Below are 144,179 nucleotides of genomic sequence, written 5' to 3'. Positions count from 1 at the left end.
AATTTTGTGATGACAAAATTCATTTTTGTAGACAAAATTCATATTTGTCATGACAAAAGTCAATTTTGTCTTAAAGGTATGAAAATATAAACATATTTGCATACAAAATTGACTTTTGTTACCTGATATGGAAATTAAATCACAAAAGTCAATTGTGTACGGTAAGATTCAATTTTGTGAGACAAAATTGACTTTTGTGAGACAAAATTGACTTTTGTGAAACAAAATTAACTTTTGTGAGACAAAATTGACTTTTGTGAGACAAAATTGACTTTTGTGAGACAAAATTCAATTTTGTCATTTTTGTTGAGACAAAATTCAATTTTGTCATTTTTGTTGAGACAAAATTCAATTTTGTCATTTTTGTTGAGACAAAAGTCAATTTTGTTAATTTTGTTGAGACAAAAGTCAATTCTGTAAATTTTGTTGAGACAAAAGTCAATTTTGTTAATTTTGTTGAGACAAAAGTCAATTTTGTCAATTTTGTTGAGACAAAAGTCAATTTTGTGACGACAAAATTCATTTTTGTGATGACAAAATTCAATTTTGTTAATTTTGTTGAGACAAAATTCAATTTTGTTAATTTTGTTGATGAATTTTGTCAATTTTGTTGAGACAAAATTCAATTTTGTCAATTTTGTTGAGACAAAATTCAATTTTGTCAATTTTGTTGAGACAAAAGTCAATTTTGTCAATTTTGTTGAGACAAAAGTCAATATTGTGTAACAAAAGTCAATTTTGTGTAACAAAAGTAATTTTTGTGTAACAAAAGTCAATTTTGTGTAACAAAAGTCGATTTTGTATGCAAATTAGTTCACAGAAACCAAACTAAACTAATTTAAATACAAAATTGACTTTTGTCGCTCAATTTTCAAATTAGGTATCAAAAGTCAAGTCTGTGTAACAAAAATGAATTTTGTCATGACAAAAGTGACTTTTGTCCGCTGATAGATAATTTTGTATGACAAAATTTCAAATTTGTAGTATGATACAAATTTTGTTAAACTGAACTCATTTTTGTTGAACAAAAGTCACTTTTGTCCGTACAAAATTGAATTTTGAGTACAAAACCACAAGAGTCCCATTCGGCGCCCCGTACTATATGCCTTTCGTTTTCTCTGTTGAAATAGTAAGTTATTTGTTTTGTAAAGTGACTAGATTATACACAATGTTTGGGTGAAGTTATATTGCTAATACGGTGGTGGAATTGATAATTTGAAACTTAAAATCGACTCGTTTGTCATTAGATTCTGGTATTGAGAAGGTTGCTTATGTCAAATTCGCAGGAAGTCAAACAAAGTATATTGTCTCTTGAATTTTACTTCTGGAAGATATAATATCATGGAACAGAATTCGAAAAGTGTTAACTGTTAATGGGAAGAACGTATTCAAAATTTCAGAATGTACCGAAATTAAATAGTCTGTCTTCTTTGATCTTCTTGTTTTTGACAAACATCCGAAGGAACACCGACTCACATGAAAATAAGAATGTGTTAGAAAGGAGAGTTCGTACCCATAGGAATGCCGACATTTTGTTAAAACTTGAGTCTACCTGTAAATTCAACACTTATGTTGTCAATTAAAAAACTTTAGCATACTGATCACTTGTTCCACGGTGTAACATCGTATGCTATTATTTTTATATTCAAGCGGAATTTCAAAGTTAATATTTAGAAAATGTTCAACTCGATCCTTTCAAGGCAAGTTTGTATAGTATTGAAACCCGGATTGTTCCACTGTCTATTCCGGTCTAGTTTCTCCTTTATAACACACAATACATTTCCGCTATTTTTATTTGTAAGTTTTTAATATTTAAAAAGTGTAAAACATCTAAACTGATTGCTAATATCTTCGGAATGAATAAATACTATTTAAAATTTGCATAACCATAACTTAAAAATGTTGTCACACAGTATATTTTTAAGACACGCGGAGGGTCATCAGTCGATCAGATCAGAAGGTAAAAAAATAAGACAAACAATGAAAAAAATATGTAAAAAATGAAAGCAAATATTATTTCACTTGTAAAATCAGTGTCAATATCATCTGACAGAAGTGATCTTAAGTCAAAAATCAAGTTTTAATAACAATAACTTTGTTTGAAACAATTAGTCCAAATAACTATGACGTCTTGAAATGCTATTATATTTTTTTCTGACACCTTCTACAATTTTGCAGCCACCATCAACGAACTGATTATTTTGCCACTTTCGATGTAAGGTGTCAAAGAAAAAAAATATAATAGCCTTTCAAGACATCATTATATAAATAACACTTAGCGGTGAGGGTGATAGAGCAGATTGTTACCCCAAAAAAACATTGTCATCTGCGGCGAAGTTTGACAATGCTTTTTCGAGGGGTAACAATCTGCTCTATCACCCTCTCAGCTATGTGTTATTTAATTATTATACTGAATGTCCTATCATTATGGTCTTTGACAGATTTATTTCATTTTAAAAGTATTTCCTATGACATCGTGTACATAACAACGTTCCTGGGTAATAGAAAAAAACCTCAAATGAGGCAAGATTTTTTATATTTTTTTATTTTGCCAGTCAAATACTAAGATCTGAGCAAAAACACAGAACTTAAGCATTGTATTAATTACTTGATGTAAATTCATTTTATTGTCCTTTAAATTATCGATTTTGATTGTCCATACCAGAGTGTGACATTAAAAAAAATTGTTATCCGCTCAGCCATGTGATAGAATAAATTAACACCCTTGTGTAAGCCAATCAAAATATGGCATTTTAACATGAAGTAAAATAACATTATTTGGACTATGAAACAACAAATGAACAATAAGCAAATTTGCAGAAGCAGTTACCTGGGTGGTAGGAGGGGTGCTGATCCCCAAATCATGGCTGAAAAACACAAAATCCAGAAGTCCCAAATTTAAATAGATTTAAATCCTGACATCATCAAATTTATAAAAAGAATTCCAGGATCCTGAAAAGAGTTTATAATACAGATATTTTTTTCTATTCCTGAGCTTAAAACACCTGATCCTGGAGTCTCAATAAAGGATCCCCCTCTTTTGTGCAATAAGATTTATTTGTGTGTTTTTCATTATTAATAGTTATTATAATTTGTGTTTTTCATTATTAATAGTTATTATAATTTCTTTTTAGCTCACCTGGCGTCCGTCACCGCTGTCGTAGTCGCCGTCCGTCGTTAGCTTTTACAAAAATCTTCTCCTCTGAAACTACTGGGCCAAATTAAAGCAAACTTGGCCACAATCATCATTGGGGTATCTAGTTTAAAAAATGTGTCCAGTGACCCGGCCAACCATCCAAGATGGCCGCCATGGCTAAAAATAGAACATAGGGGTAAAATGCAGTTTTTGGCTTATAACTCAAAAACCAAAGCATTTAGGGCAAATCTGACATCGGGTAAAATTGTTTATCAGGTCCAGATCTATCTGCCCTGAAATTTTCAGATGTTTCAGACAACCCATTGTTGGGTTGCTGCCCCTGATTTGGTAATTTTAAGGAAATTTTGCTGGTTATTATCTTGAATATTATAATAGATAGAAATAAACTGTAAACAGCAATAATGTTCAGAAAAGAAAGATTTACAAATAAGTCAACATGACCAAAATGGTCAGTTGACCCCTTTAGGAGTTATTGCCCTTTATAGTCAATTTTTAACCATTTTTCGTAAATCTTTGTAATCTTTTACAAAAATCTTCTCCTCTGAAACTACTGGACCAAATGAATCCAAACTTGGCCACAATCATCTTTGGGGTAATTTATTTGAAAAATGTGTCCGAACAGCAATTATGTACAGTAAAGCGATACCTTAAAATTAGTCAACATGATCAAAATGGTAAATTGACCCCTAAGGAGTTATTGTCCTTTATAGTCAATTTTTAACAATTTTCATAAAATTTGTAAATTTTTACTAACATTTTCCACTAAAACTACTGGGCCAAGTTCACTATAGATAGAGATAATTGTTAGCAGCAAGAATGTACAGTAAAGTAAGATTTACAAACACATTACCATCACCAAAACACAAAGTTGTCATGAATCCATCTGCGTCCTTTGTTTACTATTCACATAGACCAAGGTGAGCGACACAGGCTCTTTAGAGCCTCTAGTTTGTTGTTGTTGACAAGGCCTCTTCTTTGAAATTATGAAGCCAGCTTTTATTAATGACAATCATGCATATAAATAAATATCATTTACTTTTTTGACGATTTCCCTTTCCTTTCTTGACAATACCATTAATAAAAAAAAAAAAATCATTGATACATTGTACATGAAATCAAATTGCAAATATTTATAAAAAAAAATGACAAAGTCTATAACCTAACCAGCTCAACATGCTCATAGAAAATTATATAATGATAATTTAAACATTATCTTTTTTTAGAAGGAAGATGGACAAAAAAAGAAAATGGGGAGACTTACCGTCTGTTCCTGATGTAGATGCTGGAATAGCTGCAGTAGAGCGTGAACAACTGACTAAACTACGACCTATAGAAGTGGAGGGACCAAGACTACACCAGCCATCTTCTAGACATTGTCCTCCTACTAATGAGTAAATTTCTAAAACACCAGGTTTAATCATGTTAATCCACCATTTTCTGCATAATAAGATGCCTGTATGAAGTCAGGAATATGATAGTTGTTGACTATTCATTTGATATGTTTTAGCCTCTGTTTTTGCCATTTTATTAGGGACTTTTTGTTTTGAATTTTCTTCAGAGTTTAGCTTTTTGTTTGTTTTACTTCTTAATATTTTATCTATGATAAATGATTGTGGGACAATGTCAAATGTGATAGTCACAATTGCTACATGTATTGAATATAATGAGCATAATTGATGAAACAGTCTTATGCATAAAAATGTATTGTCACTCCTATTTATGCTAAGTAAAATAAAAACAAAGTAATACATAGTAATGGCTAAATTAAATGATTCACTCTTTACTTATTGATCAGTCAGGGCTTTACTTAAACAAGTAACTTTTTTTTAGTTACTGTATATAGATAAATTTTGTTGTTAAAAAATATAAATTACTCAATATAGTTATTTTAAATTTCAATAGAAGCAGGGACTAAATGTAGTTTTCTTGAATTTTTACATCATTTTATATCATAAATTTAAGAATTTGTTAGATTTGAGAGGAGATTAGACATAAAGGGTTACTTTAAAAATAATGACAAAAATGTTACTTGAATAAGTTATTTTGATATAGGAAGATGTGGTGTGAGTGCCAATGAGACAACTCTCCATCCAAATAACAATTTAAAAATTAAACCATTATAGGTTAAAGTACAGCCTTCAACACGGAGCCTTGGCGCCTTGTACATCTTTGAAAAAATTAGTAATAACACTTATTTAAGGAACATATGTAATTGTTTTGGGTTACAAATTATAAATAACTTCAAGTCTTAATTAATTCATAAGTTTCTATCTATTTATATCTGTCTACCTTCAAGATTTTGAAGGAAAAAGATATTCAAATAGTCCCAAGAGACCGATCTTTGACCAAGAAGCATTGATACCAAAAATAAGTGCATCAGAAAAGCCATTAGTGTTTCAGAAGGATTAGATTTTAAATTTCATGGGAAAAATAACCAGATGACCGTAATTTTTTTTTAAAACTAGTAAAATTTGTATAATTGGTCATCTATAAAAATAACATTTAGAAAAGTTACTTACATAAGTAATTTTTTAAATAGCCTCGTTTTCAACATTACATATATAGGTAATTAAAAAAGTTACTTGTTTAAGTAATGCCCCTGACTGTTGATGTTTTTTACCACAAAAAAAGAAGTTAAGCAATAACTGTCACATCCTAGTTTAAATACTATTCCATCAGTCTTTTAAATAAACACATCTCAAGTACATGAACATTTAATTTTTTATGCCCCATAAGAAAGAAGAGGGGCATTATGTTTTCTGTTCTGTGCCACCGTTTGTCTGTCCGTGCGTCCGTTCGCCCCACTTCAGGTTAAAGTTTTTGGTCAGGGTAGTTTTTGATGGAGCTGAAGTCTAATCAACTTGAAACTTAGTACACTTGTTGCTTATGATATGATCTTTCTAATTTTTAAGCCAAATTAGACTTTTGGCCCCAATTTCACCGTCCACTGAACATAGAAAATGAAAGTGGCAGTTACAGGTTAAAGTTTTTGGTTAAGGTAGTTTTTGATAAAGGTGAAGTCCATTTAACTTGAAACTTAGTACACTTGTTGCTTATGTCATGATATGATCTTTCTAATTTTAATGCCAAATTAGATTTTCACCCAATTTCAAGGTCCATTGAACATGGAAAATGATAGTGCGAGTGGGGCATCCGTGTATTTAGGACACATTCTTGTTAAAAAAATGTCATAAGCATTGACTCATCTGTCAGATTTTCTGTTCCAAAATTAATTTTGCACACATTAAATTACAGTCCACTACCTGCAGAAAGATTTGAACTGGATCCTCTAACAGCTTATACTATCAGATTGGTTCAGCATTCAAAGAAAGTACGACTATTGATCAGTAATTTACAAACGGCAAACCAGGAAAACGTAAGGATATGTTTATACCATACATAGTGAATATGACTTTGAATTGCTGTTAATTATCTCGACAGAAATTTTGCCCTTTTGGATATGTAGAATTTGAATCATCCCTAGTCAATAAAAGAGATTAATTTTAGTTCAAAAATGAAGCTATTTCTAATGTTTGGTTGGATATCATGGATAAAAAGGCCACAAAAAAAGATATTGTGTCATGTACAACTTGGATGATAGTTAAAGTCTATGCAAACTTTACTTTCCTTCATTTTATACATTAATTATTCTGATTTAGGTCCAGACCCAATTAACTTCATGTATATTAAATCATAGATAAGTGGAATTTTGTCAATGTTTATATATAAGATAGTGAAAAGGGTTGTTCAAAACCTGAGTCACCTCAACCTATATGTAAGAATGACTTGTGTTAGCTAAAACTAAAATATTTTGTACCTAAGCATAAGTTATGAAATTACTTGGCAAGATGATGACTGTACATTACTTGTTATGGTTTCTGTTCTGTATTACCCGTATGCATTAAAAAAACTATTTTATTTAGAAAATGATTTTGGTTTGATGCATTTTTTTATTTCCAAAAATTAACAGTTATGAATGAATAATACAATTTTAATTTTTGTCAATAATCATTTACAAATGTATTTTAGAGAAATGGAGATACAGATATCCAGTACCCTACAGCTCCCCCTATACCAGAATATTCTGGTCCTCAATTAAAAAATAACAAATTTGGACATTTACCATTTGTTTCTAAAGATTATGCAAGGTATTTGATAAAAAGATTTGACTGTGGATGCATTATTATTTGTGGTAGACCAATCATCAATGATTTTTCGTAGGAACAGGTGAACCAAGAACCAAAAATTAATATCCTACCAAGTACAAAAAGTCTATAGCGTTATATAGTTAAAAAATGCTTGTAAACAGAATTATGTAAAATCTTAACCATGAAATTAATTATCCAAGAAAAGATTATTTTTTTTCAAATCTGTAAAACTTGGCACCCACACATATCATGTATATATATGAATCCAAACTAGCCAAACTGCAAGTTTTCTCATGTTTACAGAAATATGTTTGCTGCCAAAAACTCATAAAAAGAAGAGTTAATTTTTTCCATAGTTAATGGAAAATAAGATGATGCAAAAATAGCTTTGTTTGCTAATTTTAAAAATTAAAACAAAAATTTGAAGAAAAAGAGGATAATTTGTTGGGAACAAAATTTCTCTTGATCATGTTGTAATAATATAAAAATAACTAGAAAATAAATATATTTTGTCAGAAAGATGCTTAAAATTTTATCAAAATACCATACATATTGGACAGTACTACAAACTACACCAATCACCAACTCCTGACTTATTCTGATAATATAGACCATAAACAAAGACAAAAGCACATGATCCATATAACGTTTCAGAGTATAAGAACAAGGAGATGTGATAGAATTGCCAATGATACAACTATACACCAGAAACAAATTGAAAATGATTTATGCAGGTCTACTTGGAATGATACTGAAATATAAAATGTTACATGTAATATAATTCTATTTTGAGGAAATGGGCATTTTTAAACGTTTTAAATGGGCAGGACTACAATCGAATAAATTTGTAAATCAAGGACATTATCATGGAATAAAGTTCATGAATAAAAAAAAAATCTTACTTTTCAGTGATTTTGTAAAAGGAAAAGGGGAGCCTCCCCCTGTGTTAGATGATATAACTTGCAGACGTCTTGTTCAAAGATCTGTGGCAGCCATATTTGCTCATTTAGGATTTGATAGTAAGATCAATTATTGATTTAATTTTTTTTTAAACACCTTGTGGTCATATTTATATCATCTGAAATATCACAATCATCAAAAGGACCTTAAGAGATACATTTTTGCAGCTACTTCTGATCAAGCAAATAAAACATCATGTTTTAATATTACTGTAGTTAGAAACTGTGGATGCACTTATTTTTTTCGTGGATTGAAGAAAACTTGTATTTTGGTGGATATTAAATTTCATGGTTTTGGCAAAATCTGCATACATTTCTTTAGAAAATTCTTTGAACATAAAAATTTGTAGTTCCCCTGTACCCACCAAATCAACAAAAATTGATATCTAACAAAATTTCACAGTAGAGGAGGTGCATACAACAATGAGTTTTAAAGTTTTAAAAAATAAAAATAATTGCAGTGCGTGTATTTAAAGTAACATAAAATTCTGTAAAATATAAGCACATTTTTATTTTTGTTTCAGATTGTAATGAATCAGTATTAGATACATTATCGTGTGTTTTACATGAGTTTTACCTCCAGTTCACTACTCATCTCAGATCAGCAGTCGACAGTAAATTATTACATGGACATGCTGGTTTTCCTGTAAGTTGTAAAAAATCTCTAAACCCTGTCAAATTTTTAGAAAGAATGAAGTAAAATAATAACAGATTATCCCTGAAAAACAAATATACACATAATATAAAAAACAGTGGTTTTAAAGGATTTTTTTCAATCCGGTACATTTGGCAAATCATAAAATTACTGCAGGCTAACTTTTAGAAGTACATTAATAACTTATAAACTAACCAAAACAGTTTAACAGTACTAGGAAAACTATCATTCCATAAAAGAAAAAGACATACTAATTATATAAATTACAGCAGACCATACAGTAGGGTTTTATTTTACTGTAAAAGTAGAAATTATAACATGCATTTATTATTGTGATTTTTGAAGAATGAACAATAATGCAAATTTTATTATTAGAATTTTAGGGAAAGCAACATGGATATATGTACAAGATATGAGAATGCAAGTTCTTATTATTGTGATACCCAGGGAGTTGCATCATTCCCATTAATAAATTCTGAACTGACAATATTGTTGTTCTTCAGTACATCATCCTATTGCTATTGACTTCTTCACACTTCCACATCATTTGAAATAATACCACTTCACCAAATTTTTATGCCCCACCTACGATAGTAGAGGGGCATTATGTTTTCTGGTCTGTGCGTCCGTTCGTTCATTCGTCCGTCTGTCCGTCCGTCTGTTACACTTCAGGTTAAAGTTTTTGGTCAAGGTAGTTTTTGATGAAGTTGAAGACCAATCAACTAGAAACTTAGTATACATGTTCCCTTTGATAAGATCATTTTAATTTTAATGCCAAATTAGAGAATTTATTCCAATTTCACGGTCAAGTAAACATAGAAAATGATAGTGCGAGTGGGGCATCCGTGTACTGTGGACACATTCTTGTTATATTGTATTTTCAGGATCTTATAGAACAAGTTTTCCATGAAATGAAATTAGGCAGTGTTACAAACTTAAATGACTATTATCAATCAAGAATTATAAACTACAGCAAAAATATGGAACATACGTGTCAACAGCTAATGCAAGAGTACGAGAAATTAATGCAACCTGTGACACAGAAAACTCCTGACACAGTACCTGTTATAAGGTAAATAATTTATATATATGATTTAAACTGGATTTTTGTGACAAAAATGTCGGTTATAGATTTGGGGATGCTCGGCGGTCGGGCGGCTGGGCGGTCTGGCGGGCGGCAATCAAATGTTGTCCGTGCATTAACTCATGAACCCTTCAACCAAAGCTTTTAAAATTTTTATATGTTGTTACTGACAACCAAATGAAGGTCAAGTTCAATAATGGCGATTTTGACTTTTACTGATCAGGAGTTATGGTTCTTGAAAGATTGAAAAATGGAGTTTCCAGTCCTGTCCGTGCATTTACGCATGAACTGTTCTACCAAAGCTTCCCATATTTTCATATGTTGTTACTGGTGACAAAATGGAGGTCAAGTTCAATAATGACGATTTTGACTTTTACCGTTCAGGAGTTTATTGTTCTTAAAAGATCGTAAAATGGCGTTTCCAGTCGTGTCCGTGCATTTACGCATGAACTGTTCTACCAAAGCTTCCCAAATTTTAATATGTTCATACTGATGACTAAATGGAGGTCAAGTTCAATAATGACGATTTTGACTTTTACTGCTCAGGAGTTAGTTCTTGAAAGATTGAAAAATGGTGTTTTCAGTTGTGTCCGTGCATTTTCTCATGAACCATTCAACCAAAGCTTTTCAAATGTTAATATGTTGTTACTGATGACGAAATAGAGGTCAAGTTCAATAATGACGATTTTGACTTTTACCGTTCAGGAGTTATGGTTCTTGAAAGATCATAAAATGGTGTTTCCATTCACGTTGTTGCATTTACTCACGAACCATTCAATCTAAGCTTTTCAAATTTTAATATGTTGATACTGATGACAAAATGGAGGTCAAATTTGATTTTGATGATTTTCACTTTCACTAATCATCAGTAATGGTTCTTGTGATATTGCCAGGACACAAATAAATGTTAATAAATCCGGTTTGCTGTCGTTGTGACAGCCTCTTGTTATTTATTTATCAGAGATAATAGTTTTGAGGGCTATTCTGTTAGAATTTATGTGGAAGGGAAGTAAAGGGACTTTCAAAATATCCCTACACCAAAGAAACATTTTTTTAGATAATTTGCATAATGGTAATAGATGCATACAGAAAAGACTCATGACCCACATTCAATAATAATACTTCCCTTCCTTTCCTCCCACATACATTTTAATGAAATAATATTATCTCTGATATGAGATATTCAAACAATATATACATAGATATAAGAGGATGTGGTATGAGTGCCAATGAGACAACTCTCCATCCAAGTCACAATTTGTCAAAGTAAACCAGTTTAGGTCAAAGTACAGTCTTTAACACAGAGCCTTTGCTCACACCAAACAGCAAACAATACAATGCCCCAAAATGACTAGTGTAAAACCATTCAAAAGGGAAAACCAACAGCCTTATCTATATAAAATGAGAAGCATTTATGAACCACATCAACAAACGACAGGTTCCTGATAAATATGTATGTTTTGTTTATTATTTATTTGCCATTTTTAAGGAAGTATCCTGTACTCAGTTGGTTACTATTTTATCATATGTGTTTGCCATTCAACGCTGTAGTTTTCTAAGGATTGGTGCCTTATCAAAATTCATATTTTTTTTTCCTTTAATTTATAAATAAAAGGATTTGCAGTATAAACTCTACACATCTATGAGACAGCAATCATCACACACAGTTTTATCAAAACTAGACGTTCTTGCTTCAAGGTGTATTGTGAAGTCATTACATCTGTTGCTTTAAATTGTTTTTTCTTCAGGATAAAAGAAGAACCCAGTTCAGAGATTCAGTTTCCTGTGTTTGATGAAAATGATGACATTACAGATGAACATTTATTACAATTAGAGGGTAAAGGTCACATAACATTTATCTTTTGTGCATCAATTTTATACAAATGAATATTTAATTAATGGAAAAAGTTTCCACTTAACCTCAGTTATTGTATCCAAGAATATTTTTTTTTATACATGATGGGCAGGTGGTTTAAGTAATAATTATATTATTTTCTTTCGTTAAGCAATTACAGATGATTAAATTTATACAATATGAATATTCTATAGACAACATACAGCATAATAAAACATGTATAGACAATTATAAAATAATTAATGAATGATGCAGAGAATGTCATACAACTATAATAAACAAATATATGATTTATACAGGAAAAAACACCATTTTGTGGTTAAAAACTAAAGAAAATGATAGAATTGTTAAATACTTAAGAAGATATCTTTCAGAAAATGCTTTGAGAATTTCTAAAGAAAAGATAGGGTCACCGTGATTTTTTTCCAGCTAAAATACAAAATAGAAAAATTCCATGTAGAATCAAACAGAAAATGCACTATTTAAGAGTTACCTCCCCTTCAAATGGCAATTTAAAAAAAATAAAAACAAACAAAAATTATCATAATTTGCAAAAATATTAATATTTATAAGTTATATTCTTATAAATTGGTTCTTTTAAATGAAATTTCTTATAAAAGTCATAAGAAACGAGTGACCAGTGAAAAATAATGTCCTTCCAATTCTTGAACCAATGCATACAAACATCATAAACTTAGTCTTCTGTGCTCGAATTTATCATTTTTTTCATGTAAATTTCGTGTAATCTTCAATTAGTTTTTTCAATCGGTCAGTGTTGTTGTGAAAATATGGCAGGTAATTCAAGTTCGTGTTTTGAAGCCGAAGTTTAACGATTGTCACCTGTTTGTCAACAATTGACAAAAAATAAACAAAAAAGCATGTTAGTTGAGCACGTGTTCAACATGTGAATTCAGTTAATAGTTTATTTTAAGGACATCCATGCGTATTGTGGTCATCGGATTTTTACAAGATGGGTCACACTGAGGTCATCTTGCATACTGAAAATATGTCGGGGGAATTGCTTGCTGGAAGGAAGCAATTCAAATAAAGTAAACTTCTTCTTAATATGAATAAATTAAAGAATTTTCTTCAGAAAAAAGTATATGTACAGTTTTATAATGAAAACTATCCAATGAGTTATAAAAAACATATGGATTAATTTTTTTTTGATTTGAGGTTTCTTATGACTTTAAATATCTGCATTCCTGCATCAAATTTTGCTAACATGATAGAAAATCTGGACCTTTGGTTCCCTGTTTTTTTACAATCCAAGATGGAGGAAGACACCCATACCACCTTAAAATGAAATGACACTCATGTTCAATGATAATTTTGTTACACATACAAGACATAGAAATCTGACATTTTGTCTATGACGCCTTCAATAAAAACAATTTATCTTTCAGGTTTAAGTGGATTTGAGATAACAGTAGAACATGAGCCTACAGTTGGACTTACTACTGAATCAGATTCAAAATGGACAGTCATTAAAATTGAACCACCAGAAAACAAGCAAGTAAAACATTGTGGTTTTTATAGGCAGACAATCATGTAGATGCATTAGATGAGCAAGAAAAACACTCAAGAATTATTTTTTTTTTATATAAATTAGTTACTCTTTATATATACATAAAGCATTACAATTTAATTTTTTAAGTTGTAAATTCATGCTTATATCATATCTACATTTGAACATCGTTGTGTCGAAATCAGTTGTGTGGAAAACTCAAATGAGTCAAAGTATTTCTCAGTCCCGGTAAAATTCCAAATTGGTTAAAGCATAATTAACCCTGATGCCTGGCATCTGTACTTGTGTGTTTAGTTATTAGGAAGGGCCAAACAATGAAGATTGAATACACAATCATAAATTGTCATATCGAAAAAAAGTCAAACAGTTCATAGTATCTAGTTCATGCAAATCTCATACTGTACTTAATGCATTCTCAATTTAAAACAACTCATACGACCTCGGATGGGTTAAACACATTGGTCCAGTCGGTTCAACTTCGACACAACAATTTTTGACTGTAAATAAAGATTCTACTTTTGATATACCGGTAGTAATAGAAAGTTAGTATGTATGATATGTTACTTTAATTCTTGTGACTTAATTTTTATAAAAACAATTTCTGTTTTTTTCAGACTTATATCTTTAGATTCATATGATGAGCAAGGTAGTATTAAAAGTCAGCCTCCACAAACGCCGTCACACAGTGATGGTGGCGACAGTATAGCAGATCCTGCATCTGTACCTGTGTCAGATATCATGTCCCCTCCTTCAGAACCACCTAAACTCAAGAAAAGGTACGTAATGTCAATATACTGTGGATTTATTAGTATTTTTTGGATACCAATTATCGTGGAATTTTTGGGCACAGGAGAACCACAAACTTAAATGTTCAACAAATTACACATTTTCTTAAAAAATATATGCAGACTGCCAAAACCATGAAATTAAGTATCCACAAATATGCAAGTTTTCTTCAAACAACTAAAATAAATTATTCCACAGTGTAACATAAAAAATCAGGCCATTTCCCTCATTCTACATATAGAGAAGTTTGGAAAAGCAAATTCAAATGAACTGACACAGATGCAAATTATAATTCAATATAGTACGCACATCATCATATCACCTCTTTAAATATACCAAAACACAAAGAAAATGTAGACTTCTGATACTTTGGATAAGCATGGAGTTCCTTTCTGCTAACCTTTATCACATCAGTTTACCCCATTGCACCTTAAACTAGTAAATGTTTCATAAAAATCTAGAATATTGCCTTATTACAAATACTTTTCCTTATTACTTATACTGAAAATACTGATATTATTGCAAGCAGTCAATATTGCGATTTTTTAAGGACAGACAAAGTTTTATTATTGCAACTTCAAGAATATTTACCTCACAAAAATGTATTAGGTAAGTAAGTTAGTAAGTAAATAGTTTATTATACGTTTCAGAATGTAAGTTATTATTGTGAATCTCACCCAGTCACATTTTTCAAACAATAAAAACCTCTCAATTATTTCTGAATTTATAGTACTTTGTCTTAACAGACAATATCAAAGATCTTTAATGAACTCCAAAACTTTTATCAACAAAACATAAAGATACTGTATTGATATTGAGTAGCTCTGACCTATTTTCAGTACTTGGGCATTCAAAAAAATTATTTATAAAATTGAGAATGGAAATGAGGATTGTGTATATTTTTAAAAGAGACAGGTGGTCTTCAGCTAGCCCTTAAGCTAAAATGGGTTTACATCCATTGTTAAGAAACTTCAGATATATAAATACATTTGAACAATACAACTTTGTTATACAATGCATTGCAGTTCAGCAATAGTTGGTTCACAATAGCCCATGCTATGAACTATGCATTGACATCTTTTCTTATAACAAAAACCGCACCCTGAATATAAATTAAGGTGTACCCAATACTTTCATTAAAATTAATTAGGCTCATTTCATTTTCATAAAATTTGGACAAAGTATTTACTTTCACCCTTTAACTAAAATATAAAAATTTCAAAAATTTTGAACCAACCATTTTATCCGAAAAAATACACTGGTTATATAGCAGTTTAACAAACACCAGTTTTGATCATTGAGAAGCTTAATATTCACTTTACAACACAACATAATTAAAACATTTAGCTGACTTTACAGAGTTATCTTCCTGTAGTGTTATGTACCACCTTAATCAACCAATGAAAAAGAAATAATATGGTGAAATGATTAATGACACAAAATCACAACGAACACTTGATATAACCAAGTGTAAAGGATTAGGGCTTTTATTGCTGTTCTTCATTTCAAAGTTTCTGTGAGATTTTGGTATTGGTATCACGTTGGCGTCGTCGTCATCGTCCGAAAGCTTTTAGTTTTCGCACTCTAACTTAGTAAAAGTGAATAGAAATCAATTTTTAACACAAGGTTTATGACCACAAAAGGAAGGTTGGGATTGATTTTGGGAGTTTTGGTCCCAACATATTAGGAATTAGGGGCCAAAAAGGGCCCAAACAAGCATTTTCTTGGTTTTCGCACTATAACTTTAGTTTAAGTAAATAGAAATCTATGAAATTTTGACACAAGTTTATGACCACAAAAGAAAGGTTGGGATTGATTTTGGGAGTTTTGGTTCCAACAGTTTAGGAATAAGGGGCCAAAAAAGGGCCCAAATAAGCATTTTTCTTGGTTTTCGCACCATTCCTTTAGAATAAATCAATGGAAATCTATGAAATTTGAACACAAGGTTTATGTCCATAAAAGGTAGGTTGGGATTGATTTTGGGAGTTTTGGTCCCAGCAGTTTAGGAATAAGGGTCCCAAAGGGTCCTAAATTAAACTTTGTTTGATTTCATCAAAAATTGAATAATTGTGGTTCTTTGATATGCTGAAGCTAACTGTGTATGTAGATTCTTAATTTTTGGTCCCGTTTTCAAATTGGTCTTCATTAAGGTCCAAAGGCTCCAAAATTTAACTTAGTTTGATTTTAACAAAAATTGAATCATTGGGGTTCTTTGATATGCTGAATCTAAGAATGTACTTAGATTTTTTATTATTGGCCCAGTTTTCAAGTTGGTCCAAATCGGGGTCCAAAATTAAACTTTGTTTGATTTCATCAAAAATTTAATAATTGGGGTTCTTTGATATGCCAAATCTAACTGTGTATGTAGATTCTTAATTTTTGGTCCCGTTTTCAAATTGGTCTTCATTAAAGTCCAAAGGATCCAAAATTAAACTAAGTTTGATTTTAACAAAAATTGAATTCTTGGGCTTCTTTGATTTGCTGAATCTAAACATGTACTTAGATTTTTGATTATGGGCCCAGTTTTCAAGTTGGTCCAAATCAGGATCCAAAATTATTATACTAAGTATTGTGCAATAACAAGAAATTTTCAATTGCACAGTATTCAGCAATAACAAGAAATCTTCAACTGCGCAGTATTGTGCAATAGCAAGAAATTTTCAATTGCACAGTATTGCGCAATAGCAAGAAATCTTCAATTGCACAGTATTGTGCAATAGCAAGTATTTTGAATTGCACAGTATTGCACAATAGCAAGAAATATCTAATTGCACAATATTGTGCAATAGCAAGAAATTTTCAATTGGAGTTCTCTTTCTTTGTCCAGAATAGTAGATGAATCAACTTAAATCATTGCTTTATACAATATACAATGTATATTCACTTTTACTACCATCTGATAAATTAAAACAATCTTTACCATTCAGTGATAACAAGCACTTTTACACACTTTACATTTTAATATTTTATGCTGTATTTAAATGAGTAGTTACTGTTGCAAACTCCATTAGTAATTTGAATTGAGATCAGTTTTGGAAAAAGGGAAAGGGGAATGTGAAAAAAAATTGGGGGGGGGTTCAATTTTTCTCATTTCAGATTTCATAAATAAAAAGAAAATTTTTTTCAATCATTTTTTTGAAAGAATTAATATTCAACAGCATAGTGAATTGCTCAAAGGCAAAAAAAAATTAAGTTCATTAAACCACATTCATTCTGTGTCAGAAACCTTTGCTGTGTCAACTATTTAATCACAATCCAAATTTAGAGCTGAATCCAGCTTGAATGTTGTGTCCATACTTGCCCCAACCATTCAGGGTTCAACCTCTGCGGTCGTATAAAGCTGCCCCCCTGTGGAGCATCTGGTTTAAAGGAGTAGGTCCGGTAAGACCCCTTTTTGGCCCCAAAATATGGCAGTTTTACAAAATTGTTAAAATGTAAATTTTTAGTTATTTATTGGACAGTTGAATGCTTCTGCTACATGAATATGGGCTGTTTTTGACAATACAATGCACAAATATCGGGTTGTAGCACCATTAAGTCATGCTAAATTACTGAAATCTTTAAAATTCTATCATTTTAATTAAATTTTAGACGGTTTCCGTGTAAAACGAAAGTGGCCGCATTCTTGTTCATCCATAATATTGAAATGTAAGCTGTATTTTATAATAATACATAACATATATAAAGATTGTGGATGAACACGGATGCGGCCACTTTCATTTTTGACAAAAACCATCTGAAAAGTGACGTTTTTTGACATATTTGAGAGATTTTTCATATTTGAGCTTGAATCGGATCGTTTTTAATGACTTAATTAGTTAAAATCTTTCACAAAAACTAATTGAATCAAGTGAAATAGACACTTAAGTGTTTAAAAAGTGGTCAAAATCTTTCGTCAGATGAAACTGAAATTTGAGGCCAAAATGAGTCCTTACCGGACCTACTCCTTTGTAATTGATCATATTTATACAAATAGAGATGTTTAATATGCATAATAAGTAGACAGCAACCTAACTACACAGTTAAAAACCAAACGTCATCTCAAGGTCAACACATGGTCCTCCATTATAGGCACGTGTTCAGTAAGTGTTTTATGATATCAAAAAAGACAACAGACAATGAATGGCCGTGATAAATCGACTATCTTAATATATACAGCAGAAACCCAACCATAATGTTTGATTCATAAATATTCTGAAATGCTAAGGCTACGTCAATCCTAGATACAATAAGGTAAAAAAATATGTCGTTACTCCATGGTATTTTCAAAATCCTCCAATTCCATAGCAGCATGATGCGAAATTTGATGACACATGTGGTCAAATAGTTCCATTGAGGTCCAATAGTTGGAAACGCTTGCAATATGAAATCATAATGTTGTGTATTTATTTCATACAGTAAATAATAGGTATGATAAATTTATTTCTGAATTTATAGAAAAAATGAAATTGATACTGTTCATCCGTCACTCTCAAATATTATACACTCTCTATTTTAATTTCAGGAAGAAATGAAGCTATGCTGGGATTTTTTCTGAAAGACTATATACAAACTATTTGAAATAGTATGAAGGATCAATGGTGACAAGAAAACACTGTCCATGTTAACCTTCAGCTGTAATGTGCAATAGAGAGAGAAATAAAGTCTGACATCTTGATGTGGAAATGAATATTGTTAGTGTAGTATTGATGCATATATTTTTATTCAAAATATCAATGTTTTTATAGCTATAACTGTGTTGCCTTCAGTGAATGCCAAAAAGGAAAGATTGATTGATTGTTGGTTGCTTTACGTCCAGTGGCAAATATTTCATGCATATTCAGGACGAGAACAAGTTCACAATAACAACACAATAGGTAGGTCTAAAAACACAAAAAGGAAAGACATGTGTTACCTATTTGGTTGAAACGTTGTAATCTTCAATGCCTAATATTTAGAATTTCAAAGGTCAATTTTATTATTAGTGATAACCAAATGTTATGAAACTTATACACAATGCTTATTACTACAAAACACCTGTCAGGTTTGAATTTTGGTGGTGTCACTGTGTCACTATAACCTTTCTAGAGTTTTGCCCCTTTATAAATGAAAAAAATGCTGAATATTTGGTTCTCTTACTTTAGTTTGCCACAACCAAATATTATGAAATTTACCGGTATACACAATGCTTATTACTGCAAAATGTAGATCAAGTTTGAATTTGGATGGTGTCACTTTAACCATTCTAGAGTTATGCCTCTTTACAAATGGAAAAATTGTAGAACTTTCGGTTTCTGTTCTTTAACTTTAGTTTGCTTCAACCAAATGTTAGAAAGTTTATACACAATCCTTATCACCTCAAAATACAGATCAAGTTAGAATTTTGGTGGTGTCACTTAAACCATTCTAGAGTTATTCCCCTTTACAAATGAAAAAAAAAAATTATTGTAAAACTTTTGGTTTCTGATCTATAACTTTAGTTTGCCTCAACCAAATGTTATAAAATTTATAAACCATGCTTGTTACCACAATATATAAATCAACTTGATTTTAGGGTGGTGTCACTTTTACTATTCTAGAGTTCTGCCCCTTTGAAAATAGAAAAAATCCGAATTTTTATTTCTGCTCTTTAACTTAAGTGTGCCTCAACCAAATGTTATGAAACTTATACACAATACTTATTACTACATAACTCAGATCAATATCAAATTTTGGTAGTATCACTTTTGACATTCTTCAGTTATTTCCCATTATAACTTCATATGATATGCAAGCGGGGGCATCATCTGTGTGGCATGGACACATTCACGATTTATTTATTACTATGCTAAACAGACATGACATAGTACTGTGTTGACAGTCTTGTCGTATGATTGGTGCAGTTTATGTTGAATGTATTCAGATGTGTAACACTATAACTTCATGATGACTTGTTGAAATCTGCAACTAAAATGCATGTATTAAACAACTGTTCTTCATAAAGACACAGACTTACCTTTATAACATAATCACAACTTTTAAAATTAAATGCCAAAATGGCAAATAAATGTGTTGACCCCTTTTCATGATTCGGTCAGCAGATGAAGATCCAGGATTCTGAAAAACGGGAAAGGGAGAAATCCCTGCCTCCCTATATATGCAAATGGGAAACTGTGTTAAAGTACTTTTGTTGGTTATGGTAATTTTCCATAAAGTTGTGTCAACTTGAAACTTGGTATGAATGCTCATATTTATGTGACTGCTCTATATTATATAGAAAATTAGTGTAACAAGTTACAACCCAAATTTCTTGGAATCCTAACCATAGAAATGGAGAGGGAGTGGAAGCATTCTGTCTCATGGACACAGTTTTTCATTCCAATTACATGCTTTTATAGAAGAGCTGTAACATGATCCACATATAAACGTTCTTTGTAATATATTTATCCCAATTGTAGACCCTCGTAGGGTTTCAAAATTCTATACACTGCTATTTTAGCATAAGTACTCTAACTGTGTACAGAAAATGTTTAATTATATTTAAAATATTTCTCGTGTACTATTAAAGCGGTATACTAAATTATATTTACAACTTTTTGTTTGCTTTTATGCAAAGATTTAAGGAACACACCATTTAACTTAGTTATTACAAGAAATGTACCGTGACATAATAAATAAAACAATACAGACCTATTTCAAACATCAATGTTTACTGGTATTACACTTTCAAGGGAGATAATCTATTTTTCAAAGTTGTCAATCAATATTAATAATTTTTATTATACTTCACGTTAAAATGCCAGAATTTGATTGGCTTAAATGAGGGAGACAATCTTTATCAACCAAATTTTTCCAAAGAAAAGGGGGGGCTCAAGAAAAATTCAAATGACAAAATCAGTAGCTCAATCTCATCGAATATTTCGGGCTTGGTTACGTATACAGTCATTTGCTAGTGATTAACCCTGTTTTTATAGCTAGCTTATTCTCCCTCTTGTATGACAGTCGCATTATATTGACAATTAAGTGTGAACAAAACAAACAGACATAATAGGTAAAACTGATGTCAAAAATAGGGGTACAGTAGTCAACATTGTGTTACAGCCTTAATCACTACAACACAAACACTTCAGCAAAGAAAAACAGAAAGGCATATGAACAAAGCTAATAAGAAAAAGTAAACGAAGGACAAGAATACAAAAATTTACAATAGCACAACTCAATGATGGCCTTTGGGATGTATAAGTACCGGTCCACGTCAAATGGATTTACCAAAAATATACCAATAGACTTAACAGGAAAAGTAATAATTTACAAAGACAAAAAAAACAAACCCCCACTATAACACGTTTTTAATATGATAGACAACGTCAGTACGTATAATCTATACTTCAAGACTGTCGTGTGTTCTTTAGATATTTTTTTAATAAATACTAGTTTCAGAGATATATTAAGCCAAAAACTGCATTTTATCCCTATATTCTATTTTTAGCCATGTCGGCTATGTTGGTTGTCAGACTCGGTCATCGTACACATTTTTTAAAAACCAGATACCTCTAGGTGAACTAACAATATCATCCCACAAAAACGTTCAGGAAATGTTCCAGGAACGTTTCTGTTTCGTTGTGCGAACGTTGTGATTTAACATTGTAGGAACGTAAAAGTGTGGACTACCAGTTACGTTGTAAGAACGTTATGATATAACGTTATGGAAAACCAACCTGGAACCTAAATAGAACCTTTTGTAACCAAACTGGAACCTTGATAGAACCTTGTATAACCAATCTGGAACCCTAATAGAACCTTGTGTTACCAATCTGGAACCTTAATAGAACCTTGTGTAACCAATCTGGAACCTAAATATAATCATTTGTTACCAATCTGGAACCCAAATTTAGCCTAGTCCCAGACAACATTTGTATGTTGGCACAACAATGGCCCAACTTATCTACATTCATTGGCTCAACGTTGTTTTTCTCTCCATCTTCCTGAACATGCATGAACATTTTGCCACTGGACGTATTAGCAAACAACAATCAATTAATCTTTCTCTCCAGGAATTGTACCTATATTTGAATGAATTAAATCAACACATCCATGTTACCTATTTTTCTTAAATAATGAATACAAAGATATGAATAACAATACATAATTTATTTTAGCTAGACAAGGAGCAAATTCTTAAAAGTTTAATTTTATGTAACTACACGTTGCAACATCAGATCTAGAATAAAAATTATAAAGTATATAATTCATGATGTTTCATTCCTATATATGTAATTCACTTCATCAGGTTCATACATGCAGTTATTTCCTAGTTCTGTAATTCACTTCTGACATCAGGTTCATACAATTACTTCCTAGTTCGGTAATTCACTTCATCAAGTTCATACAATTATTTCCTAGTTCTGTAATTTCACTTCATTCGGTTCATACAATTATTTCCTAGTTTTGTAATTCACTTCATCATGTTCATACACTTACTTCCTAGTTCTGTAATTTCACTTCATTAGGTTTATACAGTTATTTCCTAGTTTTGTAATCTAACATGGGTTGTATTAACAAGAGTGTTCCTTTTGTTTTCTGCTACACTTTCATTTGGCACTTTTCTGAATCCGTCTTTTGTTTAATTCTTACCCAGTGTAGCAAATCTTCATAAAAATTATTTCACTGCCCCTGTAATAAAGAAATGAACAAACGAGTACCCAATGTATACTTCTTATGAATATAATAAATCCTAAAAGACTCTTGTTTAAAACTAGACTTTACAAGGCGATGCCATAAGCCTTAGGGATAAGGCACTCATACCACATCTTCCAACATCTATTTAGAATGTAAGACTTCACTGTGCTAGCTAAGTAAAGCCGGAAAATTGAGGGTAGATATGGATACAGGAAACAGAACCATGTAAAAAAATGTTCTATCTAAATGAACAATTCTAATGAAAAAAAATACAAAGTCAAATCTTAATACAACAGCATTATCGATATTATAATATTTAACATTTTAATTATGCATATATATTTGCAAATTTCGAATCCGATGTGGCATTAAGGATTGCTATTATGTTACTAACTTAAAGTAATTTATTGTGCATTTTGTCCAATTCTTTTAAATTTGTATGACCTAAAAATAATTAAACAACATTCGGAAACAGTATGTAACAACGAAAATTCGAAAATACACTTTTCCATTGATAAGGGTTATATGGGGATGAAGTCCCCAATAACAGTAGAAAATTTCCCGAATTTTTCATTGTACTAATGAACTCAAAATCGTTCAATTTTTTTTATGTCATGTTTTGAAATCCCGGACCTGCGCAGAAATCTACAATATACTTCCTTTTTCCGGTCACGTGCTGTATGAATCTTTGAGTAAAATATATATTTATCAGTCTGGTATAAATAGGAAGAAATGCAATACCAATTTCATTTTTAATAATTCCTTGATATAAAAAAAAACGTGACCTGATGATAGCGTTTCTTTGTTTACATTGCATATGACGTCATAGTTAAAAAACGTCACAACTAAAATCCCTAACAACAGAACCAAAGTCGGAAACGTTACGGCCGGTTTTTCCGTTTCTTTGCTTTAAAAAATATTTAAAAAAAACATGTATTATTTGTCATTCATAATCATATACTTATATACGAATTTTTAAAGTAACAATCAACTTACATGTTTCTTTCTCTTTAGATGATGCGATTTTCTCTTTTGTTTTGTTTGTTATCACTGCTTTCTTACAAATACACGACAGGAAATAGTCTCAAAAGTGACTATCCCATTACACTTAGATTTCCTATAACCTTAATTACCATCATGACCATAGCAAAAAGTAAAAACACAAAAATACCGAACTCCGAGGAAAATTCAAAAGGAAAATCCAAAATCAAAAGGCAAAATCAAAAGTCCAAACACATCAAACGAATGGATAACAACTGTCATATTCCTGACTTGGTACAGGCATTTTCTAATGTAGAAAATGGTGGATTGAACCTGGTTTTATAGCTAGCTAAACCTCTCACTTGTATGACAGTCGTATCAAATTCCATTACATTGTCAACAATGTATGAACAAAACAAACATACTCAAAGAGTAAAAATGTCAAAAATAGGGGTACAGCAGTCATTATTGTGTTATCATCTCAATATCACTATAAAAACAACAAATGTAACGAAGAATCACAAAAAGGCATACATCAAAATTAACATACTCATTTTGCTTTTCTTGTACCACTTAATTTGTGTATATAAAGTCTACCCGTCAAGGCAAGAAGGTTTTCATTGCTGGTGTAAAAACGCGCGTTTGAAATTCGTACAGGTAGACATAAAAATAATTTTGTCGTTTTTTTTTATCTATCTTTGAAATTTGTCTAACATCTGGTCAACATCATTCTATAGGTCAACCTTATCAGAATATGCTTGATTAACATAATGGCTGTATCAAATATCATTATGTATATAATTGCTAATTATGTTTCACAAATTAAAGTTGAATGAAAAAAGTTATAATAAATAATGAGAATAATGAATTTTAACTTTTAATCGAGCAATCTATATGTTTAAGGAATAAAAACTTATTTTGTTCTTAATACAGTGTCGGTTTTTTAGTTTTAAAAACTATCAGCATTCACTTTCTGAAACAAAATAAAGGTTTGATTAACAAGCAAGACGGCATACATCTTACTTGCATTTTTTGCTATTTATTTGCTATTTTTTTTATTTTTTTTTGGAAAGATTACTTTTTTCAAAAAAAATGAGGAACATTATTCGAACGTTTTAAGAATGTTAGTAAAGTAACGTTAAAAAGTAACTAATATTAAACGTATCTACAACGTATTATTTGTAACATAACCAAACTGAAACTTCCACACAACGTTAAAACAAAACGTTCCTAGAACGTTGAATTGTAACGTTTCATTTTAACGTTCTCACAACGTTCGTGTAACGTTAAGGTCCGAAATAACCTTACAGGAACCAATCCACAACGTTCTTTGAACGTTATGTGTTTAGTGGGATATTCATGTCCTTTGGTTATTATTTTTTTCAGATAAGGAAGGAACTTTTTGCTGCCATTGTATGCACAGTATGGTATTTAAAAAACAAGAATGGGTCTATAGTATACGAATGCCCCCATCGCACTATCATTATGTTTCTTTGCTTTTTTATGTATTTTCATATGAAATAATAGTTGAATTTCCAGTAGAATACACACTTTTGATTGAAAACGGTATATTTAGAGTTAATTATGGCATATATTTGAATACATAAGTTGATAACAACTTATAAATTAAATATGTTGGAAAATTGGGTATACGATAATGAAGGGGGTAGTGTGGTAAAAGAAGAGGGAACACAACAAGGACCTGTCTTCAAGCACCATGCCTTAAACACAAGGAAACAGTAATTAAATCAATGAAATAATCATTATAGTTATATCTGGTGTATGTATACATATACCACTATTTTCCTTAACCTTAACCTTACTTTCTAGAATTGATGCTTTACACAATATATGTCGAACTTTATATGGATATAAACCCTCAAAGGGTGTCAAAATTGGATAAGTTTGCGATTCTCGCAAGTGCAAATTTGGAACCTTATATAATGTGTGTCGGACAAAAACATAATTGTTGTTTACACGCTTAATTTGCGAATTTGGAGTCGGTATCATATATTTTTTTAATCTGTAGAATTATTTGTTAAAAATATGTGTTTTAACCAAATTGAGTTTTAATTAACTTCAAAAATTCTATCTTATAAAAATTTATCATTTAAATATTTATTCCTCAAAAACTCTTATTTTTAAATACAACAATTTACAGAATGCAAAATAAGGGGACATAATTCAAATCAGATTCGCAGTCTACACCTACGTGTTAAATCACTTCATCGCCTTCATTGGGACAAGTTATTAAAATAATTTGTTATATGAGCTTCCGTTAACTTACATACTCGTCCTACTATCTGTTTTCTTATGGGTAAATTAGTATTATAAAAAAAAAAAATCCTTGTTTAAAAGTAGTAAGATAATACAATATGATATATATATATATATTCTAATTGTCCTCATCTAAGCCATGCATTGGTTGTCAGTTGATGATGTGGTTTATATTCTCGTATTCTTGTCTTTCATTTTATATAATTAGCTAATGTGCTTTGTCTACATGTCTTTTGGTGTTACTTAAATACTTATAACGTGGGTTTGTACAATAATTTATAAAAACATACCGTTATTAAGCTTTTGTAAAACTTGTTTGTTTGCTTTAATTTGTCCCTGTTTATGTGTCTTTGTTATATGACGTACGTGGCTCTGTACTTATACATCTCGTCATTGTACTATAGTAAATTTGTATATTCTTGTCATTATTTTTTGCTAATATGCTTGGTCAATATGCCATTAAGTGCTTCTTAATTGTTACATATTTGTTTGGTTGTGTTTACTGATTTTAACACAATTTTGACTGCTGTATGTTTGACATATTTACTTTAATATGTTTGTTTTGTTCATGCATCGTTGTCAATATAATGGAATTTGATGTGACTGCATGACATACAAGTGAGAGGTTTAGCTAGCTTTAAAACCAGGTTCAATCCACCATTCTACATTAGAAAATACCTGAACCAATTCAGGAATATGACAGTTGTTATCCATTCGTTTGATGTGTTTTAAAGCTTTTTGATTTTGCCATTAAATAGGGACTTTCAGTTTTGAATTTTTCTCTCCCGCTTTTAATACGTGTTTCACGCATCTCATTTATTATATAGATTAGACCGTTGTTTTTTTCTCTGTTAGAAAGATTTTACACTGGTCATTTTTTGGGAGCGCTTTATCGCTTGCTGTTTGGAGTGAGACAAGGCTCCGTATTCAAGACCGTACTTTGACTGATCATTAATTATTTACTATTACTTCATACAAATTTTGACTTGGATGGAGAGTTGATTTAATACTCGGCTGGTAATCTACACACGCAGAACAATTGGACAATTGGTTCTGCAATGAAAACAGCGAGAGGATTTTCCGATTATACTTGAGTGGAATAATTGTCACCATAATACATTTCTAAATCGCAATTTTCTATTTCAACAGATCAAAATATTGAAAATCGGAGAAAGCTATGCTGTGGTAAATACTTTTGTCTTAATTTAACGAAGAGACACATGTATTATTTACTGTTCGTTGTGAATGGAGTAAAACTTCTACAAAATTAATCGTCCCACAAGTAATTGCCGAAAAAAGTGACATTTCAATTTTGAGAGGGTTCTATTTACAGACCGACAAGTTCCGATTTTTTTCCTTCTGTCAACAGGATTGAACGTCGTTTTGAACGATAGACGTTTTAATGAATCTAAAATTAAGCTGTCAATTTTCATGCACGAGAGCATCGGTTCTGATTGAGGACATCGTCGATGTGTGAGGGGAAGTGCAGTCATTTTTATATAGATTATATCTATATATATCGAAAGGATTTTCGATTTGAGAGTTTGGCTGTCCCTCTCGTATCTTTCGCCGCTCTTTTGTGGACAATCGTTCACATATAAGTCCTCCTATAGGAGACACCAGATGAGGAAACATGACAGTTGATTTACCGACATATGACTTAATAGCTAGTTAAGCCTCTCCATTGTATGACAGACGCAGAAAAAGTGCTTTATATTAGCAACGATGTGTGAACAAAACAAACAGACATGGAAAGTAAAATTTCAAGACAAGACAAGAATACAAAAAAATACAATAGCACAACACAATGACGGGATGTATAAGTACCGAGCCACGTCAAATAGATATAACAAAACATACTAGACGGAATATTTATCACAAGGTTTTGACATCTTTCTATGATTTTTTTTTAACAAAAAGGACGCAGACGTTCTTTTGCCTACCACGTATCAACTTTCTGCTCAGACACTGTAGACGTTTTACAAAGTACGAGTAGCAGCTCCAAACTCTTGAATACCGAATGAGTTTGGAAATGTATATATGTATCCCATATGCAGGTGAAGTAAGTATATTGCTACTACGATGGGGGGAAACTAGACAAGTTAGCTGTAGAACACGTTATAGTCATTGTATAAACCATATATGTAGCTCCATAATGTGGGCCGACCTCCATCATTTCCAAAATTCCGCAGTAGTAGTTTTGAATAAGAACCTATAAACTCCATGCGATTGTAGAGTACTTATTAAAAAGATTAATACAGTTACTCAAATGAAATTACAAATTGCCTAAATATGTACACATTAATTAGTATGTATATACAACGATATTATCTGTTGTAGAGTTGTCACTGTCTCAGACGTACTTATAAAGATGTTAACAATATATACAATGCGATAAAACATAAATGCTATATTTCGCTAGACAAACTAGCTTCATCGCGACACGGGTTATGTTCTTCTCATATATGTTATGATGATATGATACTAAACCCCTAACGGGAAGGATTGTGCCTGATATTCATATGATGAAATCATAATCTTTCAATCAGTTTAATTGAAGTCTGGAGCTGGCATATCAGTTAACTGCTAGTAGTCTATTGTTATTTATGTATAATTGTCATTTTGTTTATTTTCTTTGGTTACATCTTCTGACATCAGACTCGGACTTCTCTTGAATTGAATTTTAAATGTGCGTATTGTTATGCGTTTACTTTTCTACACTGGCTAGAGGTATAGGGGGAGGGTTGAGATCTCATAAACATGTTTAACCCCGCCGCATTTTTGCGCCTGTCCCAAGTCAGGAGCCTCTGGTCTTTGTTAGTCTTGTATTATTTTAATTTTAGTTTCTTGTGTACAATTTGGAAATTAGTATGGCGTTCATTATCACTAAACTAATATATATTTGTTTAGGGGCCAGCTAAAGGACGCCTCCGGGTGCGTGAATTTCTCGCTACATTGAAGACTTGTTGGTGACCTTCTGCTGTTGTTTTTTTCTTTGGTCGGGTTGTTGTCTCTTTAAAACATTCCCCATTTCCATTCTCAAATTTAGCTTCATCGAGTGTGCATATATCAAGGTGAAATCAAATCCAGAAAGTAACTTTGAGATCACTTCTAGTTTTAGTCGGGGCTCGTGTTGAATATTCTTTAGTTTTCTATGTGTATATTGTGTCCTGTGTTGTATTGTTTGTCTGTTTGTCTTCTTTCATTTTTAGCCATGGCGTTGTCAGTTTATTTTCGATTTATGAGTTTGATTGTCCCTTTGGTATCCATCTTTTGCAGCTATTGCTTATGGTTCAATAAAGTTTTGCTACTTGAAAAATAACTTCAAAATTTGAATGGAATTAAAGATTGTTAAAAAATTGAAAACAAATTTCAAAATTTATAATTTTATAAAGGTTTGTTAAGGCATGTCAGTACTGGAATACTGAGCTGATGATACCCTCGGGCGCTGATAGTCCACCAGCAGAGGTATCGACCCATGGATGTGAAAAATTGAAAACAACACGTTAAATGATTTCATGCGTCTGGTGTGATTTTCTGGATTCACCTTCATCAGGAACGCTCAAAGCCAAACATTTGAAATCCAAAGATGTATGAGTACAGAGCTATATGTCAAAAATACCTAAAATAAATAGCCAAATTTATCTAAAGTAATTGTTGAAGGAAGTTCGAAACGTCAAAATATTAACGATATGTAAAGGACAATGTTACATATTTTTTCCCGGTACATATTATATCTTTCTCGTTTTTTCTTCTTCTCTTAAATATACCATTAGGTTCTAAAGTATTGAGCTTCTTGTCATGGTGCCCCAAATAGTGTTTACTGCTATGATTTAACAATTACATTATCAAAAGGATGTTTCTTCGGACGTTTCTTCAAACGAAGATATTTGGTGAAGTGATAGTTTTTGTTGGTTTAATTTTGTACCATGATCGATGGTTATTTAGCCTAAAACTACTTGGCAATTGTGTCTCCCAAGTACTGAATAGCACATGTGTAACACGGAGAATTCAATTTATATATTAACACATAGTAATTGCAAACTTCCTTGTGATCGGCACTGTACAGGCCTCTCAAAGATGTTAAACCCCGTCAATCCTGTATTTCCTGTCCATATAAAGGCAACAGTAGTATACCGCTGTTCGAAATAGTTATCAAAGGTACCAAAGTCATAAATCGATTGAGAGAAAACAAATCCGGGTAAAAACTCAAACAGAGGGAAACACAAAGTCATCAACTATAAGAGGTAAACAAGGAAACAACAGAAACACTGATGTACAAAAAAACCCGTCATGAAAAACTCTACTTAAAAATTACGCAAATCAATGCAAAATTGATTAAAATTAATGGAATAAGTTTTATTATTGTTTATTTGGATTTTTGTTCAACGGTTTGATACTGCAGGGTTTTAAATTTCTGATTTATTTGGATTACTGTACTTAAAAACTATCACATCAGGGGAATCTTTTAAAGGTAGGCCAATTTGATTAATTATGTTTAAGGAAGTACTATAAGATTCACAACATTTGACAATGTTGCACCTCTATTTAAATCTTTATTGGTTCTCAGATCATATTATTATTAAGTTTAATAATAAAACAAATGTTAAATATTGTCATATGGCATAGTTCTAAAACTTCGATAAATTTTAGCAAATTTGGAGCTTTCAACACAAACGGAAATGGGAAACACAAAGTCATCAACTATAAGAGGAAAACAAGGAAACAACAGAAACACTGATGTACAAAAAAACAGACAATGCAACACACACAACGCGTTAGGAAACTGAATTTTATTGGTTTTTCGTTTGTTTTTATCCGTCATATATGTTTTGAAGATTATTGTAATATCATAACTGATTCGGTTTATTTCATTCTTTTACATTGTTTTCTGTATTAAATCGTTATGTCAAATCCGTTTATAGTTTGCTTTACGATATTGGTTTTCCATTTTTTAAAGATCATGGGGCAATTTTTTTCCCCGTTTTTTTATGCTATTGTATCTTTGGGAACTATAACATATATCTTCGTATTTTATAAATAATACCAAAGCAGTTATTTGAAGTTTATAAAGATGTAAGGATTCCATAGGACGAGAGTCGATCCCTCAAGGATTTCCATACGTTGTTTTATGTAAGGGATAACTTAACACTCTAAGGCAAGGGTTTGGGGGGGATTTGCATTCATTTTTGTCATCTGCTTGACCAGAATATCTTTTCCCATCAAAGTTGGGATCAGAATAATTAAAAAAAAATACCCCCCCCCTCCCTGAAAGTTTAATGATAGTTCTCTACTGATGTTTTGTGATCCTTGATTAGGGAGCGGTACCTCCTATAGTGTATGAGTTGTAGGTAGTTATGTTAGGCAATTGTTATGTGGGGAAGTAGCAAACGTTACATAAATAAGACTGTTATAAACCTAAATCATACTTCAGTTTTACTCCCTAGTCATACATGACAGGCCGTGTAAATATAATTTTGCATAATCAAACAGACCCTCTTCAAAAAGTTTTTACTGGTGTAAAACTATGACTGTCCTATTTATGAACAAAAACAAAAAATATGATATTCAGTAACAAACGACAACTGCTGACTTGAACTGGCAAATACAGAATATGGCAGGGTTTAACGTGTTTGCTTGCGACAAATCCTTTAACCTGTGACAGTGGTGTAAAAGTGCAACATAAGAACAAACTGGTCAAAGAAAGTTCTCTCTATGTTGAAGACCCATTAGTGGCCTTCGGTTGTTTTCTGCTCCTTGGTATGGTTGACACATTCTTCGTTTCTATTCTCATTTGTATATAGGACATAACTCATCAGATCGTTACAAATCAATAAAGAGACGGACCACAAATCTGCTCTTACTTGCCGTTACCGAAAGCTAGTTAAATAAAGGCAACAGCAGTATACCGCTGTTCAACACTCATAAATCCATGGATAAAAAACAAAATCGGGGTAACAAACTAAAACCGAGGGAACGCATTAATTATAAGAGGAGAACAACAACACAACACTAAAATGTAACACACTCAGAAACGTACCAAGCATCAGACAAAATCCCACGAGAATAACAAATATAACATCAAAACCAAATACATGAATTTGGGATAGACAAGTACCATGACACGTCTTATCGCAATGTGAATTTACACTAAAAAACAAACAAAAAAACAAACCACCAAACAAATGAAAAAATTGCATGTACCTATGACTTAAATATCCATTAGTTCATATCCAACATCTAGTGGATAAAGTGTAAAAGCGTCATTAAATTTGAAGAGAGAAACACGAAAGATGAATTCAAGAACCATGAATACATATTTATACAACACAAGTATTTGGTTTGATTCTTCTCAATAAAAAAGTTTTGGTACTTAAAAAAACCCAAAAGAATAGATTTCAACCCGGTTGTATAAATTTTGAATGTAGATGATACTCTTAATCTATGAAAGAAGACGAAATGACGAAAAATCTCTAGCAGTGGCAGTATTCAAGTTCAAGCACCTGATTTCACTTCCGGTTTTTAGTGGAGTTCGTGTTATTTCTTAATTATTATTTATACCTGTTGATGTAAATGTCCTTTGGTTTTGTGAGTCTTTTTTTTTACTCCTTGGTTTTGATTGTTATTGTCTTTGAGTGAACCTCTAAAATAGTTTCTCGAAATATTTTCTTTTCAGTAGCCATCTTTGTTTTTATACGTAAATATGATTTCCATATCGTTTCATTATGAACTGACCATAATCAATTTGATTTTGCACGCTTTCAATTAATTCTTTATAAAAGTTAAGTACTCCATCTATATTTGCTGAGATTTGACAATACAGCTGTAGATTTAATTGGGTGGTGACCTGTAAAAATACCTAAAACAATTATTTGCTGATATTCTTTAACCCGTCATGAAAAACTCTACTTAAAAATTACGCAAATCAATGCAAAATTGATTAAAATTAATGGAATAAGTTTTATTATTGTTTATTTGGATTTTTGTTCAACGGTTTAATACTGCAGGGTTTTAAATTTCTGATTTATTTGGATTACTGTACTTAAAAACTATCACATCAGGGGAATCTTTTAAAGGTAGGCCAATTTTATTAATTATGTTTAAGGAAGTACTATAAGATTCACAACATTTGACAATGTTGCACCTCTATTTAAATCTTTATTGGTTCTCAGATCATATTATTATTAAGTTTAATAATAAAACAAATGTTAAATATTGTCATATGGCATAGTTCTAAAACTTCGATAAATTTTAGCAAATTTGGAGCTTTCAACACAAACGGAAATTTTGGATAAATTGATGACAGAAATGATAAACGACATTGAGCCAATGTAATGTAGTAATCATTTAGCATTGATAAGAAGACAAAACGCTACTAACTATGCCACATTTTGGGAAAGCAATATGTGTTGTCCATTTCTGGCCAATCTGAACTAAACGAGGTATACTGTCTACAAATACTCAAGTTGACCATATGTGAAATGACAATTTTATTTATTCCCGTAAAATACTTACCTAAATTGAACAAACTTTGTATATGTAATATTTGATGCGCCAATCATGAAAATATCTCACATCGTTTGAATTCGCTGAAAAACATAGACCCCAAAAGTATTTCTTGATTCTGAGTGTTCAATATTAACAATTATCTAAGGCCACTTTGACTTCTTCCGCCAATAAAAAAACTTTACAGGCAGGGTATTGTCAATAGGGATGAATTGGCGTTAAAACCTAACATTTATTTAATCAATCATTTTAATCAAGCCAGTTGCAAAATAGGTCATGCCCACCTTAGGTAGCACTCCACAGTTAGGTGTGTAGTTTCGCATTTTGGCTCCTGTGGATTTTTTAAATATGAGAGCTAGTGTGCAAAAAAAATTCATTTTTGGATAGCTGAGTATTAAAATAGCCTTTGTATTGGGTTTATATGAACATCAAGGTTATGTAATGTATGTAATATAGGCTGTTTTCTGTATGACAGTCCGTATTTGCATGTCCATACCATACATTGGTCCGGCAATTATTGTAATGTTTTTTTTCCAACTTTTTATCGCACGAACTTTGTGATTGGATTTTACGAAAAAATGAGGCGAAAGACACCCATTTTTTATTTGATCGTTAGGAAGATTTAAGAAAACAGTTTCTAAAAAGGTATCACTCAAAGGCATTGAAATTCTAGTTTGATCCAAATTTTGGGGGGATATATGACATGTTCACCCCCCTTTTTGCAATATTTTATGGTAAATAAATGCTGAATGTTGCCATGGATACACATAAAAGGAATTAATTTTCACCCTTTTAACTTTGGAAAATTGAATCTATGGAAGATACTGATTACATACATATGCACATGTACAACACAAACAGTTAGGTTAATGTATTAGAAATCCAGAAATAGGAGATGATAAAACATTTTGGGGCTCATTTTTAATTTTATTTTCTAACTGTGGAGTGCTACCTTAGATATTATAAATCATAAATTCTACTCAACTTTCAAATGTACATGTATATGTTCCGGACCATATGAGTATTTGGACCATACGCGTATGGTCATGACCATATGGGTATATACTCATATGGTCCGACCATACGCGTATGGTCGGACCATACGTGTATGGTCGGGGTAATTAACACTCTGTTACAGTTTACTTTTAATACTTTTAAACTCTTCATATGGTATGACCGTTCATTCAAAAGACGCTAACATATAGGTATTTTTATCATTATATTATAATAAAAAGATAAGCTAAATAAAAATAAGAAGTTTCACATAGTAAATTTTAATTGTCAAATTAAAAGTAAACCTATTTTATACCGATGGTCATTACCGATTTGTTATGACGAGAAAATGGCAACGTTTCGACTAAAAAATTAAATTCCAAAAATGTCTTAATGAACTGTTACATAAGAAGTCACTGGAAAGTAGCATATTATTAGTTTATTTAAGTTGTGTTGTGAAGATGGTGTAGTGCAGTCATTTTACGATATTTGAGATCTAGAGCTTCTTAAAAACACCGTAGACGTTAAAATTGCCAAAGACCTCGGTATCACTGTACGCAGCTGCAAAAAAGGCTTGTTTTTCACTCGCAAACAAAATGTGTAAATGAAAAAGATTGTGCACAAATTTCTTGCAAATGCAAAAAAGCTATGATATACCGTGTGGAAGTAAATGTCATCCAAGCCTACATGCACGAATGTAACTAGCGATGAAAACTGACGATGGCTTCAATATTAAATATTTACGTAGTTTTTCGGATTATAAAATTAAAAAATTGTCATGTTTTAAACCGTCACTGTTTTTTTAGATAAAAGTTTTTGTATTATTGAAACGTTAATAATGTAATTTGAAAAAAATATATATGTCATTTTGGTCTTTTGTGGATAGTTGTCTCATCGGCAATCATTCCACATCTTCTTTTTTATATACTATATGGTCCAAATACTCATATGGTCCGGCCCGTTAATAACCAAACGATTATTATACTCATATGGTCCGACCATACGCGTACTGTCGGACCATACGCGTTTGGTCGGACCATATGAGTATACGCATATGGTCTTAACCATACGCGTATGGTCCAAATACTTATATGGTCCGGAAGATATACACAATGGTTAAAATCATGTAAAAACGTGTTTCATTGGAATTGAAGTATATTATAGAATGGGCCAAATTGATATGAGAAAGATAATTTTTACATTAGTAATCTAGATGAACCATATTATAGAGTCTTTGAGTGACTCTAGCGATTATTTCTATGATGCTGACTTCAATTGCGCGTTACACTCACCTCATATTGTAGTTTGCTGGTTGATGATACTGACTATCTATGTATGTGGTCTAACCAGCTTTTCCCAAATACAGATTGGTCCTTTTCTTCAACAAAGATTCCTTTACCTTTTTTGGAAGATACATATCTCTATGCACAAGTCAACAAACTAGTATGATAGATGCATGATGGTGTATCAAATTGTGTAGGAAGGAAAAGACTTATGTTTCTATAGAGAAGGAAGATACCAAGCAGGCAATCATAAGTAAAAGTCCAATAAAATATACAATGCCATGGTTAAAAGACGACTTCACAGACAACAAAAGGTTTAGCAAAAGTACCCGATGCAAAACAACAATGTAGAAAGTTGTTTGGGAAGGGGAGCTGTTCCTACTCCATTACGGACAATCGCCATGTTACCAATTTAAAGTAATCATGCTGTGATAGATCGCGTTCAAAAAACAGCAAAATCAAGGAAAAGAGGACTGGATTGAAGCTACCACAATTAGAACATATACATGATCATCGGTACCACAGATATCCCATAACGGTCACTCAAAATCATTGTGGTGTTCGTAAAATTTTCGAAACAGCAATATGACATAGTAAACAGTAACCCTATATAAAGAAAAAAATCGTTATATTAAAGAAAAACAATCCCCAGAATATCATATCACTTTGGAGATATAAACTTCATATGGAGAGGTTGCTTGAATGGTCCGCTACACAGAAATAGAAATTTCACAATGAGAAAACAAAATCGATTTAGTTTCGTATAGTGAATTTCTGGACAGACCGTCATTTTCCATTATCATTTTCTGTATATTAGTCAAGATTGAAACAAACACAGTTGTTTCTAAGTCTTTGTTTTGTCCTATTTTCAAGTTCACAGATACTGAAACATAGCCATAATTGTTAATAAAATAATAAAGTTAAATTATTCAGTGAAATAAATCTTCTATATTGCGGAGCGTCTTTTTTGTTTGATATGCAATTTACCACTCAATCAGAAAATGTGCGCACCATGCTAAGAATGTGATGTTGTTATCAGTGTGTTGTATATTTTTACCAAATGAATTTAAATTTTCAAATATAAATTTTTTTTCTTCTGTTTTTTAAATGTTATTCCTCATAGTATCAATTCGTGAATATTCACGTTGCAGGTGATACAATACTGTGCATGGTGAATTTAACCTTATGTAATTCAAAGGTATAGATATCTCCATTATCCTGTAATCATTTCAAAATAACCTGATTTATTTAAATGTCCATGTATTGACGACACAAAACAAAAATGTAAAATACTTTATTCAGAGTTTATTCTCTAAGTCATGTCATTCATTATTGACTCTGCTATGTATCTAGGTTTTATTTACTATGGAGTTTTAGGACATTAATTTGTATGAACTTCTTTGATGTAAAGTAAGTATGCTGATAAGCATGGATTTAATTTAGTGTTCTCCAAAATGTTAAACGGAATCAGCTGTCGAAAAAGTAAGTCAAAATTATATAAAATTGGAGTACATATTGAATTAATTATAGAATAAGTTATAAATTGTATGTATCTGTCTTTAAGAAAAAGTCTTAAAGACATGAAGAATATAGCTTCTAATTCGAAAGTAAAAGGAACCATAAACAAGTCCCCTTTAGAACGGTGTTAGTATATTAGAGACATTTTTCCATCTAGACAAAAAGGGTGACCGAGGGGATTGGAGAAACAATAATGTGTTCTATCGATTTGGACATGAATAAATAGAATTTGAGAAACAAACTTCCTTCTAGCATAAGATTAACACATGAATTCAAAAATTACCAGCAGCATGTTGCTCAAGTTTTTTATTTTAGGGTTTTGCTGTGTGAATTATTGACTCAGTTTTAATACATATATTAAAAAAAAAGAGAATACCTACTTGTATTTTATTTTTCACCTTATGACCTTGTATTGTTCATTCTTTTTTATTTTAGATTTCTATTTTAGAACTTTTCTTACACGTTACACGTAACATAATATGGTAGTTACCGTTTAATTTGTCTTTAAATATACTATAAATCTGGATAATTTTGTAATGATTGAATATAAATAATACAAGTAAGTGATACGATGTGTAATGGTTAAATTGAAAATATATGGAAATAGCTTTGTTAGGAATACATCATCAGATAAAAGATATTACACGAAAGACCTTAAATGCGTTAAATTTTATGGTTGAGTAAATTCAAAGGAACATATAAAATAAAATGCGATAATACAATTACATTTTATTTATTCTGTTATAAAAACAAATCAGACTTTTGTTATATAAATGTCTATGAAGTGAAAATATTTCAATAGAAGTCAAAAAATTTTGTTGCTATTGTTTCCACTTTTTTTTTTATCATAACGGCATATATTTTTTTACCGAAACATGCTGAATTATGAGTTTTAAAATAAATGTCATTAAACAAGCTTCCTTTTGACAAACAAAAATGTGCAGAATTTTGATTTCAATCATAACTTAATAAAAGACCCCCGAACACAACACACTTTTTGTTTACCTAAATAAATAAACAGCACCTTGAACTACGTTCGTTCCGAATTAAATATTTCGGGTGTTGAAAGAAAAATGTCTCAATGATTTAATTTATTGTTAGATTGTACGGGTAAAGTTAATATCAAATGTTGAGGGATTGTGTCAAGTGGTGCTTGTATGAATCGGTCGTGCCGAATTGAAATAGATCTTCACATCGGTAGCACTTCAAATATTTACCTAAATATTAAAGTGGATTTGATCTCAATTGTCAATATCGACTTTATTAAAATTTCCGAGACCAATTAATATAAAATTGAAAAATAAAATGATTTAAATTAGAAAAACCTTGAATTTTGTAAACGTTGAAATACATTTTATGGCATGTTTTCAAATTCCAAATTATATTACATCTGATAATTGATTTCAATATACATTGTAAATTACATGTAATATAGGTGTGAGCCTTAAACCTTTGTTAATGGAAACAAAACCATTGTCGAAATAAAGGTTAGTAGGTATACAGATTTATCTTTTACCATCAAATTGCTTATACAAAATCAAGCTGTGCAAATTATGTTATTCTTAAGACTTAGTAACCCTTCAAACTATTCGGCCAATAAATATCGTTATCTAAAAATTATAGGCATTTTGATACCAATTTGTAAATCACCTATTAAAACCACTCAAGAAGAACTACCCATATTCAGCAGAGGGAACACCATTAAATTTGTGAATTACCATTACAACAATCTATTTCACAATTCAACGAAAGTGTTAGTGTTAATCAATTCACAATTATATCAATTTTCTTAATTTTCAGACCATGAAATTGTAGCTGATTTATTTAATTGTGTAACTACAATTACTATGAGTTTTTGGTCGATTGTCGATATTCCAAATTTCAAGGAATTGCCCATATAAATCAAATACACATCATATGATGTGCAATACACGCGCAAATGGTACTGTCACCCCACAAATGCATGGTTGTCTTGATATGAGACAAAACTCCTCGACCTGATTAATATACGGTTAATTTTTTTCTAAGCATCGATTAACTTTCTACTGATATCAAAACAATGTACAATGTGAACCCATTCGTTATATTTAAATTGATTTTGCTTGTGTGCAGTATAAACGCTCCTAAACTGTCAAATCAAAACGTCAAATAGGTGACGTGCGCATATGTCCAAGGCCCAATTACAACATTGAATGCACAATCTTAAAAAAATTGTAGGTGTGTTATTTTCTATTCATATGAATGTTCATAGGTCACTATAATAAATAATTTTCTAACATACTTTATACTACAGTCGTCGTGAAGATACGTGAAATATTTGTCACTAGACTTTGGACAAAGAGCAATTTATCAATTTCAAGGAAAAGTGAATATGAGGGATGTACAAATACGCAGTCACATCCAGTAGAAAAACATATCGTAAATCCGTAACTCTTACGATGACTGTTATGTTCTCTGCATGTTTATAAACATTTGCAAAATCTTTTCGAGAGCCAGCAGATGACCTGTTGTAAATAAAATGGAATTTGATGAGACTGTTATTAAAGTGAGCGCTATAGAACCAGGTTTAATCCACCATTTTCTACATTTAAAAATGCCTGTACCAAGTCAGGAATATGACAGTTCTTGTCCATTCGTTTTTTATGCGTTTTGTTATTTGATTTTGCCATGTGATTATGAACTTTCCGAATTGATTTTCCTCTGAGTTCAGTATTTTATCAAACCCTAGTGTATTTAAAATTTATAAACATGTCACCTTGATTTACGGTCGTGAATATCAGTTAAAATTTAAATTGATGATTTTAGTTCAATGATCCTTAATCAAAATGTAGATTTTATTACTCGATAGACCTTGTGAATTGTACTTATTCTTCATAATACATTTCCCGTTAAATTTATGTAATTTGAGTAAAAAAGGGACCTTTTATAGTAACTAAGAAGACCATATACCTTAGTACAAACATTTAGAACTAAAATAAATATTTAGCCAGTAATTGAACTTTAAAATCTTTAAAATAAACACAACTTAACATGAAAAGTACGTATTAAGTTTAATGAATATGATGATTTTGTTAGGATTTGTAAGGATTTTAGCGACACAATGTGTAAATAAGGAGATAAAGCTAGGCTAAATGGTAAATCACTTTGATAATTGACATGTCTTACGGTTGTTTAGTTACTTGGAAATATAACCATAGCACAACTTATTTCGATTCATTAAAGTCTTGCTATATAAAATCAAATTTGATGACTTTTGAATTGACTATGTTAACTTTCCTTATAAGGTGTTAAAGGGTTCTTTTATTTGTCTTTGCAAATAATTACTTTTACGCTTAAGTCTATTTTATGTAATGTCTATTTGACATAGCTCGGTACTGATATATCCAGAATAGTGTTATTATGGTATGGTAAATTTTGTATTTTTGTCCTTAGTTTTTGCTTATATTTTTATTTCGTTGATATTTTTACAATTATTAAGATTATAACACAATGTTGACTGCTGTACCCCTATTTTTGACATTTTTACCTATTATGTCTGTTTGCTTTCTTCACACATCGTTGTCAATATCATGGAATTATATGCGAAAGTCATATAAGTAAGAGGTATAGCTAGTCATTAATAATAAAATCATCATATATACCAGGATTTAAATTTTGTATTTACGCTAAACGCGCGTTTCGTCTACAAAAGGCTCAAATAAAAAAAATAAAAATGACAAATGAAGTACGAAGTTTAATTCACTATTTTCTACTTTAGAAATTCATTTACCCTGTTAGGAGTATGACAGCTGTTTTGATTAAGGACTTTTTGTTTTTGCATTTTCTTCGGAGTTCTGGGTTCATGGTGTAATATGAAATAGCAAATTTTACATATTTTTCTCGTACACTGAAGCTAGACGTTAGAACAAGAAAATTGGAAAAAAGAGGCACATGGAAATAATTTATTATGGAACTTTAAAACATAATTCATACTTATGTTGATTATTTATGAAGTATGGAGAAGAGATACTATAAATGAACCATGGTCCTTATCCGTAACTGTAGTCTTCACTTCGATGTCAAAAACATTGAAGCTAGTCGATGTAGAAAACAGTCTTTGGGACAAGTATTTATGATGTTTTGTTTTGGCTTTGTACAAGATCCTCTAATCTTTAGGTTTTATCGTACTCTCTGTATCTATACATACTGCAATTTTGTATATTTTTTTTCACAGATGAACAAAATAGTACAAAGAGAAGATATCAATATGTATAGTTATAGGCTTATATAAAAACTGAAATGAAAGTAAGCGAGACAATGGATGTCCAACAAGAGGAAAATTCCAATAAAACATTGGACAATGTGGACGATAATGCTGAAACTATTGGTGAAAACCCCAATAATGATAAGTCAGACGAAGCTATCAAACAAATGACAATTGATAGTAGCGGTAAACTAGTGACTAAAATTAATATTCCAATGCTAGAAGAAGATTTAGGAATTTATGACGATCCAGGTGAATGTGATGGACTATCCGATACAGATATGGTGGAATTAGATCGCGTAAATGAGATTGAAAAAGTTCCAAGAAATAAATCACCTCAAGAAGAAAAGCAGGAACCTACACCAGCTCCAATATTGCGAAAATCTTCACAGCTTGGGAATTATAATAATATACGTAACATGCCCTCCGGATACAGAGCGGTAGCTAACACCCCTGCAGCCCATTCAGAGTTAGATATTGATCAAAATAGTGTTACATGGTCTGCACATACTAAACAACCAATTGGAGTTTATATTTCTACAAAGCATAGAAAATCTGGAAATAAACTCAAGTTAAGTGCAACCGGAAGCAGTTTGCTTACCCGATCTGATAATGCGGGAGACACAAGGTAATTATGTTTGTCATTGTAATCTTCGCCTTTATTTTCCCCTTTCATTATATCATTGATAGCGGGGGAAATTGAGGTATTAGTCGTATGACCCACTGTATCATCAGCTCAATAGTTAGTGATTTGGTTCCGACATAATTTACTATACTTAGTCTCTGTTGTTAATTGAGCAATCTGAAAAGAAACTGTGGTGAAGACAACAAATGGCAAAGTTGACTTTAGATAAAGGAGTAGGTTCAGTAAGACCCCTTTTTGGCCCCAAAATATAGCAGTTTTACAAAATTGTGAAAATGTAATCGTTAAGCTATTTATTGGAAAGTAGAATGATTCTGCTACATAGAAATGGGTTGTCTTTTGGAAATACAATGCACATATATAGGGTACTAGCATCATTAAGTCATGCTAAATTACTGAAATCTTTACAATTTTCGCATTTTAGTTAAATGTAAGACGGTTTCCGTCTTTAATGAAAGTGGCGGCATTCGTGGTCATTCATAATATTGAAATGTGAATTGTATTTGATGATAATACATAATATATATATAAAGGTTGAGGATGAACACGGATGCGGCCACTTTCATTTTTGACAAAAACCATCTGAAAAGTGACGATTTTGGGCATATTTGATAGATTTTTTTATATTTGAGCTTGAAACGGAGTGTTTTTAATGACTTAATAAGTTAAAATCTTTCACAGAAACTAATTGAATCATTTAAAATAGACACTTACGTGTTTAAAAAGTGTCTAAAATATTTCGTTAGATGAACTTGAAAATTGCGGCCAAAATCGACCCTTACCGGCTGTAACGTTATAGTAAAAGGTTTATGCAGAGAAAAATGCTACGGATCCGCGAAATTTATGAAATGTAATTCAGTTACTAGTACTAGTGCTTGGTGTTATGCCACTATTTGAGTAGTAGTTCACGGTAATGCCAACGGCTCAGTATTCGGTATTTTAGTTTTATAACTATATGATTTATAACATGATAAACTTGATAGGTAAACTGTTCAAGACACAGATGGGTGTTCAAATGTGGGTATATTTTAAAATACATTAGAGTTACCTCTCTTTATTCTTCAAACTGAACTGAATGATGCTGTTTGTTCTGATATGGCTTCATGCTTCCGTCTATACATATATTTTATGAATATCCAAGACAAGAACAACATTGAAAAAATAAACAAGTAACGTTGGTTCAGCAAAATGTGATGACTGGAATGGATGTCGTAAAATGCTGATTAAAAGAGTCAATGTTAAGTAGAGTCAGAAATTTGGCATGATTTAACCAACCTGAGTTTGTTATCACGAAGTTTGCATAAGGAATTGTCATATATAAAATCGACTAAAAAATTATACTGTTTAAAAATACAACGAAGCCGAAAAAAGAAGAAAAGGAAGCTGTCTATAAAGTTATCTTGTTTGTCTTCAAATGGACGAAAAGGATAGAGGGTATTTGATTTTATAACTAAATGCGTGTGTTTCTGGAAGAACATTCATTATGTAGATATGCTTGAAACAAAACTATGGAAAAGTAAAATCAACAAAAGGATACGTCGGAGGGATAAAACAAAATGAGCCTTTTTAAAACAAACAGAACAGACAATGCCTACTTAAAAATATTTTTGTCTTATTTTGGCAACTTCAGCTTTACCATGATTTTTTAAGAGTAATGGTCTTGAAAATTAAAACAAACAACCAAAATTGAAATTAAACAAGGTAAATCTAGTTAAATATCCAGTTGCAATTCACTTTAGAAAGAAACTCGCGAATAGAACAAAATATATGATATTGTCCATAGTGTCCATTTCTACTGCGTATGAATAAAATTTAAACGCTGGTTGTATGGATGGAGTTGTATTGGTGGTTTTGAAAACGAAATGTTCATGTTGCAGTAAAAAGTAAAATGAATCTTATTTTGAAAAGCCCTTATAGTTTTAATTCCAAATTCACTGAATGGGATCACGTGATCATTCTTTACTATTAAAAAAACATGGTATACACGTTTTGCATATCAGGTTATTTATCTTGATAGACCTTTTACGTTTTGTATAAATCGATTCAATACCGGTAGTTCCTTGTATAAATTAAAATTCAATTCATAGCATAAATATTTTCAATAGCATCTGATTTGTACGTATATGTGAAAAACACGTCTTTTTAAGTTTTCTTTTTCATAAATCAATACGACATGTTAAAATCGATTACTTTAAAAGCTTAAAGGTGTTAGGGTCATCATAGTGTTTGCTTTCCAATAGAATTAAGTGTATAGCGCTGTTTATGTGTACAGCTTCTTTATCAATACCCTATTCTGTTATCTTAAAAAGCTACAGCAAATAATACCAAATGATAAAGTCAATAAGTGTGAACTTTTATTTCATAATCCATGTTTCGAATGCCAATAAATGTATGAAGTTTTATAATTCTCAGATAGCATATAGTATATATTACTATATTTTGATATAATATTCATAAACGTTGTGAATGTTCAGGAAATATCGATATGGGCAAGAGACGGGCATTGCGTAAAGGATCTAAAATTGACATATTAGAGGCGAATGTTACGAAAAGGTACGTTTGCAATATTTTCACAAATAAGTATGGTACGTTTTATCTTTTTAATTTAATGTAAGAAAAGTTATATATAATTGATCTGACTATTTGAAAAAAAAAACATTTGAAAAGGTTTATGATTTCATTCTAGTTTCATATAAAGGTCTTTTTGAAACTATTTGAAATGAGGCAGTAGTGGTTTACCAATGTTTAAAGTATCACAAATCGATTTAAAAATATTCAAATCAAGATAACAAACAAAAGCTGAAGCAATCGTATATCAGACCGGGTGCGAAGAAAGAGATAATTACACAAAATGCAGAATTCGCAACAAAAAAGCACCAAGTACAGATGGTTTTTTTACTAGGTGCGTGGAAAGTATTGAAAATAATGTAAATGGAGTTAATATAAAAAAAATGATAGAAAATAAAATGTTGTGTATAAAAAAGAAGATGTGGTATGATTGCCAATGAGACAACTATCCACAAAAGACCAAAATGACGCAAACATTAACAAATATAGGTCACCGTACGGCCTTCAACAATAAGCAAAGCCCATACTGGATATTGTAAACCACTTATACACTGAAACATCAAACTATAATTGTATTAAATGTTCATATAACTATGCTGGGTCAGTATAAGACATAATAACAACCCAAATAATAGTACTTGATTACTAGCTTCATTTAAATGATGATTTTAAGTTTTTAAAATACATGTGTGTATTTGTATTATAAAAGTTGTGGACAGACTGACTTTTAAAGGATATTTGGCATTTCTGATTAGTGGAGTTCTGTTTGAATCATTTTATAGTTTAGTGGACATGGCTTCCCAAAACTTTGATCTCAAACCATAGCATACGCAATGATATTCCAAAGACTACTGCTTTGTTTGGTGAAACCTGTACCAGTTGGTTATTATATATATGCGATATGAAATTCATGTATTTCATTCTTACTGTTTATGCAAACCTGTATAGTTTTTTTAAAATTTAAATTCAATTCAGAAAAATCGGGAGATGCTAAGAACATGTATATGGAACGTATTTTTATTTTCAAATTTCAAGCGTTCCTAGTTTTTTTTATACTTTGTATATGACCTCAAGCTTTGGGGAAACGTCTTGTACTATAGATTGTATTAACTATTGTATATGTCATTGAAACAAAAATGCTAATAAAACCTTGGGTAAACACTTCTGTGAATAGAAACATAATAAATTTATTGTTAACTCGGAAAATGAATTAATTTTGAAGTATATTGATATTGAACTAAAAGTATGTCATGTACAACTTTTAGTGCACATATACTTGTTAAAGGTATCGACGAGACAAAAGTTAAACAAAGCAATAAACATTCTTTGATAACAGTATTATAAAGTACTATTGTAGGTTTTGATATTCTGTATTGCTGAAGTGATGTAGTTAAGTGTTTCACTGGGGGTTGGTTTTTAATAATGTTTTGTATTTTCTTAATGTCCTCATCTGAAAAGATCATTTCGAAGTTAAAATAAGATAGTACAAATGTAGTTGATAACCTCGCTTCTTGTGTATGTCGTTTAGTCTTGAAGTGTCTCTAGTGGTTGTCGCTTTTCTCTATTATTCTTAATATATTCAAAATTTGATGAATCATGTAAAAATGTGTTGAATTAGTTCACGAGTAGAGCTTGCCAAACTGTTTTGGCCTCTAAAGGTTTTCGTCGTTAAAGACAATAGTTTATGATGATAGTAGCTGAATATGTGTTGTTGCGAGCCATTCATTATCATTGACGATTATCCCATGTGCTCTTCAGAAACGTACACTATGCATGTAAGGGGTATGACAGATGGCGTTGTCAGTTTATTTTCGATTTATGAGTTTGACTGTCTTTTTGGTATCTTTCGTCCCTCTTTTGATCTCTATTCGTTTGATGTGTTTAAACTTTAGATTAAGCCATTTGAATACGGACTTTCCTTTTTGGATTTTCTTAGGAGTTTGGTATTTTTGTGATATAAATATCTACAAGTTTATTAACTATTACATGTATTCAATACGTGCTAAAAGGAGACTTAAAAAGAGTGATGGTCAAAGTCATAAGCCAAAACGACCAGACAACGCAATTGCAAAAAACAAAAAAGGAAAATAACCACGAGACAAACAAATGAAAACAAAGAACAACATATAAAGCTAAAGACGCTGAGCAACACGAACCAACCCAAACACATGGATGATCTCGCAACTTTACACTAGGGAAGTATAAAACTGTATGCAAGCTATAATAAAAACACCAGGGTTTAAAAAAATCATGAAAGCAAACTGTTTTTGGAAATTTAAAAAGCAAAATGTAAAATTTTATTGATTCAGATACTTTTCTTTTTTACTTAATAAATCAATGGTAATAGTTGTTTACGTTGGTTTATAGACTACAGTGTAAAATATGTTGAAATCTTTGAAGGGATTAGATAAAGTATTCATGTTACCTTTTATATTAAATGAATTCCAAAAAGGCTAAAGTATATAATAAACTTATTGAATTTATAACGGTGATTTGATGCACATGAATGAAAGTTCTTTGTGACATCTTCAAGCTGTGCTACATATATATAAAGTTCTTTGTGACATCTTCAAGTTGTGCTACATATATATAATGCCTAATTAGTTCCGTTTTCATAACGATACAAATCGTAAGCAAAGTGTGAAAGTCTTATTTATATTCACAAATTTAAATCAACGGTAAATAATTATGGACATAAGAGTAAATGAAAATCTTCCCATATAATATATAACATAGAATGTATTGCTCTGTGTCTTAAGAAAAGTTGCTGAAATTAATATTCTGTCATCTACACGGTCTACATGTATTTATTGGATTCTTAGATTTATCAAATCCATCAGAAAGTCATTATCTGTGGAGATAGATAAGGAAATATGTGTATTTAAAATAAAGAGAGGCGAAAGATAACTAAAGGGAAAACTATCATACGTCAAAGTACGGTCTTCAACACGGAGCTTCAGATTTATTGCTGAAAAGATCATCTGGCGTTTTTCATAGTTAAAAAAAGCTAAATTCTACAAAGACCAACATCAAATACTTCCGGCTGAGCAGCACGAACCCAATCAAACACAGGGGTGGTTTCGTTAACCTAACAGTAGGAAATTGTAAAACTTCATGCACGCTATGATATTAGCACTAGAACATGCAGAAGGTTATGAAAATTCCCATGTAAAGCGAACTGGTTTTGGAAATTAATCAAATTACCTATTTTATCTATTCAAATATTATGATTTCGTACTTAAGGAGGCTCGTGGGTACAAAAAAAATCAGCAAATATTTCAACAATTTTTTTTCATAACAAATTTTATTTATTACACTTTTAGTTTTAACATTATGATATGGTTCAAAAATAAGCCCAAAAAATCAAGGCGTTTTAGCCCCACATGATTTTTAAAACTTTGATATCATTGAAAAAGCTCCAAATTATCTCCCTTTGGTTAATAATTACATTTTTTGGCTTTGAAATTGAAATATCATTTTAAACTCACCGGTAGCCTATATTTTTTAATATTTTTTTCCAATAAGCTGCACTTAAACTAAACAATTGTAAAATTTAAGCAATTTCTTATATTACGTTCTTTTTTTTATCTCCTATTAGTTCAACAGAAAAAAAGTACATAAACAAAAATGCATGCTTTTTTCGATTGCAGATTTTGAGCTTAAATGAACGGTGACCCCATATTTTTATTTTATTTTTCTATTAGGTATAGGATAAAGTTTATTTCGAGAAAAATATAGCGAAATCCTATATTAGATTTTTTTTTTTATTTATACCCAGGAGCCCTCTTAATACATCAGTGATAATTGTAGTTAGCCTTGGTTTATAGACTTCTGTGTTACCTCTGCTGAGATAATTGAAGTGATTAAATAAAGCATGCACGTTGCCTTTTATAATAAATAAATGCAAAACGGTTAAGGTATATAATAAAATTATTGAATTTATAATGGTGATTTGATACACATGAATCAAAGTTCCTTTTTTATTTTTTTTTTTAACTTTCTCAGGAGTTCGATACTTCCGTGCTACATATATACAATGTCTAATTAGTTCCGTTTTCATAACGATACAAAATGTCAGCAAAGTGTGAAAGTCATTTTTGGTCAATACTAAGGCTTTTCTACCTCAGGCATAGATTACCTTAGCTGTATTTGGCAAAACTGAAAGGAATTTTGGTCCTCAATGCTCTTCAACTTCGTTTATTATTTGGCTTTTTTTTTTACTTTTTTGGAATCGAGCGTCACTGATGAGTCTTTTGAAGACGAAACGCGCGTCTGACGTATATACTAAATTTAGCCCTAATATCTATGATGAGTTTATTTGTATTATATTCACAAATTTAAATCAACGGTAAATAACTATGGACAAAAGAGTAAATGAAAATCTTCCCATTCAATATATAATGTCAAATGTATTGTTCTGTGTTTTAAGAAATGTTGATAAATATTCTGTTATCTTCGATGTATACATGTATTTATTAGATTCTTTAAGAGTTATCAAATTTATAAGAAAGTCATTATCAGTGGAGGCAGTTAAGGTAATATCTGTATATTAAAGAAAGATAGGTGAAAGATATCTAAGGGAAAGTCAACATCTTAGGTCGAAATAAACTGAAAACTTCATGGTTAAATAAGAAAAATGGAAACAGACACCCAACATTTCAGCAAAGTAGGAAAGTCATATTTGAATTCACAGATTTAAATCAACGATAATAAACCTTTGATTTGTTAGTTTCTATCCAAACAGTCTTCGTACGAAAGTACTGTTTGAGATTTAGATGTAACAAATGTTTCTTTTTTGGATATCAATATCATAGAGTATATAATGGAAACAGGTAGTATGTTCTGTTTTATCAAATATTTTCTATAACAATTCAAATATTCACCTGGACGGGTTCCTGATGTAGATATGCCTACCCTTCCACAGCACCAGATATCACCCCTTTAGTGTTTGATGGGGTTCTTGTTGCTCAGACTTTAGTTTTCTATGTTGTATTGTGTGTAATTTTTGCCATGCTGTTGTTATTTTGTATTTTGTGTAATTTTTGCCATGCTATTGTTATTCTAATTTCGACTTGTGAGTTCTTTCGCCTCACCTACGGGTACATTCATTTTACGACTGCAATCAGCCAACTTTAGATATACTTCACGGTTTCAGTTTTCACGGATAACGATAATCTCGTATATTTTAGGCGACTGTCTTGTCTTAAGTATTTATAAACTATTTTAGTAGCCAAAATATTTCCCTATATTTTGATGTCTCAATAGTAGGTTTAGTTTGTTTGTAACATTTTTAATGAATGTAATTAGGGGGTACTCATCGAAAACACATTGAAAAGAAATATAAAATGACACAAAAAACCCGATAAAAATGAACCATATGTGTACACTTTTACATAAAAGCGAATTTTAATTTCAGTCATTACTTTCTAGATCAACTTTATTTTTTATATACTGGGTCATATTTGAAACTTGATACTTTATCATAACGGTACGATTAACAAACCTAAAACAGTTATAAAATTTGACCTATTAAAACGATTGTTTTTGTCAATTGTCAAGTTTCTAACAATCACGCAAAGATTTTTTAAACCAACCTATCATTATTCAAAATGAAAAGTTCAAAGAAGAAACAGTTCCGAAATTTTAAAGGAATTTGACAATAATTATGTAAATTGCGCAAGGTAAGTATATAGTAAATGTTTTTTTCTTGTCAAATTTATTGATATTTCCATTGTCATTTTCCTAAATGAGTTTTTCTGTTTATAATTTTCTTGACACTCTTTGTCAGACACAACAGTTACAAAGCAATTTGATAAAATAAATTGTTCCTTTCATATTTTATCTGAGGACCATAGGGATAGTTTTGTTATATGTAAACATTACGAAAATTATACCATTTCCTATATCTGATTGATGTGTTCTTAAAATCTTCTGTTATGTTGTATTTGACTAATTTAAATGTATCGATATGATGGTAATTATCGTAACAATGCAACTTATATCCAGCATAATTACTTAGCTCTTCAAATTTGATTTGCAACCAGGATACCCTCACATTCCAATTGTTCCAAAAGCATTTATGTTTGCTTCTGAACAAGTTTTTAATACAAGTGAAATCCTGTGGAAGAGTAATATGTATATTTGCTTTGTAAATTGTAATTTAACCATGTGATCTCTTAAACACAGATTTTAGTGGAAATAAGTGCGTTAGTTAATGTTGCAAATGAATCTTCTTTAGTACAAGTATAATTCGGATAAAAATAATGGCTGCTAGTTCAATGAGTGTACGATTTAGAATTCAAAGTTCGAAATCTCGTCCGTCGAGTTATAAAGTTCCAGGAAATTCTAGACCGTCAAGCTATAGAAGCACAACATCCGTAGGATCGAGGCCTTCTAGCTACAAACGCTGTAACGAAGAAAATGATACTGAGACAGAATCACAACAGAGATCGTTCCTCCGACCGTCAAGTTTTAAAATTATCGAGAGCTTATCTAAAATTCCTTTAGAGGAAAGGACTGTTACTCCTTCAACAGATGTTTTCATGGGATCTCGACCTTCTACTGAATATACACATTCTAGGTAATAAAGCTTGTTTTACGGTTATATGTACTTGATAACGTTAACATATATCATGTTTTCTTCTTTGTTTAGTTTACTGAAATTGCATAGTTTTTTATCCGTGCTTTCAAAAGATAAGCATATTCTCCTCTTAGCAGAATTAGTTCACATAGAAGTATACAGCGTCGTATAGTAAATAACTTAAAGTAGGTTATTAGTTTTCTAATTTTAAAGCTTTTTTGTACCGTAAATGAATAGATAACTTACTTCAGTTTACATAGTGAATTGCCTTGATATTTTACCTATTTTAGGTGATTTGTAATAGTTATATACTTATGGTGGTCGGAAAGGGAAACGTGTTTAACAGAATTTATATCGGCGGGATATCTTAAGTGGTATCTGCTTGACTGTCAAAGTCTTCTTTTATAATCGAATCCTTACGCAAATGGGGCTCCTCATTGTCGTTTTTCTTACTTTTACTGATAAATTTGTAAATAAATAGGTAAGTTATATTAATAATGCCATGCTAATTATGTAAAAAGTGAAGCAATTTTTGAAAAATAAAGGATGAATAGTGTTTTAAATGAGATTCAAGTATGTCTGTGTGTACCAAATATTGAGAAAAGAAAAAAGCAAACAGCCACTGTAGCGTTTCTGTCTTGGAATATATATATGTAAGAACGGAATCGTGTCCCTCAATTTCATTTTGATCATTTAAAACCCAGATTGAGTGGAGTACAAGGAATAAGATTAAACGTGAACAAGCGACATACTATTGATTAAATGTAGAACAGTACAAAATAAAAAAATATGTGCTCTTAGTAAAAGCATGTTTGCAGAACTTCTTTTCATTGGTTGAAACTGTGATTTCTTAACGGCCACTGTACTACAAAACAATATTGTATTAATTGACATAATGCACATTGTAGATCTTGTAAAGCACTTAAAATACTGGTTTTTTTTTATATTATTATTGAGAACCTGCCTTTAAAGTCCTTGCCTTGCTGATTAATTATTGCTGTTAGTATTATTTGTGTCTATAATATAGACTTTTCGAGATGATAATATAACTACAGATAACAATAAATGTGTTATGAACACCTTTGTCATTAAAGCGCAAATCTCATTTAAGGATTAAACTAACATTCAATAATGTTGACCGATTTGACGATCTTGTTCTACTCTTCATCATTGCTTGTCAAAGTTTATATCTACTAGTATCTATAATGATTTCTAAGAGAATTTCAAAGTACCAAAATGGGCAATAACTCTAATAAGAAGTCAATTTAGAATACTCTCAAAATATCAATTGGTAAAAAATACCTTTTAAGAGCAATAACGAATCGATATATTTTGCTGGCTATTCAAATGAATCATCATGGTCAATTTACTAGGAATGGTTTTGTTTCGATTTAATTGTTTTAAAACGTCTTCAAACATGCAACAAAATATCCTTGAATATACTATCCGAAGATGAAATATTATTTTCGGTTCTAAAAGTAGCATCAATCGTTCTGCCTTTTTTTTTTTTTTTTTTTTTTTTTTTTTATCCCAACCTATTTTACCTATAGACGTGTTTGGTCAGAACTTTTCGAACAACTGGTAGATTTTAAATAAATTCAATATGAAAACGACTTTAATGTCATTTAGTTTGATAAATATTTTAAATCACGAAACTATAGACATTAAAATGTTATAAAACAGTGTGGTAGGGAATTGACACTTGAAAAGAGATTTAGTTAAAAACTACGTTATATTTGTAAAAATGGCACGAACAAACGTGAAGAATGGAAGCCTCTTAATTTTGTATTTAAATACATTTCACATTCTTTTAAAACGCCAATTCTGTCCAATTACCTGCTATAATTGTTTTAAACTGTCGTCGTTTTACACATGATCATTTGTAAACCTTTTCTAACTACATTGCCAAGTTTACTGAGGTCATGTCATGCATTTCATAAATATTTAAATGAAATATAAAAAAAGAATGAGTATTGATTTAAATCAATGCATTTGTCCATTTATAACGTCAACATTTTGAAAGCAATCTTTTAAAATGAAAAATAACAATAGAAATCCGTTAATCGGTAAATCTACCGTATTAGGATTATCAATATTTTCCCGTATAATTTCTCGACACAATTACTATTTAATCAGCTTTTTGAAAAGCTCTAATTGCTACTCAATGAAAGTTATCAGCTGTAATCGGTTCTATATTAGAGATTGCTCAAAGATAATAGCATTGCTATTGAATGTTAAAAAACAGATAAAATCGTTGATCAACCCTTTTAGTTTTTAAATGGACATATCCCTATTGCATCAAATCTGTCATTATTTTTTCATGTCAAGTGTCCTTTTAAGCTGAATTTGATGTTTTGAAAATCAGCCAAGCAAAGAAATATATTTAGATTAAAAAGTCTTGTGTTGTAATTTATTTTTAATTTAGATTGAAAGTATTTAATATACAGGTCGTAAATGGTATATTTTCATTTCTCGCCTTTTGTAGTTCTGTGTAGCATGTGAAATGGACAATTTAAAAGCTGATTTGAATTCAAGAGAATCATTTAGTTCAAATATTGACTTTTATATATTTTGGATGGATTAAGTGTATTTCATGTTTGATTTATAACAAGATCCTTACCAACTATTGACTATTTCTATGTGACAATTTATTTGCTACTTATATGAAAAAGTTTGGACTTGTCGCGAAAAAGTGAGATATTACATATGTCATCGGGGATATAAAAGTCTGGTTGTAAATGTATTACAAAATAACATTTAATACATTTAAACGTAATGTTACGGATATCACCGCTGTGATTTTTCCTTACGGGTTAACTCTTTCTTGACCGTTTAAAAAGAGTATTTATCCATTTGTATACAAACTCAGATTTCATTTGACGGATTTTTGGCAACTTCTTAGGTCATCTCCACAGGGAAAAGCTAAAGGAGATTTATATATTCATTGGATCTATGCAATAAACAAACGTATTTTTAAGATATGTAAGATAATCTTATTTTATCCTCTTTCGTCATGTGTGGCTGAAACTTTAGAATCATATTTACAAACGGACATTTTAAAAACAAGGGATAACATCTTAATGTACGAGGACAGATAGTGTTTCGTTGGAATACTGTTTGTTTTTCATTTATACCATCAATCATGAGTAAACAAGATAGCTGCGTTTTCTGTCGTGTACCGGAAGTTGAAATTGAAACTGATGACGGGATCGATGACGATCTAGCTTCGATCACATTGTCACAAGTTCAGAAAGCCAACGAAGAGTGGCAAATTAACGATGTTCCCTGGTACGTTGCCAGCCAAGATGAACAAATTCGGTAAGCCAATGTTTCTTCAAAAACCTTCATATAAGTATTTTGGTTAATATACATAGATCCTCAATTCTTATTCATACTAAGAACAAACGCGAATAATTATTAATTATTATTAATAATTATTAATTAATTATTTTTACCAAGGTGCTTTTATCGCAATATTGGTGTGTAGCGTCGATTTTAAAGTGTGATTTGGTTTTTTTCCCTAACATATCTTAAGAAAGAGGTCACCAATCTTCAAACTACTTCTATTTTTGTCTTTCGAATAAAATAAACTTGTCTGACAGTCTGACAATGCATAAATTGAAAATCCAATTCGAATCATAAAGTAAGCCATAATGTGAACTTTCTACTTTTTACTTTGAGAAATGCTGTTTAATTTATTTGAATCGTACAAACATAAATTATTTTTAGCCGTAAGTAGCTCAATCTTGTATTTTCTCTTTTTGGACGTGGTAAAATTTAGCCGTAAGTAGCTCAACCTTGTATTTAGTCTTTTTGGACGTGGTAAAAAAAACCCACCCATATTACAGCAATAGCTACATGTGTATATGATATCCGATATTCAATAAACCATACCTATCTCACTCATGCAGTTAATAATTGTTGTGTATCCACAGTACCACATTTGTTCTTCATACAAACACTGGTAACTATCTGTTTTGTAACCAAAGATTTTAAGATATATAGCCATGTATACCGTTGATATGTATACAGTTCATTATTGATATGGCTTCTATTTTCAATCTAACAATATTGAACCGTCATTAAACATTTCCCTGTAAAACGGTTTATGTTTTTTATTAGTTTTAATAACAAAATATGGCTTCTATTTTCAATCAAAAAAAATTGAAGCTTCAGTAAACATTTCACTGTTAAACAGTTTTTCTTTTCTATAATTTTCAAATAATAAAGTACATAGTTTTTTTGATTTTCTGTTTCACATTTTACATTCGGCTCAACCTCTAAACTGAACTTTTTTTTACCATAATTCCACACTACTATTCCACCCCCCCATTTTTTTTTTATCTTTTGCCGCTGTTCTGGCTACGTTCCAACTTGTCCATACTTGTTTGGGCCTTTCTCTCTCTGTTGTTCTTCTCCGTGTAGTTTTTGGTCCACCTCTAGATATTTTCCTTTCCGGAGCTGAACTGAACTTTTGTCAATTCTAAATGGTGAAACGGTCAAACATAAATACCGACACTATTTTCGTATAAATTCAGACTGATTCTTTACAAACGGAATAAAAATTTCATATTTGCTTTAATCGGATGTTTTTAGGCCACATTCTCTGAATGTTGCAGAGTTGTTTTTGCTAAAAAAAAATCAACTAAATGCGAATATTTAAATAAGAGGAGACTTTGACATACTTGTTTTGCTTTTGTTTGTCTGTTTCGCTGCATATATTTTTGATCAACTCGTTCAGCGGCTGTATAAATAGTGTGCCAGCTTGTATATATGAGAAAAATGTTGCAATTCGTGCAGTGGCTGTATATATAACGTTTCGACTAGCATATTTAAGAAAACTTTTGCAGACATAAACATCATGATAATTCGTTTGCTGCACAGGCGCTTGATCCCTCCTTTCTAGATATTTGGTTTTATGTTTAAATTTGTTATAGTGTTATTGCTAAAGAGTAAACATGTATAAACTACTGTTTTGTAATGTCGTTTTTATAAGAGCAAAAACCTACTAAACAATCGAAAATAAGTTAAATTATAACAGACTATTTACTAATGAATAAATAAAAACGAATGCACTATATTTAGAAACAAGGGGGATTCATTGCCGTAGTGCCTGTTATGATATGTGAAGGTTACGAAAATGGGAAACTTTACCAAATGTTATTTCCATAAATAGTTTCAACGAATCGTAATATTGTACGTGTAAACAAACTGGTCTTGATACTACTTTATTCCAATCCTTTTAAATGGAAACAATGGCTACAAGAAAACATTGAAAATCGATATATTGGTGTGAAAATCCACAGAAAAATTCAATCGATTTGTTTTTGATCAAATATTCGGTCTTTTCTACCATTGAATTGTTTAAAATCATAAATGTACGCCTTTTTGAAAAACTTAATAGAACGGTGTGTTCTGTTGTTTATTTCCATCAACGAAAAAATATAAACATAAATCTTTACTTATCTAGAATGATAATCAACTTTGATTGGCAACTTTATACACTAAGTACAATTTATTTTATTTTGTTATACACGGATCTTAGCCTTATCAAGATATTTTGACAGTCAAGATTGTGTTTTGAATAGTCTCTAGTTTTGATAACAAAAGATATGGGTACATTTAAAGGGATGTGCATTTTGCTAAAAGTTCAACCGTTGATTAAAGATAAAAGAAGTAGGGCCAATTCGCGTGTTTATGCTTAATTCAAATCGGTCAAACTCTACAAGATACTGAAACCTACTCAAATATGATTATTAAAATACATGAAAGATGGTCCAAGTTGTTCTGTTTTGGTTCTGTTGCACGGTTTTCATCCTCTTAAATGTTTTATACTTATTTATACACCAGAAGCCAATTAGAAATTCTCATTTCATTTCGCTACTTTCCTTCCTTAGATGAAAGAACGCTATCGGCCGTGTTTAGACAAGTATCTCCGAAACATACTCCATGAAATCCAGCAATCAGTATCATAATTTTCACAGCGAAATTCATTTATCACAAAATGAAACATTAAAAATATTTGATATCTGAAAAAAAACCACCAATATTAATACATAACCTTACTTTATTGGTTGGTAAGGAAAGACATTCTGTGTGTTAAAATTACTGAATATATCAAAATCTACCAAAGTACTTGTTTGTCAGTGTTTTCTAAAAAAAAAAGAACAGGAATTAAGACAAAACCTTTGTTTGATCGCATTCTTGATCAGAGGAACTTGTCTCATAATCACCATGCAAAGTAGTATTTGATACATTACTATCCAGTGGTTTGATAAGCTTTCAAAACTTACTGACTTGCTGGCCGGTAGTCCATAATAAATAAAAGCGGCAATTCGCAACTCTACATCATCTGTCGAGGCCTTCTCGTCGTGCTCTGTCAAAACATTTTGATAGGTTAAGAAAAAAGATAATAGTTGACTTTGTTTAAGCCGACACAGGTTTAAACTTTTCGAATAGAACAAATACTTCCAGTGTAAAATTGTGTGTAAAATTATAAATTAGACACTTATAATTGGATAAGAAATGTAGTATAATGTTGCGGAAAACTAAAAGAACACACACGAGTAGCTTTGATACTATGAATTTTGATACATATTTCAATATTTTTATCGAATAGCTTTGATGAGAAATGAATTTAGAGCTTTTTCTTTTATTAACGTTCATAGAAAGGATAAAGATATCCGTATATTTCACTTCACATAATTATCCATCTTTCATAATAAAACAGTCGAAATCGCTTAAATATTTGAAAATGATCCCAGACTGTTTTGATATTCCTTTGTTTCCCTAGACAGATTTCATTACAATCAAGATGTTAAAAACAATATATGTTATGATCAGATCTTTATCCATTGTTTAATAAGATATATTTTATTGAAGGGTACAATATTTATAATAATATTAATCCTTCTTAATTAATTTAGTAGTCATTTTATTCTTGTGCCATCATATCAACTCAAGTCGCGGTGTAATTTGACTATGCCGAAGACATTTATCCCACGGATCTTGGTGATCAGGAATCGATGGACACAAAGTTTCTCAAAATATGATTAATATAAAAATCCCAAGAATGGAATATTCAGATGATTATATTGATGAGATTTTACACAAACGGTAAGTAACAGGATGTAGTTTGGGAGGTCTTCTGATCAGCAAATAATTTCAATAAAATTGAGAATGGAAATGGGGAATATGTCAAAGAGACAACAGGCCGACCAACGAGCAGACAACAGCAGAAGGCCACCAATGAGTCTTCAATGCAGTGAGAAAATCCCGCACCCGGAGGTGGTAAATGTAGTTTTGATACATGTCCTATAAATGGGAAAAAGAAAGTCTAGGAAATTTTATCTTTTAACTCCCAAGGTTTATACACAAATGATAGCCCTTATTTTGCAATAATTTTGATAATTACGTCTTATATATACACTAGATATCAAATTCTGTTGATTCTATTTAAAGATTTTGAAATTAAATAATTGTATATCATTTAAAAAAAAATCATATTTATACAAATGATTGAAAATGGTTTTATAGATTAAAAAATCTTCCACATGTGTAAAAGATTAGCTATTATATTAAACTATAATACTCTTGAGCTCCTCATTATAGCACTGTCTTACCTCCCCGAAGTTTACATTCCTTGGATAGACGACGAACATCTCTTTAAGTCTGTCATCTTTAACCCCGAATGTTTAACAATTTATTATTACCTTACTCTCTTGTGCTTCCGTAAAAGCAAAATGGCCACACGCAACTTTTTTTGGTCTAAATGGAACATAACTTATGAACGGTGCCTTCTATCTATACTGACTCAATGTGTGTGGATATGATTTGCATTTATTATCAACTTTGCTGTTCTGTTCGATACCATGATAACGCAGTAGAACAGAGCTGAACATATTTTTTCAATTCTCCTTTTGATTTGTTGAGCTGAACAGAGTTGAAAATATATGTAACAATAAACTCAACTTCGTACTTTATTTGGCCTTTTTAACATTTTTTTATTCGAGAGTCACTAATGAGTCTTTTGTAGACGAAACGCGCCTCTGGCGTAAATATAAAATTTCAATCCTGGTATCTATGATGGGTTTATTTACTACCGAATCATTATCTACACAACTGCCTCTTCGTAGAAAATCTTGAACTGCTCTGTTTATGAAGAAGCATTGTCTTTGATTTTGTCTATGAACTTCTTCTAATCATAACGTGACTCATACACTTCATAAATGTACACAGATATTAGAAGATGTGGTGTGAGTGCCGATGAGATATCTCTCCACCAAAGTCACAATTTATAAAAGTAAACCATTATAGGTCAAAGAACGGTCTTCAACACGAAGCCTTGGCTCACACCGAACAGAAAGCTATAAAAAACACCAAAAAGTACTAAAGTAAAACCACATACCTGTATGTATGTACGTATTTTTTTTTTTTTTTAATTTATTTATTTAGGGGGATAAATTTTGGTGTTTGGCACACATGAACGTATTTAATCGTTACCAAACGCTCTTATATACATTTTATAAATTCATACAGTATATAACTTAAATTCATTATAAACGTTGCATGTAGTTTTTTCGTGGCGCTGCAGGACAGCGCGGTCGTATGTACTGGTAACTAAAAGGAGAATTTTTGATATCAACAAATATGCCCATAACAAAATCTAATGGTTAAAACACTGAATTAAAACCGTGAATGAACATAAATCATCTACACGGATGCACTTTAAAGACCCTATAAATATTGAGAATGTTCAAACAAAATTTCACTTTAAAATTTCTTTCTATGTTTTTAATTGAAAATTAATGAAGCCTTTAAAATACCTGTACGAAATCGGATAATATACTTAATTCTATGTGTGGTATAGGTATACAAATTAGACTACTCAAAAGCTCCATTTATTTTGAATTAAAGATATTTGTTTGAATATCAGGTAAACTATCACGGTTACACGAGTACTTATCAAACATATAAAGTATAATAGATGTTGCCCCTTTACGTTTTACATTTCGTCCTTGCTTAAAATATAGCTTATACATGGATTCGAAATACATCATTATAAGGCGCGCTTGATGAAGGTTATTCTGCACGTACAGATGTACTTGCCGTGCCCACTGTAATTATTATAGACACGTTTAATTTATATTACTTGACATATACCATTATAATGTGAACACAAATTTAAAGTCATAAGTTGCAATATACTCTTAAAAGAGCATTTATCGTTTTATTGATTATTTCAATATCTTACGATATGTATATTAATAACTGATCCAATCTACCATGCATTTAATTGCACATTCTGATAAATGCGATGTGTTCAGTTTTGTTCTTTGAACAAAAAGATAGGAATGTCTAAAAAAAAACTTGTTTTTGACAAGTTACTTGTTTGTCGTCCAGTGGCAAATACTTCATGCATATTCAGGACGAGGACAATTTAACCATTTATTTAACAATTATGTGTAACGGGAGGAAGGAAGGAAAATTTCGACTGCCCCCTAGAAAGAGGACTAGACGCTGGACAAAAGACGTAGGATTACTTAGTTTAGACAACTATGTGTTTTGTTTTATAGTCGTTTTTGTATTGTATTTCATTGCCTAATTAAGACATAAAAAAATCATACTGTTTTGTTCATGTTGCATATTGTATTTAACCTTATTGTTTCGCGTTTATGTCGACATACTATAGAGTGGTTCTATAAATAAATAACGAACAAGCAAACAAACAAACACAAAGGACGTGCAGTTTGCGACAGCTATATTTTTCTTTGAAAAACAATAGAATGCTATTTGTTTTCTTCCAAAATATTGTTTTAAAACACCCGGACATACTTACGTTGTTTGAAAATAATACAACTTAAAACTACCAATCTTAAATAAATAAAATAAATTTGTTCAAACAAATACTACAAAAGAAAAACCCACTCTCTACTGTTGTATTGGAGATTTATTTAAATCGGAGAATCAGATTTAAACAATATACCCCTTGAAGGTAGTATTCTTTGCTTTTTATACTCCAACCTATCTAATACCTACGCGATTAATTATTTTACTTAGCCCGTTATTTTTGGACAAGAACTAAAGTCCTTTTTATGAGTTATTGTGAAATATATTTATTCCATTTTCAGCTTTAATCTATTATTAAGCTCTCAATAGGGGTATCTGAGGGATATTGATCACAGTGACTTTATATAAAATATCTAATGTTGCCATATTCTATGCGTTGCAGTAAAATTAATACAGGTTTTTAATGTAACGGTTGAATGGTTAAATATATATATTTTATTGGAAAGTTTAAAAGCATGTTTATTCGTTTATTTAACTGCCAACATTCATAAATCCCCTGCGAACTTTAAAATATAGTTCTACAAGACGAAAGATTCGGATTGTCACATATTTTATTTTGTGTAATGATGTTCCGAACAATGTAGATATCTTTTGATAATACTGTTGACACAGCACCCTTCAGAGTTACGGGCGAACGGCATGATTCAATATTATTGAAACAAGAGTTTTCAAATATTTGAAAGAGAAGTACTCGTTGAAAGTGCAAATATATTGGGGGATTATGATTAAACTTTTATTAACGTGATTAGTTTGAAGTTGTACGTCTGTTAGGTAAAATGCCACGCAAGAAAAACATTAAGCAATATTTGACGAATACTATGTTAGATAGGGATGTTGGGGTACCAGTTTTTACACCGTATTCTTCGGAAACACATCTACCGGGCCTCTTTACCGGGTAAGTTATTTTACTTAATTAAATCGGTATGTTTAAGGTCAAATTAAAAAGTATATGCGGGTTGCAGTGACCAAAATGTCATGGAAGTCATTATCCGGGTCTTTTCTTGCTACCATGTGACAGAATCAGTGATACATTATGGATCATTATGATAAATATATGAATATTCCTATATGTATTTTGAACCATATCTGTACCTATCTATCTTTCATGGTTACATGTATGATAATTAAGTTACGAATAACATTTACCCGTACCGTGGAATAAATATGTCCAAGTCTATGATTATAACCAGTTGGCTTTTATTCTGTACTACAAGGCAAATGACTACCAATTATCTTTATATATATGCCGGTAAAATTCAATTGATTTAAAAAACACTGAGTGTTATTTCTAACTTGTTGCTTTACTTGAAAGAGCTTGAGGATATTATAGAATTGTATCTATTTTTTAAGAGGTATTCATTCATTTTGAGAATATAATCTTTGAAAAATGTTACAAATCTTTAGTTAACACTTTAAAATAATTTGACACCAACTAATAATTTGACACCAATATTATGCCATTGTCCATGTCACGATTGAAAGGTTAAAACTTACTGCAGGGTATCAATAGATATATTTCGGATCAAATGTTACAATGTACCATTTCCAAGTTAGTTTAAATAAACCATATGTTTCCTGTGCATGTTTGTCTTTTTATATTCGACTATTGTTTTTTAGTGTTGGTTTGTGTCACTTGTTGTTATCTCCAAAATGTTTGACATTTCCTGATATCTTTTTTTAAGTTTTCTTGACGCTTTTAAATGGAGCAGACTTGTCAAACGTCCTTTGGATTCGAGCGTCACTGATGAGTCTTTTGTAGACGAAACGCGCGTCTGGCGTATATACAAAATTTAGTCCTGGTATCTATGATGAGTTCATTTATCTAATTTGTTTATATTTAACATATGCAAGGAACCCGGCCAAAGGAGGGGACTGGACTAGTCTTTGAGATTTGTTTCTATCTACTGTACGCGCATTTTTAAAATACAATTTTATGGGTAATAAGCGTCAAACTGAAATAATAAAAAAATGTTGTCCTTGCAATATTTATTCCAAGTATATAATATCATACGATAAATGAAAATCAAACAAGCACTTACATCCTCCTTTTAGAACATATTCATCTCTGGCCTTTGTTAGTCTTGTATAATCTTTAATTTTATCTCATTTCTATGTTTTGGAGTTAAGTATGGCGGCAATTATCACTGAACTATTACAATTTTTGTTAGGGGCCAGCTTAAGCACGGTGCGGTATTTTGTCGCTGTGTTGACAATCCATTGATGGGCTGATTGGCATTGCACAAGGTCATGTTTTTCTCTGGCTGTTTATGACGTCTTTACACTAAATCCATTGGATGTTGGATGTGTACGGGTTGAGATCCCGCTAACATGTTTAACCCCGCCACGTTATTTATGTTCCACTATGTGCCTGTCCCAAGTCAGGAGCCTGCAATTCAGTGGTTTTCTTTTATTTATGTGTTACATATTTGTTTTTCGTTCATTTGTTTTACATAAATAAGGTCATTAGTTTTCTCGTTTGAATTGTTTAACATTGTCTTATTGGAACCTTTTATAGCTGACTATGCGGTATGGGCTTTGCTCATTGTTGAAGGCCGTAGGGTTACCTATAGTTGTTAATGTCTGTGTCATTTTGGTCTTTTGTGGATAGTTGTCTCATTGGCAATCATACCACATCTTCTTTTTTATATATAAGACTGCTTTCTGTTCTAAGGACGGTTTGTTGTTTCTTTAACGGATTCCAAATTTCAATTATCAATTTTATCTCGAACAATTTGAAAAAAAACCCCAAGGAAGCCGTTTGTTTTATTGTATACATTATTACTATATGTTATATCATTGGTTCTGTTGCGAACCAACAAATGCTTAAGCGTAATATTAAAAGATCTTTTGTCTTTTAATACTATCGCGTAGATGAGATGAATCCTTTTAAGTTGAAAAATCCATCAATTCTCTCTTGAAACTAGGCAAAATTGAAAGTTTAACATCCTTTTTTGTTTAGTATATTGATTCATTTACCATCATGTGCTTTTCTTCAGAAACCCACCATTTTTTTGTATTGTTTAGAAAGTTGTGATCGATTTCATATTAATGAAATGAAGTTGCAGCATCTGAATTAGTTATTTATTGTAACTTTCCACAGAACTTTCCATTGAAATTATTTCTATAGGATATGATAAAAAAACGTGTCGTTATTCAGGAACTTTAGAAAGTCTCTGCGTTAGTTTATTAAATCAAATTGAACGTATCAACCCCCCCCCCCAAAAAAAAAAAAAAAAAACCGCCAAAAAAAACCCCACCCCAACTGAACCCTGGTCTTTAAACCAGGCACGTAAACACTGACCATATAACACTACCTGACTTATGTTTTGTCACTTATAGTAGCAAATTTTATCCAAATACCAACAAATAGCTGCTAACAGGACAACCAGACAATCAATTAAAACAACAACATACAAATCTTGAGAAGACCCGGTTTAATAATTCTTGTAGAATCTGAGTCAACAAATCTGACAGATTTCACCTATCCATCATAGACCTGATAAGCTTTTGTAAATACTAATCCATGTAAAAAGATCTATATTTAATGATTGAAATATTTTTGGAACTACAGTTCTCCTCGACATTGTCAAAACTAGTGAGATTAACTAGAGAACGGCCTGGACATTCTGATTAAAACTTTTCATAGTTGTTTACTTATGTATAATGTATGCAAAGTTATAATTTGATAAATTGTCAAATGAGTCGATTAGTTTTGACATTTATTCTGTAAGACTACATGTAGAGGGACTGATTTATAACTCTGTAGAGGGCTTGTGGATAATTTATTACAATAATACATGGAATTATAGTTTGATTCATCAACATGCAAATTCATTCGGGATTTTCGGTTATTTCGGCAAACTCTGATAAAAGGTATGTCAAAACCTCTGGGATTTATCTTTGAAAAGATCTTTTTAGAAACCTGATGCAACTACAATCACTTCCGACAGAACTTCATCGTTCAAGCCTGTTAATCAGTTTAAAAATTAATTGTTTACTTTTTTATTTTTTTTTATTATAGTGGGCGCACATTTTCATATTGGTTTATCGACAGACCTTCATTGTTAAGAAAACCAAATCTAGAGAATTTTCATCATTGAAGCTGCAAATATATATGCAGCTCTTATGAAGCCATCATATGTAGTGGAAAAAGTAAATATGCTTGATATACTAACTTTTTCTTATGTTGCAGGCCGTACGGTGGCCAGCAATTCGTCAATTCTTTGTTCATTTGTCTTTACAAATGATTGTCTTATTTGGCAATCTTATCCCATTTTCTTATTTTATACTGTATCTTACTTAAACACTCCTAAATATTATATAAACCACACCTGTCAAATAAAACAATACTTTGTACGGTGCACGTGTTTTGAACGGAAATGTCTATATGTTGGTTATGTGGTAGAAGTTATAGATAATGCATATTTTAAGGTTTTTCTTGTCGTAGAACACACCGAGGGGTGTCAGGATTGATCAAATGAAAGACCGACCGAAGGGAGGTCTTTCTTTGGGCAATCCTGACACCCCTCGGTGTGTTCTACGACAAGAAAAACCTTAAAATATGCATTATCTGACTTATATACCGTCGAAAAATATTCTGTTTTTTACAATTTTGCAGAAATTTCTACCCTATCTTACCGATCATTAAAGTGGGTTATTCTGCTCAAATTATTTTGGTTATAACCACGCCTAACATTTAAATTATAATGTATATGCAAATAAGGTGAAAATAATTCACTAAAATAAAACTCACTAATTAAGATATAAAAGTGTGTTATCATTGTCCAGTTATATTAAAAGAAAATCCGCATTACGACCATGGATGATATAGATTTGTTAGAGTGGGACCCGATTTTTCTTACGCAAAGTTCGTATTCTCAAGTAAGTGAAGAAAAAGAAACTGACATTCTAAGTTATTTTGATTTAAAACCAAGTGATAATGATTTGGAAATTACCCGTCATAAGTTTAGACACGGTCAACCAGAGACAGTTAAATCCCTTCAAAACAAGATAGAGGAATCGGTGCCGAAAAATTCAGTAAAGAAGTATAAATGGGGTTACAATGCTTTCAATAGTTGGCAAGCCGAGCGCCGATTACGTCCGATATCAGATAATTTATTTTGCAGTGAGAAAATCCCGCACCCGGAGGTGGTAAATGTAGTTTTGATACATGTCCTATAAATGGGAAAAAGAAAGTCTAGGAAATTTTATCTTTTAACTCCCAAGGTTTATACACAAATGATAGCCCTTATTTTGCAATAATTTTGATAATTACGTCTTATATATACACTAGATATCAAATTCTGTTGATTCTATTTAAAGATTTTGAAATTAAATAATTGTATATCATTTAAAAAAAAATCATATTTATACAAATGATTGAAAATGGTTTTATAGATTAAAAAATCTTCCACATGTGTAAAAGATTAGCTATTATATTAAACTATAATACTCTTGAGCTCCTCATTATAGCACTGTCTTACCTCCCCGAAGTTTACATTCCTTGGATAGACGACGAACATCTCTTTAAGTCTGTCATCTTTAACCCCGAATGTTTAACAATTTATTATTACCTTACTCTCTTGTGCTTCCGTAAAAGCAAAATGGCCACACGCAACTTTTTTTGGTCTAAATGGAACATAACTTATGAACGGTGCCTTCTATCTATACTGACTCAATGTGTGTGGATATGATTTGCATTTATTATCAACTTTGCTGTTCTGTTCGATACCATGATAACGCAGTAGAACAGAGCTGAACATATTTTTTCAATTCTCCTTTTGATTTGTTGAGCTGAACAGAGTTGAAAATATATGTAACAATAAACTCAACTTCGTACTTTATTTGGCCTTTTTAACATTTTTTTATTCGAGAGTCACTAATGAGTCTTTTGTAGACGAAACGCGCCTCTGGCGTAAATATAAAATTTCAATCCTGGTATCTATGATGGGTTTATTTACTACCGAATCATTATCTACACAACTGCCTCTTCGTAGAAAATCTTGAACTGCTCTGTTTATGAAGAAGCATTGTCTTTGATTTTGTCTATGAACTTCTTCTAATCATAACGTGACTCATACACTTCATAAATGTACACAGATATTAGAAGATGTGGTGTGAGTGCCGATGAGATATCTCTCCACCAAAGTCACAATTTATAAAAGTAAACCATTATAGGTCAAAGAACGGTCTTCAACACGAAGCCTTGGCTCACACCGAACAGAAAGCTATAAAAAACACCAAAAAGTACTAAAGTAAAACCACATACCTGTATGTATGTACGTATTTTTTTTTTTTTTTAATTTATTTATTTAGGGGGATAAATTTTGGTGTTTGGCACACATGAACGTATTTAATCGTTACCAAACGCTCTTATATACATTTTATAAATTCATACAGTATATAACTTAAATTCATTATAAACGTTGCATGTAGTTTTTTCGTGGCGCTGCAGGACAGCGCGGTCGTATGTACTGGTAACTAAAAGGAGAATTTTTGATATCAACAAATATGCCCATAACAAAATCTAATGGTTAAAACACTGAATTAAAACCGTGAATGAACATAAATCATCTACACGGATGCACTTTAAAGACCCTATAAATATTGAGAATGTTCAAACAAAATTTCACTTTAAAATTTCTTTCTATGTTTTTAATTGAAAATTAATGAAGCCTTTAAAATACCTGTACGAAATCGGATAATATACTTAATTCTATGTGTGGTATAGGTATACAAATTAGACTACTCAAAAGCTCCATTTATTTTGAATTAAAGATATTTGTTTGAATATCAGGTAAACTATCACGGTTACACGAGTACTTATCAAACATATAAAGTATAATAGATGTTGCCCCTTTACGTTTTACATTTCGTCCTTGCTTAAAATATAGCTTATACATGGATTCGAAATACATCATTATAAGGCGCGCTTGATGAAGGTTATTCTGCACGTACAGATGTACTTGCCGTGCCCACTGTAATTATTATAGACACGTTTAATTTATATTACTTGACATATACCATTATAATGTGAACACAAATTTAAAGTCATAAGTTGCAATATACTCTTAAAAGAGCATTTATCGTTTTATTGATTATTTCAATATCTTACGATATGTATATTAATAACTGATCCAATCTACCATGCATTTAATTGCACATTCTGATAAATGCGATGTGTTCAGTTTTGTTCTTTGAACAAAAAGATAGGAATGTCTAAAAAAAAACTTGTTTTTGACAAGTTACTTGTTTGTCGTCCAGTGGCAAATACTTCATGCATATTCAGGACGAGGACAATTTAACCATTTATTTAACAATTATGTGTAACGGGAGGAAGGAAGGAAAATTTCGACTGCCCCCTAGAAAGAGGACTAGACGCTGGACAAAAGACGTAGGATTACTTAGTTTAGACAACTATGTGTTTTGTTTTATAGTCGTTTTTGTATTGTATTTCATTGCCTAATTAAGACATAAAAAAATCATACTGTTTTGTTCATGTTGCATATTGTATTTAACCTTATTGTTTCGCGTTTATGTCGACATACTATAGAGTGGTTCTATAAATAAATAACGAACAAGCAAACAAACAAACACAAAGGACGTGCAGTTTGCGACAGCTATATTTTTCTTTGAAAAACAATAGAATGCTATTTGTTTTCTTCCAAAATATTGTTTTAAAACACCCGGACATACTTACGTTGTTTGAAAATAATACAACTTAAAACTACCAATCTTAAATAAATAAAATAAATTTGTTCAAACAAATACTACAAAAGAAAAACCCACTCTCTACTGTTGTATTGGAGATTTATTTAAATCGGAGAATCAGATTTAAACAATATACCCCTTGAAGGTAGTATTCTTTGCTTTTTATACTCCAACCTATCTAATACCTACGCGATTAATTATTTTACTTAGCCCGTTATTTTTGGACAAGAACTAAAGTCCTTTTTATGAGTTATTGTGAAATATATTTATTCCATTTTCAGCTTTAATCTATTATTAAGCTCTCAATAGGGGTATCTGAGGGATATTGATCACAGTGACTTTATATAAAATATCTAATGTTGCCATATTCTATGCGTTGCAGTAAAATTAATACAGGTTTTTAATGTAACGGTTGAATGGTTAAATATATATATTTTATTGGAAAGTTTAAAAGCATGTTTATTCGTTTATTTAACTGCCAACATTCATAAATCCCCTGCGAACTTTAAAATATAGTTCTACAAGACGAAAGATTCGGATTGTCACATATTTTATTTTGTGTAATGATGTTCCGAACAATGTAGATATCTTTTGATAATACTGTTGACACAGCACCCTTCAGAGTTACGGGCGAACGGCATGATTCAATATTATTGAAACAAGAGTTTTCAAATATTTGAAAGAGAAGTACTCGTTGAAAGTGCAAATATATTGGGGGATTATGATTAAACTTTTATTAACGTGATTAGTTTGAAGTTGTACGTCTGTTAGGTAAAATGCCACGCAAGAAAAACATTAAGCAATATTTGACGAATACTATGTTAGATAGGGATGTTGGGGTACCAGTTTTTACACCGTATTCTTCGGAAACACATCTACCGGGCCTCTTTACCGGGTAAGTTATTTTACTTAATTAAATCGGTATGTTTAAGGTCAAATTAAAAAGTATATGCGGGTTGCAGTGACCAAAATGTCATGGAAGTCATTATCCGGGTCTTTTCTTGCTACCATGTGACAGAATCAGTGATACATTATGGATCATTATGATAAATATATGAATATTCCTATATGTATTTTGAACCATATCTGTACCTATCTATCTTTCATGGTTACATGTATGATAATTAAGTTACGAATAACATTTACCCGTACCGTGGAATAAATATGTCCAAGTCTATGATTATAACCAGTTGGCTTTTATTCTGTACTACAAGGCAAATGACTACCAATTATCTTTATATATATGCCGGTAAAATTCAATTGATTTAAAAAACACTGAGTGTTATTTCTAACTTGTTGCTTTACTTGAAAGAGCTTGAGGATATTATAGAATTGTATCTATTTTTTAAGAGGTATTCATTCATTTTGAGAATATAATCTTTGAAAAATGTTACAAATCTTTAGTTAACACTTTAAAATAATTTGACACCAACTAATAATTTGACACCAATATTATGCCATTGTCCATGTCACGATTGAAAGGTTAAAACTTACTGCAGGGTATCAATAGATATATTTCGGATCAAATGTTACAATGTACCATTTCCAAGTTAGTTTAAATAAACCATATGTTTCCTGTGCATGTTTGTCTTTTTATATTCGACTATTGTTTTTTAGTGTTGGTTTGTGTCACTTGTTGTTATCTCCAAAATGTTTGACATTTCCTGATATCTTTTTTTAAGTTTTCTTGACGCTTTTAAATGGAGCAGACTTGTCAAACGTCCTTTGGATTCGAGCGTCACTGATGAGTCTTTTGTAGACGAAACGCGCGTCTGGCGTATATACAAAATTTAGTCCTGGTATCTATGATGAGTTCATTTATCTAATTTGTTTATATTTAACATATGCAAGGAACCCGGCCAAAGGAGGGGACTGGACTAGTCTTTGAGATTTGTTTCTATCTACTGTACGCGCATTTTTAAAATACAATTTTATGGGTAATAAGCGTCAAACTGAAATAATAAAAAAATGTTGTCCTTGCAATATTTATTCCAAGTATATAATATCATACGATAAATGAAAATCAAACAAGCACTTACATCCTCCTTTTAGAACATATTCATCTCTGGCCTTTGTTAGTCTTGTATAATCTTTAATTTTATCTCATTTCTATGTTTTGGAGTTAAGTATGGCGGCAATTATCACTGAACTATTACAATTTTTGTTAGGGGCCAGCTTAAGCACGGTGCGGTATTTTGTCGCTGTGTTGACAATCCATTGATGGGCTGATTGGCATTGCACAAGGTCATGTTTTTCTCTGGCTGTTTATGACGTCTTTACACTAAATCCATTGGATGTTGGATGTGTACGGGTTGAGATCCCGCTAACATGTTTAACCCCGCCACGTTATTTATGTTCCACTATGTGCCTGTCCCAAGTCAGGAGCCTGCAATTCAGTGGTTTTCTTTTATTTATGTGTTACATATTTGTTTTTCGTTCATTTGTTTTACATAAATAAGGTCATTAGTTTTCTCGTTTGAATTGTTTAACATTGTCTTATTGGAACCTTTTATAGCTGACTATGCGGTATGGGCTTTGCTCATTGTTGAAGGCCGTAGGGTTACCTATAGTTGTTAATGTCTGTGTCATTTTGGTCTTTTGTGGATAGTTGTCTCATTGGCAATCATACCACATCTTCTTTTTTATATATAAGACTGCTTTCTGTTCTAAGGACGGTTTGTTGTTTCTTTAACGGATTCCAAATTTCAATTATCAATTTTATCTCGAACAATTTGAAAAAAAACCCCAAGGAAGCCGTTTGTTTTATTGTATACATTATTACTATATGTTATATCATTGGTTCTGTTGCGAACCAACAAATGCTTAAGCGTAATATTAAAAGATCTTTTGTCTTTTAATACTATCGCGTAGATGAGATGAATCCTTTTAAGTTGAAAAATCCATCAATTCTCTCTTGAAACTAGGCAAAATTGAAAGTTTAACATCCTTTTTTGTTTAGTATATTGATTCATTTACCATCATGTGCTTTTCTTCAGAAACCCACCATTTTTTTGTATTGTTTAGAAAGTTGTGATCGATTTCATATTAATGAAATGAAGTTGCAGCATCTGAATTAGTTATTTATTGTAACTTTCCACAGAACTTTCCATTGAAATTATTTCTATAGGATATGATAAAAAAACGTGTCGTTATTCAGGAACTTTAGAAAGTCTCTGCGTTAGTTTATTAAATCAAATTGAACGTATCAACCCCCCCCCCCAAAAAAAAAAAAAAAAAACCGCCAAAAAAAACCCCACCCCAACTGAACCCTGGTCTTTAAACCAGGCACGTAAACACTGACCATATAACACTACCTGACTTATGTTTTGTCACTTATAGTAGCAAATTTTATCCAAATACCAACAAATAGCTGCTAACAGGACAACCAGACAATCAATTAAAACAACAACATACAAATCTTGAGAAGACCCGGTTTAATAATTCTTGTAGAATCTGAGTCAACAAATCTGACAGATTTCACCTATCCATCATAGACCTGATAAGCTTTTGTAAATACTAATCCATGTAAAAAGATCTATATTTAATGATTGAAATATTTTTGGAACTACAGTTCTCCTCGACATTGTCAAAACTAGTGAGATTAACTAGAGAACGGCCTGGACATTCTGATTAAAACTTTTCATAGTTGTTTACTTATGTATAATGTATGCAAAGTTATAATTTGATAAATTGTCAAATGAGTCGATTAGTTTTGACATTTATTCTGTAAGACTACATGTAGAGGGACTGATTTATAACTCTGTAGAGGGCTTGTGGATAATTTATTACAATAATACATGGAATTATAGTTTGATTCATCAACATGCAAATTCATTCGGGATTTTCGGTTATTTCGGCAAACTCTGATAAAAGGTATGTCAAAACCTCTGGGATTTATCTTTGAAAAGATCTTTTTAGAAACCTGATGCAACTACAATCACTTCCGACAGAACTTCATCGTTCAAGCCTGTTAATCAGTTTAAAAATTAATTGTTTACTTTTTTATTTTTTTTTATTATAGTGGGCGCACATTTTCATATTGGTTTATCGACAGACCTTCATTGTTAAGAAAACCAAATCTAGAGAATTTTCATCATTGAAGCTGCAAATATATATGCAGCTCTTATGAAGCCATCATATGTAGTGGAAAAAGTAAATATGCTTGATATACTAACTTTTTCTTATGTTGCAGGCCGTACGGTGGCCAGCAATTCGTCAATTCTTTGTTCATTTGTCTTTACAAATGATTGTCTTATTTGGCAATCTTATCCCATTTTCTTATTTTATACTGTATCTTACTTAAACACTCCTAAATATTATATAAACCACACCTGTCAAATAAAACAATACTTTGTACGGTGCACGTGTTTTGAACGGAAATGTCTATATGTTGGTTATGTGGTAGAAGTTATAGATAATGCATATTTTAAGGTTTTTCTTGTCGTAGAACACACCGAGGGGTGTCAGGATTGATCAAATGAAAGACCGACCGAAGGGAGGTCTTTCTTTGGGCAATCCTGACACCCCTCGGTGTGTTCTACGACAAGAAAAACCTTAAAATATGCATTATCTGACTTATATACCGTCGAAAAATATTCTGTTTTTTACAATTTTGCAGAAATTTCTACCCTATCTTACCGATCATTAAAGTGGGTTATTCTGCTCAAATTATTTTGGTTATAACCACGCCTAACATTTAAATTATAATGTATATGCAAATAAGGTGAAAATAATTCACTAAAATAAAACTCACTAATTAAGATATAAAAGTGTGTTATCATTGTCCAGTTATATTAAAAGAAAATCCGCATTACGACCATGGATGATATAGATTTGTTAGAGTGGGACCCGATTTTTCTTACGCAAAGTTCGTATTCTCAAGTAAGTGAAGAAAAAGAAACTGACATTCTAAGTTATTTTGATTTAAAACCAAGTGATAATGATTTGGAAATTACCCGTCATAAGTTTAGACACGGTCAACCAGAGACAGTTAAATCCCTTCAAAACAAGATAGAGGAATCGGTGCCGAAAAATTCAGTAAAGAAGTATAAATGGGGTTACAATGCTTTCAATAGTTGGCAAGCCGAGCGCCGATTACGTCCGATATCAGATAATTTAGGAATTCCACCGAATTGTTTGCAAAAGGATTTGGTACACATGGACGAAACAGAACTGTCCACTTCATTACAGTATTTTATAGCAGAGGCCAAGAAAAAAGACGGGGGTACATATCCGTCCAATAGTGTTTATGACCTGTTTTCCTCAATACAGGGATATATTCGCCATCAAAAGTCGTCAAGTATTAACTTCTTCACGAATCCTGAATTTCTTAGGGCTAGACAAGTGTTAGATGCTGTCATGAAAGAAAGAGCAACTGAAGGTCTCGGTGCAAATACGCGCAAGCAGGCTGATGTGATATCGGTAGATGAAGAAACGTCACTATATGATAAAGGTATCCTTGGCGTGGATAATCCCCAACAACTTCTAGACACATTGCTTTATCTATGTGGTTTACATTTTGCATTAAGGGGAGGCACTGAACACCGACGGCTCAGACTTAATTCCAATCCGCAAATAACTGGCCCATTTCAAGATAAGGATGCTCAATTAAGATATCTGTTGTACAAAGAGGATGTTTCTAAAGCTAACGCGGGTGGCCTAAAGCACAGAAAAGTTGTTCCAAAATGTGTCCGAGCATTCGAAAACCCAGAAAACAGAAATAAATGTATTGTTACAGTATTCGAAAAGTACAAGTCACTTTGGTAAGTAGCTTATTATTTATTGATAACTTTATAAAAAAAAATTGGGGCGGTTATTTAACGCGTTAATGTTTTTTATCATTTACCAAAAAAAAAAAACCCCGACAAATGGTTTTCCTTGTACGTTAAAATGAAGACAAAGAGGGGAGAAGATACCAGAAGGAGATTCAAACTCATAGGCACAAAAAAATGACAACGCAAGTGGTATCCCCACTCCCTTATTTAAAAGCCGTCTCTGTACCGATTTTCTTATACAGGTCTCAATAAATTTTCCAATACGAATCCACCAGATTTCATATTGATTTCTTTAATATGTATTCTCATCGGCCTTCAATGAATAAGATACAAATCTGAAATATTTGTTGATCTTATCTAACATAATTTCCTTTTACAGCTTATTTCCTAATTCATGTAGGGTAAAACTTTGGTAAGCTTGTTTACCCTGTTACATATATTGACAATTGTAGTTGGGATAACTTTCAATCAAATTTAAATATATGCTTATTTAATAATACTATATTGATTACAGATGTCAATCTTATAGATACAATACAATGCGTCAGCTTACATTTACAAATTAAGTAAACCAGCCAAGGTGTAACTCCACAAGCAATAAGAAATTAGCTGTAATTTACCTATTATTAAAATCATCTTGTATTACATTATTAAATTATGTGGGTTTGAAGTGAAATTTTGTTTAAAGTTTACTTCTATTTCAGTCCAGCTAATGGAGGAAAGGATTGTTTCTACCTAACACCTTTAAAACATATCAAAGATGGACAATGGTATGGCAACAATCCTATTGGACACAACACTTTACAAGGCACTGTGAAACGGTTGTGCACAAGTATTGGGCTGACAGGAAAGCGCACAAACCATAGCCTCCGAGCATCTGCAGCAACACGCCTATATAATGCTGGCATAGAAGAACAACGCGTTGCCGAAACAACAGGTAATATAACAGTAGATTGAAACATTATAATTTTTAGTCTTATCTTTTCAATATTCTTATTTATCCAACACAAAATGAAAAAAAACAAAACACGAAGATATTCCTTGTTTGTGTGATATTACCCAATATCTGTTCTTTTTCCCAGGTATTTTCAATTGCTTTAATAGAAAACTGATGATTGTAAGACAAATGTATAATTATGTTAGTACAGAGACTTCAGCAAACTTATTATCAAGATAAAGGATTGTATCTGTCACGACCACGATATTTCGGGTAATCAGATTTACCATTACTCGTCCGATGGTCTGTTTGTCCGTCATGCATTGTCATGCTTTGTCATGCTTGAGTTACTTCTCTAAATTTTGAATATTATTTTATTCGGTTTTATTTCTTGTTTTGTGATATCGATGTTGAATATGCAGTTAAAAAAAGTGCTTACTTTAACACGAAAATAATTAAGCTTTGTATTGCAGGTCATCGTAGTAATGCAGTTAGAGTATACAAAAGAACTTCTTCTGATCAACAAATAGAGGCATCGAAGATTTTATATGGATTAAGACCGTTAGACGCAAGAAAGAAGGCAAAACCATCGGCAGCTGCGGGTGCACCAGTTAGTGCTTCGGTTGAATATTCAACGGATGAAAGTGACAAGAAATCTGTGACATGCAACTTTTCTCTCAACTTTTCGTTATGATCAATTTATGTAAAATAAAATGAATTAAATCTGTTAACAACCAGTTAAAGTAGTTTTTCAATCAGGATAATATAATGACCTGCCACAGGTTATTATGTTATGCCTTGGAGCACATTGTATTGAAAATGGTATCGTCCGGGTTAATTCTGAAAAAGAATGACCTATCGTTCTGAAAGAAAATAACTCCATATAGGTATATAACTTTGAATAGAATATGTTTCTTAAAATTCCGTAAAAAGAGAAACCTCGGAATACTTGAAGTAATAAAAACTCATTTACTATAAATGAATGATTTAATATTTTATTTGCGAAAGCATAAATAACATACTATGGCAATACACAAACAAGTATATACAATGTGACAAAACAACAAATATCAGAGAACAATAATAAAGCATGTTGGTGTATCATCAATATCTGAAAATCTCAGTATACAGATATGATTCTAGTTGATACGATCATATGATGTACACGTGATTAAAGTTGGATTTAAGTTACCATTAAAGTATTTTTAAACTATTGTACTGAATAACCATAACTGTGGGAATGCTACGTATACATTGAATGAATACGGCTAAAACACTAATCTTCTTTTGTTTCTTTTAATCTTGTTAATCAAAAACAATTACAAATATGTATACGTACAATTATTTCATATTTGAGATTTCGTAACCTGACACTATAGACCTTGAAATGTTCTAAGGAAAATAAAAAAAAATATAGAAAAAAGCAGATGTGCATATATATTACTGGTTTTACGTGCTTTTCAAAGTACATTTAAAGAAAACACCCAAAATTGAAGTCACTAAAACATATTACCTGCGTGCAATGTGCCCTGAGAATGTGCCAAGTCGACTTCAACCCAAATTAATATATAATAAATCATTTAATTATTGATTTTTTATTTTTTTATTTTCAGAGCTACTTCCAGGGTAGCCTCAGAATCCAGGGAAGCCATGTTCCGAAGAGCAATGGCGCTGTTGTCGGCTCGATGCACTAGCGTGCTCGGGGCACAGACCGTGGAAACTCCATTCGGAACCGTAAAACAACCTACATTCGGAATACAGGTACCACAGTATTTCTACATCAAGCAGGAGAAACCACGACCAATGCCTCCTTTAAAGGTAAGTAAAATGTATATATGCATCAGTTGATCCATAGAAGTACTTTTATAATACTTTGACTTTTCTACCTTAAGAAATTGATAAAGAGTGATACGACCGTTTCAATCTTTATAAATAAATGTTAATACTTCATTCAAATAATGATATTACATAATATAACTTAAGAATAGCAAAGATTGTTTTATAGTTTAGCACGTGGTTAAAATATAAAAATACTAAAAAATCATTACTTCCAAAATTCATCTTATTGGAGTTGCAAACGACTTCTGATATCAGCTATATTTAGTATGGCATACATGTAACACATATTAAAATTAAAAAAGCAAGTAATTATGATTGGTAACTTATAAAATATATAGATAGTAGTAATAATATTTCTTGTTTATTCCTGTTTACTCAACTTAGTCTCGTTAAAAACAAAGATTGAAGATTAATTTGATCAATGGATATTTTGAATATGAATGCGCACTTTAAACTTCTTGGTGCAAACTATCAACATGGTTTCTGATAAGACTGTTATTTGTTTACCATTGTTTATTCATACTGGCACAACTAGTCATACGTACATGCATGTATATAAAGCAATCTGCAAATTTTTTGATAACTATTGTATTGCAAAGTAAAGTTGACATTGAGTGTTCTATTCGGTGCATATACTTTTGCTTGGAGGCTAATCTCTCCTTTATTTCAATTTCTGGTAGGAAAGCCTTTTTCGCATTTTATAAAATTAAAGTTCAATCATGCAGAAAAATAAGGAATGGTAATTTGGAGTAACGTGTTTCTTTGAGATTTGTCTGGAGACAATCACAATCCTAACGGCCCACATAAAAAGAAATACCATTAAAGTCACGTATTGGTCCAATTTAAAAAAAAAACAACAACCACTGACAACAAAAAACGAAAAAAAACCCCGACAATAACAAAATACTACTAGAACAACAGGGTTAAACGCATGTGATTTAGTTTTTTTTCTGCTTGAAAACAACTGCCATGAACAATGAATATAGACAGAAAAGAAAATCGTTACAATTTTAGACCTATCAATTGAATGATCAATTCTTATATTTTTTTAAATCAATTTTAATCTCACTTCTCTATTTTGTAGGCCTGGCAAGGATACAATGGCAACGTTTACTTTGAACCTATATCAATTGCTGGTATGCCAAATGATGTCTTAATGCCAAAGAGTGGCAAATCACGTGGGTCTCATGTAAATGACCAAATAAATAGGATGACACCTGGACAAAAGAGACCAATGACGGAACCTAACAGATCTCCGGATAGTAGCAGCAATAGCAGATCTATTTCGCGCAACACCGGAAAGAGTAATAATTCGAAGAACAGACCATCGACCCGTCAGATGGCGCTATTAGACAAAAGAACTGTTCTGAATAGATTCAATACCTCTTTAGATGACGACATCACATTGATAGAAACGACAGAAACAACCGGAAGTCTAGCTGTTAGGCCAAAAAGTGACAATATAGTTGATTATAAAACCAGACATGATCAGATGTATAATAGAGAAAGAATATGCAAAGGATCCGTAGCACATAAACAATATATTGCTAAAATGCAAGGACATCGGCCGACCTTGAAAGTTAGTGGCGGGAAGTATTCAACCCCAGCGGTTACTTCCCCTCTCCTACGCACACAAACTCAATATTCCTTAAGTAATAATCGGCTAACGACAAATAGTCCAGATTTATATGCAGCTCAACTTCCTCCTTTAGAACAGCTAAGAAATTCAGTTCGTCATATGGACAATACAAATGATAAACACAACTATGGACGAGCTCGGCCAGTAACGAACGATATTAAACCTTTCATCAAATATAGTCCAGATATCAAAATCAAACAACCAGCTGTTAATTATGTGTAGTAACGTTTCTTTTAGTAATGTCTTAGTGCTGTGTTTAACTAGTAATACTCGGATATGTATTCGTAAACGTGCAGTATACATATGATAATCGAAAAAAATCGTTGGTCTCGGAAATATTACATGCATTTCCAAGCATCATATATACATTCAAAGTGTATGATAAAGGATTTATAAAGGTGTTATACACTTAAGTTCATAGTACTTCATAATAGTGTCAAACTGAAGTCCCGAACGACATGCATGAACGCTATTGAATGATTGAAGACACATTAATATTCATACAACAATTTTATAGACAACAGAACTTCTGGAAGTAATTCATGTTTGTTTCTTTAATTCTAATATGGATGTCAGTATTAATTAAATCTGTAAACACAGTTTTTTTACTCTGTTTGACATGTACATGGTAGTGCTACAGTATGAAGCGTTTTTGTTTTCGCTGGTTTTTCGTTATTTCGCATCAAAAATGTTCATGTAGAGTGCAAAAAAATAATTTAAATTCTGTTACATGCCTGGTTTTTTTTAATGTTGTACTAGTTTATAGCAGAGATTTTGTGCTTGAAAGTTTAAAGGGCATGAAACATGCACCTTTCGATTTGAAACTTGCTACTTTCGATTTGAATCTTCCTTTTGATATAGTAAAATCTTTGAGGCATTTTTCAACGCAGAGTCATTTTGGAACTACCGTACCGAAAAGTTCAGAGATTCAAATAACAAATTGTTGAATCATACTTAAGAAAAATATTACATAGACATCAGAGCACCGGAAAAGGAAACTTTTTATTTTGTGGATTACAAATATGGTTTCACGATATTGGTCTAACGGAAAAGTAAAGTCTTTATTTTTTTAAAGATTATATGAAGTACCAAAACGCGGTAAAAACGTTCGTAAGGAAGATTCAGACAGTACAATAATCAGTAGTGGCAAGGTATTTACGAAAACAGGCATTTGTGAATGATTGGAGCAAGAGGAGATTGTTTTATAATGAAACAAGAACCTATGAGATATACCAATACCTTAATTAGCTGCATACTTTTCGCTTTCAAGGTTTCGATGATTACTTACTATCTTAAAATACTTTCTGTATCTAATGTCATCCCTATGGATTAGAAAAGTTATACTCAAAAGAGTTTACTTCCTTTTACACAGTTGCCTTTTCCGGTTTCAAAGTACGCGTCACTTTTCTTTTTCTCCATTTAAAGTTTGAAATTTTAATCTAAAACAGTTGACGTTAGATATGAATATTATAACTTAGGATAGATGTAGCAAAAATGTAAAAGGTTTATTCCCATGAGAATTGAAACGCTCAAGTATTGGGACCATATTCGTATTAGATCTTAAGTACAATGTAAAATTCGGTAGATGTAGTTTGAAATTAGGAGATAAAGCTCTCAATGGAGTGGGGTGGTTGGGATGGGGTGGGGTGGGGTGGGAATTGGGTGTCAATTTAACACAATAGTCGGAGACTGTTCGACAACACATATAATTAAAATAGTACATTTGCTTTAAGAATAAATGGGGTGGGAATTGGGTGTCAATTTAACACAATAGTCGAAGACTGTTCGACAACACATATGTTTAAAAGAGTACATTTGCTTTAAAAATACTGTGTCAAATATTTTCATAGCGTTGCCAAATATTCCAATAATTGTAAGACATTTGTATTGGCAATGTTAATAGTGTCGATGAATATTTTGTATTTTTTTTCTCAAAATAATGATTATTTTTCAATATAATTTGTTACCTTTTATAGTATTGTAAAAGTTGGTAACTGTCCCGATTTGTTTTTAGTTAGTACAATGTATTTGATGTGTACTGCCGTAGGGTATCATGTTGTCAATAGTATTTGAATATTATATACCGGTTAGTCACATCTGTCGAGTAACTTTTCTACAAATCATATATTGAATGATGCATACCAGCATCTGAAATAGCCTATCTGTGATACTAGTAATTTATGTGTGCTGCATACCAGCATTTTATGTATTTGATGTAGCATATCTGTGATAATTTCCAGTAAATTATGTGTGCGTTGCAGCTGTTTTCTTATGAAAATTGTAATTATGTATGAAACTAAATTAATAAAAAAAAATATGTAGAAACTCTAATTGTTATAAAAAACAAACAGAAGATTTGAATGGTTTTGTATATTTTACCAAGTATCTACATCTACAAATATCCTAAGCTATCGCATTACTTCAAATAAAACACCTAAAAACATGACATTTCCTGTAAAAATACTTTTAGATGATGTTTTCTTTTATGCCATGGTATTGTTAACGTTATGTGTCAAATTATGCCCAACGTCTACATTATCAACTAACAAACAACAATATAAAGAAACGACAAAAAACAGACAAATCATAATGATACATGTTGGAAATTGAAGATTAAGCTTGCAAAGACGAAACATACAGATTCAAATTAAGAAGATGTGGTATAATTGCCAATGGGACAACTCTCCTCCAGAGACCAAATAACAGAAGATTTTATTTCAATTCGCTCTTTTCATTAATTTCATTTCTTTTCCTGTTTATTGTTTCCTCGTTCAATGTCGTGTACACAGTTCGTATTGAATTGGTTCTCGGTTGAGGTAAATGGAAATTTCAGTTCTTCGTTTTATAATTAACACATATACATCCCGGTAAAAAAATGACTGCTTATTTTCATTTATCGACTTTATCCCGAAACCTTATCCATTTTATTGTGCTTTAAGCATATTTTTTAATTCTATTTTAAACATTTGTTTTCAATCCAATGAACAACCATGATCGTTTAATCACAAATCGAGTGACACTAGTCATAGTAAGTCCAATCTTTAACATAGTGCCTAGGTTCACACCGATGTGTTTATTTTAGTGATTGTTATACTTAATGGTACTCTTTGTAATCCTTTATTATTCATATATTGTTTGTATCTATGACGAAGTATTTCCGTCTATCCTTTTTACTGACAAATTAGCCAATCAGCAATTAATAGTTCTAATGAAAGAATTTCCGGAAACATTGATTAGAATATATATAAAGCCATTAATTCTTGAATGTACACTAAAGGAAGATCTCGTGAAGTGATCAGAATACATAATTTTACAAAAAATAAAATATGCTTTTTTCATTTTTTGGTTTAAAATTCAATATGAAGGAATCACAAATATTAAGTTTATAAATTAGTTAGAATTGTATTAAACGAAACATCGTTCCACGTGACATATCTGATCAAAATGCAATTAATATGATTTTAATATGTCATTTTGTCCATTAATGTCGAAAGTGTCCTGTGTATTCGCTGAAACATCTGTCTTAACTGTCCTTTCCGGAGGCAAGTCCAGATGAACCATCATTGAAAATACCATTATAGCTTATTATGACAAATATGATTAATCAAATTCAATAGAATCATCCCCACAGCGCACAATTTATTTCAATGGACTACAGAAGTTTACTTGACGATTCTAGTATGTTGATGGTGAATTAAATGATACAGCAGGTTCAGTCTTTTTAGAAGTTAGTCAAAACAAATGACTTCAAGACATTATGCTCACGCTGCCTTTTTCATATTGTTCGATCCGAAGAGCTCATCGTAGCGGACAATCTATATTATTATGTCAGGAAAATGTTCTTCATAATTTTCCAACGTACTCCTTACTGGATTAATATTGTAGCTGGTCCAGCTATTTCCTACATGGCAATCTTGATGAATATAATTGTGTTTGTAGCGTTTTTTGACAAGCGAATCAAAACACCTGTTACAATTCTATTGCAAGGTTTAGCGATATCGGATAGCCTTACCGCATTCTGTACTTACGGGCTTGTTCCTTTGTTTGCTCATCAGTTTAGAGACATTGGGATAGCCAACGCAGATGACAACATTCAAATAGGAACACCTATAGGTTTTGAAATTGGTGCACTTAAAAACTTTACAGTGAGCGATATTACAGATTTGGTTAATATCAAATATCCTTATTGTGTTATTCACTATTGTGCTACTCAGCTTGCTGACAGTTTCCATCTTGTATCCGTGTTATTGACTGCTTCTCTTGGTTTACAGAAATTCTTAGCCGTAGCTTTTCCAATCCGATTTAGAATAACCACCACCAATAGAAAATCCATTATTGTTTGTTGGATTTGCTTTCTTACTTCGATGATAATTAATTTACCGCGGATTTTTGTTGTTCGTCTAAGGTCCATAGAAAAGGACACATGTTTTGTCTCTAAGCCGAACAAATTACTGGAGAAGTATGTTTTAATGTTTCATCCGTTCTTGTTTCTTTTTTTGCTGACTTCTGCAGTAGTCATAATGACAATTTCGTCATTTTATATAGCGTTCATACTTTGCTATCAGAATAGAATTCGAAGAAAGGATTCCCTCTCAAAGTGTAAAACCAAAAGGAGATCGAGTATCTTGATTTTGTGTATAGTTGTTGTTTTCTTGTTATCCGAGATACCACGTTTACTTATCAATATTACCGTATTCAACACATACAAGTCTGATATGAATAAGGAAGACATCGTTTGGAAAAAAGTGAAGTACGAGATAAGAGACAAATCTATGAAATGTCTAGACAAGCTACAGTTCAGATTCGTACAAAAAGTTAACTCTGATTTAAACTTGAATATAAGTATGTCTTGCCAATCTGATATTGATTCATCTCACAGTTATAAAGTTTGGACCAATTATGTAGTTCATACGTTGGTTGGAAATACATATGCAGATTACACAAAGCAACTTTCTAGTAAGATTGATCCCGAATATGAACAAATGGTTACAACTATCATCCAAAAGTTGACTGGACTTATGAAAAATAACACTGAACAAAGTTTGACAAAACTAATTGAACTATTTCTCTGTAACAATATCAGTGAAGTTGATTTTGAAAATATTAAACGTTCATATGAAATGGCCATTTACTCGTGCGACATTAGTAAAATCCCAGCAATACACACACACTTCGCCTATCTTGTTTTAGGGATCACTCCATACAGTGAACCAATGAACTACATACTGAATATTGTATGGGGGAAATTCGACATTACTTTGGAAAAGTTGAAAATTACCATAGAGATTCTAAAAATATCAACCATTGTCGGATGTATGTCCAATTTCGTCATCTATTTTCTAATGAGCGAAAAACTAAGAAGGGCATTAAAATTTTCGAGAAACTTACCATGCCTTAATTACAAAAGGAGGATTGTGGTATTGGAGTTACAAAGATACAAAGAGTTCACGAAATCTGTAAGTTGCGATGCTACTGATACTGATACTGAGTTTGTATTGGACTGAAGTTAACATTTAAGAAACATTTAATACATTTATTTTTTATGTGAGGATGTCGGTATTCTATTTAATTCTGTAAAATTTACTACCAACGTGTCGACACTACAACTTGATGACTATTATATATTAAGATTATTCCTCAATACTTTTGTATACAAACCATTATATGTCAAAGACTTTTTTCTCAGCTGATATCGAAATTCAATTAAGTTTAAGACTGCAGTCGCTGGTTTCATAAGACCTTTTAGCATAGCATTTTTTATTTGTTTACCTTTGTCTAATAAATAAAGGCAACAGTAGTTAACCGCTGTTTTAAATTCAAAAAAAACAAAAAAACAAAAAAAATTCGGGTAACAAACTAAAACTGAAGGAAACACAACAAATATAAGAGGAGAACTACGTTTAAAGTTGTTTCTGCTCGGCGGTAATGCTAAATAAATCATTGATTAAGTCATGTTGCATATTGTTTATATGTATATGTTCTCAGTAAGATTGAATTTTATGAGAGTAGTATTTTTATTCCTTCATTTATTCTTTCATTCATGTTGATGCAGCCACTCCGTCTGTTATAAAGTGAGGATTGTGCCAGTTGTTTTCCATTTGTTTGATGTATTTGAACTTTTTTTCATTTGAGAAGGACTTGCACAAATCATTTGAAAAATAATATTTCCTTCTGTCTAATAAAAAATGGTTTAAAATTGTTTTTGTGCAGCGGTAATGCTCAATTATATGTAGATTATGTAAGGTTTGCATATTGTTGATATGTATATTTTCTATGAAAATTTTGTTTTATGACAATAAAGTATTTTCTTCTTTTATTTGTTCAATCATGTTACATCAAGTTTGTCTGCAAGATGCGTTATATGGTGACAAAATAATTTATTTATCTCAAATATATCTTTGGCGTACATAAATTTAAGCACGGTTTATATGATGAGTATGTTATCTTTTATTTGTTAGACAATAAAAAAAATCTATGTAAGATTTACTCAAAAAAGTCGACAAAACTTGTGAGATTTGTTTTGTATAGTTTTGAGTACAAGGTTTCCACTCACTCGTCAGGCCTTATATATTATCAAATAGAACAACTTTTAAAGTTATCATTGGTGCAAATTTCCGCGACGTTGGATGGTGATAGCAACAAAAAAGTTATGTACACTTGTCTACATTCATTCTTCTATGTGGAACTAGTTTTGCTTGCCCTTCATGGAGCCCATAAATAAACCACCCTGATTTTTGTTATCAACTTTTTGTGTATGGGCTTGATGCTGAGTCTGTAGATTTCCATGTTTTGTAGACTTTTAAATTTATTGGTGCGTTTTGCTAAGTATTTTGATTTTTTTGTTTTACTATACTAAGGTGTGTCGTTTTTATCATTTTGCCATGGTGCAATCCGTTTTTGCAACTCATTTTGATTTGTTCCTTAGGTGTCTCATCTTTTTTTCTTTTCTTTCTAAAACGACATGACATGAACAGATTTCTTGAAAATTAAATTCAGAGGGGTAGTTTGTTTCTGTATAGTCATTTTATGACAACTTTTCACATTAGCACAAATGGACTTCTACCTTCTGCTGTTATCTGCCCTATGGTCGGGTTGTTGTCTTTTTGACACATTCCCCATTTCCATTCTCAATTTTATTATTCATGCGCAGATTTGATTTTCTAATTCTTTGTAAAGCTTCCATCGTTCCATCGTTATATAGTTAGTCGACAACACACATCAGACATATTCATAACTATAAAGTTATTCATGGTGGAACAATTAATCTAATGGATAAAAAAGTAACAAATTCATAACATATAATAAGGGAAGTAATCAAAACAATGAGAATGGTTTAGATGAATTAAAAAAAACACTAATAAACGCCATATCAGGATTTTCGTTTAATCCATCTTGTTTTTTACTCAGAACAAAACAAAAAACAATACATTCTAATAATTCTTAATCAATTTGATACCTATCGTAAATCCTACTGACGTTTATTTACAAATAAATACCAAAAAAATAAGACACTCAAGTAGTTTTAAAAGTATTTGGACACATTATGTGTATACGATATTGCATTCGTATATTTGAAAATAAGAAGATGTGTCATGATTAGCATTGAGACATTTCTCTACTTGAGACCAACTGACACAAATGTTAATATTTATAGGTCACCGTACGGTGAATTGTGTTCTTTTTCTTGCGTTTTATCTCGTCTTACTCCTCTGAAATAAGTTTAAATTAAGAAAACATTATAATGTTCAAATATCAAATATATAAATATATGTATCTAAAAGCCATGTTACACATAATAAGTATACATGTATCTATAAAAACAATCAACATTTAATTTTGTAAAGATTGAACGACTTTTGCAAATCGCTCCTTGGTTGTTAATTAATCCAGGAAACACATTCTACCACCTCTTTAGATTGTTGTAGAAAGCGCGTGATAACAGTGTTAACAAAACAAAAACAAAAAGTCACCAAGATAACCCTCCCCAACAGAGCTCTGTTGATTATATTGGCGTCTCTGGGTGAATTAAAGTGTGATATGGAAAAAGGCCATATGATTTTATCAAAATGCAAATTCAGCATTGTAAAAAAAGGAGTTGGAAAAACCAAGTCAACGATAGAAGTGAGGTTTGTAAAGTTATCCGTTTCAGCCTTTCGGTTGTGATTGTCTCTTTGGCAATCATACCGCATCTCCTCGTTTATATTTAACAACCATTTATTTTAAGCTATATAGGCTAACTCTGTTCCCTATTTGTCGATTTTTTATGCTAACAAAACTTGAGATCAAGTTCAGCAAACACCATCCAGCCTTTTATTTTTTCAATTCAAGAACACGAATCAGCTCATGAAGTTATCTCTGTAAACAAAAAAGAAGCTATACAAATATCTTGAAAATTTACAGAATTAATGTATTATTCACAGCTGTGTTAAAACGTGGTACCTCTTCCAATTAAACTAACAGACTTACCGAATGTAATTGACAATGAACACACCAACTAATGGGAGCAGTAAAGCTAACACCACCACATAAGCTATCCATATATAGTCAGGTCTTTCATCTGAATATAAAATGCTGATACTACTTCATACAATGCTTTCGTAATGATGTAGAGAGACCAATGGACATGTTTTTATTGTTCATATATTAATTTTTTACTGATACCAAACAACTGATTTGAATTCCTAATACAAAATGCGTGTTTATCGGTTATTTTCTTATCTAAAAGTGTTTTTACTATTGTAAACAACCTGTTAACGAACCTGTTTTGGTTAAAATATGCGAAAGTGAAACTTTTCCTCTTGTTTAATTTTTGAATGCGTATGACCTCTAGACTGTGTTCGAATGCGCATTGTTGTAGATGAACGTATTAGTCTAATCGGCTAAAATACGTATTTTGTAAAATCAATCTGTATTTTCCTATCTTGACTTTTTTCTAGTTTTTGAGTGTGATTTAAAGTTTCTTTCTTGTAAACTTAAATCCAATCTTTTTTTCATCCTAAATATCACCTTAAAAACGGTGGATTGCAATATAGTTTTTTTTTCACAAAATGTACTGATTTCTATTAATGACTTATAATCATAGAATTGTATACTATTATTACTGTGGATTCATTATTATTCGTTGGATACCAATTTTCGTGGATTTCGTGGGAACAGGTGAACCATGAAATTAAATGTTCAACGAACACCAAATTTTCTATAGGCATGTATGCAGATTTTGGCAAAACCACGAAATTAAATATCTACGAACATTTAAGTTTTTCTCAATCCACGAAAATTTGTACCCACGAAAATAAATGAATCTACAGTATATAATTATTTAACTTTGCAAACCTTTAATTGTTGGCTTGATTGTAGCACTAGAAACGGTAGAATTTTCTGTAATAAGAACAAAGCATAAATTATAACAATGAAACCCAAATGATTTTATTTTAAGCTATACTAATCAATCTTTGTCCGTTTATCGCAGAATTTTAATGGGTGGTCTTTGAACAAATCATTCAAAACGCCATTCTACTTATAGTTCAAGTATATGCACCGCTATGTAAACAATGTACACGATATTCGCATAAATATAAATGCCTTTAGTTTTGATTTTGACAGTAATTTTGGGAGAAATCTGATATATTGTATGCAGTTTTCTGCAAAACCCATTCCCGTCTAACTAACGATAAAATTGTCACAACGAAGCAAAAATCTCGAAAAAAACTACATTTTAGGTATCAAAAGTTCAAATAATATGTTGAGTCTTATGTAGACGAAACGCACGTCCAGCGTACTAAGTTATAATCCTGGTACCTTTGATATATATTTACACCACTGGGTCGATGCCACTGCTGGTGGACGTTTCGTCCCCGAGGGTATCACCAGCCCAGTAGTCAACACTTCGGTGTTGACATGAATATAAACAATGTGGTCATTTTTATAAATTTCTTGTTTACTAAACTTTGAATTTTTCGAAAAACTAAGGCTTTTCTTATTCCAGACATACATTACATAGATTACCTTAGCCGTATTTGGCACAAATTTTTGTTATTTTGGATCCTCAATGCTCTTCAATTTTGTACTAGTTTGGCTTGATAAATGTTTTGATATGAGCGTCACTGATGAGTCTTCTGTAAGAAACGCGCGTCTGGCGTACTAAATTATAATCCAGGTACTTTTGATAACTATTCACTTCACTGATTAAAAAAAAGCCCGATATCTTCTTATTTTAAAAAGGCTTTCAAAAGACAAAGACGATGAGTATGATACGCTTTTAAAATGTGTGGTTAAAAATAAATCCGTCTAACAAAAAACAAATGTAGATGTTTTGCCAAGAATAAAAACATTGAAGAAGAAATAAGCATACCTGATATCTGTTCTTTGGTTGTATCCATCATTTTTTCAGGTGTTGTGAGTGTTGCTTTATGTGTGGTAAGTGTTGATTCATGTGTTGTGAGTGTTGTCTTAAGTGTTGAAGACTGAGTTACTAAAAGAAAATACATAGTTCTAAGTAATTATATGCTCGAAAATGCAAATTTATCTCTCCGTACGCAATTTAACTACTTATAATCGAATATTTTCCATTAAATATGAGAAATCTTTGAGAGATGCTTATAAATTTAATTCTCAAGTCGGACATTTTTTCCTAATATCGGTAAAATAGAAACATTATCAAACTAAAAAAATCAAAATAAAGAAATTTTTGAATTTAAAATTAATCATTTAATGTTTATTTTCTTATTTGTTACCACATATTAAATAGTGTCAACAGAACCATATGGATTCAATGTTGGTCGTACATTAAAAATGTCTTTCCTTAAACTAATTCAATAGATGAAATATATGATAAGAAACAACATATTTTCGTTATAATCTGATCTGTACAAATTATTTTTAAATAATTAAAAAATGTAAAGTATTAAATGAAAATTTATTTATCTGAATTGTACGGAATGACTGAACACTATGTTCATAATACCGCCAATAGCTCCATGTGCTTGTAGAGTCTATTGGTTTTATCCTTATGAACACCAGTAACCCAATAAGCGTTTTTATGCATTTGTTAGACTATTGACTGGTTGATTGTTGCTTTCTTAACTTTCAGTTTTACATGGTTCATGTCTATCCAGGATAAAACGAATTTACATTAAGTGCAATAAAAAGGTACAGCAAGATATGTAAAGTCTTAAATTTTCATATTAAAAGATACGTCCGAAGAATTGTAACACAAATGTAGAACACATATATTCAAAGACGATCATTCAAATGCTTTTACTAGAATTCGCTTGTGTTTATTTTTTTGGAACAAAACTAAAAATCTAGGTTTAGAAATAAGAAGAGTTGTTTACCTTTGATAACTATTGTTATAATTGTCAATGGGGCAATTCTCCAAAAAAGACCAAAATGACATGAAAATTAACAACTGTAGGTAACAGTACGGCATTTAACCTTGAGCCAAACCCATACCACATGACCAAGTATAAATGTATGTCTAGAGAAAAAAAATAATTTTGGAAACTAAAAATAATTTTGATTTAAACGTTTAAAAGTTCGATTCAGGATGAAAATGGAACTTGAATTTGCCGAAATATTTGAATTGAACTTGAGATCGACGTAATGTTGTTTATTGAATTCAAGTTCGACGTAAGACTTTCAATTGAAAATCAAGTTTGGCTTAAAATTCGAAATAAACTTACCTGTTGTATCTCCATAGCAGTTTGTTATAAATACAGATGAAAGTACTATTAGGGAGAAAGGAATATGAAATAAATCCATAGTTATCATATTAGAGCCATAGATGATATAACAACATTACAACTTCCTTTTTGAATAATTTTGTAGATATATTCTTTCCATTGTTTCTAATAAATGAACTCTTACGGGGAATCATTCCAAAACATATAATATGATATACAAATCGGTTCAACGTAATGAGCTGGATCGACATGGATCAGATGACAAAACCGTATACAAGTATACCATTTTTACATTACAATATTAATTCGCCTTATAATTTAAACGTTTTTTATTTGTTCGACCTATGAATTTCCTAAAAAAAAATCAAACTAAATAGAAATGTTAATGTTTTTCATTTATTTTCTAGTTACCTTCATCTCTTTAAGGGGATTTTAATTACACGTTAACATATAGTGGTGAAAAACGTTAGAAAAAAAGTCTGTTTGTTAGGCCATTTAAACATTTAAACACAGTGTATCATGTCAAATTGTTTGACTTTTATTTGTTCAAAGGTTTAATCTGCTGAGTTTAATAGTTTATTTAAAACAATACAGCTTAGAGGTTTACAAAACTTTGAATTTTTCGAAAAACTAAGGATTTTCTTACGCCCAGGAGTAGATTACCTTAGACGTATATGGCACAATTTTTTTGGAATTTTTGGGTCCTCAATGCTCTTCAACTTTGTATTTGTTTGGCTTTTTAACTGTTTTGATCTGAGCGTCACTGATGAGTCTTATGTAGACGAAACGCGCGTCTGGCGTATTAAATTATAATCCTGGTACCTTTGATAACTATTTATCAGAAATATAAACCTAACTTAAAAAAAAAAAATTGCACATTCTAAATTTTAGCGTGATGTTGCTTTAATATCGAGCTTGGAAATTTATCAACGATTCTAGTAAACTCGTCAATCATTTCAATTATCTTTTTTGGCGCATATACGAATACAAAATAGAACAACATAAAGACTTAATGATAAGATAGTCGACAAAAACCATTCAGGTGACCACAAAATAGACTACAAACTGCATGCAGGTTTAGTTTCTGGTTTGTGTGCTTCCGATTCTTCACATATGTATAGCTATGTTCTAATATATCTATACCATATATAACGACAAGGGTATGAAAGTGACACGTATGAAGTTCATTAAGTCTCTGAAAGTGATTGGTTCATTTCTTTTCTTTCTCAAAATGTCCTGTGCCAATTAAGGAAAAGGCAGTTTTTATCAAATAGTCCGTTTATATGTGTGTTTGCGTTTTTTTGGTAACAGTTCAGTGTTATTACCAGGATATTTTGGTTGAATCAATCTATACATATTGAACAGTGATGAACTGCCGTTGTCTTTATTTATGTTTGTCTCGCTGAGATTTTTATTCTAGGTTTGCATAAATTGTTAGGTCATAAACATAAGCTATTGAATCTGCTTTGTAAGTTACTATTGCGACATTTTCAACGACTATATAAAGACGTTGGTAGCGGTACACTTTTTTCTCATTCTTTTTTTTTACCTTTTTTGTATGATCTACTTAAACTTACCGGAGCACTACATATCACCTATCTGATATGACAGAGGGATGAAAAAGTTGGGTCATTCATTTCTTTGCCTCGTTGAATGATGACCGTTGTTTTTCGGGTTTTTTTTTGCCATCGGTAGTTGACTTAAATATTTGATTTTTCTGACCCTTTGTTGTCTTCTGGTTCTTTTTTCTTATTTTGATTTTTTTTGTAGGAAACATTTTTATAAATGGAATTGGTTTGGTACTGAACCCTAACTGTTAATATTTCAATTAGTCTTTCTGTATCCTACGTTTTATGCTTACTGTTCACATTAACAGCAAACTTATACATTCTAGTGTTCACGAATACCCGTTAAAACGTGTTTTTTTTCTCGTTTTAGGATTATTTGATAATCCCCATCAAACTCAATCAGAGCAATGTAGCACATTGATAAGGGTGCAACAGTTGATCTATTAATCTATTTGATTTTAAAAAGTTAACACGCATAGGATATTATAAGGGAAGTAATCGAATGAACTCATATAGAAATGTTTAAAAATTAAATCAACTGCACATCAGAATGCTCGCTTTAACCATCTTGCTTTTTATAAAAAAAAACCCCAATCAAACATATAACAATGCAATGTATACATAATAATAAATTTTAATAACCATAAATACCTATGTGATATTGTATAAAAGTTTATGCACAAAAGAATACAATAAAATAAGACACTCAGATAAATACATCTTTTTGGATCACATAACACTAGTTATGTTTACGCTTTATCTAGCGTTTCTTTTTCTTGCGTGTCATCTCGCCTTACACTGAAATAATTGAATAAAAATTATTACATTTAAAATGTTTATGATGATAAGAATTTTGTGTCAGACAAAGTTGATCTTATATGAACCAGGCTTTTTTTTATATTTTCGGTGCATTTCGGTCAGATAGCTCTTCATTTTTATTTTTGTACAAATACATCCTTGACGTTCAAATTTTAAGTTTTGAGCGCTCGAGATGAAGGTGAATAGTATTCCTTCGAACCGAGCTCAGTTGATTATATTTGCGTCTAGGGTTGTATACTTTGGGATATTTAAAAAAAAAACATAAAATATTCTTAAGATGCGAATCAAGGATTTTGGATGTGTGGTAAAACAACTTAAAAAGTGTTTGCGGTTTAACTGTAGGTTAGTTGTCTCATTGGCAGTCAATTACTTTTATTTGACAATTATAGTATCAGATCCATAAGCTTCCTCAAAATCCGTTTATTTTCTCTTATGTATCGCTGTTGGTTTCTTTTTTCAAGGATCATAATCAACCCGTGCAGTAACCTTACATGAATAGAACTGTATAACCAAATGTGGTTCATAAGTGTTTTTCGTTTTTCGTTTTTTATATAGATTGGACCAGTTTTTTTTCTCTGTTTAAATAGTTTTTCAGTAGTCATTTTTGGGTGTAAGCCAAGGCTCTGTGTTGAAGACCGTACTTTGACCTAGGATGGTGTACTTCTACAAATTGTAATTAAGATAGAGAGTTGTCTCATTGTCACTCATACCATATATTTTTATATTTATTTACAACTATCTTAAAATATATAGAATTGACGCGTGTTAACTGACTGTATTTAAAACAAAAGTAGATCATCTATCAAATAAACTAACAGACCTACCGTATGCAATTGACAATGGATACAACAGCCAATGGGAGAAGTAAAGCACCCACCACTACATAAGCTATCCATGTATAATCAGGTCTTTCATCTGAAAAAAATAAGGGTGATATAACTATCCATAACGCTTGTCGTAAAGATGTAGAGGGACCGTTAATAATTTTTTTTATCGTTCTTGTATTAATTGATCTACTGGTAACAGTCTTGTATTACAACTCCAGTTTCCTCTGCATGTAAAAATATAGAAGAAAATAAAATATTTCATTTTTGCAGATTTTTTTCTGTACTCAATTTTTTCTGTTTTATCAAAAGTTTATACTAAATTGAACGATTAATATATATATAAGGGAAAAATCTTGCATCTTTTGGGGAGTATCAATACAGAAAAGTGAGAGGATGTCGTGTTTACTGGAAGTTGTGCGGCCTATCAAAATCAGCAATCAGGAAGTAGAAAAACATGTTTAGACTTCAGGGTGACGTAACTTTTTATGCTTTGTGGCATAAACCACTTTTTTCGATAACATCACAATTTCACATTATTACATTACCCGGCCACGTCCACTTGTATTTTTTGTCTATCTGATGAGTTAAGCCTTTTCAACTAATTTTTATAGTTCGTTCTTATGTTGTACTGTTATACCACTGTCCCAGGTTAGAGGAGGGTTGGGATCCCGCTAACATGTTTAATCCCGCCACATTATTTATGTATGTGCCTGTCCCAGGTCAGGAGCCTGTAATTCAGTGGTTGTCATTTGTTTATGTGTTACATATTTGTTTTTCGTTCATTTTTTTTTACATAAATAAGGCCGTTAGTTTTCTCGTTTGAATTGTTTTACATTGTCTTATCGGGGCCTTTTATAGCTGACTATGCGGTATGGGCTTTGATCATTGTTGAAGGCCGTACGGTGACCTAGTTGTTAATGTTTGTGCCATTCTGGTCTTTTGTGTATAGTTGTCTAATTGGCAATCATACCACATCTTCTTTTTTTTATATGATATACATTCTATGTATCATTTTTCAATTTTTTATTTTCAAAGATCATCTGTTTTGCATGTAAGCCTTTGGAGCAGTCAATTACAAGACTGCAACCTACTGATACCAAATAACTGTTTTGAATTCCAAAAACAAACTGTGTGATTATTTGTGTTTTCTCTTCTAAATGTGCCTTTTTTGTTGCTTTACAAAACTGTAAACGAATATGTTTTGGTTAAAATGTGCGAAAGTTATACTTTTTATCTAGTCGTAACATATAAATTAGCACGACCTCTAGACTGGGTTCGAACGCAAAACCGTTCAGTTGATAGGCTAGTCATTGTTTTTAAATGAACTAATTAGTCCAATCGGCCAAAACGCCTTTTGTTAAAAAAAATATGTATTTTCCTGTCTGTTTTTTTTTCTTTTTTTTCTTTTGAAATGTAAAAAATGTTGCTTTCTTTTACACTTGAAATCTAATATTTTTGATCCGAATTATTACCAGTCGTACGTATTGTGATGTTTCTTCTCTACATTACTTGTCGTAAGGATGACAAGTTCCCACTGAGCTTGTTTGTATTGTTCTTATAATAGTTGATCTAAACCCAATAATTTCGAATACAAAACTTTTATTTAATTGTTTATTTTCGTAAGTGTCTTTACTGTTGCTATACAAACTGTAAACGAACTATTTGCAATGCAAAAAATACCCAATTAGTACGACCTCGCAGATTCTTTTTAAATTTATCTCGTTTTAGCTGTTTCGTCGTTACTTAATCACATTTTTTTATTTTTTATTTCTAAGGTATATTCACCCAATACTAAATTAAAATCTAGTACCTTTGATAACTATTCTAAAATATAAATCAATTGAAAAAAAAATGCAAAGTGGCAATTATTTGTCAACCAAGATCGGAGTCAAACACACTTCGACACAAGCGGTCTATAATATTTGACAACAACGGGATTATTTTCTATTTCTATTCATTTAAGAAACTTAGCATTATCTTTGAACTCATTTCGCTATTTTCTTTTATTACATATTATTTTAATTTCAATATGAACCCCTTTACAAAAAATAAAATATAAAAATACGTTAAAAATTGAATATTATACAATTACTGTCTTTTGATGAGGTAAATGTGTGGTTTTATTGACTTTGGAAAAACTGATATTCATTGAGGCCAACGGCCGAAGTGAATATTAGTTTTTCAAAAGTCAATAAAACCACATATTCACCGAAACAAAAGACAGTAAATGTTTTATTCCATATTCCGAAAGAAATGAATGTAATAGAAAATATTTACCAAAAGTAGTTGTAAATCAAACGTTTTTTTACCAAAATTGTACACGAAAAAGTACGCGACGTTTTGCGCGGTGAATATCCTTTTTACGCAGGTGAATATGCGTATTTATTCAAAATCCAATTCATATAGATAAACCTACTAAAAGTTTATAAATATGGAATAATATATGTTTTCGGACTAGGGTTAATCGCACAACCTTCGAGTAGACATTGAAGAAGTACATGAAGTACGCAGACAACTCGTTAAAAAATCTTTTATATTTTTTATAAAATATGTATTGCTATCTGGATTTCTTGTCTGGTTTTTGAATGGAATGTGTTTACAGGTTGCTGTCTCGTCTATTCTACAAAAATTGGATCACTTCAATGTTAAATTATGTGGATTGCTGAAGGTTTTTTTCTCATAAATATCTACAGATAATTTAGATTCCTTTTAATTAAAATTATTCATGAAGTTGTATACTATGATTATTTAAAGGTGCATACCTTTTAACTTGATTATAGAACTGGAAACGGTAGAACTTTCTGTAATGAGAACAAAGGCTTAGTACAACATTGAAAAACAAAAAATGCTAAATTTCAAGATATGTAAACACTTTGATCGTATATCGGAGTGTCTTTGATGGGTGGTCCTTATTTCTGTGTTATAGAAAATTGCATGCCATACTTTCCTTTTTTGTCTATCTCCTGTCAATTTTTTTTTATTTCAGCAACCAACTATTCTGTTTTGTCTTCTAATATTTTTCCACATTTTTCTATATCCTTTTTATATTTTCTCGTTAGATTTTTTTAATCCATTCAAACCGTCTTTTATACTGAACAATTTTTTAAACGCCTCTGTTATTGATAATTATATAAACTATTTGTGATCGATGGGTATGTCCAGCCTCTTTATTGTTGGTTGAGTCATATTAACTAAAATTCATTGTAATTCTGTCTTATACCTAATAATGTAGATGTATTGATTACAAATAAGATAGTTTAAAGAAGACAGATAATTATGTGTATTGAACTCTGAATTTGCATTAGAATTTTCATAGGTATATTGTGTTGACAAACTTACGACCTTTGTCTCAATGTTACTCGGTTGTAATTTTATGACTATATCAATTGATTTCAATTTTGGATCACATATTCTTTTCCTTTGTTAACTTTAACAGATAAAAAAGACCTATTTTGATTGAAATAAACTTATTTTCCCATTTAAAAAGGTATAGCAGCCTACAAATATTGTTTTATGTTATGGCTTTATTCATTTGAAACAGCATTTCAAATGCAATCCCATAGTAGTTATACTCTTCTAATCTCACGTGTTTTCGTAGCTCACATGTATGAGGAAATAGAGTGTGTTAAATTTATTGTAACCAATTATCCTTGTATATTTTCTTAATAATGAATACTGAAATATTAATGTAACATATGAATCAATCAATAAATTCATAATATAACTTATATTTGCCAGTCTGTAAGAAATCATACCGGTTGTACTTTTTGTTGTTGTATTCACCGTTATCTGTTCTTTAGTTGTGTTTAGCGTTACTGCAGGTGTCGTGGGAGTTGCTTCATGTGTTGTATCTGTCGTTACTTCATATGTTGCGTCTGTTATTGTCAGTGTTTCAGACTGGGTAACTGAAAAGGCAATACATGGTCATGAAAAATATGAAAATATTTTATGGCTAGCTTATCACTTTAATTCTTCTAAAGTCCGTTACTTCATTTATAATATCGAAAGAATGCATTCCAGTATGCACTTCCTCTTTTTTTAAGTTATAGAAAACTATCAATAAAAACTCCACTATTTTTGTTTGTTTCTAGAGCTTTTTAAGTAGACAATTTTAACCTGCAAAATTAAAGAAAAATCTCTCTTTTATGAAAATCACTATAATCTTAATTTACTCGTGTAGCCACGTAAACATATTGTCCACAGAATTGACCCTACGTTGACCGTATATTTATATGTATATCTTTTCCAAAACTTATGTTAAAGACTTTTTGCGTGAGATAACGATGAAATATTTTTCGTTGAATAATCTAATGTTTCATAAATTATTACATAAAGGAATCGAAATTGAATTTTCTGCTTTGTACGGAATAACTTAACATTGTCATCAATGTACAACAGTGTTTTTATATTTAATTAGTTTTCAAGGCAGATACAAACCAGTAAATAAACAAACAGGTTTTAAGGCATGTTTAATTGGTTGGAGGTGATTGTTTGTATAACTAACAGTGGACAATATTTCGTACCCATTCAGGACTAAAGCAAACTAACAATCAGAACAATAGAAAAGTAGATTTGGAATTTGATGACAGAAATTGTACCTTGCTGCATGCAATCTAAGACCCCAGCCAGTTTTGGTACAGGTTCTTTGGCGTATACGGGGCGTGGTATCATCTTTAACGTTCTCATTCCAATCAGGCGAAGCTGCTTATTTATACATCATCAAAAATAAACGGACAGCCAATAAAGCAATGAATTTACTGAATCCGGGATGACCATATTTCTACACCCAATCATCCCTATGGGTTTGTTACCCAGTAATAAATAGTTTGTGCTCTGTATCTTTTTGTTGCTGTCTCATTGATAAACGAAAGTATGATTAATAGATTGGCGGTTGAAGCCTTTTTTTTTTTAGCATTTATGGCTATTTCGTGGCGTTTTAATTGAATATGTGAAGAAAGCCAAAGCAAATGATTTTATGTAAAGGTAAGTTAGAACAAAATTCCCCTTGTTTTTTTTTTAGAACAATGCCTTTTAATGGAAATATATGGGTGGGACACTTTGTATCATAGATTGGAATCCCCTTTTTAGAGTGCGGGATACGCCCCTGCGCCCGATTTTAATATTTGTTTAACAAAAAAAACTAATAAGAAATAGGAAACGATATCAATTAATACAGACACGTAGTTTTTGAGCTTCTAGGAAAACATTTGGCTGAAGATTGTTTGTAGTATTAACAAGAAATTTGTATTAAATATTATCTCACTCCCTACCTCTCATTTTAATCCCTAACACTTAATTTGATAGTTTACCTATTCAAATTTGTCCTGTGTGTATCATGTAAGCTCACAAAATTTTATTACGTCACAATAATTATTGTTAATGAAGACAATAACCTGGAATGAGTTATGGATGGCAACTATAGATCTAAACTCTTAGTTCATCATAACCTTCTAACATATATGACCTTATTCACACCCCAAATGTCACTCTGAGTGCAGACAACATCATACATCTGACAAAGCTATAATGCCTGGCAGGCACTAGATAAGTTTAAAAAATCATAAATGATTTTTATGTTTTTTTTAACTATAAACTTCTCCGGGTTTTGATATTCACTTTCATTTTGTTCCCACAGAAGGTGTCAGAATAAACTCAGTTGACAAAAAACGTTTGAGATGTTCCCCTTTGTGATTAATTGGACAAAAGACAGACAATAGATATCTGCTTACATCAACAATATGTGACCTCAGTGTAAAATGGAGGGACCATATCCAATTCAAAGTCAAGTGTTTGTTTATTTTTTCACCGTCTGCAGATTTAAAAAAAGGAATGTCAATTCTAGGTAAACGTTTAATTTTATGAATCATCAAGTGCATTGGATTGTTGTTACCTATTTCCCGCTATTCTAAAAAAACCTTTTGCAGGTACACAGTTTAATCTGCACTTTATTGTGGAGTAATTACTTGTGAGGAACTTTTATATATATTAGATAATCACAAATTTTATTAAATCGTGATTTAAAGAAATACTGACTCCCATACAATTGTTACACAAATATAGACCATCATTATCATGATTATGTTATGAAGATCTTTCAAATGATTTCTAACACAAATATGACTGTCAGTGTTCAATTTTTGAAAAAAATGATAGGTATGTCTTTTCTCTAAGGAGTGAAATGTTCCAGAAACTAAAATCTAAGATTTCTACACCATTTATCTCTATATGTAGCACAAGAAGAGATATGTACTATTACATACTGCATTTGAACAGACATCGTGTATGCAAGTTTTCGTCAAAAATCACAATGAAATAATATTTGTATCATATGCCTTTAGTTGAGGTTACATTTGACATGTGAAGTTACGGGAATAAGCTTTTACGAAGTTAAGTTTAAAATTAGATTTCAATTGAACTTAAAATTTTAAGATGTTAATCGAACTTTATTTCGACTAAAGGTGTAAATGGTATTTTAATTGACGTAAGATGTTAATTAACTTACCCGTTGTTACTCCATAGCTAATACTTATTAACGTAGATGAAATTAATATTAGAGAAAAAGACATATAAACTAAATCCATATTCATCATACAAGAGTCATAACTGATTCGACAAAATCATAACTTCTTTATCAAATAAATTTCTAAGTACAATCTTTTCATTGTGTTTCTAATAAATGAAGTCGTAATACGAGGAAAACTACACACAAATTATTAAAATACGAAATACGATACGATTTAACGCAATCAATAGGGGTAAGATGACAAAACTGTATGTGTTACAATATGAATGTACCATAGAATTTAAACTTATCTTCAATTGTTTAAATAGTGAACTATCTCACGAAAAATCAAACTACATAGAATTACTGTTTCTTATTTATTTTCTATTTACCTTTGTTTCTTCTTCAAGGGGATTTCAATTATAAGTTAACATATGATAGTTATGTAACAAACTAATAAGAAATATTTCGATATATCTAGTCAACTATTTATTAAAAGTTGTAATTGGAGAAGTATTAACGATCAATTCAAGGATAAACATTTGATTACAAGTTTTGATAGCTTTTGATTTGTTATAACTACTCCAATTACTGGGTTTTCTACATATTCATACTGAAATAACAACAGAGTCATAATATGAAAATTTTTGTCAAATGACTAACATGACAATTACTACAAAACGTGTCTCTGGGTTATGCTGAATTAAATTTTCATTTTAGCTATAAATTTTTTTTATCTTTTGATTATCGATTTTCAAATTTCATGGCCTCGGGCACCGATCTGAATTCAGGAGCACTTAAATAATGTCTTTCATGTAATTGAAATAGTACTCATATTTGGCTAGGACAGAATGTTAGTGTTACAACAGGTAACATTTGGATTTCTTATAGATTTGTTGCAAGAGTTATTCAGCGTACGTTCTGCAAACACAAGGCATCAAATAAATTCGTCATTCTTTCGACTGGTCAAATGAGTCCTATAGCGACATGAAGTCCAAATGGCAAGATTACATTACAAGAGGCAATCATTGGAGTACACATATTTTCACAAGCATACCAAAAGTCATGAATGAACATGGCGTGCTCCGAAGTTCAATATATCTTTATGGTTTAAGATTTATCACAAACAACACGCTTTAGATTATATTTCAAAGGAGTGGTTGTAACTTAGCCACAGTATCGTTTCATAATGAATTACTTAACAATTTAACTATAATTGTATAACAAGTTCTGCCAGAATATGCTTTTTAAATAAAGAATTCAAAACAAAGTTCTTGCATTATTTGAAAACTCAAAATGGCCAATTTAGGCTTCTATTCGTGATTTACACAGTTTTGCATGTTTTTAAATCTTAACGTCCTCGTTTTAAACAAGAGCATAAATGATCGATAATCATTTAAGAACACATACTATTAGACCTTTTCAATATCTCTCGACACCTACAGTTGAGAACGACTACGACAGGTAAAATGTAAAGGGTCGTCTCAAAAATTAAAAAAAAAATGAGATCATTATTGATTTTAATGCTTTCCTACAGAGTCCAAATGACAAGTTTTATTTTTAATTTATTATAAGGAAAATGATAGACTTTAAGTCACATTTCATCTTTAGACGTTTAGCTTCTAGCTGTCCTGGTTGAATTTGGAAAACGAATAGAATCATGTTTTATTGTAGTTGATATTTAATTAAACAATGATTATGTCGGTTGACAAGGGCGGCACTTGTTTGTTAGTTCTGGCCTTGGAAGCCTCCATATACTTTGTATAATTTCAATTCACCAATTTGGTGTTCCACTTGAATTCTGTATTCATCAATCACTGCTTAAATGTTGTAACATTGAAACGAGGCGTTAATTATATTTTTTTTCAAAATTCACCAAGGAAAAACTTTAACTCGAACAAGATATCTTGAAGCCGAGAAGATAAAAAAAACAAAAAAAAACGTGATATTTTCCTTCGACCTAAAAAAACGGCAAAAATATGGCAAAAGACTCACATAATCACAAAAGTGAAGAGAAAATGGGTTAGGATCCAGAAATTGGAATATTTGTTTAATCAATACAACATGAAAGGTCGTGAAAATACATACGAAATAAGAATATTATATGACAGAGGCATATGTATGGTGGACGGATGCTGACGTTTCCCCTTTTCATGTTTTCAAGGAAATCCAGAAATCGAGAAATCGAAATCGAGAAATTGAGAAATCGGGAAATCGAGAAATCAAGAAATTGGGAAATCGAGAAATAGAGAAAGCAAAAACGCAAAATCGAGAATTCATTTCGCGTTTTCGCGTTTTTGTGTTTTCCCTTTCGTGTGTTGGCGTTTTTTCTTTCTTGATTTCTCGATTTCCCGATCTTATTTATTTCCAAATTTCTCAATTTCACGATTTCCCGATTTCTCAACGTATGTCACGAAAACGTTAAAAGGCGAGAATGGCCGCATCCGGCCACCATACATATATTTATTTATTTATTTAATTGGTTGATATATATTCTTAAACTATATAGTCAAAACAGTATAAACCCGCCAATCCAATATGTTACGTAATGATAATCATGATGGTTTTTTTCTTTGAGACGACCCATCCACCTGTAAACTGTAGGTGTCATTAGTCGGTGTCGAGAGATATTGAAAAGGTCTATTAGCAGATTAACAAAATCCCATTGAATAATAAACATCTTAATAATCATTATTTAATTGTTTCCAGATTCAGGAACGGTTACTGAATATAGTTATCAAAGGTACCAGGATTTTAATTAAGTACGCCAGACGCGCGTTTCGTCTACATAAGACTCATCAGTGACGCTCACATCGAAATAGTTATAAAGCCAAATAAGTACAAAGTTGAAGAGCATTGAGGATCAATGAAGCCTTATGAATTTATCCTCTGTCTGATTATAGATTATAACACTTTGTTCCCTGTTGTCCCCCAATTCTGGACATTTTTACCTATTATGTCTGGGTTTTTAGTTTACACATCGTTGACAATATAATGGAAGTCTATGCAACTGTCTTTCAAATGAGAGGTTCACCTAGCTATAAAACCATGTTTATTCCACCATATTTTACATTAAAAGTACCAAGTCCGATATATGTCAGTTGTTATTGATTCATTTGCTGTGTTTGATCTTTGGATTTTTCCATCTGATTAAAAGTATTTCCATTTTGACTATCCTCGGCGTTCAGTATTTTTAGTGATTTTATTTTTTGTAGTAAATGCAAATGAGCTGGCAGTGTGCTGTTGTTTGTAAGGAATTTTGTGAAGCTTATGAATTCAATACTTACAAGGTAAAATATCACATGTGCTGATTCCCGTAATGTTCATTGAAGCCAAGAAGTACTTATGATTCGCCAAAATTCCATCCTTGTCAAATGATATGTTTTTGGTGTGGGATTAGCTGAGTGCTCATTTATTCCTAAATCTGTTACAAGATAAAATTTCTGCTACTCAGAATTAAAAAAAATGTCATTGCAATTGTTTTTATTCAGGAAATCAAACCCTAGAATTCAAGTTTTTTTTATATCAGTAAACAGAAAGTGTGCTTTGTCTTGATATTGCCCAATTTGACAGGTTAGTCATTACAATAAAAAAAAGGACGTAAGATACCAAAGGGACAGTCAAACTCATAAATCTAAAACAAACTGACAACGCCATGGCTAAAAAAGAAAAAAACCCAGAAAAAACAATAGTACACATGACACAACATAGAAAACTAAAGAATAAACAACACGAACCCCACCAAAAACTAGGGGTGATCTCAGGTGCTCCGGAAGGGTAAGCAGATCCTGCTCCACATGTGGCACCCGTCGTGTTGCCTGTGTGATTACAAATCCGGTACGTAGTCTAATTCGGTAGGTCACATTTATGAAAGGGAAGGGGATTGTAGTTACGACGTAAGGAACATATCCGATTTCATTTGTGAAACGGTTATTCAATTACGGTCAACCAACCCGTGATTAAAAGAAAAGACATCAAAGTTTGATGTCAGTAGTTGCTGTTTCTATAAATAGATAAAGTCACCACACTCTCAAGCTTTGAAACACATGTCTTTAGATAGAATGTTCAAAGTGCAATTACTTAGAAAAGATTTAAAGAAGCACAAGTTTATTCCCAAACGATAGGGCTGTATGTTTGGATAATGCAGATTCAACAAACGATCTTCGTCGATAGCCCAAACAGTCCTTTTCAAAATATTCAAGTAAAAAGCTTGTAGCTGGTACTAAACATTTGTAAAATGTTAACACTGCCTGAGTAAAGAATCAATAAACCAGGTTTTCCTCATAAACTTCATCGGAAAGTACCAAGATCTAATAAATAAATATCCAGTGTCTACTTCACGCAAATAATACAATATGGTTTTGAGGTATACATTCTAGGGGTTGAAGTTGTGTATCTCTTATTTTTACTTTACATTTTCCCATTTGTTTGTCTTCGTGCTATTATGTTTCTTTTTGTTGTATGACTTTTGCCATAATCCGCATATCACTTTAGTGTTAAACTGTGTGCGTGCCTTGTGCAGGTGGTGCTTGATGCCCAATCAGATGCTAGAGGTTTTGACAGTGTTGTTTTCACTTTGTTTACCTATATTTGTTTAACTTAATTTGCATTTTTTTCAATAAAATGTATATTTTATACACATAGATATAGGAAGATGTGGTGTGAGTGCAAATGAGACAACTCTCCATCCAAAAAAAAACAATTTAAAAAAAAGTAAACCATTATAGGTCAATGTACGGCCTTCAACACGTAGCCTTGGCTCACACCGAACAAGCTGTGAAGGGCCCCAAAGTACTTTTAACTACAAAAACTGTTTTATCGACTTTTGAAATTGTTTTGTTTGCTTCTCTGTCAAATTTATTATCAAATATAACAATTTTTAGATGTAGACTTTCTAGATATTTGAAAAGTGTGTCAGAAATCATATCTGATAGTCTTCCTCAGTCATTAGAACCTTTCTTCTTTACCGAACTGAACAAAGAAATAACACGACGGGTGCCGTATACGGTGCAGGGAATGTCTACACTTCCGAAGAACCTGATTTCACTCCCGGTTTTTAGTGGAGTTCGTGGTTTTTTTTTAATTATTTTTTATAACTGTTGATGCAAATGTCCTTTGGTTTTGTGAGTCTATGTTTACTCCTTGGTTTTAATTGTTGTTGTCCTGTATGTCAACAAAACTAATATAAAACTTAGTAAATGTGAATATCAATAATAAAACTATACAATTAGTGCCCAAAAAACTCTAATGTAAGGGAATTGGAACAGTATTTACGGAGAAAGAAAATAATTGTGATGTTCATATTACGAAGAAGCGACAATTCCAAGCACTCAAAGCTGGAATGTAGACCAGATATGTGTTAACATTAAAAATAATAAATAAGCAGTACAAATAGGATCAACAGGTCAAATCAACAAGAAAGTACGATTTTTTTATTATATATTCTCCCTGGATGTATAATAATTGATATGCAGGGATACTTTGCCTAATGTTGTAAGCTAGGTAAATTGTTTTAAAACAGTATTAAGTGCAATAAAGATGATTTAATTGTTTAAAAAAAAGAAGAAAAAAGTACGGTTTGAGAGTACTCGCTGTTATTGACCGTTAGTTAAAAGCCTAATGTCTGTCAAAGATCTAACAACTTGTTTGAAAAATCAGACTGATTTAGTTTAATTTTTTAAATGACCCTTTGTCCTTTACCGATCTTATTAGGTTACGTTTAGCTTTGTCGGTCTGTTTGCGGGTCCTAATCCATTATGTTATAAGGCTTGGCTTTCTGAGCCAAAGAGTAATTTCATGAACGTCTAGTGGTTGTTGAGAGAGTTTTAAGTAACGGAGTATAACGAAGTGTACGCTTTTGGGTAATCTTACCAATGGCGTGTTAGTTTCATTTTAGAATCAGCTTAATCTGAAAAAGCTTGATATCTCTTTCAATATGATCCTCGTAATAAAGATACGTATCATTGTGCTATATGAATACAACCAAACATTCTTGACCAAGCTTCCTTTATTTGTTTTTAAATACTTTCTGTTTAATCATTTGATTGGATTAATGTACCCCCAAAAACTACCGTTAAGTTTAGAATATTAAAGCTAACCAAGTAAATATTCCTTCTTTATTTAATTGAATCCATGTGAAGTAATTTCAATTCGTTGCATTTTGTCAAAGTGAGTGCAAATTTTGTAGTCGGTTTTATTTTGCCCGAGGGAGTCGAAATATCGCTCGCCTTTTCCAAAGTAGATAATAATGGGGTTTGATTTTCTTAAATTTCATTTTGCTGGATTGGTTTAGCTGAAGGAATCCCAGATTCACTTCTTTGGTTGGTTGATAGCCATATTATAAGTTGATTATAATGCTTTGCTATTATAAATTCAAGTATCCTAATGATGTATAAAGACAGACAAGATATTAATAAAATTAATATAAATATTGCAGGGGAAACAAACAGTCTATTTAAAGAAAATGAAGAAAAAAGAGTAATGTATCCAATTCGGGATGCTGTCTAAAATTTTAAATATGTAAACGAAAATGAGTGTTTGCAAATCATTATGTTCGAACCAATAGCATTTAGTACTAACATGTAGATGGCTTAAATTAATATAAAAAATGGTAGGAATGTCGATGAAAGTTTTTGTATAGTATTATAATGATTTATTATGACCATAAAACTGTGAAACAATAAACTGCCAATACTTGTTGTAAATTTGAATGTTACAAGTATCTTTTAGATTCCAATTAAAGACTGTTCTTTTTCCATAAGGTTATGATGTCACATTCCTAAATATGTAAACGAAAATGAGTGTTTGCAAATCATTATGTTCGAACCAATAGCATTTAGTACTAACATGTAGATGGCTTAAATTAATATAAAAAATGGTAGGAATTTCGATGAAAGTTTTTGTATAGTATTATAATGATTTATTATGACCATAAAACTGTGAAACAATAAACTGCCAATACTTGTTGTAAATTTGAATGTTACAAGTATCTTTTAGATTCCAAATAAAGACTGTTCTTTTTCCATAAGGTTATGATGTCACATTCCTCTATGCTGCACGCCTTCTCCTAGTGATAAAAGTATAGTTATTAATATGAATTTACCTAGAATGTACCGTTCGTTTTTTTTCGGCTTGATTATCTTATGTATGAATTTACATTTTGTTTTCGTATATATATTTAGCTATATGTTCAAGCAATCATAAAATAAAACTGAAAAGTGATGTAGGTGAATTAAATTTATATTGTGTTTTAATGTACCTGATATCTGGAATTGGTATATAGTCAATATCTGTCAAGAACGTTTTTCCTTATTGTTGCATCACTCACAAGGCCTTTTTATGTTCTCTTTTGAACTGTGTTCCATATTTATTATTCCATGTCTTCCAAATGTATTCAAAATTACTAACGTTCAAACAAAGACTAGACTAATCTTAGAAAAAGTGATACAACGATTCTTATTGATTTTCTTTATTTTCCTTACCATGAACCCATAGAAAACAGATATCAAATTAATAACAACTCACCTTAAAGTGAAAAATATAAGTGTGATCACTACAACAAGGAATACAAATGCAAACGTGATACCAGCAATTAGCCCCGTGTTTTTGGTATTCAGAGTATCTATACAAAAAAATGAAATGAAAAAACAAAATATATATTAAATACCTCCAAATACTTTACCCCCTTAATCAAATGTAGATTGTCTGCAGCTGTGGTAATATCAAGCTGAGTATACATAATATTTTTTACTATAATGAAATATAGAATGGTATATATTGATACCCTGTATTCTATTAACATAAGAGAGGCAATTGATACCAAAGGAACGTTTAAAAGTCGAACATAAACTGACACTAATAACACCATGGCCAAAAATTAACAACAATAGATAGCTTACATTAAAGAACACTAAAGTATGAGCAACACGCACCCAATAAAAAATAGGACGGGGGGAGAGAATCGTGAACTACACATGAGATAAAATGAACCTTAAGCGTATTAATGATCTTTTTTTCAATGTGCATTTCTGCTTCTTTTATTCAAAGAGAGAAAAGTATTCAAAAGATGTAAGTGTGACTGATAAATAAATTAAATTTGTATTTCAGTTTTGCTTGAATTATTGAGGAGTAATATCTAATTATAATTTTGTAATTAAAAATATTTTCCTGTGTTTAAAGAGTATTCTGTAATAACTTTGATCAGGAACACTTAAACCCAAAGATGTAAAGCCAAGGTTGAATGACAGTCTGAATATGTGAGCACACGCATATAGTTGATCATGTGTCCGGACGTTCTCTAAGGTTAACTTTTAAATTCCCTGAGAGAGTTTGAACTTTTGTTCCTATAAAATTAGATTATATACCTTTAACGTGTGGTGGTGGTGGCGGTGATGTACTGATTGAGTCAGTAGTAAAAGCTACAACGAAACACATATATCATGTATATGTTATTAATATTTTGAGACCTTGAAATATAAACATTGATAGAAACAAAACAAAAAAGATCGTAAGAGATGTGCCAGTATTTATCAAATAAAAAATTCAAGTCTTTCATATTGTTCCGTTTGTTTATGTGTAAAGGCGCTTTACATTGTAAATGTTTCGCGTTCCACAATTCTCCGGTAGATTTGTTTGTAGCAGCATGTTCCACAATGCTCATGTAGTGTCGGTTGTTGTGAAGTTTTCCAAATGCTTCCCTTGTATTGGCGTGTTTCACCTTTAACCGGTAGATTTATTTAAAGCGGGTGTTGTTTTTATAGTGATGCAAGTATGTATACCTTCGTACTTTGAACGACAAAATTATTTTTATGTCTACCTGTACGAATTTCAAACGGGCATTTTTACACCAGCAATGAAAACATTCTTTCCTTTACGGGTAGACTTTATATACATAAATTCAGTGGTACAAGAAAAGCAAAATGAGTGTGTTAAATTTGATGTATGCCTTTTTGTGATTCTTCGTTACATTTGTTGTTTTATAGTGATATTAAGAAGATAACACAATATTGACTTTTTTACTCTTTGAGTATGTTTGTTTTGTTCATACATTGTTGACAATGTAATGGAATTTGATGCGACTGTCATACAAGTGAGAGGTATGGCTAGCTATAAAACCAGGTTCAATCCACCATTTTCCACCATTTTCTACATTAGAAAATGCCTGTACCAAGTCAGGAATATGACAGTTGTTATCCATTCGTTTGAAGAGTTTGGACTTTTGATTTTGCCTTTTCATTTTGGATTTTCCTTTTTTAATTTTCCTCGGAGTTCAGTATTTTTGTGTTTTTACTTTTTTCTAATTGCTTTTGTAGATTCGATTGTATCGGCATTTATAACTTTGCTGTGTCTATTTGTTTGGAACGGCGTGTTCTACATTATATTTTTATATCTATGTTTTTTTCAATGATATTTTAAGCGTTTCTTTCAGGAGTTCATAAGGGGAGAGTGTTAAGTGTTTCGTGTTTCTCCTAAAGCAAAACATGTAATGAAAGCTGGTGATTGGAAATATCACGAGGTTGTGTAAAAAACAGTGTGTACATTTAAAAAAATAGCAGCTCTTAATATATACTAAATAAACCCATCAAAGATACCAGAATTGAAATTATGTACGCCATACGTGCGTGTCGTTTACGAAAGACTCATCAATGTTTCTCCAGTAAAAAGTGTTGAAAAAGCCCAATAAAGTACGAAGTCTAAGAGTATTGAGGACCCGAAATTCCTACAAATTTTGTAAAATAAAGCTGAGAAAATCTTTTCCAGTGGAAAATATCCTTCGAACTGTTAATTTATAATAAGGACCATTCATATCAATGATAATTCTTGCGAATACAAAACTGAGGACTACTAAAATAGCGATACCCGCTGTGGTACTACATTATCAGTGTCATCTACCAGGTGTTGTAAGTAAAGTCATCAAGGATACCAGGATTGAAATTTGGTTTGGCAGACGTGCGTTTCGTCAACAAGAAAGTCATCAGTGACTCCCCAATCAAACGAATATAACCAACTGTTCACAATTGTTATTACAACTTATACCTTGTATGGCTCTGCTTACAGTGTAGTCTCAATACTTATAATTTCGTTATATGAACATTTATTTCAGAATAAATACAAGGAAAAAGCATAAATCTGAAATAAATCTTTGTCAATTTGGCGAGTATTTGAATACATACATAATTATTTGTTTATCTTATAATACTTCGCCGATCTCATTCTGTTAATTCAGTATGAAACGATCTGTAGCAGGCATACGCTATATCGTAATTTGCCCTGGCGGGCGTCACACATTCAAATCTACTTGAGATAATGAAAAGCTTAATACTATTTACTATAAAAAAGAAGTTAGAAATTTTACCGTTATTCGCCAGACCACCACTTAGTAGAAATATAAGAAGTATCAAGAAGTTATAGTACACCGTCATCATGAAATTAAAAAGTGTATTGTACGTGTTATCATAATGTTGTTCAGGAAACCAATATGACATGTAGGAAAAATCTTGTTTATAATGTTTCGTCGCATTTTACATTGCGTATTCACAATAAATAATGCAAATTAGCTAAACCAGTATTTATTATTAAAATTTATAACTATAAACTATGGCATATTAACATAGTTATCAAACATGGGATTCGAATACAATTTTTTGAAACTTTTATAAATCCGTCAACTGAGATTAAAATCATCTCTTTAACTAGATTGATCACATTTCTAGTAGTCTATTTATTCCGTTCGAAATATGACGTTAAAAAATGCGTTTGAAATAAGATATTCGTCATATTTTATGAAAATTACGGTTGGGGATTTGGTTATTTTCCAATTGCTATCTGATTGAAGTATATTTCGTGTCTACACTTAACTAACGGTTATCTGACAACTCTCTGTTCCATACTCTCTGATTTTGTAAATAGAACATCAGCCAATGAAAGGCTTTTTCCAAATTACTTAAATGGTGTATCATTAAGATAAAGGCAAAGCATTCCGAAAGGTATACCAGAAAGTTGAATGGAGTATTATCAGATCGTTTAAAGCAGAATGTAACCATATAGGCATTGTAATTTTATAAGTTACTTTCCTACTAAAACTATTTGCTTGAAGTAGAGGACTTCGTGTGTGACTAGACTAGATGCAATGGGAAATGGGATGAATCGAGATAGAAGAGAAGAAAAAGAACAGAAAAGAAAAAAGAAAAGTAAAAGCGAAGAAAAGAAGGGAACAGATCAGAGAATATTCTTCTGAGTATTTCTTTATATTTTTTTTTTTAAATTAATGTCCTTGAAAGGTTTATTCACCAATTATTTGTTCTTTTCTTTTTTTCTTTTCCAAAACGTGATTAAATTTTAAAATAGTTATTTCAAACACATTTAAATAAAAAGTAATCAAAGTTACCATGATTATAATTTTGTCTACATAAGACTCATCAGTAACGCTCAGATCAAAAACAGTTATAAAGCCAACCAAGTACAAAGTTGAAGAGCATTGAGGACCCAAATTTCAAAAAGTTGTGAATAATCAGCTAAGTTAATATATTTTCTTGGGATAAGAAAATCCATATTTTTTCTAAAAATTCAAAGTTTTGTAAACAGGAAATTTATAAAAATTACCATATAATTGATATTCATGTCAACACCAAAGTGCAGACTACCATGCATGCTGGTGATACCCTCGGGAACGAAACGTCGACCCAGTGGTGTAAAAAGTTATCAAAGGTACCACTATTTGATATAAAATTTACATTTGATTTATGTTTCAAAACGTAATGTATACAGCTATACCATCATTCGTATTATGAACAAAGCACTGTTTTGATATATTTACTATTTTGATGTTTTCTTGTATTAAGAAATGTACAAAAAAATAAATACATTGCAATGTAATAGAAAACTGTGATCAGAGCTCACGACCGATTTATACCTTGATTCCTCTAATTGCAATCATATATCGGAAAGTCAATGGTTTGCGATCGGAAAGCCTAAATATCAAGAATACAATAAAAAATATGTATTACCATAAGCGTCTGGCATGCTTATTGAAATCTAGACATTCGGTAAATAAAGACGTATACCTTCTGTTCAAAATTCGTACATTGATTGAGAAAAAAAAATCCGGGTTACAAACTAAAAATGAGGTAAACACACCAAATATAAGAGAACTACGACACAGCCTGACTTAGAACAAACGGTAGGTTGAACTTGGTTTTGTGCCAAGCCAAACCTCCCGCATTTACATATAACATTAAAGGGGAGACCATATAAGACAGAGAAACACACGAATGATAGCTAACAAAAGATACCAGGCCGAGAATTTAATACGCCAGACGCACGATTCGGTAGCACAAGAATAGCCAGTGAGCCCTTCTGTAGCCATTTTAGTATGAACTTTTTAAACTTCAATTGTATCAAAACTAAAGATATAATGAATCATAGAGATAGGCCAGTTTGTACATATTACAAGGGGAATTTAATAGAAAAACAGGACTTTGTGGCAAATAAATCATGATTTTTATAGAAAATTCACAGCCTTTATCCATGTACTCTCATGTTTGGCAATTTGATGACTGATAGATATAGGATTATTGCATACAGTGCTAGCATTGGTTTCCTTAAAGTTCATCATAACAAATGGACAAATATGGCCGTATTTTCACCTAAAAAACTACTCTGTGTACAGACTTACCTGTGCTGTTTGGAAATTTTAATGCCTAGCATCAACTAGATATATAAAAGTTAAATGCATTTTGTGTTTAGGAAAGATTTATAGATTATCGTTGATTATCTCAACGAGATTGATTTTCTCGCTTGAGCTGGTGCAGCGAAAGTGAGAAAAGCAATCGAGTTGAGATTACCAATGATAATCTGGTTATCGCTATTTTACCTGTGACGACGTTGTCAATTTCAATGTCAATTTCGTTAGCAACGCCACGTAGCTCCTTAGTTTCTAGCAATATTTTTTCCATATCAAGCGAGAAGCATGATATGAAAATTATCACAAAAAAAGATCAAAGAAATGCACAAAATAGCGATAAAAAATCTTTCTTGGTTTTTGATGGGCATTTTTTCCCCTTTCTCCAGAAGATGCAAAAATAAACAAACACCTGAATTACTTTGATACTGTCCACTCACTGACTCAGATAAACTCTTTAACTCACCTATAGTTGTGGAGATACCTGGTGTCCATGTCAATTAAGGACAATGAAAACAATACAAACCGTTTTTTTACCTGAGGGAGCATCTCATAGTTGTACCACAACTTAGTCAATTTTCACACCTTTTGCATGAAGGGAAAAAAATGCCCATCAAAATCCTAAAGAGATTTTATCTTTCTGACACACAAAATGCATTTAACTTTATTATATCTAGTGGATGCTAGGCATTAAAACTTTTCCAACTTTACAGGTAAGTCTGTACTCAGAGTAATTTTTGGCATGTAAATGCAGCCATATGTGTCCGTTTGTTATGATGAACCTTAAAACAAGTTTATATAATGTAGTTATTGGTTGAACCAATATAAATATGGACAAAATCAAGTACACTTTTTAGGGCGCGCTCGACTTTAGGGACTTAGCACGAGGTGTTTTGGAATTTACAGGTTGCATGGATTTTTTGGTAAAATATAAACACTAGCACATCATAGAAAATCCAGTGATTAATTTATGTTTCAAATTTTATACCAAAAATCTCTGTATTAAAGGCTGTGGATTTTCTATAAATATCTTGATTTATTTTCCACAAAGTCCTCTTTTTCTATCAAATGCAATGAAACAGTAAAAAATAATCCTTTGCATCAAGTTTCCACTAGGAATATGTACAAAATGACCTATATCTATTGTTTATTTTATCTGTAGTTTTGATACAATTGAAGTTTGAAAAGTTCGAACTAAAATGGCTACAGAAGGGCTCATTAACCGTAAGTCATTTCTTAAAAATCTTAAATACGATACTGGTATTTTGCCTGATGAAATATATAAAGGACAGAACTAAAACTATATTTTTAACAGTCTGATCTTGTTTGATTTTACATGTGAGAATATATGATTAAGGTTTGACTTATGGTTAGAAAAATGTACTAGTAATCTTTCTTAAAACCATCAATTAAAGGTGCATTTAATATTTTTCTTGCTTCTTGTATAAATCTTATACTGTAATGAGTGCACTTTAAATTAAGTTGTTTGGTTGGGGAAAAATTGCCAACATATGCGTTTTGTAACTTAATGTGAAAATAAACTATCGTTTTAGATACATATGTTTATCATATGTTTAGTAGTAAATGCAGTAGTTTTGCATATTTGATAAATAGCCTGCTGTTTAGTCCATATCGCGCAACTGTGATGCGCACCCTTTATCGCATACCCTTTATCTCACCCCTACTTTTAAAAACAAAATGCAACACAAAATACATGTTACCGTTAAACCGTGCTCAATATTTTTATTTGCAAAATACATACACATACATCAAACAACTACGTAGAGAGTTTATCGCCAATTTTCAAATAATAGTCATTTGAGTTTTCCAAAATTGTGTGGCATTGTGGGAAGAATATGCCAATACAATTGACATAGTACACACAAATTCCTTAAGTACTCTAGTATCTTTTACGGGCTTCCGAGTCAAGTAAGTTTGGTTGCTTTCAAACTGTCATAAAACCAAACTTGAACATGGTTCTATCTTAGAGATAAATATTTGTAGATGATCCAGGTTCTGTTTGTAAAAAAGTTACATTATATTTGAATAAAACAAAGACAAAATAATGAGTATAATTATCCACCACCATCAAATTACTAAATCGACATTTGATGTAAATTTTCGATATGAAAACTCTGAGGCACTAAAGATTTGTTTTTACTTCGTTTTGACGTATTTTCTGTTGTCGTCATATTTACACCATGATGCACTAACGATTTGATTATAATTCATGTTGACGTCTTAGTTGTTGTTGTCATATTCTTTCCGGCCCTCCATCTTCTCCTAGAAAACCAAGAAATAAAAACACTCATTTCAAAATTATAGTTACATGAACATGTACGGTGACCTATAATGATTAATGTTTGTGTCATTTGAGTCTTTTGTGGATAGTTGTCTCATTGGCAATTATACCACATCTTCTTTTTTTATATGTTATAAAATTAACAGGCCAATGCGATTGACCATCAGGTAACGAAGGTCATGAATGTAAACAAATATCGTCCCGTCTTCAACAATAAGCAAACCAGACCATATATACTCTATAGAAAGCTATCAAGCAGTCGTGATGATAAATGTTTATCAACTAAAGCTTACAGCCTTTTTATTGATTACACCTGAAGGTATTGATATTTACTGTACATCTACCTTTGGCGGTTTAAAGTTTTTCCACATTATAGAATTTGTGTTTTAAGACAGGATTTTGAAGGGTTTCCTTATCTCGACCGATGATTGGTTAACCCCGACAATACTGGTTCAGCATATACGTATGTGTTGTAGCATGTTGTCTAAAATGGGAGCAACTAAAAGACACTGTAGGTCAACTATATCTGAATAATTTCGAACTTTAAATGCAGCACCGTTTTATAATAAAGAAATTAAAAAATGTAAGTGAGCTTATAGAACAAGGTTGCCAGACTTTGTTCTAACAAATAAAGGCAACAGTAGTATACCGCTGTTCAAAACTCATCAATCCATGGACATAAAACAAAATCGGGGTAACAAACTAAAACCGAGGGAAACGTTACAAAGCTTAGAGGATCTATATTTATTACGATCAAAGAACAAATACTAGAAATAGGTTTAACAAACGAGCCGTTAGAGAATGAGCGAATGAGATAGCAAAGATACGCTATTTCGTTTAATTTGTCTTGCATTACATGAAACAATGCAATTCAAGTATCACTTTCCTTCTTTATGTCCTTCCGGTAAACACAGAAAACATCTCGAAAGCATACACTTTATTGTGTTATTTTCATATAATATTCACTTTCAAACATAATATATAAAAAAGAAGATGTGGTATGATTGTCAGTGAGACAACTATCCACAAAAGACCAAAATGACACAAACATTAACAATTATAGGTCACCGTATGTATGTTCTACAATACTCATGTGAAAATTTACAATATTTTGAAAAACGAAACTCTGTGGGTATTCATGAATCTTATTTGGAACCCTCAATAAATTGCTCAAAAACTTCCGTAACTTACCTGCCAAGGCAAATTCCAGCTGGAATGATGATAGCCAAGAGAAATACAGCGAGGATAACAATGATTACCCACGATAAATCCGAACTTGAACCTGAAAACAGACAATAAGGTACATTATAGGGGTTAATTCAGTAAATACAAATACGCCATCAGGAACCGCCCTTTTGGGGGAGAGCATTTTGTATAAAACTGAAGTCCAGTGCTCTTCTGTTTGAAATAAATATTTTTGAATCGATTGATCAAAACTAGAGTTAAAAAAAATGATGAATGTACTAAGTATTTTAACTTCAATGTTAAAAAGTAATCGGGGTCAGTAAAGGAATTAAATGCGAATCTACCGTGTTGGTAAACAAAGCCATGTAAATGCCCAAAAATCCCGCTTGACCAATGTTTTTATTGTTGCAAAAGATAGGGCTACATTTGTACTTTCATGAATGATATATGAAAGATTTTAATTTCTAAAGGTAAATCAGGTATAAATTTCATTCAAGAAATAGATTAGCATTAAAGTCAAGGGAGATTTTTTTTACTAAATTTACCCCTTATAAAGTTAATACCAAGAACTGTTTGTTAAATAGAACATTTAAGATAAGAAGACAGGTCGGTGCAAATTCATTATCAATCAACTACTTAGTGTTTCATTTTATTCTGAGTGGGTAAATACATCATTCATGTTTTCTTGTAGACTCAACAGTTTAAAATTTGGCTAAGTGTGTCAGTCTACAATAAAGCACGTATAGCCGTTTTTAACCTAAATTTTCATGGAATGTTTGCCACTTGACCGTAAGCAGCCTTTAATCAATAATTAAAAATATCTCTTTTAAATATTATATTTTGTTGTACATGGTCTTCGCCTTTTGAATTTCAAATCACTGAAGAGGAAACTGACATAATAAATTTGTGAGCAATTTAATCATCAATGTGGTTTTTGAAAAAAAAGTAACATATCAAATAAGGATTGAGCTATAGAAAAAGAACTAATAGTATTACCTTCAACTGCTGGAGGTGCGAACGTACTAGATATATTAGAAGTAAACGCTACAATAAAAATGTTTATTAAAAGTTATAACCACATATCAATGAATGACTTTGAACATTGTAAGATTGGTTTTATCGACATAAAAGGTATTATTTACATTGTTTAAATGCTGTTGATATTATAACATAAACATTATCAATTAAGTATCTATCTTTTAACTTTACATTAAAATGCTAGACATTGAAGCGGTGGTCATTTGTTGCTGTATACAGGTGTGGATCCTGGATAATTGAAAGGGGACGTAATTCCTATAAACAGAAGGCATACTACAGACCATGGCCAGCGAAACAAAGGAAAATTTCATGAGCAAATAAATAGTTTCGTATCAAAGAGGATGTGAACCCTTTACGCGTGGCCCCTACCTGAATCAGCCACCGGCATATCATATTTGTGATTTGTGTAATATTAATCAAGTTGGTATTTCTTTTTTAAATTGCTTTACATGTGCTATGTCGACTCGCGACCTTTTTCGCATATGTGCTGCTCATTCCTGGCGGCTGTATGGTGACATACAGTTGTTAACTCATACTTCTAATTAGAGTCTTTGGAACAGAGTTGTCTCATTGGCAATCATTTCCCATATTTTTATTTCTTAATGGTATATTTAGTTACGTATTCTTTTTGTAAAACACCATTTTGTGATGGTATCTTTAGTTCCTGTAGTGTTAATTTATATTTGTTTAAACATGTTAAAAGGAGACAACGATATATAATTAAACATATACATGCACGTAAATATAAACACAAACCTGTACGTATACAAGCTAGAATATTCCATACAAGAATTAGCCTGTGATGTTCCATTTTGATTCCTTCATTCTTTTATTTTCTTTTCCACTTTCTGTTTTTCACAAGATTTAGATCGAGTTACGTGATAACATTTACAGTTGACCTCTTGCCAGTAAATATCGAATATCGATCAATGAAAATATATCACTTTTTGTATTTACATTGTATTTTAGCAATGAAACGGTAAATATCTGATTAGTTAAACCCATAACTCTTTCGCTATAAGCGCAAAATAGACAATTTACCGATAAAGTGGATACAAAATTAATATTTTCACCACTTGTTTGTTATTGTAATGAATTATACATTTTCTAGCAGAGGTTTAAACACAAATGAACTAATTCGATGAATACATAATCTAATTAGGTCTTTCAACTTTTCGGATGAAAGACCTATTGTTTTTGTTCTGATTATTATTATTATTATTATTTTTTTATTTTTTTTCTTCCGCCTAATTTTTTTTCTTGCGTAGTATTGTTGTTTTGTTGTTTAATAAGTTGTCGCTTAGATATTTGGAATATGATATCATATAGTTTATACGCTTTAAAAAATTACAACTGCATAACAATATACATTACGTTGTTAGAGTTATCTCCCCAAACACTGTTTTTCTTGTGGCCACTACTCCTTCGCAACCGTAAAAGATTACGACAAATTAATTGCTCGTTACATCTTTAGGATAAGAATATTCATTTGAACTGAAGCTCTATGGGGACTCCATATGAGAGTTATTCCCCCTTTTTCATTTGATTCAAGTGATATGCATTTCTAACTGGTAAACCATAAGTGATAGAGACCTAGGGTCTTCAGATTTGAGGTCCTTGGTCCAAAAAAATGAAAATAAGGTCAAGGTCAAAGGTCAAGGTCAAATTCTAAATTTTGATTTTTGCTTATTTTCACTTATTTTCATTAACCTTATAAGATATAGACAATTTTTTTTTACTAAATTGTTAGTTGTGACATGTTGTAACACTAAACATTTGATTGCAAGGGTGTGTTGACCGTTAATGGGAGTTTTCGCCCCTTTTATATTTAGAATAATGTGTTATGCGATATAACTCATTATCCATACATATTAAAGACCTAGTGTCTTTTGATTTAAGGTCCTTGATTTATGATTTTGAAATTGAGGTCAAGGTCATCAGTAAATTTGACGTTCTAGATTTTGACCTTTGCTTTAAATTCATATTTATACATCATAAAGCCATAGGAACTGACATTTTTAACTGAATTTTCTTATTTTCATATCAAAATAGATCCTTATTGGTTGAAAGACCTTCAATTGTTCTTTGAACAATTGGTTTTTAATTAATATTTATATCTCTCAGCAGGTTTATAGCCGGGATGGATTGCGTCGGTCACATTCTGATTCTCTGCAGAATATCAGAAAGGGAATGCAGTCAAAATCGTAAGTTAAAGGGGCATACAACATTATGGATGTAACTTTATTAAAGGAAAGAGAACGATAAAAAATGAGATGACTCAATTTAACACATGTTTAAAACTTTCGTCTACCTGCTTTCTAGATCCATATATTTTTTATGTTCATGAAGGACATAACAAAAAAATATATTACACTGGAACTAAATCGTACATACCGTAAATTCAGAAAAGGTGCGAAGTGTTTATTATTACTGAAATTGCGATGGAGAAAGATATTGCATTTGTGTGTATGCAGAATTTCCCGAAAATGCAATGTTAAATCACACTTTTGCATTAAGAAATGACTATGATAATTGCATGATTACAAATACAAAATCTCAATCTACAACTTTATCAGTGTTCTGTTAATTTTTGAACGAGATAGTGATAGTTTTTTTTCTTTTTTTTTTTTTAATTCCAATATACCCTTTACCTACATCTGTATGAACAACTACCTAATTGAGCATCAAGTTTTTATGCATTAAAAGGTCGAATGATGTGAAGACACACATACTTCGAGAACTAGTACACATTTTTGTTCAGGGGCCAGGAATAAAGCAGCTGGAGCACGCCTCTGAGTTCGGAATATTCTCACCGTATTGAAGACCCATTGGTGGCCTTCAGTTGTTTTCTGCTCTTTGGTCGGGTTGTTGTTCCTTGATACACTCCCCTTTTCCATTCTTAATATTTTTATTTTATACATATGTTTTATACCTTTAAAGTTACCAAACAAAGGGGCGAATCAAATAAAATTTTGGTAATTTTGTTGAACGCATTTATTCTATCGAACTTAAAATAAAATATATCCTATCTTCACTTGCTTATTGATATACATATATAAAGAGAAATTGGCAATGAGAATCGGTTGACTACAAAATTTTATTGTTATATGACGTGCCTCTTTCTCTTTGTGAATAAACCCATGCATGTTCTTAATCCAATTAAATGTGTTTGCACATGCGTATATTGACTACTGCAGAATAATGAATTTTATCAAATAGACATGCACTTAATATATTTCATTAACTTGAAACACTTCCAAACTCTTAAGTGGTGCACATGTTGTTAAAAATTCATTTATTGTGACTGTAACGTGTTGCAATTTGAAATTGACATATTTTACCTAAATACGACAACCGTGCATGCTGTCTGTTCTATACTCCTCCCTCTGAAAAATCACATTGGCAGTCGTTCGCTTTTTTACAAACAAAGAAGGGAGGTTCATGGAAGAGCATACACGTATACACATCGGACATAAAAATACCTTAATTGTCCTAATCAGAATCGAAATAATTGATGCAAGCTATACTTGATTGTAGTTATAGGCATTATATTCGTGTTATCTTAGCCCTCACTATCGCTGGGGCAAAAATAATCACGAACATAATGCCTATCCATGTTAAAACTACAATAAAGTATAGCTGACATCAATTATTGCTCAAACAACAAAAGAGATGATTTCCTAATTGGGACAGTTCCATTTGTATGTACCAACATTCTAGTGGCGCTTCCGTACGAAGTATAAATCTCCAAGTTGATACGATATTCCTGTCATGACGGCCTTGTTAGAGTTTTGCTGCTCACAAGGAAGCTGTTAAACAAAGGCGGATTTAGGGGACAGGGTGCCTGTGCCTTCCCTTTTTGTCGGAGAAATTTGGTTGATTACTATTATATAGGTATATACTGAAGCATGACTAGAGCGGATCCCCTCTTAGACAGTCAGTGCCCCTCCCCAACTGTATTCCAAGGTCATTGGGACATATTGGATACAAACATACCTTTATATTTCATAAAAACTCTTAAATTTCAACTTACCTATGCCATATTAGATGCAAGCAGACTTTAGGAAACTACGCGTAAATATCGATGACCGACTCCAGACTATAGATTTCATGGATAGACTCTCTGCAGGTTTCATTTGAAATTTGTAAGACCTACCTATTGTATTTAAAGTTTATGTGTTCTCGTCATGAACTTGCATATAATGTTTTTTCCAGTACGAAAAGCAAGCAAGTCAATGTTTGTCTGGAAAAGGACATGGTAACCAAAATGGATTATTGTCGTATATTAGAAATAACGCACAGTTCTCAAAATCTTTTGTCCCTGGTGGTCCTCAAGAAAAATCTGTTAGTCCTAAAGCTTTTGTCATTGGAACAATAATCGATAGTCAAAACCTTCGAACCATTACAATGCATACAAAGTCGCGGCATTTTTTAGACTGTTTATGACAAAATATGTTGGTTGCGTACTGATTTATTCCAGTGTTACTTGTAATTGACCTAATGATGTTGATTTCTGTGTCCCTTGGTCTCTTGTGGAGAGTTGTCTCATTTGGAATCATACCACATCTTTTTTTTTTTTTATTAGAACACTAACTTCAAATCTTCTTACTTAGGTGCTTTGTTTCAATTGTCTTAGTGTTACTTGTTTTTTTGTGTGTCACGTACCGATCTTTTGGGTTAATATAAGTGCAACTGATTTTAACAGTTTGGTCATATGTTGGCACTGTTATATCTCTGTTCTATCTAATGGGAGGCTTGAGCGTTGACAAACATGTTTAACCCTGACATATTTATCATATACCTGTCTTTAGTCCAAGACTGTCATTCGATACATCGAGTAAAAGAAACTACATAATGGTGGTTAAGCTTTGCGTGAAAGATCTGGTATGAATGTAACACATTGTAATTCTACTTTAAAATGTATGAAAAATCTGAATGTATTTTTGAAAAGCGGGACAAATCAGAAAAAAATGTCTGACTAAATTATTCAACTGTCTTAATACTACTGTGGAATAAGATAAAGCAAATATGCAGTACTCCATAAGAAAGCATAAACCGCGGAATACAAGTCTGTGAGATCCATTACAAAAATAAACTACTTCGCCGAGCGGAGTTGGATACGACTACAAAGGGCCAACTCTGAACAGTTGGGGCGAAAATGGACAAAATATTCAAGCTTGATGCATGTCTGAATTTGGATTGTAATTAAATATTTGACACATCGTAGGTTTCTGACACAGATTAAATGTAGTCTTGAAATTGGTTATATGATTTGAATTTATATTCAATTGAAGATTCCTTTTCACTTTCGTGCAATACACTGTGCTCTTGCGCTATATACTCAGTAAATCTGTTTTCAGACTTTGAATAAATAATATAAATTAGTTATTTCCCTGTCCGATTAAGAATTTACCACTATTCCTTCGGACTTTAAAATGTTTCCTATATTCCCTAATGTATCCATCTGGCGTTTGTATTTCCATTATATCTTTCTTTTTTGCTTCAAACCGATTATTCATGTATTATAAAAACGCCTCTATGATCCCTTGCAATTTGTTCTCTTTATTCAACAATAACTTTTTGTTTTCTTGTACGACTTTCTTGGCTAGCATTATATGTACATCAAAAAGATTCAGATTCAATATTTTGTCAATGTTTCTCCACTTGTAATACACGTAATACAATCATCCCCATATATATATACATTGAATAAAACAGTTATGTCATAAATTACAAAAAAAATAGGTAAATGAAAGAAAAGTATAAACTGTTTTGTATGAGGCTGAGAAACTGGAGAAGAGCCAGGTTCTACCAAGCCCTTCCCCAGTTTTGCGCCGAGTACAGAAAAGTTTATGTTTTTATGACATTGACCTAATATTGTTTTTATACTGCGACTCAAACTTATATTACTTTGACAAATTTTTAAATCGTAACACAAATGTCAAACTAATTTTCATGCTAAATGAACCCCTGATTGTGGAGAAATCGTTCTATGATGAAATTGACATTGCTGTGTTACTGTATTTAGGAAATAAACACAACTAGTTGCAGTATAAACAGAAGTATGAGATACATTTGTACTATATAAAATCAAAATAAATATTAACTGGGTATTCATCATGTACACAACAAATTCATTTCAGTTCTGTAAAAAAAATAATGTAACTATCAATTAAACATAAAATATGCATTTCAGTTCTGTAAAACATAAGGTACGACGCAGATTACGCAGATTACGAGATGACAAATGGAAATAACAATGGATTAAAAATTTTCTTTTTGGCTTGTTCAATTTATCGCGTAACTCAATACTATTTTTCTCTATGTAGGAATTTTGATTATTGAAAATTTTGATATATAAAAGTCAAGGGTCCCATTGGTTATTTTTGTGATAGCTGATAGACTGTATATGTATCTGTATAGTAACTCTAATTACAAACTTTATACATTTATCAGTAAAAACATGAAAGTTGAACATTTTCATTTTGTTCTTCTAAATTTTGCTTGTTTTGTATCTTTTGTTCATAACGCACCTAGGCCAGTCATAAAAAATAAAGATAGGTATGCGATATGATTTCAAATGAGACAACTATTCACTAGCGCCCAAATGACATTGAATGTCAGTGTACGGCCGTCGAGTCTTACTTTTCTTCCAAAAAATACTCTCGAGTGATTCTGACAAAGTGATGTGAACGTCGAATTGTCTGTAGATGACCTCTGTTAATTTCAGTGTCCATTTGTATAGGAACCAACATTTAGTCAATGTAATAATAATTTTCCAGTGCAAATGCATCAAACATTTGTAATATCATGATTGCCATATAGCTGTAACACACAAGCACCTTCAAGTATACTTTTTGACAGCTAAAAGAAAATTCTAATTATGACAGGACTCAATATCTGTAAATGATGTGGCGTCCCGCGGATCATTACACAGGTCCATGAAATACCAAAATATGTCTCATGCATCCAATAACTAATTACACAAGATCTAGAAAAAATGATTTCCACCGAAGAAGAGTATATTTTACCAATTTTATCATTGAATTTATCATTTCGGAACATCTTTTACGTTTTCCTGATAAATCTCAGCGAGAACCGAATTAAAGGACTGTTGAAATCATAGTTAACATGGGATCATGGTTTACTGCTCGACTGATCAAATCAAGAGAACGATTGGACATGATACAAAGATATAGTCGGAATGCAGAATTGCCATCTTGAAGTCCTGTTAAATATAAATATTTTATAGAACTGTTTTTCGTATTTTGAAATAACCGAATATGAAAAGGTAAGATAACAATACATAAGAATTTTCAAAAGAAACGTAACGGATATATTTTCATTCTTTTCGTTTGTTTTGCTATTATAAATGAATCAAAATAATTGGCGCGAGAGTAATGGAAAGTCGAAATAAACGACAAGCAAACAGTTTAAGTCATAAGATATAGCTAGGCGCTATCTTTTGCCAATAAAAATAAACATTTAGTGGTGTTCCCCCGTCATTACATAGCTCTACATCACATCTGATTTATTAGTAAGTATAACATATGATAATCACCACCAACATGATCCCAATGTATTGCCTTATATCCATCTTTTGTCGCTGCTGTTTATGTACGCACCGTTTTGAATAAGAAATTTTACTATTGAAAGATGTCCCTTTTCACAAGCTGCCATTATACGCGTTTTTATTACTGTTAGGAGTATGTAAATTACAATCTTTGTCAAGAAATGTCAAGCAATAGCTTGACTATATTAATATACCAGTAACGCAGGACCAATACAATGGGGTTCGTCTCCTTCATCAGTTATATTAAGCATGTCAACATCTTTTCAATTATTAATTGTACAATTGACTCATGACCTTCACAAAAAACCTTCATGAGAGGTGTCGTCCCATCATTGGTAGCCTTATGTGTATCACACCTTTTATATATCTTTAAATATATCGATATCAATACCTTCACAGGCCCAACAAAATGCTGTACGTCCGTCTTTGTCTGTTATGCTTAAGACAACGCCTATCTTGTATATGTACTATTGACAGATGTTTATGGCGACAAGCAATCATTAGAGGTGTTTCCCCATATACGTCAGTTTTTTTTTATATCACAACCTTTATCTAATAATATGTTTACTATACATATGTCACCACGGACACATAACCAATGTAGAAGCGTTCGACCGTCATTACCTGTAAAGTCAATGTCCGTTTGCCTCTCAATAAATACTTTGTTGTTAAATGTCCGTTTGCATAAGCCACCATTAAAGCTGTGTGCCCATTATTGTAAGATTTTTGTGTATAACCTCCCTGAACCACCAGGAATCGTACGTTTTGAATGTTACCACTGACGCAGGACCGATCGAAACGTGACTGATCTTGTTTATGGTTCGTTTACATATTAGCACCTCTCTCTTAGTTTTACCAACGATAGATTATCTTTATCATGTTTATAACAAGCCTCTATACGAAGTGTTTTCTCATTATTGTTTGCTTTTTTCTAGACCAAATACCTTGTTTATTATTATTTTGTCTTTATCAATATAAGCGTTATCACCGCTGCAATCTAATAACATTTGTCATTCCTTATCTGAAATATATCTGATATATTCTATATCAAGAAGTAGTTTTACTATTGAAAGATTTCCATAAATACAAGCTGCCATTAGAGGTGTGTCCCCATTGTTGCTATGTTCATATATATTACATCATTTAGTTCTCAACATTTTTTCTATCTCAATATAACCTTCCGCGCAGGAATAATATTAGAAATGGTGGCTTCCCTCATGTTAGCTCCTCTGTCAATAAGTAGTTTAAAGACCCATCGAAACAACATCTGATACACAAATTTAATAATACTTTTAGATATTTGGATGATATTTTGGTTCTCACTAATGACAACTTCAGTATGCATACTAAAGAAATTTATCCTGTTAAACGTACTTGAAATAAAGATAAAACTAACAATGACCATTGCCCTTTCCTCGATCTTGATATCTATATCATTAGCAGAAAGCTTAATACTAAAATTTATGATAAAAGAGATGATTTCTCATTTCCTATCGTTAATTATCCATTTTTAGATGGTTTTAGATTTTAACGAGAGAAATTTATGTATTACTAAAAAATTATCACACATAGGGTTTTCGATATCACAAATTAGTCAAAACATTTACTAAATTTTATCATCGGTAGAATGACATCATTCGTAAATATAGCTCAACATGCAGACTTTCTATACGTTCAGGTGTTTCACATCAAATATTTTATGAAAAAAATCTTAATAAAGCACAAAAGTGTCAGTATTCACTCAGAAGCTAACAAAACCTTTAAATAGACTTATTAAGAAGGGATATAGTTACGATACTGTTGTCAGGTCATTAAAGGTTGCATATTTTGGCGTTAATATTGATTCACTTATAGGGTCCTTGCATCGAAGCTAAACATATTTATTTAAAAACCAGTTGTTGGCATGGCACGGGTTATGTTCTTCTCAAATATGTTATGATGGTATGATAATAAACCCCTACCGGGAAGGAGTGTGCCTGATATGCATATGATGAAGACATAATCTTTCAATCAGTTTAATTAAAGTCTGGAGCTGCCATGTCAGTTAACTGCTAGTAGTTTGATGTTATTTATGTATTATTGTCATTTTGTTTATTTTCTTTGGTTACATCTTCTGACATCAGACTCGGACTTCTCTTGAACTGAATTTTAATGTGCGTATTGTTATGCGTTTACTTTTCTGCATCGGCTAGACGTAAAGGGGGAGGGTTTAGATATCATAAACATGTTTAACCCCGCCGCAATTTTGCGCCTGTCCCAAGTCAGGAGCCTCTGGCCTTTGTTAGTTTTGTATTATTTATAATTTTAGTTTCTTGTGTACAATTTGGAGTTCAGTAAAGCTTTCATTATCACTGAACTAGTATATATTTTTGTTTAGGGGCAAGCCGAAGGACGCCTACGGGTGCGGGAATATTTTGCTGCATTGAAGACATGTTGGTGACCATCTGCTGTTGTCTTCTCTCTGGTCGGGTTGTTGTCTCTTTGACACTTTCTCCATTTCCATTCACAATTTTACTAATAACAGATTCCCTTTTACATAATCTTCCATCAAAGAAGTTTTCAAATTTGTGATTGAATTGTGTTTATTTACTTTTTGTCTATCATCAAATTAACAATTTCAATATTACCACCAATACATGACCAATACAATGACTCTTGTCCTTCTTTATCGGTAACTTGAATAACAGCATTACTCTCAATAAGTAGGGTCACTACTTCAAAATGTCCTTCACTACAAGCTGCCTTCAGACGGGTTTCCCCACCATTGTTAGGTTTATTTACATCAGAACCATTATCAATCAATACGTTTATTATATCTATATTACCAATATAACAGGACCAATACATAAACTCATCATAGATACCAGGACTAAATTTTATTTATACGCCGACGCGCGTTTCGTCTACAAAAGACTCATAAGTGACGCTCGAATCCAATAAAGTTACTAAGGCTAAATAAAGTACGAAGTTGAAGAGCATTGAGGACCAAAATTCCTAAAAGTTTTGCCAAATACATCTAAGGCAATCTATGCTTGAGGTACAAAAGCCATAGTGTTTCAAAAAATTATAAATTTTGTAAACAATTTGTCTAATGCTTGGTCCGATTCTGTGTGTGTTACATTTCAGTGTTGTGTCGTTGTTCTCTTCTTATATTTAATGCGTTTCCCTCGGTTTTAGTTTGTTACCCCGATTTTGTTTTTTGTCCATGGATTTATGAGTTTTGAACAGCGGTATACTACTGTTGCCTTTATATATAAATATAACAATATCAATGATAATTCATGTCAGCATAAACAGTGCTGACTACTGGGCTTGTGATACCATCGGGGAAATAAATCTCCACAAGCAGTGGCATCGACCCATTGGTTGTAAATAAACTCATCATAGATACCAAGACTAAATTTTATATATAAAAGACGTTTGTCCTTTTTCGTCTTACAGTTAATGTCATAATAGTTTAACCATCGAAAGATCTTCTAGTACAAAACCATTAGTTTTTTTTTTGCAATTTGTGTTTTTTTAATGAATATTGTTATCAAAATTTATCAGTAAAGATGAAATATCAACATGACCACCGACATAGGACCAATAAAGGGGTGTTTGTTTATTATGGTCGGCCATTTTAATGTCAGCACCTTTCTCGATGAGAAGCTGTACTATATACAGATGTCCTGCAAAACAAGCTTTCATCAGAGGGGTAATCCCGTAATTGTTTTGTTTATCTGTATTACAGCCTTCTTCTAGCAATAAGTTTACTATATCTATATCTCCACGGATACAAGCTAAATACAATTGTGTGTTTCCTTCCGTATCGGTAATGTCTTTTTCAGCTCCTTTCTCAATAAGCACTTCCACTATTGACCTATGTCCTTTATGTCACGCAACCATGAAAGGCGTGTACCCAGCATTAGTAGCTTTATGGATGTCACATGATTTGTCTACCAATAAGTTTACTATATCAATATATCCACCACGACAAGACAAATAAACCGGTGTTTGGCCTTCTTTGTCTGAAACGTTAATATCAGCACCTTTTTCAATGAGAAGCTTTACTATATACAGATGTCCTGCACAACAAGCTTTCATCAGAGGGGTAATCCCGTAATTGTTTGGTTTATCTGTATTACAGCCTTCTTCTAGCAATAAGTTTACTATATCTATATCTCCACGGAAACAAGCTAAAGACAATTGTGTGTTTCCCTCCTTATCGGTACTGTTTTTTTCAGCTCCTTTCTCAATAAGCAGTTCCACTATTGACCTATGTCCTTTACTACACGCAACCATGAAAGGCGTGTACCCAGCATTAGTAGCTTTATGCATGTCACATGTTTTGTCTACCAAGAAGTATACTATATCAATATATCCACCACGACAAGACAAATAAACCGGTGTTTGGCCTTCTTTGTCTGAAACGTTAATAGCAGCATCTTTTTCAATGAGAAGCTTGACTATTTGCAGACGTGTATTACCATATAAACTCATAAATGTGAACCCATGATTGCAAGGAGTATCTTCTTTAAAGTCTTCGCATATCGGTAAGCGTGCTATATCTTTATGACCCGCACAACATGACCAAGATAATGGGGTCATTCCGCGCTCGTCAGCAAATTTAACGTGAGCTCTATTCTCAATCAATACTTTTACTAATGGAAGATGATCTTCACCACATGCTATCATAAGAGGTGTGATTCCATCCTCGTTAGATGTTTGTATATCGCATCCAGCATCTATTAACATGTTAAAGAGTGTAATGTTACCACAAAAACAAGACCAGTATAATGGCGTGTTTCCTTCGTTATCAGTCATATTAATATCAGCACCGTCTCTTATCAAATTTGTTGCATCATCTATGTTATTGTGCATACATGCCTCTATTAGTGGGATGCAACCATTTAGATCTTGTTTATCTATGTTGGGATCAATTCTTGCATATGCTAAACTATCATGTTCAATTATTGTTTTTGGATCTGGATGCCGTTTTATTATATAAATATGCTTTCCATTCTGGAAACGTTCGATTTCTACGTCACACGTTTGTGTGTTTCTTTCTTTTTCACAAGTACCTTTACAAATATCAAAGAATAAATTCAATGTGAAACAAGAGGACTATCGATAATAAAAAAAACAACATTTATCATGAACATGTCAAACATCTTCTTAAATTGACAATTACCTGACTGCATTTTTTTAAATTCTTGACTAAATGTGAAAGCAATATCAAGGAGATTTTCGTCGCAATCGCTTTTTATGATGTTTTTTTTTTGTGTGATTAATGCTTTAGAATTAATATATCTTTTCTTAAATTTTTGTATGCTACACGAAATAAATTGAATTGAGTGAACACTCATCTTTTTCAAAAAGACAGAAACAAAACTATTCGTAAAATCTATTGAATCAAATTTAAAAAAAAAAGAATGGAATAAAAATAAAAGAAAAGAAATAGCATTTACTAACAGTAGATGAACATTTTTTTTACAGTCGCAATAGTCATTTTATGAATTATTGTATTTGTGGAAGATTCTAAGTACCATTGACGGATATGACATTGTAAATTTAGGCAACAAGCGAATATAAAGGTTATTAAAAACAATTGTTCATAAAAAAAAATGAAAGTCTGTTCACATAAGATATCAAAATAATTGATAAGATGCTTCTTCCGGTTTACAAAAACTTACTATTGGAGTTAAAACATAGGTTTTCTAATACTGATTCAAAAATATATAGTTTCTATCTACTTATGTCTGAAATAAGGGGAGTGATTTGCAACTACCAGTTAAGAAAATATCACTAACAGCCTCATACGATAGCTTGCTTCCCGCTGATTCCAAAAATATATGTTTTTTTATGTACTGTCACATAGAATAAGGAAAATAATCAATCAATTCTAGTTTACAGAAGGTCACAACTCTGGTTTATAAAAGGTGACATTCTATGCCATTAAAAGGTGACTGTATACTGAATCTAAATATGTGTGGTTTCAATGCATTTTTTCTTTGAATTAGTGCAACAAAATGCTACTTCCAGTTTGCACAAAGTAATTTCCGGATGATATATTTCAAGATCATTTGCAAAAATCCCTTTGGCTCCATCATGTATCCAAGTGAAGTTATATCCGATTAAACATTAAGTTTAGCATTTAAACGGCAATAACTCATACAAGATATCATATTAACTTCGGACTAAATGTCTCCACAACCCAGACATATAGGTTCAGTAACTTTTTTAGTATGAGGTTAGAGGCACATAATACAAGCAAATGGCAAAATTAAGGAAATAACCTTGATTTTTGACCTTGACAACATTTTCTATTTGGAGAAAAACAAGAACATCAAATCAGGATGACCTATTACTTACGCTTTATTTGCATACCACTCATGTCAATTATATAAGGGGACATAATTCTCCTATAAACTCGCATTATCGCTTCGGTTAAAATTGACCAAAGAATCCTGAGGATTAAACAAGCTATTTGAAAAATAAATTTGGCGATTTCTTATACGGTTGCGAACGACACGCACTCACAAGAAAATAACAGTGTTTTGGGAGTTAACTTTTTTTATTGGAAAATTGTTGGGTTAAACAGGGTGACTGGGGTATAGAAATATGGTCACTTGGTCTTCTCCCGACCTGCAGTAAAACGCCTGCCGAAGTGGGGCGTCCGTTTGGCTGTGCGGGATGTATCAAGTTCGCAGTCACGTCCGGTCAGAAGGGGGACGTTAAATCCGATTCCTCGTGTAAAGAGAGTGTCACGCTATTTGTACGTTAAGAACCCTTGCAACAACTCTTTGAGGGTCCGTAGGTGGCCTGTTGCAAAACAAAATTTCTGTCCCTATCCAATATACCCTTATTTTCAAGTGGCAGTCCAAATTTCCCCGACCATCATTCCAGATGGCCTCTTTTGTATCAACCTACCTATTGTATTTATTGTGAACTTGTTCTCGTCCTGAATATATATGAAATATTTGCCACTGGACGTTAAGCAACCAACAATCAATCAATAAAAGTGCAATAACCGTTCGATAACATATACCAAATATCTGAGCGAGTTGTTGAGAAATTTAGTTTGAGAAAAAAAAGAATCAGAACAATTACAATACGTATTTCCAATGCAAAGTGGATAGACCTAATTTTATATCATGCATATTGATAAAGCACTTACCGTGATAAACAAGGAGACAGCACAAACATACCAATATTACTGAAATAAAAAGAATATAAAAAAGTGTTCCAATGTTCCTGAGTTGTACATATTTATCTTTCCTACAAAGTATGTACGAGGGCAATAACTAAGTAAAAAAAAAATTGTTGGTATTTTTAAAACACATTATAAATATCTTAGAAGAATGAAGGCTTCGGAGAAAATCCAATAAGATTTCCTTTATTATCATTTTTTCTGATGGGCATTTCTCGTTGAAAATATTAAAATTTTAATGAGACATTGATGAAATCATTGATGTAATATAAATTTCATATCAATCTGGCAAGTGTAATTTTTCATATGAAAAATTATATCAAAGAGTCATAAGTCTTTAAAAAAAAATGATCTGAACTGATAAATTTTATATCAATCTTGCAAGAATTGTTCACATCCAAATGCTCACAGTGTAATTTTTCATATAAAAAAAATGATGTATCAAAGCGCCATACGTCTTAAAATAAATGATTTGAACTGATTTTAGAACTTGTCAAAAGTATTAATGATATAAACCTATAATTTTTTTTATAAGTATATGGCTAGAAATGTTCAAAGAGTGCTCATCGTGCAATTTCCATCTATTTGATATTTCAAAAGGGCATATGCTGATATAAACCTAGGATATACGTTTCATTAAAAGAGGGACGAAAGATACCAGAGGGAGAGTCAAACTCATAGATAGATAACAAACTGACAACGCCATGGCTAAGAATTAAAAGACAAACAGACAAATGTTATACTATTGTTTCAGAAGAAGGAGAACGTTTGGTACCATTAAAACGTTAAATCCCGTTGCAAATGTTTGCACCTGTCCTAAGTCAGGACTCTGATGTACAGTAGTTGTCGTTTGTTTATTTAATTTATACGTGTTTCTCGTTTCTTATTTTTTATATAGATTAGACCGTTGGATTTCCCGTTTGAATGGTTTTACACTAGTAATTTTGGGGCCCTTCATAGTTTGTTGTTCGGTGTAAGCCAAGGCTCTGTGTTGAAGGCAGTACTTTGACCTATAATGGTTTACAAATTTATATAAATTGTCATTTGGATGAAGAGTTGTCTCATTAGCACACACAACACATCTTCCTATATCTAAATAATAGTACATAAGACACAACATAGAAAAATAAAGAATAAGCAGCACGAACCCCAACAAAAACTTGCAGTGATCTCAGGTGCTCCGGAAGAGTAATCGAATCCTGCTCTACATGTGACACCCGTCGTGTTGCTTACGTTATTACAATTCCGGTAAATAGTCTTGTTCGGTAGGTCACATTCGTGAAAAGGGAAAGGTTATTGCAGTTACGATATAAGGCACATATCCAATATCATCTGTGAAACGGTTATTTCATAACGGTCAACCAGCTCATGATGGCGTTCAATAAATTTACGAAGGGGTGAATTCAACTTCACAATTTAGAACTCTTGGTCTATATAGCGGAAAGTAGAGTTAAATGATATTGCTAACTTCTTATCTTTCTTCATAAGAAGTTCCTGTATGATGTGTGCCTCATTATAATAAAGACACAAGTCAGCAAGAAGAGGGACACAATAGGTTCCCATTAGAATTTTGACGGTCTTTTGAGAAACACGTCTTCCGAACGTAACAGATATGTTAAGACGTGTACACAAGAGATCACTAACGATGCAATTTTTCATATGACTAATGTTTCCAAATGGGCATAACTCTTTCACAATTAAATGATCGGCACTAATTTTCGAACTTGTCAAAACACCACTAAATAAAAACTATAATATAAGTTTCATAAAAATTCTGTGCACAAGAGAGCGCTAACAAGGCTGGACAGACAGAGACTGGTAGTTCTATATCTAACGCCACGCGCACGTCGTGTTAGACAAAAAGATGTTCAAGGTACATGGAAAAGGAACATAAACAAGGCAGAAGATGTTGTATCATTTTAAATGAGACAACGCTCCACAAAAGACCAAATGACTCAGCAGTTACCAACTAGAATCATATTCAAAACAGTGTGGTCCTGGCCATTGATTTACGACCTAAATTATCCCATTGACTGTGACAGATAAGGTGAACGTTTGTCTGTAATGACCGTTGCTCACTTCTTACTTATTATAGAATTTAAACTGTGGGGTCACCAAAGGTTTTTAACGCCTTCAATAATAAAATAATTCGAAAAATTATTCAGGAATAACCTTTATGTTTTGATTTATATTATTGATATAAATCAACACATCGTATAATTCCGGATTCGTTTTTCGAATCGCTTTATTTAGGTGTTGAGAACCTTTGGTAACCCCACAGATTTAGTGTCTTTAAAAAGTACATAGTGAACAGTGATTGTTACCGACAAACGTTCACCTAATCTGTCCCAGTCAATGGGATAATTTAGGTCGTCAATCGATGGCCAGGACCACACTGTTTTGAATATGATTCTATAATAAAATCATCAAAGATACCAGGATCAAATTTAGTATATACGCCAGACGCGCGTTTCGTCTTACAAAGACTCATCAGTGACGATCGAATCCAAAAAATAAATAAAAAAAATGCCAAATAAGGTACGAAATTAAAGAGCAGTGATGACCAAAATTCCTAAACGTTTTGCCAAATACAGCTAAAGTAATCTATGCCTGAGGTAGAAAAGCCTACGAATTTAAAAAATTCAAAAATTTTGTAAACAGTTAATTTTTAAATATAACCATAACCATATCAATGATAATTCATGTCAGCACAAAAGTGCTGACTACTGGGCTGGTGTTCCCTCGGGGAAATAAATCTCCACCAGTAGTGGCATCGACCAAGTGGTAGTAAATAGACTCATCATAAATACACTCAACATACGGCTTGAGGCGCTACTTACACATGTCTTAATGCCAGTAATAAAGTTAATGTTCATTTCACTACACAATCATTTGAGGAACGTAAAATCTCCGCAACATTTTATATTTTTAACGTCTGGGATCTGATATAATTTATTGATGATTTGTTGCCTAACATTATTGAAAGCCTTTCTAAGTAAAACTATTTATTTTCGTTTGCCCATTTTGAAATGTCATGCCGGTGGCTTTATCTTCCACATTTCTAAAATCGAAAGCAAAGGAACTCAGTATACTCGAGACATTTTTTGTTGTAATGAAGACTGTGAGATGTCTATTGTTATACATGTAATTGGGTTGGTCACTCTGTTAAGTTTCTGTTTCATTGACAAAAAGATTGAGATAAAAGAAATGTCAAGAAGTTATCTTTAATAGTTAAATATAAAAAAAGAAGATATGGTATCATCGCCGATGAGACAACTATCCACAAAAGACCAAAATGACACAGACATTTACGGCCTTCATCAATGAGCAAAGCCCATACCCCATAGTCAGGTATAAAAGGCCCCGATAAGACAATGTAAAACAATTCAAACGAGAAAACCAACGATCTTATTTATATAAAAAAAATGAAAGAAAAACAAATATGTAGCACATAAACAAACGACAACCACTGAATAACAGGCTCCTGACTTGGGACAGGCACATACATAAATAATGTGGCGGGTAAAATACTCGTTTGACCAAAGACAGGAAGCATAACTGCTAATCTCTTGTTCAAGATACAATTGTATTTATAAAAAGTCACATTTCTCATTGACGTTGCTTGTGATAGTATGCAACAATTTAAAGAATTATCAAGTTAATTCATCTTTGGACTCCCCATTATAAATCTTCCCAGCTACTTTACATTTGCTATACAAAATGAATTATTCTACTTGGGTTGATAATAGCAATAAGTGTTTAAATCAATCTTAATATATCCAGGGTTTTCTACAACAGTCCATTTTGTTTTCGAGCATCATCAAAGTTTTATTGAGTGAGTAATCAATTTTTCTACAGGAGAAAAGTGATATATTGATGCATATACAATACAAAAAAATGAACCAAAGCGCCTGTGAGCACTGAAAGATATAGATTGCCTTCATTTTGCAAGTTTGTATATTTTTAAATGAAATATTTAATTGTATTTTATTTGACAGGCTAAACATTTGAGTTGGGTTAAATATCCTCAATATATATTACTTTTTTTTTTTCATCGAAAAATGTTTTCCTGACCATTATGGTAAATGAAATACCCATCATATTGCACCTTAAATAACAAGGTATAAGATAACAATTAATTGCTTTATATGGACCAGATAGGATCTAAATATTAATCACTTCACAGTACTATTTTGTTTGAACTATCAAATGTAGTGATCAACCTAGGAAGAAATAGATACTTTGTCCGCAAAATGATTGTACAATGTACAATTTAACAATATTGTCCAAAAATTCAAAGAACTAAAGATATATGGATATGACTACTTTTTATATATTTTGAAAGAAAGAAATTTGAATTGCCTTTAAATGTAGACAATACAGTTGTAAATTTGTATAACATTCTACTTACTAATAAATCCGCACTGGGATTCCAAAGACGCATATAAAACATAATTGTTACAGCAGGACACACTTGACATGACGTTATATGCATCGAAATGAGCAAAAGTTTTCATTAAAAAAAAAGACAAAGCACAAAGTCATCTATGTTATTGATTTTTATAGTTTAATTCCTTTTGAATGATATGCAGAACATGTTTTTTTTTGTATAGCAGAGGAGCTTGAATTTGAATAACCCGCAATCTAAACCGCAAAGGGACACCAATATCGTGCGTAACGTTTTTCCTGAGCATTGTCTTTCCCTACGCTAACAGCTTTTAGAAACGGGTGTTCATGGTGGTTTGTTCCATCTAAATGCAATGGGGTGTGCATTTCTTCTCAATATAAATGTAAAATTCAAAAGACATTCTGCAATTCTCGATGACATAACTCACTCACGTGTTCAAACCAAATGATGTTGTTTTTGTTTTATAAATAATAGATATTCTATTATTGTCTATAGTGTGTATCAAGGTATTTTCTATTTTAAAATGCATATTTTATGTGATTATACAAGTTAAAGGAATTTGAGTCAAATTTTGAACAATTTCCAATTTGTAAAAGCACGTTTTGAAAAATTACAATTTGTACAAAGTGAGAAACAAAATAAGCAAATTGAAACTTATACATAAAATATACATATTTAAAAACAGCCTGAACCTAAATGTTGACGACATAGATGACGGAATCAATTATCACTATGTCTTGGTTATGCTACATTTATGTCTAACGCTTGAAAATAAAATGAGATATAGGACATCTCTGTCTGATTTATCTTCTTACTGACTTAATTCTATAAAAACGATTGTTATCATTAAAAAAATAAGTTTCAACTCGCAAATGCGAAGATGACCTTAAATTGATTTGAAAATGTATATGTCCTTTTTGGTCAGAAGGCACTTCAACTGTTTCAGTTCTTATACATTATACATTATTTTCATTCAAGTGTTCGACTTTAAACGTTTGGCAACATGCTTATTACTAAAACTGAAACCTGTTATGAACTTATTAAGTTATATCCATTTGACTATCGAAGGTGTTGCAATATAGTTAATCACTCTATATCCTAACTTTTTACACTATCAATAATATCATACAAAGTCTATTTCCATCACATCTATTTATTCTTTTTAAAAACATTTTCTGAATATTTCTCTTGTCTATTTAACTAAGGACCCAACAGCTAGGTTTAACTATAACAATTCTAATTATGCCACTCTTTGTAAGAATAAGACAACTAAAAACAAGCTAAGCACGACCGAAAATCAACCCCCAACTTTCCATCCTATTGTAAAGTGATTTCATCATGAGAAAGAGAAAAATGTACATGCAGGATGTTTGTTTCTACGTGTCTGGTATATCGAGAAATTTCTAGATAATGTTTTGTTTGAATGATAGCAAATTACAAAGTCCTTACTTATAAATTTATATTGCATTTTAAATTTGTTTGATACAAAAAACGTCAGTCCTATTACTTTCATCATTTGTACTATGGTGTCTTTCAGAAACAAAGAGCAATAGTGCCGAGTTTAATCACTGTGCTGAAAACTTGATTTATTATAAATATATGATTTTAACTATATTGTTGTAGACGTGGCATGATTTTTAAAAAATAAAAGATAGTTAGGGTATCACCAGCCTATTAGTCAGCACTTCTGTGTTGATTTGAGTTATCATTGATATGTTCATAATTATATATTAACTGTTAACAATTTGTGAAATACTAAGCCTTTTCTTCCTCAGGAATATATAATATTAGCGGTATATTGCGAAACCTTTCGGAATATTTGATCTTCAACTTCGTACTTTATTTGGCATTTTTAACATCATTTTATTCGTCTGCCGGAAATATATATTTCAATCCTAGTATCTATGATGAGTTTATTTAGATAGGCTTACAAAGTATACTAATCATAAAAAGACATTGTGACAGGCTATTAACCATGCAATTTTCCTTCATAGATTGTAACATTACTCCACAATCGTTGTTTTTTTTTAAAAGATATTAGATAATAAAAATGTTAAATTTTCATACTTTACCTGCAGTGAGAGTCAGAGACACAAGTACTTGAAAAGCTGTTATTTCAAACTTCATCGGTTGTCGATATTTGTCATTACCTAAAACAATATTCGAATAGTTGATCTATTATATGTTTTTTTTATAACGTATTGGACATTCATTATACTCACAATAAATAGATTTAAATCACAGTGACAATACACCCTTTGAAAATAGTTGAATTATTTACTTTTTGTAACGACGAAAATTTGTTGCAGGTACCTAATAAATTGACTGCTTATGACACATTTCTTTCTACACAAAACTCTGTAAACGTTGTGTGGCATTTGTTGTTGTTTTGTAAACGCTATGAAAGTTAGAAAATATACAACGTTTATTAGAGGTTTCTCAACATCTTACGAACGAACGAAAATCGCCCTAACTTGACGTAACTTGTAACAAGAAAAGATGGAGCAGATATTTATCTAATAATTTTGGATTATCAGCTGTGCTCTTCTTCCCTTTGAAATGTCTTTTACGTGTAAAATATGCATGCTTGATTTTTTTAAACCATTTTGAATCAAATTCAAATTATATTTATTTCATATTATATAATATATAATATACAATTTACTGTTCAATCAACACAGTTGAAAGTCTTATTTATCTATTAATTTAAGTGAAGAATATTTAATCAAAGGACAGTAATCGTAAAAGAAATTTTAATAAACATGATGACAACATCACTATTAAGTATATGTGAGAAAGGTAAATATAGATTCATGCATATGGATCGAAAGGTATAGGATTTTTTTTAATCTTAGCTAGAAGCTGATTAACGGTAGAAATTCTTTCGTGGACACGAGGTAAAATAAATCTAGCCTTTCGATTTAAATTTGAAAATGAAACATCCCAATAAGTTTCGGAATAACTTCTTTGCCCCAACCACTAAAATCCAAATGTTCTCTTCTTATTGATATATTGTTATAAATTGGTAGACTTAACAAGAAAAATAAAGGAAAATATTGAAATACATATTTAAACTTAGATATTGTGTTTTTTTGTTTGTTATCATGGCCTTTCTTATTTTATGTGTGTATGTTTCCTCTATAGTATAATTATGAGTATATACATTTTTTTTCTTGTTTATTATTTCCGTTAAGCTTCTATGGCATACTGTGCATATTTCCTCTAGTTTTCATATTTCTAATTTTTCTTTTTAGTTAGGGGTGTAATAAATAAAAATATATATTTTGACTATGTGACTACCAGTTGTGTTAGGGATGTAGCACTCATACTTTCAACAAGAACACACAAAACTCTATTTCTAACGATAGATCGAGTGCACCTTTGAATTTCTTTAACTGATTCCCAATAAATATAAGAAACAAAAAAGCTATGTTACGACATATCTATTCAAGATACTTTCCGATACGAAATAATGAAACTCATAGTAACTCAAACCGATTGGACCCATAGAAGGGACGTGTGGATATATTAAATATATTAAAGTTGTGTTATCTCGATCACTTATCAATCCTTTACCAAACGCTTATTTCGCAATGAAATGAATGAAATATTTGCCACTGAACGTTAAACACCAAACAATCAATCAACCAATTGCAAACTAGATGTGTTGAATTTTAATCAAGGACATTATAAAAAAAAATCTTTTTGAATGGATAAGGGAGATAAATGGAACGCATATATACGACATGTCAACAAACGGAACTCAACGTAAGAAAACGAAACAGTCAACAACAGAAAATAAATTGGAACACAGATGTTTAATGACAACAATAAAATGCAAGGTTGCAAAAAAGGATATTAAGTTGTTAACTGTTGTCTTTTAAACACACTGCAGTATCGGTAGACATTTATTATGGATTTTATTATAACAAAATTACTGCTCCATAACGATACGTTCGCAGAGTTTCGTCCGTTCGTAAGATGTTAAAAAACCTCTAATAAGTCTTTACTGACCCTGTTTGATCTTTCAAAAAATGCATGCACATATTGGTGGTAAACAGACATTTTACAAACGTAGAAAAAATATATCGCTTAATCAAGTTCCAGTTAGAAACAAATGTTGCGTTTGTACTAACAAACGACGAACAACAAACTGTGGACGCATCTTTAGCGAGTGCATAGTTTGTCAAAGTGTATGTAAACTTTGCGAACGTATGTTAGGAACAAATGATCAAAACATGTGCACGCTAATTCGTTTGCTAACGTTTGTGTGAAAAAGAAAGGCATCCTTAATTTGTAATTTCGAATCTGTTCAACGTCTTGATTTATCTATGTTATATACCACTTCGCCTTATAATTTCATTAAGAAAAAAATCACACACCCAATTAAATGAGCATTTAAAAGTAAGAATGTGAATATATATGTTCAAACTCGTAAGCATTTTTTATGTAACGACAAACAACATAATTATATGTCAATTGAACTTGTTTTGATACGATAATTGGCCTTAAATTTTTACTTGAGAATATTTTTGTTGGCTGTGAAGATTCCGTTTATCGTCAAGATATCAGAAGTCAAATGGGAACAAACTGTAAATATCATTTTGCAGACTGTTTTTTTGTATTGTTATAAATAACAGTCTATATCTTAAACCATCAAAAGGGAACAGCATCTGCTACAAAACTTTTATAACACTATTAGATATTTTGAATGAAATTTTGGCTCTCAATAATGACGACTTCAGTATGTACATTAAACATATCTATCCTGCTGAACTGATTTTAAATAAAGCTTATACTATCACAACCCTTACTAGATCTTGATATCTATATCTTAAGCGGGAAGTTCAATACAAAGATCTAAGAAAAAAGGGATGATTTTTCATTTCCTATTGTAATTCCCTCATATTTAAATGGTGACGTTCCCCTGTCACCATCTTATGGTGTTTAAATATCTCCACTTGTTTGATTTTCTCGTGTACATGTATTCGGGTGTTTTAGTTTAACAAAAGAAATGTCAAAATCACAACCTAGTTAAAACATTTACTAAGTTTTATCATCGGCAAAAGGACATCGTACGTAAATATAAATCAACATTCAGACATTTCATACGTTCATGTAATTCATGATACGGGTTATATAAAAAGGAAGATTTGGTATGATTGCCAATGAGACAACTCTCCACAAGAGACAAAAATGACACAGAAATTAAGAACTTTAGGTCACCGTACTGTTCTCCTAAGATATAGGATGATGGTAAGCCCAAACGTGAGAGATTGTGCTTGATTTTCATATGATGAATACATAATCTTTCAATAGGTTTGATTGAGGGAATTCGAAGGAGCTTGTATGTCAGTAACTGTCAGTAGTCCTTTGTAAATTTATGTATCATTTTATTCTTGCTGATTATCTTCTTCTGTTACCAATTATGACATCGATTTCTTGACAGCTGAGTTTTACTGTGCGTGCTGCAGTGTGTTTGTTGATTGACAATTTGGAAGAGATAAAAGGAGCTTGCGTCTACTCCAAGCAAGAAGCCCCTGGTTTTTCTTATTCTTGTACGTTTTTGTTAGATTTCTGTTTACTTATATGCTGGAGATTTTAGTGTGACGTCACTTTTCACTAAACAAGCACATATATGTATTTAGATGCCAGCTGAAGTCCCAATTACGGGTACAGGATTTTCTAGCTGTGTTGAAGACCCGTTGATAGCATTAGCGACGATTTCTGCTCTTTGGTCGTTTTTTTCATTTGACTCATTCCAAATTTTTATCTTCAATTTATGTTAACAAAAACCAGGTTCAATCCACCCTTTTCTACATTAGAAAATGCCTGTACCAAGTCAGGAATATGACAGTTGTTATCCATTCGTTTGATGTGTTTGGACATTTGATTTTGCCTTTTGATTTTTGATTTTCCTTTTTGAGTTTTCCTCGGAGTTCAGTATTTTTGTGTTTTTACTTTTCACACTTGTAACAAATAATAATGTGATGCTATCGAAAGCTCCACACTTACATTTCAAATAAATATTCATATATGTTTATACACAAAATTCGATTTCAGTCACATTAGGTTTAATACTTCTTTTCTCGATTTTTTACATTCATTCATTAAGCATTTATTTGTATTGGGGCTCATTTCCTTAACCCTGAACTTTCAATTACTATATTATCTTTTTAATTTTGATATTTGTAGATAATGTATTTAATTTAATCAAAATTTGGTATACGAATGTAAATGTTGATATTCGAATTTTAACAATACTAAAAAAAAGGGACAATTGAATTACAAACATGAAAATAGGTTCTTATATGTCTTAGAATAAAAAATATTCTATGATATATATTATAAGTCTTAACATGATGTATGTTCGAATGATAGTTAGTCGTATGAATGAATGTCTTGAGTTTGATTTTCTGAACTGCTACAGAAAAGGAGCCATACCCTCCCCAATCACGACCCGCATTTATCATTCATACATAATCGCCAATGCATTTTAAAAAGAAAGCCAGTATTTTTTTCCCGATTTTCAAAAAAATTACCGATGAATCAGATTCATAACGTTTTTTTTTCTCAACAACTGAGCAAAACTATACGCTTAATAATTATCCATCGAAATGATCTCTGAAGGCTGCCGATGATATAAACATTTATAGAAATAAGCAAACGGATAGACCACTATGCATTTACGTGCAATCGTGGAATGTCAATTTTTTTTTAAAGCTGGTTTGATTTCATGTTATAATTTAAATGTAATTCATACTTTTATTCATATATGAATCATTTTTTCTTGTGTCGTCCTTGTTTCACCTTTACTAATCAATGTTGATATGTTTTTTAATTACGGAACATGGTAAGCAAATGCGTAACCCGTCGAAAAAAATAACGTTGCATGAATTCGGATTCAAATGAGTTTGGATTATTTACTCACCAACCAAAAATGCATGTGCGATGCTCACGGGTTTGTATACGACAAAATTAAATCAAACTGACCTAACAGCTAATAGCTTTTATAAAGGTTTTTAACACACAATCATATTTCATCATTTTTAGAATCGTGACTAATCCCCTTTATAAATGAAATAAAAATAATACAGAAATATTTGAAGTTTATTTGTTTTAACAGGTCAAACATGCTTCTTCATTTTCATTCGATATGAACCAGCATAATGTTTTCTACATCTATAGAGAAAGTTTTTCGTACGCAAAAAAAAATCGTTTTAATTACGGAGATAGCTTGACAATTGAAATTTAAC

At 31.5% G+C, this 144,179-nt stretch overlaps 6 protein-coding genes across 8 annotated transcripts; 3 read left to right on the top strand and 3 right to left on the bottom strand.

Moving 5' to 3' along the window:
- Positions 1 to 1,753: 1,753 nt before the first annotated feature.
- LOC134696029 (STAGA complex 65 subunit gamma-like) lies at positions 1,754 to 18,854 on the top strand. 2 transcript variants are annotated; one of them, XM_063557578.1, is made up of 11 exons: positions 1,754 to 1,797; positions 4,381 to 4,548; positions 6,413 to 6,533; positions 7,187 to 7,305; positions 8,215 to 8,324; positions 8,789 to 8,910; positions 9,804 to 9,991; positions 11,752 to 11,840; positions 13,265 to 13,370; positions 14,001 to 14,162; positions 18,677 to 18,854. In XM_063557578.1, exons 2-11 carry the CDS (start codon positions 4,388 to 4,390, stop codon positions 18,684 to 18,686), a joined length of 1,188 nt encoding a protein of 395 aa, XP_063413648.1. In that variant the 5' UTR covers positions 1,754 to 1,797; positions 4,381 to 4,387; the 3' UTR covers positions 18,687 to 18,854. The 2 variants fall into 2 exon arrangements, with proteins under 2 accessions (XP_063413648.1, XP_063413646.1); XM_063557576.1 differs by lacking the exon at positions 1,754 to 1,797 and adding an exon at positions 1,841 to 1,960.
- Positions 18,855 to 37,154: 18,300 nt separating this feature from the next.
- On the top strand, positions 37,155 to 80,774 carry LOC134697309 (uncharacterized). Of its 2 annotated transcripts, none has more exons than XM_063559501.1 (4): positions 37,155 to 37,259; positions 41,581 to 42,238; positions 77,285 to 77,489; positions 78,595 to 80,774. In XM_063559501.1, the coding sequence occupies exons 2-4, from the start codon at positions 41,646 to 41,648 to the stop codon at positions 79,369 to 79,371; spliced, it is 1,575 nt and encodes a 524-aa protein (XP_063415571.1). In that variant the 5' UTR covers positions 37,155 to 37,259; positions 41,581 to 41,645; the 3' UTR covers positions 79,372 to 80,774. The 2 variants fall into 2 exon arrangements, with proteins under 2 accessions (XP_063415571.1, XP_063415570.1); XM_063559500.1 differs by having other exon boundaries at positions 37,177 to 37,331.
- Positions 73,491 to 76,443, top strand: LOC134697310 (uncharacterized). The gene is made up of 3 exons (XM_063559503.1): positions 73,491 to 74,722; positions 75,439 to 75,671; positions 76,145 to 76,443. Exons 1-3 carry the CDS (start codon positions 73,779 to 73,781, stop codon positions 76,363 to 76,365), a joined length of 1,398 nt encoding a protein of 465 aa, XP_063415573.1. The 5' UTR covers positions 73,491 to 73,778; the 3' UTR covers positions 76,366 to 76,443.
- A 5,735-nt stretch (positions 80,775 to 86,509) lies between the features above and the next one.
- On the bottom strand, positions 86,510 to 91,045 carry LOC134696550 (uncharacterized). Its single transcript, XM_063558408.1, has 5 exons — positions 90,831 to 91,045; positions 89,501 to 89,620; positions 88,483 to 88,527; positions 87,616 to 87,706; positions 86,510 to 86,858 (listed from the first exon to the last, which is right to left on the bottom strand). The coding sequence occupies exons 1-5, from the start codon at positions 90,916 to 90,918 to the stop codon at positions 86,798 to 86,800; spliced, it is 405 nt and encodes a 134-aa protein (XP_063414478.1). The 5' UTR covers positions 90,919 to 91,045; the 3' UTR covers positions 86,510 to 86,797.
- Positions 91,046 to 93,016: 1,971 nt separating this feature from the next.
- LOC134696534 (uncharacterized) lies at positions 93,017 to 103,928 on the bottom strand. The gene is made up of 5 exons (XM_063558375.1): positions 103,834 to 103,928; positions 97,800 to 97,949; positions 96,807 to 96,845; positions 94,042 to 94,132; positions 93,017 to 93,196 (listed from the first exon to the last, which is right to left on the bottom strand). Exons 1-5 carry the CDS (start codon positions 103,871 to 103,873, stop codon positions 93,148 to 93,150), a joined length of 369 nt encoding a protein of 122 aa, XP_063414445.1. The 5' UTR covers positions 103,874 to 103,928; the 3' UTR covers positions 93,017 to 93,147.
- Positions 103,929 to 129,199: 25,271 nt separating this feature from the next.
- LOC134697834 (kinase D-interacting substrate of 220 kDa B-like) lies at positions 129,200 to 131,741 on the bottom strand. Its single transcript, XM_063560121.1, has 2 exons — positions 131,678 to 131,741; positions 129,200 to 130,386 (listed from the first exon to the last, which is right to left on the bottom strand). Exons 1-2 carry the CDS (start codon positions 131,739 to 131,741, stop codon positions 129,200 to 129,202), a joined length of 1,251 nt encoding a protein of 416 aa, XP_063416191.1.
- Between the last annotated feature and the right edge of the window lie 12,438 nt (positions 131,742 to 144,179).

Source organism: Mytilus trossulus, chromosome 14, assembly GCF_036588685.1.
Source record: "Mytilus trossulus isolate FHL-02 chromosome 14, PNRI_Mtr1.1.1.hap1, whole genome shotgun sequence".
In the NCBI taxonomy this organism is placed as follows: domain Eukaryota; kingdom Metazoa; phylum Mollusca; class Bivalvia; order Mytilida; family Mytilidae; genus Mytilus; species Mytilus trossulus.
The sequence above is the reverse complement of the archived record's forward strand: the minus strand, read 5'-3'. Positions and strand labels throughout refer to the sequence as shown.

Bases quoted from the DNA above. Each gene is read 5' to 3' on its own strand.
- LOC134696029 (XM_063557578.1), top strand. From the start codon at position 4,388: ATGGACAAAAAAAGAAAATGGGGAGACTTACCGTCTGTTCCTGATGTA. The intron at 8,325-8,788 runs GTAAGATCAATT...TTTTTGTTTCAG, and splicing joins TGCTCATTTAGGATTTGATA to ATTGTAATGAATCAGTATTA. The intron at 11,841-13,264 runs GTAAAGGTCACA...TTTATCTTTCAG, and splicing joins ACATTTATTACAATTAGAGG to GTTTAAGTGGATTTGAGATA.
- LOC134697309 (XM_063559501.1), top strand. From the start codon at position 41,646: ATGAAAGTAAGCGAGACAATGGATGTCCAACAAGAGGAAAATTCCAAT. The intron at 42,239-77,284 runs GTAATTATGTTT...TTTTATTTTCAG, and splicing joins GATAATGCGGGAGACACAAG to AGCTACTTCCAGGGTAGCCT. The intron at 77,490-78,594 runs GTAAGTAAAATG...TCTATTTTGTAG, and splicing joins GACCAATGCCTCCTTTAAAG to GCCTGGCAAGGATACAATGG.
- LOC134697310 (XM_063559503.1), top strand. From the start codon at position 73,779: ATGGATGATATAGATTTGTTAGAGTGGGACCCGATTTTTCTTACGCAA. The intron at 74,723-75,438 runs GTAAGTAGCTTA...CTTCTATTTCAG, and splicing joins GAAAAGTACAAGTCACTTTG to TCCAGCTAATGGAGGAAAGG. The intron at 75,672-76,144 runs GTAATATAACAG...TTTGTATTGCAG, and splicing joins ACGCGTTGCCGAAACAACAG to GTCATCGTAGTAATGCAGTT.
- LOC134696550 (XM_063558408.1), bottom strand. From the start codon at position 90,918: ATGATAACTATGGATTTATTTCATATTCCTTTCTCCCTAATAGTACTT. The intron at 89,621-90,830 runs GTAAGTTTATTT...ATTTTCTTTTAG, and splicing joins CTGCTATGGAGATACAACAG to TAACTCAGTCTTCAACACTT. The intron at 86,859-87,615 runs GTAAGTCTGTTA...AACTTATTTCAG, and splicing joins TTCATTGTCAATTACATTCG to AGGAGTAAGACGAGATAAAA.
- LOC134696534 (XM_063558375.1), bottom strand. From the start codon at position 103,873: ATGAACATTACGGGAATCAGCACATGTGATATTTTACCTT. The intron at 96,846-97,799 runs GTATGATTTCTT...TTCTCATTACAG, and splicing joins AACAACAAAAAGTACAACCG to AAAGTTCTACCGTTTCCAGT. The intron at 93,197-94,041 runs GTAGGTCTGTTA...CAATTATTTCAG, and splicing joins TCCATTGTCAATTGCATACG to TGTAAGGCGAGATGACACGC.
- LOC134697834 (XM_063560121.1), bottom strand. From the start codon at position 131,741: ATGCGAGTTTATAGGAGAATTATGTCCCCTTATATAATTGACATGAGT. The intron at 130,387-131,677 runs GTAAGTAATAGG...ATATTTGTAAAG, and splicing joins GAGTGGTATGCAAATAAAGC to GTACTTGTGAAAAAGAAAGA.